This window comes from Erithacus rubecula, assembly GCF_903797595.1.
Source record: "Erithacus rubecula genome assembly, contig: SUPER_Z_unloc_3, whole genome shotgun sequence".
Classification (NCBI taxonomy): Eukaryota; Metazoa; Chordata; class Aves; order Passeriformes; family Muscicapidae; genus Erithacus; species Erithacus rubecula.
In genome coordinates, this window is record NW_027635944.1 from 4,717,044 (window position 1) to 4,837,595 (window position 120,552).

Consider the following 120,552-nt stretch of genomic DNA (forward strand, 5'->3'; position numbering starts at 1 on the left):
GCTGTAACTTTAGTTCTAAAGGTCTTTTCTTAGATTGTATGATGCTTTATTCTTCTTGTCCCTCTTTCTGATGCTGTAAACTGTACCTGAAATATTAATTTCAATAATAAAGTACATCAGAAACAGCCATGTTTATACCTTTATATTTGTGCTGTAGTCATTATTTTAGAATCTGATTGTTCTTTCAGTGGGAAAACAAAACAGGGCTCACTTCAGTCTGGAAAGACCTGAAGCTAATTATACCAACCATCTAGTTCTCTAAGCTTTAGTTTTGGGATTCATTGCAAGAAGGTTTCTACTCTGGAGCTCAAAATACAGCTAACGTGCATATATTACATTTGAATTAGGTTTGAGACAAATACACAGACTGTAGGAAGCACAAAAATTTTACTATTCACAAAGCTGAAAATTAATACAAATTATGGTTAATTATTACATATTTAAAAGTTAAAACTTAACAGTGATCTGGGAAAAGAAGTCAAGCATATAAAAATATTTCAGGGTGCTGTATTCTTTGACATTACTGACAATTGCTAGCAAGTTTATAGAAATTAGTATTTTTTTACATAATACTGGTCATGTAGATATTTGAAAGTACATTGAACGATAAAAGCATTAAGCTTTCACAGTCATATAAAATTAAAGACAAAACCATGTGGAAAAATTCACAGTGATAGTCCAAGAAGGAGACACAGGAGTCCTGTAACTTTATTCAAATAAAGGGAGAAGCCATGGGGCATTTCCCCTGGAGTCCCTGAAAGTGTTGGGGAAAGCAGCCACCTTATTACCCTAAATTCCCAGCCATATCTTTACAAACTTTAATTATAATTGATTTAATATTTCCTTCCTGAGTCTTCTTTGGTTTTGCAATTATTCACAGTGACATAATTGTGTCCTTTAGCCATTTCTGGGTCAGAAGGCTTGACCACCACCTTGATTGCATGCTGAATGAACTGCACTAAGCAGGGTATCATGCATGGTAAAAAATTAGAGTTGCTATAGCACATAAAAGGAAAAATAGCATTTGTGTAACCCACAGTCCACCAGGTAACCATGAAACCACGTCCCATTACCCTACTTTCCATGTTTGGGCTGGTGCATGAGCTAATTGTATTATTTCCTTTTCTACCTGTTTTACACTTTTCTGTTGTCATACGTTTGCAAACTGCAGTTTCAGTCCTTATCTTTCCACTAACTCCCCCTTCTTCTGTTATTAGATTATGTTCCTCATCTGAGTGGATTGGTCAGCAAGAAGGTCAAGGGCTGTAGCTGTCTGCTTGGTTATTATTTCAAAGACAGTTTGTAACCTAATTATCTAGCTACAATTATAAATGGGTTCTCTGGCACCTGATATTGACTCATTAGGATTCCAAGTGGCTGGTCCATAGTGCTGTGGCCATTAATCCTTTGCCTGCTTTTGGGTGCACCTCCAGCCAGGGATGTGTCAATTGATTGCTTTTCTGTAGTTAAATCATAATATGCTATGATTCCTAACTGATTTCCCTGAATTTGTGGTAGCAAAAAATCCCCAGCAGTCTAATACAGGATATATGACATATCCCTGACCAGTTTGGAGTAACTTGGGATAATTACATTGGCCTCAAATCCAACAATGCCCTTTCAAGGCCCACATTCCATTGGCAAAAGGGCCTTCCCACCCTTTGCCAACAATTTGTGGGTCAAAATATAACTTGTTTCCAGGGCCCAGCAGTACTCCAACAATAGTTGTCATACTGCAAGAGCCACAGTATTTGCATTTCCAGGCTCCCAAGTGGGAGTTTCCATTTACAGCTACATCCCCAAGCTGTTTGGTTTGGTTTGGACCAGAACTCACTAAAATGGGTTTGAGTTCTGTTCTGACGTTGCCACTTCCATTGAAAATCATGGACAACATGCATTTTACTAGTAAAATTTTCTTGGGGGCAGCTTCAAAAGTGGTGTTCAGAAAACCTGTCCCTCTCTAATGCTTTACAGCCTTCAACATTCCTGCAAAAAGTGTGGTAGGATCATTTCACTTAGTTTCCATTAGTGAGCTTAACGTGCATTTGACTCCATCTGCCTCAATATTTAGAGCTATCACAAGGAAGGCAACTGGGGGCCCAGCTGTCATCGAAGGATATCCATTTATCCCAAAGATAAAGTCTATTCATTTTACAATGTATTCATTTAATTAAAACAAAATGAGGAAGGCTGCACTGTAAAAGATAACACATCAGATGAAGGCTCTGTTTTAAAAACTTACCCAGAACGTGCTGGAAGGTGATCTGTTATGGTAGCTCACCTCTCCAGTCACTGGCAGAGGCATTTGAAAGGAAGAATACAGTTTTAAAACACCAAACTAGAGTGCTGTGCTTCATGCTCTTTTCCTTTTCCTTTAAATCTCTCCTGTGCATGTTTCCCTCCAGCATTATGGTTAATGAATAATTCCAACCTTCAGATGTATTTATTTGGAATTTGACATTGCTTACTGAACACTTAGTGTCTTGGAAAGTAGTTCTCCAGCTCCGTTTACTTTCATGACATGAAAATAATGGAGTTAAATCTCACCCTTCCAGATTTTATAGTTTTGACAGAATTCTGTGAGGTAGAATTACAGTTTTGTATTCTAGATGTTTTGAAACTGACCTCCTGCTGCTTGTGTTCTGGATAGAGAATTCACCTGCAATTTCATTACAAGAAGAGTATCATCAACCTTCCCAAGTGAAATTTAGTTAAAATGTAAACTAGAAAGTTGTCTCTGATTTTAACAACTTCTTTGCAAGCAGTACCAAAAAGAGATGGAACAGTAAGTTCTGGACAAAAAGACTAAAGGGCATTTAAGGCTGTGCAGCTGTATCAGGCTTTATTATGGATACTCTGTGCCATGGTAAGAGTTTTATGAGCTGCTCAGTCATTGACTGCATTTCACACAAGACTGAAAGAGAATTATGATCATTGTGTGCTTACACAATGACAGTTTGAAGTTCACTGTGCTCCTCAGTGATTAAAGAGAATGTCAGTGTCATTTGGTCTGTACAACACAGGTAGCCACTTATCAATGCTAGAATTAGGGAAACCCACATCCAGTAGTTAATTTTAAGTGATGAGTGAGATTACTTTCCAAATGCTTCAGTTAATGTGGGGAAAAGACAGTATGCAGCAAATACTAGCTCTGTTGCAAATAAACCCTGTGGAGGTCTAATAGCACTGCAGTAATAAAAGATCTCATTATTTCCTCTCATGTGATCAGTGCCACTTGATTCTCTGCCATGATTTCTGAGTGTTTATTTTCAGAGAAGATAGACTTGTCTGATAAAAAACCTATGTAAAATAAGTAATATGTAATGTTCAGCTGTGTTACTCAGGCTTCAGCCTCAGCGCTTTAACTCAATATAGATCTAAAGTTTATATGTCAAAACGTCTCAGAAGTCTTGCAGCAGCAATTTCCAAAGTCTTCAAGAAACAAAAGGATGAAGTTGTGGGGTGGGAATTTAGGGATGTAAAACTAGGTGCACTCAGTACCAGGTGGGGTTTGGACACAAGTTTGAATAGCAAGCAGCAGAGGGACTTGCAGCACTCTGGGGCACCATTTCCTTCAGTCACCTATCTGGCATCCAGAAATACGCCCTCACCTGACTCTCAGCAAAGCTTTATTTTTATTTTTATTTTTTTTACTTTCATTGGGATCAACTGTGGTAATGCCTCAATCTCAACAGTAGTTTTTGAATAGGTTTATGAAGATAATTTGAAAAGCAGAATTATTTTGTTTTGCAAGGTTCAGAAATATTTTCTGATCAACAGGACAACATCAATTCTTACATCTGTATGCAATTTAACAATCACCAGTAAATTTCGTCTTTTATCCCAAAGCAATTTTTCACTTGCTTTAAAAATACAAAAAAATAAAATAATTACCAATAAATTGGTAGGGCTATGGGCCTGAAAAATACATGCTAGAAATATTGGTTTTGTATTGGCCATATCCAAATATACCATGGGAGTTTAAGGATAGGTGGACCAGAAGGTACTTACCATTTCTCAGGTGTTCTCCAATTATATCTTAAGATAGGTAAATGGAATACAGAGGAAAGTAACAAGCCTAAGAAATGAACAATTAATTCCATTAATCTTCCCTTCATTCTGCTCCTGTCAGCATCCCACAGAACTGTATTTCTTAGCTACTGCTTCCAGACTGTTTCACAATAAAAGACTCGGCATAATATTTTAAGAATAAAACTGAAATTTCAGGAGCAGCCACACTAGTTTGTCAGAAGAATGAAGACATAAAGTGACAACACTACATACCTGTCCCAACAGTTCAGTAAAACAAACCTTGTTTGGTACAAATGGATAACTCATACCAGGTATTACTGATTTTAACATCATTTACTACTCTCTCACAGAAACAATAAATTGTCTACATTGATTTCTGTGTAATTCCTAAGCAATGGTGGGGTAATTTCCTACCAAAAAGAGCTATTGTCACTCAGCACAACGCTAGGCTTAACACTGGAGATGGAAACAGATCCTTAAAACTGTTTTGCTACCAGAGTACTTCCCTGGGATTTTCTATTTTAAGTGGAGCCCTGCAGCTACACAATTAGGGCTGTAAAACTGACAAAATACATTTGTGGATACCAAACTATCACACAGGGTAAAACAAGCCAATCAAGCTTCAAAAAGGGCATCAAAGATATTTATCCTAGGGAGTTGGTGTCTCAGAGGGAGATCAGGGCACACTTGTGTCATGTTACCACCACAGGAACTGCCACCCTTCAGGGCTTGGTGCCCCAGTCTTTGGCAAGTCCTGTTGATTGTGGTGAAAGACTCTCAGAAACTGTCTGGATGCTGCTCAGACACCATCACATATGCATGGAAGATCAAAATAGGGGAAAACACAGAGTAACTGTGAGCAGGCAAATGATAACATCACCACCCTTAACAACTAAGAGCAACTAGATATGCATTTCTCTGTCCTTAAAACTTTCAGAGCAGCAATACAGTTTTTAATCAGCTTTTTCATACTTAACAACAGTCTGCTCTTTTTTGGGTAGTGCTGGGAATGGTAGACTAGAAGTATGGAACAGGATGAAGATGGGAGTATTAGACTTCCATGCAGGGTAGACAGAATGCCTAGGCCTTTATTAACAGCCATATGAGGACTTGTCTTGCAATGCTCAGAATTCTTACTTCCCAAAATCTTTAACAGGCAGGCAACATTAGTATATAATATTCAGAACTGGACACACTCCTTTAAGTCTTTTCATTACAAATAAGCAAAGGAAGGATCAAATCTACATTTAGATTGAATGATAAATGGCTTATTTGCAGAGGATATGGGTTTGAAAAGTAAGGTCCACCAGAACAGGCCTTACCAGCAATGAGGGTAATTTCCATCACCAAATTTCAAACACTTAAAACATAATGGAAATCAGAGGGAAAAAAAAATTTAAACTATTGCAAATGTGATGTGTGTGTCTGTAAATATGACTGAATAAGTTAGTTACAAAGCATAACTGGACTAATTCTCAAAGATCCACATCATCAAAGCCACCAAGGATATCAGAGACCTGAGGCAAAAATGTACAGATCAACCATGACACGTGAGGCCACAGTGGCCTCTCAGCCACACACAAGGAGAACCAGCTCCATGGGAATGCCCTGTCTGCCTCCAGGATGCAGCTGTGTGCTTCACAGCAAGGAAGGGGCTGGAGATGCTCCAAATTCTAGGTTTCCACCCTTGGAAGTGGAATGTGCAAGGTACACATGAACAACCTTATCAGACTGTGCTGCCTAAAAACTGTTCAACAATCAAGCTTGAAAGCAGAACCACTCAAACCCCTCAGATCCTGTGAAGATGAAAAGTCAAGAAACGGAGCAGTATTAATTAACCAACTCTCAGTCTATACTAAATGAGCTCAATACTTAATGTGCAGCAACTGTGCCCACAGTAAGATCCTCAGAGATACTCTGTGGACAGATTGTGGTTCTATGGTAATGCTTTAATACAATCCTGCTTACCTGCAAAAAATACTCCTCATTGCAGGAGCAGAGAAAAACTGGAGGAGCAGATGTAGCTCCTGCCACAAGTTGCCATGCTAAGTACCTTCTCTATTTATCACAGGGATTAAAATACAGATCTTTTAATGTTTTTATGGTAAACCTGGGGAAAAGTAACACTGCACAGAAAAACACAGCAGAAAACTACAAGACCCACATGTCCTTTTAGTTTAAATTTAATTTTTCAGATAGAAGTTATCTATGTACAATCAGTGTGCATTGTAACAATTCTGTCAATAAAGTCATAATTCAAATCTTCTAAAATATTAACTACCTGCATAGCACATTTGACATTATTGCCCATGTTGAAGAGGGAACATATGAATTTACAATTAATTTTGATTGATTTGGATACTGAAGTGTTCAGGTATTTTACACACTTCCTTTAAAACCAATGCACCTGAAAAGCTTTCCAGAGCACAGTTTAGCTAGATATTTCTTACCATTTCATTACAAACAATCACAACACCAACAGTTTAATATGGAAAAAAGACCCACCCAAAAAAACACACCCAAAACCCCCCAAACAAACAAACAAACCAACCAACCAGCAAAAGACCCAAAAAACCCCACCAAAAACCCCCCACACAAACTCTACCAACCCAACAATAAAAAAACCCATAAAACAAAACAAAACAAAAAAAAAAACCCCAAAACAAAACAAAAATCCCAACAAAACCACAAACTAAAACATGTATCTAAAGTATCCAAAAAAGGGAGCACTAAATATTGGAATAAAGTTCCCTTTCCCCATTTTTACATTCTGAACAGTGACTCCATCAAAATCTTTTATTGAAACATGTAAGTACACTGATTTTGTTTCATAATTGTGACAAGAAGTCCTGAGTTGTTGGGGAAAGGAACAGTCAAAAAAAGGCCTGAGGGGGCAAAAAGCTCATTTAATAAATTTACAACAATTTACAGCCATGTTTGTGTTTCGCTTTTTTTTATTATTATTTGTTTGTTTTGTAAAAAGGCATTGTAACTGATCACAAACAGGACAAATTCTGGCTATTTTACAGTTATAGGTACAGAATTTAAATATTCAAGCTTGTGATGAAAAGCGGCAAGGTGGTCGCAGTGTACAATGTAAACAAGTAGCTTTGGAAAGTGAACAAAGTCCTTGAGAGTTCTTTACTAAGAAAAAAAAAAAAAAATATTTTCCCCATTCCCTCCTGAAATATGAGCACAGGTCAGTGTTTAAAAGTTCGTTTACAAACATAACTTAAAACATTATCAGCCTCAAACCACTTTGACATGAAGAGTTTCATAGTAAGATCCAGTCTGAATTGGGCAGTGTTGAGGTCCCTGTAAAAGTAAACATCTTCCATTTCTTTAAAAAAAGTGCCACAGCATTTGCAGCACAGTGCAGCATAAACTTTAAATACAAAAATATTTTTCTTCTGTTGGGATAATAGACCTTGCATCCTGGAAAGAAGTAACAATACTGCTACCGATAGAATATCCCGTCTGTATCTTTCAAGTCATGTAAGGCAATTACTGTGTTAATTTACTGTATATGGCTAAAAGAAGGTCCAGAAAATATCAGTCTTTGTTATGTTTTCCGGCTACTCCACGTATGTTCAGGCGTACTTTTGTGATCTGATGAATGTTCAAATGGAGATCTGTGACCTAGGGGAGATCTTGAACCATAAGGAGACCTTTGATCCAGTGGTGACCTTGGGCCACTACCCGAAGCTCTGTGGTCCATTTGCCAGTCTGAGTGGTACCTGTAATCTCTGGGAGATTTATGATGGCTGTACTCAGAAGAGGAACGGTGATCCGAATGTATCCTGTGGTCTGAGTGGGAACGGTGATCCGAATGAACCCGGCTGTCTTTCAGACTCCCTTCCAGGCTTGACCTGTGGTCTCTGCTCCTGTAGTCGTCTAACTTTCTATGTTTACTATCACTGTAGTATCTAAAAAATAAGAACTCGTTTGTATTAGATTTACTGGTAACACATCAAGAGCCACAATTATGTAAAACTGTGACAGAACTGCATTAGATAAAGATCACTGCTGCAATTTTGTGTTAATCAGAAAAAATTGTTCGGTGCTTCCTAACAAGCATAACTAGAAAAACGCGAAGGGAATTCTGACGAGACATCAAAATTGCTCAAGAAACTCACCTGCTGTCTTGTTTGTAGTGATCCCAGTCTCTGTGATCTTTTCCATTGCTGAAGGCTGAATAGGGCCTTTTCCTGGAGTCGCTTTTCTTGTAAGCATCTCCCTGATGCCTGTCTTTGTGATGATCATGGTATTGTGACAGATGTCTTTCAGAGGAGTAGCTGTCCCTGCTACTGTCATCATGGTTTGTATTCTCCTTCAGCCTTTCCACATCTGTTTAATAAAGGAGAGGTGAAAAGGAAGTATGGTAACATCTTTACTTCACTTAATTCATACAACACTTCTACCTGTCAGCTGTAAACCAGTATGAAAGGGACATAATTTAAAAGAAACAATATCTAAATAGCTGAAAATCAAATGTACTAATGCCAGTGAACAGAAGAAAACCTCAGAATTAAGATGAAAGCAAGCTACAATATAGATGCGTAGAACTTGGAAACTGAACTTCTAAACCTCTCCCTCCATTCAGTCTATGAAGCTCAGTGTCCAAATGAGCAGGGAGTAGAGGACAGCTTCAGTAGAGCAATTTTATATAGACTGGCAGCAACTTCCTCTCTAAGAAGGAGAGGACTCAGTACGAGTAACAGTTTTAAAGATAAACCTCGTTAGCAAAAGAATTTCAGTGGTGATTGTTGAGTTTAAGTCCATGACAATATACTTGAAGGTTCAGTAACAGCAGATTAAAAAAAGCACTATAGATAAAAAGGCGAGTGTGGGAACATGTGGGGAAAAAACAAACAGCCAGTGTTATTGACAACAGTAAGAAAGCCCCTCTAACTAATGACAGACTGTGACTGACTAATAAACTGCTTTCTTACACCATAATAACGCTGCAACAGCTACAAAGTCACAGAATTTCTGAGTTTACAGGTTTTAAGTAGACCTCTTGCCTGTCCAGAATGTAACACAAAAATTGTTTCTTAATTTTTTGAAATGATGCTCAAATAACCTGGTAAGTACTCTGCACTCTGCTGGATTTCACCAGCAAATTAGTGAAGCTTTTCAAATTAGCCTGTCTCTGTGGTATTTAACTGTGTGGAAAACAGACCCAGGAGACATGTGAAATGCAATAAACATGAATTCTTAAGGTATTTAACACAAGAATATACTTAAAAGTTACTTACCTGGATTTCTAATTACATGTGTATTCACATTGCTGCTAATATTCTGATCGTTGTGTTGCTGAAAAAGACAAGTACATTGGTAAATGGACTTATTAGTAAATCCCAAAGTTCATTTGAATACATTGGAAAAATACCCTAACAAGTGAGACTACTGCAAACACAAATACTAGATTGAAGTGTATTTCCATGCTCTTTATCATCCTTTATATCTAGTAAAAGTTATAATAATTAAAATATGTATTTGTGTATTTTGAAAGGATGTGAAAATATTACCTGAGATTCTTGACGTTTTTTGATTGCATGTTTATACAATTTGTGCAGCTTTCTGGCATCAAATTCTGTAAACTTAGAGACAAAAATCCACAAATTTCTGAGGAAGAAGAAAAGAGAAGTTGTAATTACTCTTTAATTTTCTTTTCCTTGTAGAAGAACATGGATTTGACTCAAATTATTTGAACATTGCTCAGTAAATCTGAAATGCTACATAGTATTGCCTACTTGCACAACAATGTTATACAGCTGTAAATAAAACATTTATAAGATTGATTCTACTAGCAATTTTTCACTTATTAATATTTATCATAAGTACTTCAGAGTGTGAAGTGCTTGGACACATTAGTAGCACTAATAAGAATTATGTTAATTTTTTGTGAAATGCTTATTAAAACCATAGCTATCAGTTTATATTTATCTTCTAAATTTTTTTTTTTTTAATTCTGAGCATTTACCAGTCTGTAAATAAAAAACTTAAGTATGCCAAGGAAGTAAAAATTCTTTCAAACTTGAAATCTCTTACAGCATTAAGACACTTGACCAGCAAACCTTATTATATTAAACCATCAGCAAGAGACTTTGAAAGTCTGGTCAAGTCTTTTGAAACCAAGTAGGAACTGTGAAAGAGAATGGAAGTCTCAGGATAATAAATCTCTGCCTAAGCTGTGCTTGAAGGAACCAAAAAAGAACAAATTAAGCCTTTTGCTGTCAAGATGCCAAAATTCTGAAGAAAACTTTTCCTTCCATGATCACAGGTAAAGTTTTCTTAACAGATACTGATTTTTTTAAGTGAAATTTGTAGGTGGCATGCTTAGAAGAGTCTACAGAATAACACTGTACAAAAATATTTGAAGTGTGGAGGTTCAGGAAGCAAAAACATGCTCCTTCAATGTGATTATTCAAACATGGTAATTTCCGTCCAGAAGTTTGTGTAAGTAAGCAACCAGTCAATGGTGTGTCTAATGAGACCATTCTAACTTAATATAATCTACACTACTTCCTATCAAATATAGCTGAAATATCTGTTTTTTTTAATCTACACATGATATTATAGCATTATTATGAATAACAGCTCTATTACTTTGCTTAAAATAATAATAAATGTACCAAAATGGAAGATATGGATCTTGGTTTTGTATCTCCCTAGTATTTTCAAGTAAAGGAAGTAAAATCAGCAGAAGCCCATTACACTAACAGAATTCTCCAAGAAAATGCAACGTTTAAGAACTGGATATATATAATCACAGGATTTATTTTCAAGCATAAAGATATCAAGTGAACATCCTGAAAATGTTTGTCAAATTGCTTTAAGAACTTATCAAAGAAATATAAGACCAGTATTTTTTCTTAGTTCTTTTCATATTGTCACGTGGTGTAGATGCAAACTCTTCCCTCACTTTAAGTGCATCTGAGTACATGATGATAAATACTTTTATCAAGTTGTAGTTATTACATAATACGTAATGTAATTTTAGAGTACATTTAAAAAAGAATAAAGAATTCTACAACTTTGAATTATACATTCAACACAATTTTAGAACTGTGTATTTTCAACAGGAATTATTAAAAAACCTTAAACGACCTGAAGTTGAAAAACCAGATCTTTAAAGGTAAGAATGGTTTTGACTAAACACAGTGGTACACTGTGACCAGTACCCAGCATCTGCTGTCAGTGTTAAGCAGAGAGAAGTCTTCACCCTCTGGACAAAATACAGAACTCTGCATCAAGGTCTAAAGTCAATCCATTACAGGTCATAACAATGTATAATCACCTCTTTATAGAGCCCTATTTAAAACAGCAGAAAGATATAAGAAAGGGGGAACAATAAATAACTAGACCCCATTCTTCTCAATGGAACCAATTGCAGATTTCCCTTTTTCAAGTAAAACCTGAGAAAATAACTCACTTTCTCCACTGTTTAATTTGTTCAGGATTTGTGTACTCCTTTAGACATTCAGTAATATGATCCCCAATTTTGATAAGACACTGTCTAGTATGTTCCAGCTGTTCTCTTTCAGAAAGGCCCTTCTCTGGTCGATCCAGCTGTTTCAATGCTGCCTTGACAGGCCTCATTCTTTCCTTGCACTGTAAAATAGAAAAAAATGAATGTATCAATTCAAAAGAAAGATTTATTCTAAAGCATGACCCACCTTTTACTGTGATATATAACCACAGGTAAAGACAATATTGTCAGAAGTTAAATGAAATGCAAGACTTCCTCACAGATTTTAAAAAAGTTTTACATGTTTCTTTTGGAATATTATCAATCCAATCGAAAATTAATTTCTCTATGAAAGCATTAGATGGCATAAGATACATGTATCAAGGTGTAGAAGGTGCTAGTGTGTATGTCTCAAGCACCAGATAGCTGTGAGCTATAGGCCACTTTTCTTCTGTTCAAAACCCTCTGCTGTGGGCTTATATGGCAGGTCAGGGACTAACATACTGATTTTCATTCCAAGTGTGTAATTTACTAATAAAACTTCGTAAGCTTTTGCAGATCCTCTCACTTTTGTTGCTCCTTTCTCTCTCAAGCATCCAAGACTCTAGGGTGATGCTTTCCCCTTAAGGGTGGGATACCACAGTAGGATTTGAGAAAGCACTAGTTTAATATACAGGATTTCTGAGGAAAAGGACTTACCTCCCAGATCATTAAACCCAGCCTTTGACTGAACACCACCATTCCCATTAAGCTATATCAAGGCCCACGTCCAGTTGCTCTTTCAAACACTTCCAGGCACAGTGACTCTATCTCCTCCCTGAGCACGCTGTTCACTCTGAACCACTCTTTCACTGATGAAATTTTTCCTTTAATCCAACATAAACCTCCCCTGAAACAACCTGTCTCTCCTTGCACTATCAGTGGTTCCCTGGGAACAGACCTCATTCCCATCTGGTACAACCTGCTACCAGGCAGCTGTAGAGACTGATAGTCTCCCCTGACCCTCCTTTGGGCTCAAAAACCCCAGATTCCTCAGCCACTCCTCGTAACACTTGTGCTCCAGACCCTTCCCCAGCTCCATTCCCTTCTCTGGACTCACTCTGGCACCAAGATGTCATTTCAGAACTGAGTGGCCCAGAACTGAACACAGCACTTGAGATGTGGCTGCAGGAATGGCTAAATTAGCCACAGATAAAGAGTGGTGCACTCTTGAATTTTCATTATTTTGAATCCAGTGTTTTAATAATAAATCCAGATGCAGTTGGCCTGCTTTAAATTGCAGACTCTTGCTCACTCATACACTGAACTCCAATAGCATGGTAAACATGACATGCATTTCCTCCTTGTCTCCATGGGCATCAGTTAAGTCTGAACAGCATTCCTGTTTGAAAGTGCAGTTAAATATGTTTAATTAGACTGCACCTGACCATGGCATAATGATAAACACCAATCACCTCCTTCCCCCATTCTTCCCCACTACATGCTACCAAACCTAGGAAAACCAAACAAGTACCTGGAATGGAATGGAATGAAATGGAATATCACCATTACCAGGTATATCTAGGGACACTCAGAGGAGATCAGAAACATATAACTGCACATAGAAATCAAATGATTTTCTGTCATAGGCCACACAGACATATTCATTTGACTCACTCAAGGTCTATGCTAAAAACACATGTGAATTACTTGGATTGTTTAGAATAAATCCATGGACACTAACTGCCACATTCAAGAGAATCCTACTGGCATTGTCACAGCCAGCACCCACAGACTTGGCTGGCAAAAACACATCTGCTGAAATGTGAATGACAAAACAATCACAGCTGTTCAAAGTAACTCACACTTTTCCAGAGGCCTCAGCCAACCTGTAAAACTTCATATAAATTGTGCATATGCATTTTTTAAAAAATGTTAATTCCATTTTTGTAAGCAGTAGGGATTAAACAGAATTCATTTGGTGTCAGAGACATTACCTCAGCAAGATATTTCTAAGAGCATTAGCATTGTTTCTTCCTGTGTTCACTAACTAAAGTCTCCTATACTTCAGCAGGGAATTGCTGAAACTAAGTTTTTCTTGCTGCCTTACAAAGAAGAAAAGCATATATGATATGGTGAAGCCGAAAACTTCATCAATTCCAACTACATTCATTCACATCTGCTCTTTAAGATGCAGGATATGCACATGATTCTTGAGGATAAATCTTTATAGAGTTTATATTCTCAACCTATTAATCCTACAAACTACTGGGTAAGTTTTTCTATCATCCCGCATAAATACCGTAAATAGTCAAAATATAACTGCTAGAACAAAATCAAAAATTATTTCAGTGCACTGTCAATAACATTAACAGATCCGAGACTCTGCAAAAGATCACCTGTGTCACTGTGCCAAGTAACAGTATTCAATATTAAGATTATCAGCAATTGTCCTAATTTAGACTATTAAGTATAGACACTAATTTATCAAATGGAGACTTACCACACTAAAAGTTTTCTGATCTAGTTCTTCAGATTCTTCTGATATAGGAACTGGCTCACTAGATGCAGTAATATGAACTGGAGTATCCAGCAATGGAATTCTTTTAGTTTTTTCCTTATTTTCTGATTTTATTTCATTTACCTAAGAACAAGATACAAAAATATTTAAGTACATTTTATTTTGGATCTGCAGTTATAACATATGACAATCCCCATAACTACCTCAATGTATAAGAATAAAATCTATGCTGACATTCAATGACAGTGCATTTTACTTGCTCTGTGAAATGGAAAACAGAAAAATAATTTTTTGCACACATTCAGTCCAATTAAGAGATATATCACTGAAGATGTACTTCCCCATTTCAAAGGCCTGTCCTTTTGGTTTCAGGTAGTAAAACTAAAGCTTCAAATGGTATAAAAGACTTCAATGAAATGACAACTGATCAGATCCAAAACACTTTTTCATCTCAAAAATCATAAACCTGGTGGCCTTCTCTAGTACTATGTAAGATAAGTAAACCTAGTTACCTTCTCTTCCTTCACTTCTTTTTCTTTCTGTGTGGATTCTTTTACTTTGTTTTCTCTCTTTTCTTTAATATCCTTTTCTTTTAATTCTTTCTTATCCTCTTTTTCTTTTTTCTCCCTTTTCAAATCCCTCTTATTTTCCTTTTCTTTTGTCTCTCTTTTTTCTTCAGCTTCCTTCTTTATACCAGTATCTGGCTCAGGCTTTTCTTCATTTTCTTTTTCTGCTTTAAATTTTTTATGCGGATGTTTCATTGAAACAATCTCATCCTGCAATATGCAAGCATATATGTCACGTCAAACTGGGGTCCTACCTATAGGAGTTTTGCAACTATCAAATGAAAACACTTTTTTATCTGTGCATTTTGTATTTCTGGATGTAGATTTATCAAATCACCTTGCAAACAGAACTGAATGCAGATTGCAAAGAAATATGAGAGCTATGCACTCCCTTGATGTGACAAAGCAAGGTAGATTTGGTAGAGGCAGTAAGTATGAGAAATTGTTTCCATTCAACTTGGAATAAAGTTTGAATTTGGTCCATTTTAAAGGTTATTAGACTGAAGAACTGAAATCTGAAAGAAAGTATGGTCTTGTAACACTGACCTGATGGGTCAGAACAGTCAAGTGATGGGAGATGTTGGAAGACCTTTGATCTAATTAGCTGTGCCCCAACCCCATTTAACTGTTTGGAGGTGAACTCACTGCTCTTTATAATATTCACTGAGAAGGTCTGAGATGGAAATGAATATCCTTTCAGACACACACAAAAAAAAGTATTATTATACCACAGGTGGAAGAATCATTATCATGTTTGAATTTATTGGAACATACCAGAAAGGCACATACAGAAACTGCTTATCTGTTGCATAAAAACAGCTGAAATACTGTCAGCACTTGAACTAAACAAGTTACTTAGAAGAGGTAGGAAGTTTATCAGCCCAACCAGGGTTGTGTTTTAGTGTTTAGGTATCATGGAAAATTTCTAGCAAAAATCCCATTATTTAAAAACTTTCCTGATAATTCTAGCAGTAAAATAGTTAAGTTTTAAGTACTGCACAGAGTATGGAATCTACTTAAAGCCAGTTGTGTAAGACAGTTGTAGTTTACAGTCCAGTTTTCAGAAATGCAGTTGTTATTCAGTGCCCAAAAGTACTGAAGTGATGAGTACCTAGTATTAAAAGAGAGGACAGCATTCTAGGCAGTTTCCCAAAACCTAGTAAAGTCAATCAACTGGCAGCAGTGTATTCTCTTTTGAGTGGAGATGAAGATTAACACTCAATTTTGAAGTAGTCTGAACAATTAATTTGCTTAGTTAAGAGTTCTGTTGTCACCATTAATTTACTGGGAATTGCAGCAACGTTTACAGGTCTTAGTCTTACATTCCAAGCAAATTGTAGCTATAAACACAAGGCAGTCTATATTGCATTTCTTTTTTTTTGCTGGCTTTATATTTTATTCTTCATAGTACAATTTAAATACATACACTGAAAGAGTGGTTAAAGATTACTATTTTTTCATAGATTTATCATGGTTTTTCTTACGATAATTTTAATTATGTATTTCCATATTTTTTCTTTTAGAACAAGTAGACAATTACAATGGCTTGTAGCTGTTTGCTTTAAACCAAGCAGAGAGTATTTTATTGATACATATAGAATTCCAGTGACTTATTTCAACTGCTTTCAAATTAGCTGTGGCATGACCCTAAATTTTATCAAAATTTTTATGTCTAGTGATTTTGCTATGTGATAAACAACAAAAATAAAAAGGCAAAACAAAAGCATAATACTAAGATTAATGGCCAGAAGTAAAAAAACCAACAAAACCCAACAATTAAACATTTTTTTTCTGAAAAATAAGAGCCATGATGTATACACAAGCTTTCATATGCAAGCCTTGAAATGTAATTTTTTGTGCTCCTCATTCTAATCAAGTTTGGTAATATTTTTCTAGCCTCAATAAAACACCCTTTACCTTAAGAATCATCTATAGCTGTAAGAAATGAGTGAAAACCCAGTAGTTTTACAACTGTGATTTGCACTTCTAGCAAATACAGTGCTAATGCCTTTAAAAATGTTGAAACTGAGCAATATCACTAGTAATTAGACCATAATATTTTTGTAACAATTTGAAAAACTCATAATTCTTCATTTATTAATTTATCACTAAATTGAAATAGAGTTTTCTATGTGCATGTACTGATGCAACATCAATTGTAGTGGCCATGGCAAGGATGACTTTCAGGTGTTCTAATTTTATTACGCCGAGGGGAAGATAAAATACAAATTGATACTAACAGGAAGAACTGAATAAACATCTTTATGGTGTCAAACATACCTTGTTATTCTCATCATCATCTTCATCTGATTTTTCTGAGGGCTGTGGTGAAGAATCACTTTTTATTTCTTCTTTTAATTTTGCAGCCTTTAGCACCTTATTCTTCTTAGTTCTTGTTTTCCTCCTCTTTGAATTGCCCTGAATACAAATTAATCATGTCAACTGACAAGCATCCTTAGCACTATATTTACAAAATAAGATTTGTTTTTACATCAAGGAGAGGATTCCTTTTATTTTACTTATTGCCACTAATGATCACCACTTCACTCAGGACTGGAGACAGATCTTAGTGCAACAGTAAAGAATACACACAAATAATAAGGGAATAACACAACATGAATCTTGCAATTAATATCCTGAGTTTGTCTTACGTACTACGATTAGCAACAGAGTAATATTACACAAACAAAAAGTGCAGAACTAAAAAATGAAAAGGATCAGGTGACATGCCCATAAGCACAGTGTTTTTACCTTATTAATGAATGCCACATTTTACTTACAGCTCCAGCAAGCCTTTGTGCTTCCTTCCTCGCAAGGTCTTTATTCAGTAATTTGATGAGGTAGTCTGCACGGGTCTGTAACTGCTTTGCCTGGGGTTTCTTATCTGGGTCATCAGGCAAAATCTAAGGAGAAAATGGTAGCATCACAGTTTTGAGTATAGATTATCAACTTTAGATGTTAGCCTGGAGTGCACAGAACAGAAAAAGCTGTGCAAGAGGACACAGTAAATAATCCACTCCAACTATACCTAGTAAATATGTCAGAATGTTTAAAGCAAAGGAGAATTTCTCCAAAGTTTTCATTTCTCTCCAATGAAACCAATGCAAGCAACCAATGCAGAGTCTTGGTAATCTCCTTATAGCTTAAAACCAATTCAAGAAGCCAGCCTCAGATTTCTGTCTCCACTCTAATATTTCATCGAAGAAATTCCAGGCACCTGTACCAGTCAGTCACAGAACTCCTGACTCTGACTCATTCATCTTCTAAATGCAGCTGCCAAGAATACATATATGTGGTTTCAAAAGCCAGACAAATTAATGAAAGGCAGAAGTAGGAATCATTAAACAAATCTGGACACAAACCTGGCTGCTCAAATCCCAAAGCTACAGGTTGTTGGCACTGTCACAAAGTTTAGTTCACCCCAGGCTTTTCCTCAGTATCTGCTGCTCACTACTGCTAAGAAGCTATTGCACTAATTCTAGTACAGCTACTCTCAATGTAGTGGAAGACAGCTCCAACTGAAGAACCTGGGGATTAAGTGGGGATGGAGAAATTAAATTAAATCTCTAGAAAAACCTCCCTTCTCAAGAGATATCAAGAACACAAAGCTAACAAAACCAGAATATCAGAGATAAAGAAGGTAAAGACTGAAAAAAAAAATCAAATTACACAGTGCCAACCATGTGAGAACATCAAAACACAGCTGCAAGACCATGCTTCAAAATACTCAAGACCCCAAAATCTAGTAATACACCACAAGAAGGATATGAATAAAGTATGAAGTACAACTGACATTTCTGCTACTTCATTTATCATAAAGTAAGCTCTTTCAGTAACATTACCTAGCAGCATCAATACCTAAGCAAATAGTCCTTGATAGACTACTGTAGATTACATACCTTTTGTGTCAAACTGAGATCAGGATCCATTTTTATCATTTCCCAGCTGCCATAACCATATTCATAGATGCCTATTAACAAATTCGAATCATCTTCCTTACCCCAATCTATATCAAAATGAGCAGCCTTAGTGTGGCATGGGATAACATATCTACAAGAAATGTATTAGAAAAACAAATAAATTATTTTTACATCTGAAAGCTAGCAAGGAGGAAGGGAACATATTAAAGGTAATGTAACTGGATTTATTTTCTCTGCTAAGATGCTGGTAAATTTTAAAAAAATTAATCCAAATATTTATCACAATATTTTTCTTATTTCTATAAAACAGTTATTGAAATCAGCACTGGAATATGCTTTAAAGCTGATTAGGACCAAAATATGAAGAACAAGTATCTATCTGTACCATGAGCTATATGACAGAATTAGCCAGCCATGAATAAAACCAAAAATCATCATCCAAGTGCTCTAACTAAGAGGATCATTCAGAAACTGCAGTACACAAGGTGGCAAGTTTAGAGGGCAGGAACAACTACTGCTGCACTTTGATACTCCTCTCAAGCAGAGATGACACATTTAGCTCCTCAGCAAGCTTGAATTCTAGTCCTAAGTAACTGAACACAGTTCATAGCAAATACAAGTGGCAAGTTAAATTTGTTACTGGCTTCTGTGGCAAAGGAAATAAAAATAAAGAACAAGTGTGGAGCAGATTACCACTGCCAGTTCTTAAAGGGACTTAAAAGTACTTAGAGGCACAATGCTTTAAATAGTGTTGAGTCAAAGCTGCAGGAAAAAAAAAAACTAGTGAGACTTGAGAAGTTTTCTGCATTACTACTCCCTTTAAAATATGAAAATAACAGTACCTTTTTCTTTCTTCTGGATCTGAAGGAATGGATTTGTGCAATGGTGCCAACTCTTCTTCGTGAGAGATGACTAACTTTGCATTTACTTGCACTCCTGAGATTCGGAATGTTGGGCCTTTAACCTTCCCAAGTCTACCTCCTTAAAATAAATAACAAAGCTATTAAAATATTTACCTTTACAAATAACATCAGAAAAATGTAAAGAAAACAGCTTTATTACATCACCTTTTCTTGGCCAAATGCTTGAATTAAATGCTTCAAAATTGAACTACATAATAGGATTACTTCTAAATTTCACAGCAAATCAAAATACTACTGCATTTTTCAGAAAGAGGAAAAGGTCACACCACTGTAACACTGGGTTTTCAAATCATCCAGTACACACACCAACATTTTTGTGTTTCTCAACAAAACTGTTTTCTGTTATGATCAGAGTGCAAGAGTAACTCATTCTTCTTGACATTTTTCACTGTCCTCTCAAGCCCCTTGAATACAGTACCTGCTCTTTCTTGTCCAGCTGAATTGTCCTTTAAGGCTTTAATGCACCCATTATGTACAAGCTCTCCCAAACGTCTGAGATCTGTCTCTGATTTATCAACCAGCTCAGCATCTCTAGCTACAGCATCTAACCTGTAATAATAAAAAAAAAACAAAACTTGTTTTTGTAACTCTGAAAATTTGGCAGTTATGAATGATTCTTTCAGACTCCAAAATAAAAGAAATTATCACATAATTTTCCAGTCATCTGTTGTTTCTACTTGGTGCACAATTTTGATCCAAGAAAAAAACCACCCAAATTATTCAGGTCTGAGGACAATGAAACAAGAACTGTAAAGAACCCTAACCACCCTAGTGTTAAGTTACTGCACATTTCTTTAGAAAATAAAATGAATCATTAAATCATACAGACATATATGTATCATATGATCATATGCACTATAAATATTTGTAAGTATTAATACTTCTAAGAATGGGAAGTTTTTCTTAAAATAGGAAAAAGTGAAAGAAGCCTAAAAATGACAACTGACAATATGTAAAATGCAAAACTAAGTTTGATAGTCAGAGTCAATAAATTGATGGGCTTTCAACAGGCTTATCAAACATGAAAAGTGAATGATTATCACCAATGAAGATTAAACAAGTCAGCAGACAACTATAAAGGAAACATTCCTCCAAATGGCAAGATCTGTTGTGTGGCTATCTGCACACACACCACACATGAAGAAATGGAAGGTACTACACTAAAGTCACACTATATTCATGATGTATTTCCCCTACTGACTAAAGTTTCATGATGCATTCTAATTTTTATAAAAAAAGAGATTTCAAGTTTCCACACAAGCAATAATCAAACAACTTTACCTCTCCAGAGGGCCACCAAATTTCTTGTAACTCTTGATAAACCTAGTAACAGAAAATAATTTTGTCATTTAAATATATGCTTAACAAACAACATTTGTTTTAAAGTTGCACTGACATAATTGTTAAACTTAGTATAATGCTACGTGGACAACAGGGAGAAAAAAACAGGTAGAGAGTAGAGCAGCTTCATAGATTCAGATAGCCCAAATAAAATCAGTTTTATGGGTTTAAGAACGGTTATAAATAAAACAATAGAAGATATAATTTATTTCAGAAATTATTTTATTAATTTCACAAGACTGAGGATTCCGCAGCTGTAGGTATCTAAAAATGAAAACTGAATATGGATTTACAGTAAATGAAGATTTCAGACATCATGTTATGTGTAGTTACACAGTTATTAAAAAGAGCAATCTCCAAAAGAAGAATCTGGAAGATTTTGGAAAATAACATTAAAGATACTCTCTGTTGAACTATCTAAGCAATGGAAAGAAACCGGAGATACTTGGAAGAGAAAGGGAATTAAATACAAATCTAAAAGTAAATAAATAAATTTCAAAAAAGAAGACAGAAAACTTCCTCAACAACAAAACTGCTTGTGCAAGTACAAGAATAGCCTTGAAAAAAGTACCAATTTGCCTCACTGTTAGATGAGACAGAAAGCCAAAAATGATCTTTGAAGTTATTCCTCTAAAAAAATGCTCAGAAAACTTTACAACATTTTAGAGAAACATGCATACTTAAATTTCAGAAGCAAAATAGTTTCTGAATTTCACAAGCCCTAAAATACAAACCGAAATAATTCCTCCTCCTACCAAAACAATACTTCAGCAAATATTTAGCATATACAGAAGGGCCCAATAACAGTACAAGTTTCAAAGCGAATTTTGTATCTTCTTAGTTTTAAAAAAGCAGGATATAACAATTCAATTCTAGTGCCAAGAAGTTTAAAAAAGAAAACAAAATCCAATGAATTTTTTTCATTTGTCACCAAATAGATGTAACATTCAGCATTGCAGGTTTTAGATAGATTGGTGGAAAGCAGATTTACTTTGCTTGTTTCTTTTTAAAGGAAAGTTCAACCCTTATAAAATCACTGTCAGTAAACATCCAGTGAAATTACTGTCTTCATAGGCTGCAGGAACTAAAAATTTAAACCAATCATGAATGTTTTTCAAACCTAATTTTACACCCCAATAAAATGGGTTCAAATTCTTATTGTAATAGGTCACTATGTCAGCACCACAAGGTAAAAACATTAAATGCCCAGAATAAAAATATTTCAGACAACTTCAGGAAAAACAGATTACCAGCTGTAGTTTCAAAATGAATAATAATATTATTAATAAAAATAATCGTAATTTCTTGTCTCCCTTTAAACATGCATATCTTACCGCCTTATCTCTGCATCACTAAATCCTTTAATATTTTCTCGAGGAATAGTCCGTGGTCTTCCACGTTTTTTTGGCCTTTTTCTTTCTGAGATGGAGTCACTATCAGATCCAGAGTATCTTCTGCTCCTACTGCGCCTCCCTTCGCTGCCATTGAAGCTAATCTGGAATTCCAGAACAAGCAAGCAATGTAAGTAACAAATATAAGCAAGTTTTACCTGCTCTGTTTTAAAAATGTGTTCAGTAAAGGAAAAAAAACAAAAAAACCAAACCCCAAAGGCAACAAACTTCACCAAAAGCAACACAGAACTACAGTTCAGTCAGAACCAAGAGACACCTGTTTTGCACAGTTCCTCATCCTTGGAAGCATGTATATTTCTTCAAGTTCTTTTTGTCTTTCCTCCTCTTCTATTCTTCGCCTCTGGACCTCCGGAATGATTTCTTCCCAATTTCTTGAATTTCTTTCTGGTTCCAACTCAATATCATCTTCATCCATATTGGAGAAGTTGGCCACCTTGTACATCAAAACATATATATTTTTATCAAGTCAATACATCACACAATTTTTGAAAGACTAATAAACTACTGTTTTAAGAAAGCAAAGTTACAGATGCCATATTTTATGCATTTATACATATAATATTTACATATTTAATGTATTCATATATATGCTATTGTCATATTGTATATAAGATATATATATATAAAATTTATAAATACAAAATGTTTCATGAAACAGTCTCTACTGAAAGTACTTTTATTCATTTAGGAAAGACAGACCCCTTTTGCCTGGACTAAGACAAGATACTATGAGAATCATGCCCCTCATAGCTGTATGATTGTTGTTTAAGTTCCTTCAAAATAGGGCTAACAACATTTAAGCAACTGATTTAATGTGAAACTATAATAATATAAAACTAACCAAACATTAATACCATGCAGATATCAAAATATGTTGTGAATGAGTGATTAGCAGGAGAGCTATTTAATAACTTCCTGAACTAAACAAATTTATTATGGTCTGCCTTTTTTTTTGGGCACACATAATACATTTAACTGATAACATTTAAAAATACCTGGCATTCCAAGTTTACTTTGGGGCTAAAAGCAACTTGGAGAAATGATCAGCTAAGAAACACAAAGAATATATTGCATTTAATGACACTATAGCTGCTTAAGAACAAAGACAGTAAATTACACACAGAATTAAAATTCTAATAATTAGCACATCCATAAATACATCTCTCTTTATTATGAAAATACATAATGTATTTTTATTTGTCTATACTGATGGTAAGATTTCCTGTATAGGCAGAAAAACATTTTTCCTAGGAAGTGATATAGAGTTGACTTAGTGATGCATGTATTTGAGAAGAATGAAGAGACAGATCCATAGAAGAGACATAGTACTGTTTAAAAAGGGAAGTATAATTATGGCAGGAAGGAGGGAACAGAGCCATACCTTGAACTGTGAAAGCAGCTCATCTCCAACAGTTAATGGGCCTGGCTCATTTTCCCGAGTTTCAGCCCTCTTCAGTATTTCATCTATATCCATTTCCTGAGGATAAAAAAAAGAAGTTTCTCTTTACAATTAAATAATACATACATATTTTTGGCTGTTTTAGCTACCTAGTCCAGAAACTCTACTTACTTGAGGCTCCTGCTCTTCCCCTTCTGGCTCTTTAAAAAGTTCCTCAGCACCAAACTTCAAAATTGCAGACAACTCCTCCTTATTAAAGGGTGTTGAGCTGAAATAAATGTTGTTCCAGGAAAAATACTTTAACTTACTAACTTGGAAAAAGTCTCTATAATCATGAGACAATTAAGCTCTTTACTCTTAAATATCAATTTTTTATATATGTGAGATACATATTTAATATGCAAATAAAAATCTACAAAGACTTTGTATCTTATGTTTTGCCTTTTATTTACAAGTGAAATATTCTTAAGGTAAGTTGGTATAGAAACAAACACAAAGGTACCTTGAAGGAGTAGAGCCTGTATGTAACACAGTTTTCCCTGTAGTGTCCATTCTCTGAATTACTAAATGATCTAACACCATCTTTTTCTTGGCTCGTTCAAGAATATCTTCTTCTACCGACCCTTTTGTGACTAGTCGATAAATATTAACCTATGTGTATTTAAAAAATAAAAAGTTTAAAAGTAGAAACTCAGTCTTCATTACATAACTTATGAATTTTTTCATGGGTTTCAAATATGAAATAATAGTTTAATCACATTACCAGTCTTTACAGAAGTGTTTTTAAAAACCCAAATAAACAGTCCTACACTTTTTAAAATAAACTTCAATGACTTGGCACACACATGGCCAGACTGTATGCCTTCTGTATGAAGGAAACAAACCTGTTGAGAACTAGCATATTTAAGTGTCAGGGATATGCCTGATGCAGCAATTATTTTGTAGAACGACATCATACGAATGTAAGACAGACAAGTCCACAACTCTTCTCCCTCTCCCACCCAAATACCACAGCTGCCATATTATTTCTTCCTGTATGGAGACTTAGAAAAAAAGAAATGAGCATTACTAATGTTTCTGGACATATACACAAAGTATTAGTTATTCTCAAAAATACACGAGGACTGAATGGTGCAGGCAGAGAGTGGACAGCTGATGTACATAACTGTCCTTTAGGTCTGGAGTTTAAACTGAGTGTGTTTACCTGTTTCTTCTGTCCAATCCTGTGTGCTCTAGCCTGTGCTTGCAGATCATTCTGTGGATTCCAGTCAGAATCAAATATAACCACAGTATCAGCAGATGCCAAGTTGATACCTAATCCTCCAGCTCTGGTAGACAGTAAAAAGCAGAAGTCCTGAAATCATAAAGTAGGAAATAGTTTTATATACAACTCTTGTAATATTCCTAAAGGAACCAACATACTTTATGCAGTGTGTGGTGTGGACTATAAAATCATATACTACCAAAACTGTAATTGCTCTGTGCTTAAAGCTTCTTTAAATATAAAGCAAACATTGACTACCAATTTCTTTCTTCACACTACTTATTTATCAATAGTTTAAAGGAAGCAGTATACTACATGAAGATCACTGAGCAAGACATCCTAACAAAATCAGACTGGCCAAAAAATACCAAATCTTACTGTCAAAGCCTTTAATGTAAGAAAAACCCTCTCCCACCGTCCCTGTCCCAAGCCCTGGAAGACTAACAGAGCAGGGAAAGCACTTGAGCCTACACATAACTGATGAAGAGACAGAGGCAAAAACCTTCTGCCAAGTTTAATGCTGCTCTTCATATTCATAAACAATATGAAAATGGGTAAGCAGCAAGGAGAAAAAGCCCTGTAGGCAATAATAAATTATTGAACCAGTCTTTTATAACTATGAAAGACTGTAGAAGAATAGTGAGACATGCAAAAAACTGACATGAAATCTAAGCTAAAATAAAGCAATTAAAAAGCCCAAAACAAACCAAAATTTCAGTAAAGTTACCAGAAACAGTAACTTATCACAATAAGGAGAGTCCCGAAAATTGTGTTAAAGATTTCCAGGTAGCCCTTAATTTAGTAATACAGAAACTCTACGAAATCCCCTCTGAAATATTATGAAATTTTAGGAAATTAAAAAAACAAACTGAGAGCATTGTTTTTCTTGCTGCACAAATGCAGGGTTTACCTCAATTTTAGAAATGATTGGTTTAAATTATTTTTCATTTTTAAAAATGCACTGCTAAGTGTAACTGCTAAGACTTCAGAAAATGTCAACAATGTCTATGAAAGAAATTTGAAAGAGAGTTAGCTTTTGTATTAAACATGGAGTTTGGTCCTTCTACCTCCACAAAGCAGAAACAAGCTCAGTAGCAACTAACAAATGTTATCTTCAAATACCAATTAAACCCAACAAAGTGAACTCCAAAATCAATGACCAACCAACCACCCTTCCCCCATATCTGACAGTGCACGATAAAATATTTAAACCAATCCAAAGGTATGAAATTACTTGCATAATAGCAGTGCTAAATAAGGTACAAATATTCCAGTTCTGAATCTAAAGAATTGTAACAGATGCCTACATATCCACAGGCTGCTCACAAAGAATTAGTGACTAGAACTAGAAATCCTTACTTGACTATTTCTTCCACGGCACGTAACGGGGCAACAAATGAAGATAACAGGAATGGTATTTGAAGCAACTAAAATATGATTGTTCATGCAAGGATATATGAAGTTAGTTCTGCCTACTGCCAAAGGATTTTTGGATGTTAACTGCTGAAGTTCAGCACTCTTGTAAACATTATTAAACTTTATACAGTAACAAAGCTGTTAAGGTGTTAAAATTCTGCAGCATTTATAGAGCAATCAGCTACCATTTTCCTAATGTATGTGTTTTCTACTTAACCTCTTCTTAAAAAAAATTATATTATATAAACCTTATACTCTAGGCAGTAGCAATGAATCTCCAACCTTATTGATATATTCCTCACTTTTTCCAGTCCTCCTTTTTTGTGCTATATCTTTTTGTAAAGACGTTGAAAACATAAAACGTGTTCCTCAGGAAAAAAAACACTATACCTCTGATCCTTCTGCATTAAAATGATCCAGTGCTTGTTTCCTCAATTCCCCTTTTATTGATCCATCAAGTCTCTAGAGAGATCGAGAACTACAGTTAAAAAGTAGTTTTTATACTGTATTGAATATCAAAGCGACTTCAATTGTCATTTGCCAAGACTGTTATGTGAAGGGAAAAAAGTAAATAAACAGCTCACATAATTTTTAATCATCTGTTTCACTTCAAAATAACATCCATCAAAGAGCCAGTCCCTTTCTAGAAAAAGAAGACATTTTCTTCCATGCTTATTTAATCACAGTGGTAAAGGTCAACACACAAAGCTGAAAGGTACTGCTGAGGGTCATCTTGTTTAAATCCCTACTCAGGCAGAGAGCTAAAGCATGCTGCCCAAGGTCATGTCCAAGTAGCTTTTTGACCTCGACAAGAGACAGAAATTTCATAACCTCTGGACAATCTGTTCCAGTGCTTTGACACCCTCACAGTAAAGAAAAAGATTTTTAAAATATTCAAGATCAAAGCTTCTAAGCTGCTATTACCAGCAAGTTTCTTACCTGAAATGGGAACTGACGGTATTTCAGATATTCTGCCAGGATGTCCAGCATCCTTACCATCTGTGAGAAAATCAGGACTCTGTTGCCACGTTCTCGCAGACGAATCAGTAGTTTGTCAAGAAGGATTAGTTTCCCACTGCTACGTATTAAATGCTACAAAAACCAAGGAACATACATTGCAGAACAAATTAATCTCAACACTAATACACACTGGGGTATGCTGAACATTGTTCTGAGGTTTAATTTTGTTTCTGTTACTGTGGACAAATTCTGGCAAATAATGTGGGCAAATATAAGGCAAATTCTGACATTCCTGAAGAATATTACAGTTTAAAACATCCATACAATAAAATGTAATTAATACTGGGCGTATTTATTTACTCAATTCTCTGTCAATTATTCAGTTCCAATTAAGAATCAAAAAGTACTTCACTGTAAAAACTCAAGATGCACATTTTGTGGAAATTCTCTTTTCCCTTAATACACCTCAAGAAGAACAAATGAATGGCCAAGGCACCATAAAATTCTCTGAAAACTACAGACGTAAAACCTCTCTTTTCATTTTTTTTTAATTAAAAAGTGACATTACCTGTAAGGCCTCCTGTTTATTATAGAATTCATTATCATCTGGTGGTTTAATGAGGTAGCAATGGTTGCAACACTTCTTGAGTTCCATCATGATGTTCAAAAAGCCTGAGGTACTGCCTTTTGAACCTTTGCTAAGGGCTTTATAATTCCTGGTTAAAATCCATCTGTGAAATAAGATTTACAGTATTAGTAATTTCTAATCATATGTGGAAGTAAAACTGATGTAAGCTGCCAAAATATGAACTAAAGAAAAAAAGCATCTCCCAAAAGAGTATATATCAATATGCCAAAAAAAAGAAACTACATGAATATATATTAGACCAATGTAATTCCTCAGCCCTTGCTTCACAGAATTTTATTGCTGTGAAACCCTATAGAAGCCTCAATGTCTATTGTATAAAAACATTGTAATTCAGTAAATTGAACATAGACATCTCATTTAAACATCAGAATATACAAAGAGTTGGTACATACTTGTAATATTGCTTCTGCAATGCACTCATTTCCATCCTCAGAATTTGCTCAACTTTAGCAGGTAAAGACTTCTCTACATCTTTTTTAACTCTTCTCAGCAGAAATGGTTCGAGTTCTTTGTGAAGACTTGCATAACCATACTCTCTCCCTTTGCCATGCTCCTCTTCAAAATCTTCCCATGAGGAAAACCTTCAACATAATAAAAGGATAAGCACAAAATAGTTACATACTGTGAACGCCCTGATGAAGCAAAGTTCAGGAAGAAAGGTAACACAGAGAATATGCATACATATACCACAAAAACACACATACATTCAGATTTCTTCCCCACTCCCTTCTGTTTTATCCAATTTCTGAATTCTCATCTCCCAAGAAATCCCAGATATTGTGCCTGTAAATAGAAGAATGGAATTTTCCAAAAATGTCTACAGAATGAAAACCTCTGATTCCACAAGGGAAATGCAATGTTTTTCTTCTTATGCAAGGACTTGTCTAGATGGTTGAAGAAAATTCCATTATTATATTTTATCAAGATGGCATAAAAAGCCTAGACAGCCATCTCTTGCCTTGTCTAGAGGGTGTGCAAGAGAACAAAAATATACTTTAAATGTGCCTCACAGCTTGTATGGTCTAGATGATGTGTAGCTATTATATGTAGACCTGAAGGATGGAGTTTATGATCAAACAAATGAATAATGGCTACCCAACCTCACTGGCTTTGCTTGTAATGTTCTGAGGAAGTCAGTAGAGTCCATTGCTCAAAATGAACAGAGCTATGGTGTTTGGGATTTACAAGATGTCAGACAGGAACATGTGCTTTCACACATGAGCTCTAGTTTACCTTAGGTTTAAACCTAGGTTTAAATCAGGTCAACTCAATAAGCTTACCATATGCAAAACATATGGGAAAACCAACTATCTGATTGAATTACAGGATATTTGGCATCCTGACACAGATTTGTTTTTATTAATAGTACTAACATAAACATTTAATTCTTCTTCTCACATAGCAAATCTCCATGGTTTTCTCCCAGGTTAAGACAAAGCCTTTTTTCCAGGTTCTACCCATACATCAATCCATCACTTTCACACACTGCTAAAATAGGAAAAGGTGACATTTGCTACCAGCATTACTTACCTAAAGCAGCATGAAAAGACATACACATGTACTTTATGTAGGATATTTAAGCTGTCTTTCAGTACAATTCCCCACTTCTACTGATTCTCACATCACTATGCTACTACGCTATAAGAGACTTGACAAAAAAAAATCTTTCTTACTTTTCTGGCATGATGAAGTGCAGTAAAGACCAAAGCTCTTTGAGAGAGTTTTGCAGAGGGGTTCCAGTAATGAGAAGACGATGGTTAGACTTAAAGTCTATTAATGTTTTGTACAGAAGAGAGTCGTCGTTTTTCAAACGATGAGCTTCATCAACTCCTATGAACGCCCAATTGAGACCACCAAGGAATGACTTGGAAAAGAAATGGAGAAGGGGGAAAATATTACTCAAATTAATAGATTTCATGATTTCCCACATTATATAATCCCAATAACTTCCAATTACTTCTTGCAAAAGAAGTAATATACCAAATAATGATAAAGCAAATCACTTCTTGGTTATTTTAATAAAATAAACAGCTATTTGTTTTTAGTACCAATTATGGCTTTTACATTTGCCAGGTTAAATGAAAAGCTGTGTAGTCATCCTTAGAAAATAAACTAAATTTAAAAACGCCCAGAAGTCTGACCCACCTTTTTTTTAATATGGCAGGAAAAAAAAAACAATTATTGACTTCTTCCCATACAAACAAATGAAATAAACAAAGGCAAGTGCTTCTTGAGTATCTGTATCAATTCCCACATACTGTTTAGGAGGATTAACAATATCTCTGTGTGCTATCATCACCGAGCCAATATTAATACATGCACACATACTACTGTATGCAACATCATAGAAAAACTATATGGGACTTCCTAGCTTTGCATCATATCTGGGACGAAGGACTGGGTTCATGTTTTAGTTCCTTGATGATGGTCTGTAAATAAGTACTGCATTAATATGGGAGGAGAACATTACAGTAACGATACTCTCAAACAAACTGAAGAAAACAAAGTGTTACCCACCTCAAACAATGGGAAAAGGCTGAAAGCCTTACCACACATACATAAAATCAGGAAGTGCTTAAATTAAGAAAATCACCCCCAGGAAACAAAAACCAAAACCCCAAACCACACACTGTTGTACTTTCAAAAGCAAAAACTTTCAGACTCTCCATAAATTTGTTGGGCCATAAACCAAATACATGCAAGTCTAAAGATAATTCTATATTCGGGAAATTATTTTTGTCTCCCAACAGAGGGACAATTACCTTATCTTTTAGCAAAATTTCATATGTTGTTAAGAGTATGTTAAATTTCAATCGCTTGGTCTGTGGATGCATCCATTCATGAGTTCTTATCTACAAAAAGAAACAAGCAAACTATAAGCTGCAGAAAAAAGGTCCTGCTGAGTGGAATCAATCTAAATACTGCAACATGTAGATATTTAATAGCACAAAGCAATATGATAATGAAACGGACAACATACATGTATATATAAATGTACATTAAAATGTATGCATAGTCATATTAATATATATATTTTATACATAAATATGTACAGATACATATACATACATACTGTATATATACACATACACACATACATAACATACAAGAACTTTTTACTTTAATGGGTAAGATTACTAATATTAACAAACCAAAAACCTTTCAGGAAATAAAATAAGATCATGACTGGCTTTCTGACACAGTTTTACTATATCCACCTAAATAATCACATAGCAGAAGATAGCTGGTTTTCAAATGCAAGACCACATTTTTATTTCTGTGCACTATTATGCAGAAAGGAAAATTCTCACATACATCTATACAAGATCAAAATCCAAGCTTTCAATTCACATTTTAAAGACATAGGGCTTCAGCAAATATTTGCTCAGTCCCAACCAAAATATTTAACATAAGCAGATGATAATAATATGAAGAATGTCTTGTTTATGTACAAGATTTTCTGATGACAAGGAGAAATACTCACCATATTTCTACTAGTTATGTCTCCTAAGTAAACTACAGCATTCATCTGAGGAGCCCAGGTTTGAATCTCTCTTTGCCAAGATGTCAAGGTAGAAAGTGGCACAACCAACAAGAAAGGCCCATACAGTTGGTGCTCGTGAAACAGATAATTCAGAAAAGAAATCGTTTGTATTGTTTTACCCAGACCCATTTCATCTGCGAGAATACAGCTATTCCCTCTAAAAACACAAAAAAAAAAAAGAAACAAAGGGGAGGTATGGAGATGGGAAAGGTGTGGATAAAAAGAAATTATTATATTTTGAGCATAAAACCCACTCATAAAAGCTTCCAAGATTTTATTACTATACATGTTGAAGAAATTTATTTACATTGTTTTTCCATAAAAAGATTTCCAATCCCCCCTAAACCCTTAAATTAACAAAAAGGTTGCAAGTAGTCCTTCTGAGTCTAATTTTAAAAATTTAACACTCATGTCGAAATTCTAGAAATGTTCGGGTTTTCTCATTTTACTGTTTTAGGTTTGTTGGTTGTTTTAAAAATATGACTTATTCCATTGAAACTAAAAGCAAAGTAATGACCCATCTTAGCTGTTTTTTTGTTGATAAAGGCCATAGATGGTAATTTTGGTAGTACTAAATACTACTAGAGCAAAACCACTCCCTTCAGACCTCTACTTTGAGCTTATGTATAAAAGTCTCCAACTTAAAAAAATAAAACACCCAACAGAACAAAAAAAAAATCAATACTTTGCAAACACTTGTAATTTACAAACAAATTTGAGACTTTTGAGACTACTTACTTGCACCATGAGTGAGCAAGCCAATTCAACCCATTTAACTGATAATCTCTTAACTCTAAACTTTCATGTCCTCCAATGTAAGACGGTTGCTTCTTTAGTGCGACAAACCGTGGCCTTTGTTTTAGAACCTGTGAAAATCAAATTGATCATCAGTCAGATCACTGTCAGATTGAACTGTATCTGATTGAAAATACCAAGAGATCTTCCTAGAGAAAAGTAACAGGAGGTATTTAGGTCATCAACTCTAGATTTTATCCATCAATGTAAGCAAGGCCATATAAAAACACCAAGTAATTTGGAAGCTGAAACAAGTTTGACTGCTAACCTAAACGTCACAACAGGAGTGACATTAACTCACTCCAACTTTTCTTTTAAAATAAACTACTATACTAAATTTCTGAATACTAGCATTTCTGAATGCTAGTAAAAATGCAGGGCATTAGCATCTACAAAACCTACTCTCAGTAGTGCTATTGTCCATACTTCCTACTATCCATCATAATTGCTATGCTGAAAAAACTTCCAAAAAATCCATAATATGTATTTGATCTGTGGATTAAAAAAAAAAAAAAAAGTACATTTTTACTATTGCAACTGGTGTGGCAGCCTGAACTGGCCAGGAGCCAAACTAACAGCCAACTGCTTATTTCCTATTCTAGAGGGACAAGAGAGAGAAATGAGAAGCCAGAAGTGAGAAAAAAAAACGTAGGTCAAAATAGTAAGTCTACTGGGTGAAGACCCACCCAATCAAAACAAAAAAACACATAGGAAAAAAACCCCACGAGTGACAGAATGTGAGTCACACATCAATTTACCACCAAACAGATGACCAAGAAATCTCTAGGCAACAGGCAGCCCCTGCTCAGCCCACTCAATTTTATTGTTGAGTAAGACATTATATGGCATCAAGCACCTTTATGGTCAGCTGGGGTTCAGCTATTGCTGGTTTGCTCCCTCCCAGCCTACTCATGGTGGGGATAACACAAGAGGACACAGAGAAGACACTTGTGCAAGTGCTGCTCAGCAAGAGCCAATGTGTGTTATCAAAACCATTTAGGTCACAAATCTAAACCACACACTGTAGAGGCTGCTATGAAGAAAATTAACACTATCCCAGTCAGACCCAGTACACTGATTATAAACCCATTGCAAACTACCTACTCACCTTGCAGTCTTTAAAGGGAGTGGTCTTGGATTGATTTCTGCTGAAGTACTCATCAATGCGTGCCTGAAACTTTTTGGCAATGAGAGCTCCATCTTCCCAGCTACATTCAGAATAAGGCAGACCCTGCCACTTACAGTAGTAGTCTGGATAACCAGCAGCTGATTTCTGATTTGAATGAGCTGCAAAAGTCCACCAGAAATCTGATCAGCATTTTACTTTTGTGCTGTAGGAAAACACTGATTTTAGGTAATAATACAACATTAGCTAGACCCACACAGACAGCCTGAAAGCTCTTCTCTTTACCCGAAGTTTTGTTTTGGATTAAAAAGTTTGTGGTATCAAAATTTTGGATTTCTTTAACTACAAACACAAGAGCATTGATAATATAGAGAGCCCCTGACATTGATTTCTGCCCACAAGTTTGTAACGTACCAATTATTCTTTCCACTATCTGGTATTGTTTATGTAGATCATCTGTAAGCTCCTGCTGGCAGTTGTAATATTCCACATCTTCTGGGGAAGCGTTTTTCAGCCTAAAGTGGGAATTCATTTACGACACTTATTACACCATACAGTTCTAAAATTTAGAAAATTCAGCAACTCTATAGCTCTGAATGTAATCATCCCATAAATCTTGCCTGGAAAGCTTTTTTGAAGGAACAACCTAAAAATCCCTATTACAAAATGGCTGCGTCTGGCCCAAGTACCATTAATGACTGAAAATAACTAATGCTGAAAATAAACATTCTCCATTAACTGCTTGACTAGTAAAACTGGTAGCTGTAGTAGCTGTTTATTTGGATAAGCAGTCCACTTTACAGGTTATTTTAATGGAATAGTAGTCAGGGTGGCTCACTCTGTAAGAATCCTTCTAATGATTAGCTGCTAATAATCAATTCACTGATTAGATTAAACATACTAATAAAACTGGACACCAAAGAGGTGACTTTAAAATGTATATATTTCTTAATGTTTTTATTCTCAAGCTTCAACCTCAGGATTCAGCAAAGAAAACAGAATCCTTCAAAGTAACTTGAAATGGCTGAAGCACCAACACTGATCCTTGCAGCAATTCCTGAAGAACTCCAAAGTATAATGGAAAATTTACTAAAAGCTACAATTTATTATTAATTTTTAAACAGTACTTATCTTGTTAAAACTCCATTTATACCATGCACACATACACACACCAGATTCAAAGCATACTCAAATATATTATAGGGGCTTTGACTTTCAAAGTGACTTTCAGACACTCAAAGTTATGTTCTCAAAACCAGGTAACAGGTCTCAGGAAAACAACAAAATGCCTACAGTGCTCCAAAATAATTATCATAAAAAGATTCACCATCGCTTTGTTTCCTGATCCTTTTTCTTGTAATTGTCCAGTTTCTTCATTCCTTTAACATTTTGTTGCTTCAGTGTTTCCTCAGTTTCCCAAGTGTTATGGATGTGTGACCAACCTTTCCATTTAATAAGATACTGTATTTCTGCTGGCTCCTTTGATTTTTCAAACCCAGCATTTGGGTCACCATCTGCCTCAACTGCATATATTGTAGTTGCAGCACCTGTGGCTGAGAAAGAAACCACATCATATGCCTTGAGTAAGTGTGCATTGTCTTAAGTTACCCAGTTAGAAATGTAGAACAGTAATTGGTAGTAATTTTACAGGAGCATATACTTGACTAGTGTCTACTGCACTCATGTTATTACTATTATTTTAAATAGTATGAAATAGTATTTGAAATTATGATGGAGATATAATAACACATGCACAAGTAGTCAAGAGAATCAAAAAGGCAACAAAAACTTCTACACCTAACCTGTATCTTTCCTCATGAGAATTTTATTTGTATTCTTGGTTTTTAAAGCAGTCACTAGGTAATGCTCCACACTAACACTGCTTGTCATCTTCTGTTACACTACTCTTATCTCTGAGCATAAAAAAGATATCTGATTTTATGTCTGATCAGCCTCAAGACATGAAAAACCTACTAACAGGGACACTATAAATTTCCTTATTCCTATACAAGTCTGTTGCTTGTGCTGTCCTTTACTTTTAGGAGGTAAAAATTATGAAGTACAGATTAAGTTCGGACTATATTGTAGCTGCAGCACACTAGTAGCAGGAAGCAGGCTCATTTTGATGAGAACTGGTTACAGAAGAACAGAACATTCTGAGCTGGGAGGGACCCACAAGGATCATGGAGTCCAACTCTTAAGCCTGTATGGGGATCAGACCCATAACTCTGGCTTTATCAGCATCCAGCTCTAACAAAGTGAGCTAATCTCAGTGGTGCTGGTAAGAAAATGAGACCAGTGCTGCTGGTGCAGATAAAGTCACAAGAGAGGCAATGCCAAAAAGCAGCGATGTCATCTGGGCAGGAAGAATGAAAGAAGTTTAGCTCTTAAGACTTTGACCACAGCAGTAACACCATACACTGGAGCAGGGTACAGGATAGCATGGGCAAAACAATTTGAGAGAAAGAAGAGTACAAGCTCTAAGAGGGATCAATAAAGTTAGATACTAGGTGTAACTAATGGAGAAACGTGTCCCTGAAGTGCAAGGGGTTCAGCATTTGGGTGGGGTTTTTACATGTGTTTGTTTTTTTAATTAAGAGTCCTAGGATGGGAGAACTGGTTGCTTGGGACAAGGAACAGTCTGAGGTACTCAACACCTGCTTTGCCTCAGTCTTCACCAGCAAGTGACTCAGCCACACCAGAGGAGGCAAAGCCAGGAAGGGAATGGGAGCAGGAAGAATCACCCAGTCCAGGAGAAGGTGAGGTTTGAGATCAATTAAGGAAACTGAAAGTGCACAAGTCCATGAGACCTGATGAGATAAATCTACAGGTCCTGAGGGAACCAGTGGAGGAAAGAGGTAAGCCCCTGCCATAGTTTTTGAAGTTGTGGTGGTCTAGTGAAGTTCAAACTAACTGGAAAAGAAGAAATATAAACCTCATTTTTGAAAAAGGGAAAAAAGAAAGACCCCAAACTCTGGGGCCCCTACCATAAGAAGGCTGTGGGCTTGCTGGAGCACATCCAGAGAAGGCCACCAAGATGGTAAGAGGGCTGGAACATTTATGGTATGAAAACAGGGTGAGAGTTGGGGGTGTTACAGCAAGAGATGAGAAGGCTCTGGGGAGACCTTACAGCACACCTTCTAGCACTCAAAGGCTGTAAGAAGGCTGAAGAGGGACTTTAAAGAAGAGCACATAGTAGTAGGATAAGGGGTATTGACTTGAAACTGAAGGACAGTAGGTTTAGATTAGGTATTGGGAAGAATTCTTTGCTATGAGAGGGGTGAGGCACCATAACTGGTTGCCCAGTTACACTCAGAGAAGCTGCTGATTTGCCATGCCTGGAAGAAAGTATTCAAAGGGCCAGGTTGGATGGGGCTTCAACCAAACTGGTGTAGTGGAATCTACACCTGCAAATGGCAGAGGAGCTGGAATTCGTTAGTCTTTAAGGTCCCTTCCAACCAAAACCATTCTATCAGTCTATGATTTTAATTTGTAGACTCAAATACAAAGCAGCACTCTTCACACCACTGCAATTCTAGATGCATTTTTGATAGTCACACCACACATTCTTCTGTATTTGTACTTCAGTAACTGAATAAGAAACTGAAGAAAACATAATTTCAGGGTTCAGCCATGCCAATACTGTCTTTCAGTGTTCAGACTACTAGTCTCCCATGTACTCTCTCTACTGCATTGTACCTAATTTGTACTGATCAAGTACCACTGAACTTTACAATGTCATACTAATAAGGTGTGCATTTATGCAATACAGAGCTATCTGCCATCCAATTTCTATTTTCCACCTAGGTATGCAATTTTTCCTTATTTTATTCTGCAATACTTAGATGGGAATAGCAGTATTCTTATGAATATGAAAGGTGAAACAGTATGACTTCTTTGTAACTTTAAAACTGTTCTTTAATTTATAGCTGAGAACACACACTGAAGTTGCACCATAATCTTAACAAGGATCTTAAAAACACTTAAAAAAAATACCTCCTTTACGGCCAACTCTACTATCCATAAATTTCTCTATTGTTTCAAATTCATCTTCTTCAGGTTGTGGAACATCTTCTCCACAAACTTCTAGCAAATCATCAGAATCAGTCTTGGTTTCTTCAGCTTCTTTGTAACTAATATTGACAGTTGCCTGGCGACGAGATCCCCTCTTATCATAATCATCATCATCCTCATCATCATCATCATCATCATCATCATCCTCTGATGAATCAAGTTGCCTCTTTTTTGGTCCTGCACTCTTTTTCCCACTTTTTGGCTTAATTCTTGAAGACAATAATGTATGACAGAACAGTGATGGTTCAACAGGGACAACAATAAATCTTCTATATTGTTTTCTGAATACATGTATTTAATGAATGTTCAACTACTCTGCTTTCACTTAAAGCAGACAGAAAAAGCATTCACTAGAAAGCATTAATGTATTATCATATTTTGCTTATCTTTTTTAAAAAGTACTTTTTTTTTCCTTAGTAAGTATTACTGTTTTCATTTGCATGTATAGGAGTAATAAATACTCAAATGCTTTTGAGAAACAGTACCAGAGAATTCAAATGCCCAATTTCTTACCTGGTTGGAGGTTTCCGGCTTTTGACCTTGTTTTTTGGCTCATAGTCAGATTCACTCTCTTCACAGCTGCTTTTCTCCCTGTCTTCCTCCGATTCAGAATCTGAACCAGTTCCTGATACTGACCCTGATCCTGACATTTGCCAGTCTTCACTGTATAGGATGAAAGACAAAACAGTAATTTCAGGTTGTTGCATTTCTTAGAACAGTTATCCATGAGGGATCTGCTGTAATTTCAAGTCTATTCACAGAAATAAAAATCTTGTAACAGTTATTTATATATATAGTTGATGAAACAGAAAGCTGTCTTCAGTGAATACCAGTGAATAATTAAGAAAATTCCCAATGGCACCAAAGGGATTTGGACTAAGTTTTCTGTTCTACAGTGGTAGATTCAAAATCTAAAATAACAAAAATCTGTATTTCTATATAAATTTCAGCACGAAGAAATGAGTTAACATGACATTAAAACAAAGTACTTAATAAGGCTACCTGGAAAGATACATTTTCATCAGAAGTTAGGTATGCTGAAATTAGAAAGTCCTGTTATATTGACTTCTGGAGAGCCCCATACTGTCTAATGCCTACGGTCGCAGTGGCCTATGTGAAGAAACACCAACTTTGGCACAAGAATTGAAAAATAACAGAAGTAGATTTGAAAAACACAGAAAAACCTGAACTGCAGCAACTGGTGAGTGGCACTGGCTCCCAAAAGCTCACACTAACTCTCACATCACTGCTTCACAGCCAGGTAAGGTACTATGAGTATTACGAGTACTTGTGACTGAGTAGCAGGATTCTCTGGTTTCTGCTTAACTGAAATTTTTTACTTCATGGCAGGAAAGATGATGTACAGTACCTTGATTCAACTCTGACCCTATACAGGAAAATTCCATCTTAATAGCTCAATTAACAATTTAATAAAGTTATTAAATATCAAAACTACAATAACTTTTCAACAAGAAATGGAAAGGAAAAAAGGAAACAAAAGCAATCCCACAAAAATCCAAAAGAAAAGCCATCTAGCATCCCTTACTAAGAGACTGTAACTTTAATTTGCTTTGAGACAATCTATTTAAGTAGTTTCCCACCTCCACAAGAATTTTTATGTACAGCCTCATACTCAAAAGTAAACTGCAACAAAGTATTCTAGAAATAAAGGCACTGATAAATGTTTTCAAACAATATTGCACACTCTTTTGCTGAGAAACTAGTGTGATAGAAATGTTCATCTGAGTATTTTATTTTAAAATTACAAAATTGAAAATGAAAGATCAGGACAAATTAAAAAGAGAACTTATGCATTTCAAGAGTAAGGAAATCAAGCTTAGTTATAAGCATCTGTCTCTATGATAAAAAAATGTGTGCTACTACTTAGGAAAGTATCTTACTCTTTATGTTTTTTCTTCTTGGTTTCACTAGATGAGTCATCTGCTGAATCTTCACTACTTGAGGAATCCTGCATGGGAAAGAAATAAACCAAAGTCAACTCATTTTTACAAAAACAATTAAGTACTTCTAACAAGTAGATTTTGAAAAGATGTATCAGTTGCCACTTTCAAATTGGAGGCATATTATTCATATTTTACTCTCTTCATGTCTTGCAATTTAGCTGTTAGGATACTGCTATTGTTTTTTTATTTATCCATCTATGAACACACTGTGCCAACACCACTCTGGAGAACACTACATAAAATCCTCATCTTAAAAAATCAACATTGTGCCTACATAAAAACAGTCATGGTATAAGCTGCTCCACATTAATCAAGATGATGTCTCTGTAAAAATCCCAGTGAAATCTCCTACCCTCAAAAACTTTTTCACCTTCCATATTTGTTCACATTAAAACACCAGTTTAAGAAAATTTTGAGAATACCATGTCCCTTCTTTCTTTACAATAGAAGAAAAAACAAGAACCCTCTTTTTCTTAAGGCCAGTATCATTGTCTTAAACTTAGGTTAGGATAACTTTTATCCTGAAAAGTATCTTTCTGAAAGAGAGTGCTTAACAGACGTAAATTAACATTTTAATGATATGTGATTAAATTTTCTGTTTAAAAAATTAGCGGCTTAATCAGACAAAAACAGAAATCCAACCAAATTAGTGTGACTACGTGGCAAAGTCTTTGCAATACAGGACAAAAAGACTGCTTTTCAAATAACTTACATTTAATAGTTGCGATTAGTGTTCTTAAAAGATGTTTCTACTACAAAAAGTCAACATTTCATTAGCCTATTATTCAGGTTTTGCAATACCTGGAATACAGGCCTCATTCTTAAAATACAAGAATTGTTTTGTTGTAATTATTACAACATTTGTAAAAAATTAGTCTACTATTTCGTATGGAATTTCTGAAAACTACAGCAGATACCTTTTACAAAAACACATTGAAAAAAATATTTTAGCACTTTTGTCTTTATGAAACTCAAGAACCAAGAAATACAATGTAAGTCAGTACTGTGTGGCTTGAAAATTTTGTCCAGACAACACAGAATAGCTACCTAAAAGCAGCACAGACACAAGACTGCTGTAATTTTGGGACAACTCACTTAAAAACAAGTAACCAGAGATATCTTTACTTCTGTATAAAAATGTCAGTTATTTGCATGTTGATTTTATACACTAAAGCCAAGCTTCTATGCACACTCAGAATATAAATTTGCTCCATTTAATTTTATTGGAATGAGTAAGACAATAAGACAGGCATGTGAACATTTCAAAAATTACATCACCTCTTCTGAAACACTATCTGATGAGGCTGCCTTTTGTTGTTGCTGCTGCTTCTTGAGCACTGCTGATCTTTGCACAGCAAGTATACTTGGACTAGACTTCCAATACTGAGGAATAGAGATGCAAGAGTCAGTCAAACATACTGAAAGTGTCTAGTTTACAACCTATTTATTTTTCCTAAGTAGCATCCTAATTTTATCAGTTAAAAAATTTAACTGCAAAACACTGCATTAACTAACAATATCAGACAGCTTTTTAAAGTCATAAGAGTCCTGCAAAACAGAATGTTATATGCTAATCACCAGGATAATTACTGCAACACGTCTAACCATAGCTGTGTAGATAATTTTTAAAGCAAAACTTTATAAAGTACATTTTTAAATTCATACACATAAATTCTTTCAGATTGCTTAACTGCTATGATTTTGGTTCGTATAGTAATAGTTAAATACATGGGGAAAAAAATAACAGAATCCTTAACAGTCTTCAGTTCTTGGTGTGACTGATCTATCCTCATAAATATGGTACACCACTCCATAAATATGGAAGAGTGCAGGTAATTCTGGCCCACTGGATTAAAGGGATTTCTCAACACCATTTTTTCCTGCATTTAGCTGACTTAGTGATAAAGACAGTTAACTGCATGTAAGCTTGAAATTTTAAGACAATTATTTATTGATACAATGAAACCGAGCATTAGAGAAACAATGTAAAAACAGAATTCAGGAATAACATTATGTGTATCTTTCTCTTCCATAAATTCTAGTTCATTAGAGAATTCCTCTGTGTGATGAAATTTAGGTAGGCTTTTAAATCAAAATACTTTAAAATGTGAGAATTTGAAAAGCACATATTTAAGTACTTATATGAGAAACGTGCCCAATGTTTAAGGCAGCAAAGTACCTTCTTTCACTAATCAAGTCAAAATCTAATTAGGAACACTTCGTTACCTCTTTTTACTTTTTAAATGACCATTCACTGCTCTTGAAAATAACTTTAAAAGACTTTTTTAGTATTTCCTTGTCACCTCCACCAAAGGATTCATTTATGTATCTTGTTTACCTCAGATCCGTCAACTTTCGGTGGTTTAGATTGAATTTGTTTCTTCTCTCTGGATGTGTCAGACTCTGATTCTGACTGAGTGCCTGACTCTGAACCAGAGTCAGAGTCACTGCTGCCTGACTGGCTGCTGCTTCCATCACTGCTGCTTCCAGAGCTTGAACCAGATCCAGAAGCTGATGCTGACCCAGAATCGTCATCTGATCGGCTGCAATGACAAGTTAGTAGATATTACACAACTGCCAAAGTAACAGCATTAAAAGAAAAAAAAAGTCACCTTAACTTTACCTATAACTCAACTGTTAAGTCAGACCAGACAAATGGGTAGCACACAAATGGAGGCAGTCAACTAAATGTGTTGAATAAAGCTAAAAATAAACAGGGAATAAGAATTCAAAAGTGTAATTAAATACTCTGTGTGAAGCCAAAAGAAAGATAAAACAAACCATCCAAATTAATAGAGCAGTGTCACACCGGAATTAAAAGCAGAAGAAATGCTTTGTAGTCACACTAACTGTTGAGCTTCACCCCCTTCAAAATCCCTGCTTAGCTTCATTAAATGCCATATTACCTAACAGTTTAGTCTACTTCACTAAACGCTATCCAACATTGTTTTCAATCTTCATAAATCAGTGGTAGTCCTTAAAACAAAACTAAAAGCTACACAGACTGTGCTTTTCTGTTAGCAGCACACAATTTTCCCATGCAGACAACTCTGAATTTGTCAGAGGTGGTAGGATTTGTGCTAAAGCAGTTTCATTGGCATACACATGAGATGTCTAAATTATTTCATCAACATATTCATTTTACACCACATAATTAGCACACAAATTAAGTAAAGATACTTATTTTATAACCATTCAAAAATTTTACCAAAAAAGCATTTTTGTCTAGAACAACTGCACAGACGAGTTTGAAACTTTAGTAAATTCCTCACTAGATTAACACTATATTTCAAAGATATCATGAGAAAGAACATCACATAGCAAAACTATTTCAAATTATGTACACACTGACACAAAAAAAGCAGAGTAAACATGAAGCCAGAACTGAAAATGTTAAAGCCATAACTGTATCAAAGTCCAGCTGATCTCTGCCAGCACAATTCATCTGGCTGACAGTCAGCTGGAGGTGAGGTGGGGTAAGAGAGAAAATTCATCATCTGCCCTTGTACATACTTAACTATTTCAGAACTGCAAAACAAAGCAAAATCACACCTCTGCTTTTCCAGCGACCAACAAAACTGCGCCAGCAAAGAAGAAATGAAGCTATTAATTAACAGACCCCTGGAGAGTGCAACTCTATCATCCATCTGCACCCAGCAACCATGAAATAAAGAGGGGCAAAGTGAACGTGGTGAAGCTTCCTTGCTCTGAAGGGCAAGATGTGGAGAAACTTGTTGCTGCTGGGCTCTTTGCACTTGCTGAGAGGAAAACTGAGAAACAACAAGGCTGCTTTGAAATTTCCAATTTCTTTCATCGAAGTCTTGCTTCTGGCATCATGCTATAACACTAATCTCACTTGCCCAAAAAGCAAATTACAGAATATGATGCTACAATATATGACCAGAGGATAAATAATACTAGAAATTAATGGCACTCTACAATTGTCTTCTTAAGAGATTTTCATTGTAATAATTTTTGCGTACAAAAATTACCTTCCCTTAAATACTGGGTGAATCACACCTTTATAAAACAACCATATTTCTCAGCAAAGCAAAGTGTCATTAAGTACATGTCAGGGTGACTACAGAAGGCAGCATTAACTGTAAATGAAAATATATAGAAGAAAGCATGGAGAGACACAAGTAAATACCAGCCAAAGTTCCAGTCATAAAAAGTTACCAAAAATATGTAAATCCTACAGAACCTTGAAGGAGGGGAATGAAATACCTTCATGCAGGACAAGGCTTGCTCAAAGAAGACAACAATAACTGGATTACCAAATCAAAAATTTATGCAAAACACTAAGCCATATGGATGGTAATGAAGCTAACTTTCCATACAGACATAAAAATAGTTCACACATACTAATACAGTGCTAACCATGAGTCCAATTGCATACAGAGACAGAGGCAACCAAAACAAAGTGCCTGTTTCCTAAGGCAGCATGGGGAAACTAACACTGGAATAAGACATTTTGGTCAACTTGCTAATATTATAAGAAACATCTAAACCAGAAGAGAATGGTGGAGAGAGAACAGAAAAGATGAAAAAAAAATAGTTTACTTAGACAAGTAAGCAAGAATTGCACTGATTACATAGAATCACAGAATCATCAAGACTGCAAGAGACCCTCAAAATTATCCAGTGAACCCAGCACTACCAGTGTAACTCCTAAACCACATCACCCAACACCTGACAAAATGCCTCTTGGGACATAGCCAGGGACAAACAATTGATAGGAAAGTTGTTTGATGTTCTTCACAGGAATTGGCTGTAAGTTCAAAACCAAAGGGAGTAAAATAGGGAAAATAAAAGTGTAGTAGATAACGCTATTTGCTGTAGAGTCGGATGCAAAACAAACCCAGCTAATGCCAAATCTTATTATTTACTAAGAGATCAGCTATCATCTAAGGTCTCTGTTAAAAAATAGCACATGACAACATGTGGATATTGATGTAGATCATACAGCATTCAAAGAAAAACACAGGCTCCTTATCTTGCCAGCTAGCTCTCATCAGAGTCCGGTAATGAATTCCCATCAGGCTTATGAGAAGGACTGGCAAAAGAAGAGCTATTCCACAGTCCCTGTTTCTCAAAATAAATTGGCCTAATTTGGAGAAAAGCAGCCTAATACAACTCAACTGCATCCCAACTAACAGTAACATTTGAAAATGAGTAAAAAACTCAGCCACAATACTAATGAAAACAAGACCACAAAACAAACCTGCACATAGAAGTAAGAAGAATGGTGAGAGAAATTAGTGAAATTACAGGAGGAAAAAACAAATAATAAAATTTACCACAATCAATTTAGACCTGCCCTAATGATACCATGCCTGAAGAACAATGTAGGATCCCTACCAGATATTAACATATGGTACAAAGAACAGAAAAAAAATTGTCATATGAAATTCAAAGACTATAGCATCAATAATACAAATCTTTCTTATCCCACACTGTTGAATCGGAACAAGGAAACAGGAAAAGACAAACTGAGTAACCCAAAGTAATTTTTAAACTAGGGTAACAGCAACAACTTGCTGAAACATTTATCAAAGCTCAGTAATCTATGTCAGTTAACATACATGCATGCATAAACCGTTTGAAATTAATTCATAAAAAGCATTACAAACACACAAGGCTAGTTTATGTTGGGAAGAGCTTACTTCAACTATAATTATCCAAATTAATGCAGTTGCATGAAACTTGTGTGAACTACGAGTTCTGCCTGTGCACCACATACTCCCAGGTATCTTCACAGAGCTACAGTTCATATTAAAGAGGTAAGAATAACAAACAGGCCTTCATTTCTACTGAATAGCAAAAATTTTCCCTGTTGACTTGCCACAGGACAAGTAACTGACAGGCTCTGAGGGTTATCAAAGCAATGCTTCTTTTATCATGTACTTTCATACACTGTTTCAACATGAACCTTGGAGGCAGGAACTCTACAATGACAGCACTATAAATCAGAAACCTAAAGCTCTTGTTTGCAAAGGAGGTACAAAATCAAATAATAAATAAGCTCTGCATAAAGACAAATTGCAGATTTTTAAGACAGCACAGATAAGCAGAACTGTGTGAGATATATCACCTACAAATCCCCAGCAGCTGCAACAGTCCATACATCAAAGGACTTTTTTTCCTCCAGAGATATAAGAAGGACTTGAACCAACAGTAGTAGTGATGGGGCACAAAAGGCAAAAAACACACCTATAGAAAGAACTACAGGTTTAGGGCTCAGTTTTCAGTGTGTAAAGTATTTTCAATATTAGAAAAAAAAATAATTTTTTCTTCTATCTTATAAGTCAAAGATCCAAAAGAGAGAATGTTTATGTCAAGATGAAAATATTACACACTTCCGGACTCATACTGTCCCTTTGTTTTCCTGTACTTAAAAAAATAACCATATATATTTGTCCAGCACTTTCAATGACAATATTTTGTATAACACAGCAGTTTAAAGAAAAGATTTTTGTATCAACACAACAAGCAAAAAACCTCTATTGTCTAATAGGACTAGCTATCTATTCAAACAGAAATTGAATAGACTTTTTCAGCCTAAGAATTAGTTCTTAATTAGCTCTAAAGCTCTGTATCTACAGACAGACAAAAAGAATAGAATTTATTATCAACTGGGTTTTTTTTGTTTGTTTTGTTTTTTCACATATTTCACACAAAGCAGTTTTAGCACCTTACTTGTTTTTTACAAAACAACTGTAAGAAAGCAGCAGCAATGAAATAAAAGCACAGACCTATGTAACTTTTTCTAAAAATGAAGAAGTCCACCAAAATACGCAAACATAGTTGGGAAAAAGGGAGAACAGCTATGAAAAGAGGAGAATAAAGAATTAAGTTTCCTCTAACAACAAATGGAAAAGTGAAATGCTCTTAAGCAATGTCTGTAATGAAAAAAATAGGGCAGCAAAAATGAAGTCCCACTGAAAACCCAATGCAGCAGCAGTTTTCTTTTGCCTTTCAACTTCTCAACTTCTATTCAGCAAAGATAGTAGCAGTTTACTATATCATATCAATTTAACACACAGAGACCTACAATTTCTAGCACTTTGCCTCTGAACATGTAACATTGCTGGGACATTATCTGTACTTTTTATTTCTGTTCCACATGCAGTGCTGACCTAAACAAAACTTAACAATGAGTTGCTGCTTCGCATTATCACATGAGCCAGTGACCCTGACTCGGGACTAACTGAGAAACTCTCCCTCAAAGAAAGCCTTCCTAGTGATAAAGACAATCCATACCTCAAACTGATGCAGGGAATGCCAGGATTTACCTAAAGGGTTTATCATGCTCTAAGGAGCCAGCCTTTTAGCTGCAGAATTTGCCCTAAGGTGTTCTTTGAAAGATAAACAGCTTCCCCCTCTCCCAGAATCACCACACTTCTCTGATGGGACAAAATTGGCACATGAAGACAAGGTGTACAAGACAACTTGTGGGAGTACATTAAAAAATATATTGGAGCTGATATTTAGATTTGTTTTTATTTAAAACAAACAAACAAAACCAAAAAACCCCACCCAGACCCAAAACAAAGTAACAACGCATAAAATAGGGAGGAAGAAATCCGGGGGGAAAGGAAGCAGGGAAATAAAACCCCAAGCCACTAATTAAACTCTACAAACATTCAAGTATTTAAGACATCGTTTGACACTTGCAAGCTCCCTCAGCCCCTATGTCTGGTGGCCCGATGTCACACAAGGCAGGGGGAAGCATGTGCTCCACAACCCAGACGGGTCCAGTGCTGAGATCATTCCTTCTGTGTGCAGTGAGACAGAACACAGTCTGTCTCTGCCTGATTACGTGGATTCATGGATAGTATTATTTAAGTTTTAACCAAACTAATCCTTATAGAATGGGCAAGTAGTTTTAAAAGAATCTTGTAAGGAAACAATGGACTGAAGGTACTGTGAGTACATGTGGAAAGAAAATGGCAGCACTTCTACTACACTACAAGCTCTTCATAAGCCACACTCCAAGGCAACAGAAAATGACAATTTAATGACACCTGACAAGAAGCTGGATTAAAGAAAATTTCAGTTATCAAGACTATTAAAAAACATTACTTACCAATGTTAACAATTACTCTTACCCCAAATGTGTATCATACCTTGAGATATTAGCCCATGGTAGCATGAAACCATCAAAATTAGCAAGACATCTGAAAACTAACCATCCAGAACACAAAGATAACCCTTCATTTTTTCCAGCAATGTTTCAAATAATGCAATAAATGTCCCTTAATTTAATAATAAATGGTTAGCAGCCTGCTCTGAGGTTATCTTACCTAAGATCAAGGGGGAAAACAAGCCATCAGAGAACTGAGTTTTTGTTGCTTAAAAATAGCTAAAATAAGGCATGGAAAACTACAGTGACAAACAGAAGCACATTTCTTAGTCAGCGAACAGTGCTGAAAAACACATAGAAAACATTTCTGAACATTTGACAAAACAAGTATTAGAACAAATTATCCATTTCAGAAGGTTTATCCCATGGTTGGATGAAAGTACAGATGCTTCCAACATGTCCCAAATTTGAGACTTTCACCAATGAGGTACACAAAAAGTTACTCTTCCTAACTTACTAAAGGAAAAGTATTAGTAAAGTCATTTTATCAACAGTAAACTATTTCTTTAATTAAAAAAGGAAAAAAAAAAAGTTTTATAAAAAAAACAATGCAATTGTAACTAGGTGGTTGCTTTGACTGGAATAAAAACCAGTCTAGTAGGGGCAGTAAGAGACTGAAGTACAAAATAAAATCATCCACTCCATCAACAATATCAAGCTATTGCAGCAGAGAATCTGGAGCAAGAAGAATGCAGGAAGTTACTGATGATCTTAATTTTATGAAAACAAGTCCATTAAATAGTAAAATATTTACAATACTTTGCAACAAGACAGGAAATGAACATAAAAAAATATTTATGGCATAAGAGGTTGAACTGCTAAGAAGCACTGTTGAGCAGGAATATCAGTTTTTGGTGAGCTCTGAGGGTGTTGATTGTTTCCTCAGAAGTGTCAGTATAATTGAAGCACTCTTCATTTTAAAACAATCTATTACCAGTAGCAGGCTACCTAGCAAGTATTTTAAAAAAAGACCAACAGACTTTATGTATCCCTTCCAAGTGAAGGTGACATTTTAAATGTGAAAAAGCAGCTGCTTTTCTAAAGAAACTCATGCCATAGAGACAGCATTTTGACAGCATATATTTGGAAAGGCTTCCATCATTATGTCATCTTATCACTAAAACAAATGTATGTCACCCAAAAAAAAGCTATTGTATCTATACACATTAAAAGCTGGGAGATAATTTCCAGCCTTTTAAAAAAATATTTTAAAAAGTTTCACTGGGTTTTGAACTCACTTGTTAAAAACATGAAAACTGCAATCCCTTCAGATTAATATGCATAAAATGATTGACAGGGTAGTTGGAAATTTACTGGACAAAATTTAAGAAAAACCTTTGCATAATTAGCAGATGAGATTGAAAAAATAATACTATGACTTAGTAAGTGCAGTAAACAATGCACTCCTTCCATCTGAAGCCATGTATCTTTGCTAGGTATCTTCTTCAGAAGTGCTAGTCAATAAAATAAGGTACCAAAATAAACTTAATGAAGAACTGTAACTTCAAACCACTGTGTCACAAAATGTTGAATCAAGATATTACTACACAAGTATATTCTTAATATTTCTTTAGTAAATGCTAAAAGGGTTCTTTTACCAATAAAATCCTATATTTTCAAATACTAAATATTTATCTCATACTTTTAAATTTTCTATCTCTTGTATATACCTTACAAGGCAGATTCTGGGAGGAGTATTATTACAGGCATAGACTTCACAAATGAACTAGATGTACATTGAGATGCACGCTGAAATATCGACAGGAGTGCACAAACAACAATTTTGAAGACCACTGCACTAAGGGATTAAAAAAAAGGTAATGGAGAGATGTCCTCTTTTCTCCTTAACCCAGACATATTCAGCAAGCCTTGCTTATCAAAAATGAACATCAATCTGTCATCCCTTTTGCAGAATTAACTATGACCTCTTCCACAGGAGAAGTAATTCAGATTAAATCCCAGTATTCTAAATGCTAAACTTAAGAGTAAAAATTGAATTACTTAAGAAAAGGTATATACATTTACACACATGTATTCAAGGAGAGAATTTACATCTGTCATTTCATAGTAAAAGGGGAACGCAGAAACAAGAAACACAGAAATGCAAAATTTCTCTTTAACTGCTCCTACCTTTGCTCTGAGTTACAGAAATATTTACACAATTCATACTGGGAACAGTATGCACTATCACACTTTGAAAACACATTCAGTCCTCACCAATACATTCACCTATTGGTGAGATTATATAAAAATAACTTTTTCTGACATTGATATTGCTGCCCTCTCCAATATCCCCTATGGTGTCAGCACCATCCACAGAGAGAAAACAGAGTTTTTCAAAACAGTCTTACAAACATTCTTAAGCACCGATGAAGATGTGGAAAAAACAAGCAGAAATGACCAGGCAGCATTTATTGAGACTGCTGTCCTGAAATTGAAGCATAAATCACATAGAATCTAGGAGAAAACCCTAAACTAAACCGATTTCAAATGAAAAAAAGGTGTCTTTGGTATTATTTAATTTAGCACAACGACTACGTGGTATAATGCTTTCTCTCCTTCTCCCTGGCACATGGCACTGTGAATGTGACTAATAAAACAGACAATAGCACAGAGAACTCATAGCACACGGCAGTGTCTACCAGCACCACTGCAAATCTAAAGCCCATTTATCAGTTTTTGAAATGCAATTGTTTGGAGTTTTTGAAGGTCACAAAAAAATATATACAGAAGTTTCAGACGGTTCTTAGTAGCTCAGCTGACATTTTCTTCATCTGCTGAAATGGGACACCCCACAGACAGCTATAACAAGGCAAAAAATACTTATAATCAGCTGGACAGAGATTTAAAAGCTTTTCAGAGCATGAAGACAAGTAATCTCTTATTTTAACATTTCAAACCAAATGATAAGTAACAATATTTCATACTGTGCTAAAATTTGACTTTCAAAATGATTGCTACAATAAGGGCAAAAATCCTGTCTGATAGAAAGGCAATTTACTTGCACCACAGAAACAGAACCTAAGATCTGGAATAAATGTATTAAAACACAGGGAGATGACAGCAGTGACGTAGTCATAATATCTGGTTGCCTTCTTTTCCATGTTCGCCTATGGGACTCTTTTAACTTCGCTTGCATTTTTCGAGGCACAGTCTATAAGCAATTTATTTTCTAGCCAAAGAACTTTAAGTGTCAGCTGATATAGTTTAGTCACTAATCTGACCAACTTTCCTTGCAACAAGTAATGGCCATATAGTGCAAAGTAGCACCACTGTCTTTTACAAAATTAATCACCTGAATTGGCATCACAAATTACTGAGATTCTGGTATCATATCTCTAGGGGGATGATGCAAGGAACATTATATATTTCCTCAAACACTGACTGGAATACCTGCACAATTAGCTGTCTGCTGCTGCCTAATGCTATCACACGAATGGTGCGTCAGGAACAAGGCTTCTGGTTCCCTCTCGTAAGGACTCCTCTTACAGAAAAAGATTTGCCAATTGTGTTATTTCTTGACAATTCTTCTTCCTACACAATCTAGGGTCTTTGCTTAAGTTGCTGTATTGAAAACAGTTCAGAAGTTGACGCCTTACCCACTGTAACTACTTAAGGTGGATAGGACAGATGCCCTACATACAACTTTTCTTTTGTCTGTGCATCTCAATCTATTTTTTTTCTTTCTTCCAAAAAAAAGCCTGATTAAAACTGATAACTAAAAGAAAACTCCACTATTTTTAGGCAGCACAAACTAGGATCTACTTCTGTCTCTCCCTCAACCTTTCCAAATTCAGTCAAGATGGTCTCTCTACAAGACAGTGAAGAGATGGAACCTACATTTTTCATTGAAGTCTCCTGGCAGAACAGTCACTTTACCTAACATAATCAGAGCAACTATCAGAGCAATAGACTTCATTCTCAGTTAACTGAGAATATTTATTGTGAATCTGTGTTTGTCAAATTCACCCTACTTTACCATGTCACATTATGTCCACCCCTTCCTTGTTCTGGTCTTGTACTGTTGACCTCTCCTAACCAATTTTACTTTAATATCCAACTTGTCTTATTCCCAGATGACTGGGAATCCAAGAAGTCAAATGACTGCAGAAATTATAAACACTATCAAGACCAGAACAGGAAGTGCAGATGCAAACAGGGCAAAGCAAGTTAAGCTATATAATAGAGGTACTAATATAATAGATACAGTAATACACTAATAATGTTTGCTAAGATTAACCACTGAAGACCATTTATGCTTTTAGGCACTTAACTCCATCAATCAAAACAAAATATAAGTCCATCTTATGTGACATAAGTCTTCTTCCCTCATCCACCTCCAAGCAAATTACATGTATTACCTACTTTCTAAAAGTTAATATGAAAATGTCATTATGAGTTTTATGAATAAGAAAACTTATATTACATTCACTTCGCTCAACTGAAATAGAAGAAACAAACACTCAAAACCCCAACTCTCCCTCTCCAAACTAAACTAAGACAGGAGTATAAAAGGCTGTGCAGAATAGTGGACCCTCATAAGGATATGGAAAATACAAACAAGCATGATGGATAAAAGCACTAATGATGATCTCCTTGGTACTGCTGAAGTGAGACTATTTCCTTACTGCACAAACAAACCCAAGTACCAATGAAAAATTCAGCAGTCAGCAGTAACTTCCAGTAGCAGGACAATAGTACACAGTGAAAATTAACAGCAGGTCTCAGGATGGAAATTCTGCAACAAAGATTAGTTTCATGTATGTTGACAAACTGTGGTGTAAGTCCAGAAAGAGCATTTTGCAGGATAGGCACTTAAGAAACCTCCTACCTCTCGCCCTTGATAGTTCCATCTGTAAAGTAGCACATGTCAAATCTGATTTGGTATGGAACTCAGACACACTGAAGGAATTTGAGGGTTTTTTTATGAACACTGTCTCTGGGTACCCCCTACAGGTTCACAAATCTATGCCTGAATGCAGTATTTATTTGTGATCTCTTCAAAAGAAAAGCAACATAGGTTAGAGAAGGTTACGAAGCAGGTAACAGATTGAAACAAATGTAACTTTTTCAGCTCCCCAAATAAATACGTATGTAATGAAAGTGGGGAATGCTTTGCAGAAATGATGGGCTTAAAGAAAGTATCCTGCCACAGTGGCATTGCTCTAGTTGTCACAGCCTTAAGTTCAGCTTCACTAGCTTATTCTTTAAAACAAGGTGCTCCTGAGAGGATCATACAATGAGAAACTAGAAATACAAATACTAAAATGGGAAGCTAAACAGGCCACATTGTGCAAGAACTGACAGAAAATGTAGACTCCTGTCTAGGATAATAACTGATCCAAGAACAGCTAATTTAACACAACTGATTTCAAGTGCATTCATGAGATGACACTACCTTACTGATCTTCTGTTTCAAGGCTAGCAAGACAGAGAGTCACATTTTAAGCAAACACACTAAAAAAAGAAAGAGATTACTATCCGCAGAATCTTTGAAACATATCTGATATGACAATGGACTGTCTCCTTTGCTGCTTGGTTGTTGGTCTTTTTAAACAAGCTGAAGGAAGAAATGCATTAGAATATGAAGAGCCCATTCAAAATGTGCAGAAGTAATAGATACTAAATGCCAAACTTGTAAAATAGCAAGTAAGTTTCTACAGGCAAATGCTATGCAAATAGTAATCTTTTCTAGTTTTATTTCTGCAAGAAATATTAGTTATTTAACTTAATTATAATGCATAAAGCAGACTCATTTATCACTGCCAGCAAAGCAGAGGGCACAAAGGGTATAATGTTCAATCTGTCAAATGTTACTTCCTGTCCTCAGTTATTACAGACTATGAACTCAATTGAGTTTTCCTGGTATGGGCTAACACATTGTATTTCCTGTCCTGCAGACTAATTATCTGTTGCTACGACTGTAAACAAAGCAACGTTTTCAAAATTAAACTGATTACCTACCAACTTTCATGAACCTATGAAGTACATTGCAAGTCTTTATCTGAAAGATGCAAGTCACACATCTTAAGACTACAGAGAAGTTACAGGAACCTGTCACAGGCAGGAGGTATCAGTGACTACCCAGGGCTCTACTACTTTGTTGTGTAATGTGGGCAACCTTAAGCACACAGCTGGATCTAGCAGCAACACAATGATGTCTGTAACAGAAGCTCCTTAGAGACCACCAGCAAAAAAATAATAAATTAAATTTAAAAAAAGCAAAAACAGCTGAAGCCAGCTGAGGGACCACATCTGGACAGGCCTGATGTATACACTGCCAATATCACAAAACTTCACTTCGTCTTGAGGAACATGAAAAGCTTGCATAGCCTCAAATCTTGAAATTCTCAAAACAGAGGAATTTAATTTAAAATACGTGATACAGGTATGTGGTACCCAGTTGGGTTAGACAAAAAATGGCGATAAACAGCAGGAGTTGCAAAAACAAACTGAATATCATATGCAGATTAAGAGCCAGACCATAAATTTTTAATTTTTCCTTTTGGTTGGAAAGGTTTCTAAGAAAAAAATACTTGGGTTGGGATACATGCCCTATGTGAGCTCTTCCAAAAAGAAGTAAAAAGATGCTTTAAAACTGAATTTGGACAGATGATCATGATTTAGTATGCTTAATTCTGTATGAGATTATACCTGATAAAATAGTAATGTGTCAATTAAAGAGAAAAATACTGCAAAAAGCTTGCTTTATCCACTAGCTGTTTACAGTAGATGTTGCCAATAGTTTTCTTTACCATTCAGGTACTTCTGTTGATCTGCGAATTCAATTCCTCTGCATTAAGTAGGTATTTAAATATATACGGTTTTATGTATATGCTCTCTTGCTGTATACACACATTTTTACTAATATTATCTATTAAACTCCTACTAAAAAGAAGCCAGTGCATGCAAGTAATTCTGCAAATATGCTTGTTCAATTTCTATTTTAACTCCCACTTAGATTTCAGGAAAGCTAGAACCTAAAGTCACGGCTTTCAATGAGTCATTTTTACTTTCTATGGAAGGTTGCATTTATATAGTAAATTGAAGCCTGTTGACCAAGTTGTTACTCTTTACTTAATTATGTGGCCCACAGACTATGCAATCCACAAAACAAATTAAACCCACTGAAATGACTATCATAACATCAACTTTCAAGTGTGTAAAGACTTGTAAAAGTCTTTGGTGTAAGCAGCTGCTTCCTACTTTACCACAAAAATGGCCAGCTACCTTCCACTCAAGCTTTTTACCTAGGAAAGGAAGGTATGCTCAAGTCCTCTATACCTTGTTTTGCAGAAACACATAAGAGCAAAGAGATGGGAAATCAGATGGCTATTCAAACAGTGCCAACATTTAGTTGCTGTAGTCCCTGCTCCACCTGGCACCTGTCTCGCAGTTCAAGTACGACTGCCCTTCCCTGCTGAATAAGCTTTCTTATTACTATGTAACTTTAATGTATATATTCATGTTGAAGTTTGCACACTGAACTGAATGCTGTCAAGAACACTATACAAAGATGCACTGCTTGAGTAAGCTTGTTAGCATACTGCTAATAAGTCTTTGTGTCTACATTCACTTTCTGTCCAGATGAACAGTATCTGTGATATTTTACCTTGAGCTATTTAAAAATATTATGGAATAGTTATATCAAATAAACAACAAGATGGAAAGTAGATGCCACTGTGATTACTGGACAGAAGTTGGAACACCAACCAACAAGACTAGTTAACAACTAGTTAACTAGTTTACAACAATTTCCATCATGCTCAGTTCCAGTACCGATTTAGTGCTTCAGAGCTGGCTGAAATAAGAAAGCAAAGTACAAATGGTGTGTCCAAGCACACTGTTCTGTAGAAAAACAGAACTTCAGGACCAACACTTGCAACCATGTGAAGTTTTTTAGTGATTTAGCAGACAGATGAACACTGGAAATGTATGACGCAGTGTGGCAAACTGCTCATTCTCACTCTAGGAAAAAAAAAAAATCACCTTGACAGCTATACACAGTGAATAAAGGACAGCTACAATCCCTTACCACAGTGTATCAAGTCAAAGACTACGATCGGTCCCTTCTCCAGCACTCCTACTGCTGAGACTACTACAAGCTTTCCACAACTTTTTCAAGCCATGGTATTTCCATAAAACAGCATGTGCTGGTGTATTTTTGTAAATCTGGCCATGACCCATTGCTTAATTTTCTGAAGTAATGACAGTGGCTCCGCTACATCAGGCTGTATTTATTACCCCTCCAGAATGACAGCACAATGGAAGCTGACACCATACACTAAAGCCAAGTGAACTGCTTTACTACACTTGTAAAGTATCAAATTTGCAAACTGACACAAATTTTGAGACTTCTAGTTAACACCAATGCTGCTGCTTAGATTGTAACTTTCTTAGATTATCTCTTCTTTTTTCCTACTAATATTTGCATTTGATCTTCTTTGCAATTTACTCCCAGCAGCAGTTCTCAATTGCTTTTTAAACTTATTTCATTTTCACTCCTAGCATTCTGAACAGAATGGGATCACTATAAGCTTAGTAAATATATTGTGTTGCTGATTTCTACCTCCATTCTCTAAAATTCGCATTTCCAGATTTGAAGGATAATTACAGTAACATTTCCCAAGTTACAGTTAATTATCTGTCTACAGCTGCAGCTTACTAAGGTACCTCAATTCAGAGCGAAAATCACCTAGAATACTGGAAAGCTACAAATTACAGTAAAAAACCACTCAGCTATAATGCAAGAATAGGTAATATAAAAATACTCTGCATTGTTTTAATAATGGAAGTAGGTTACACAGAACAGGGTTCCATCATTCAAAATGGCAAGTTTTCTCGCTTCACTTACATGAACAGCCTTCTGATAAGGAACATGAAAAGAAACTTTCCAAGCCTGCCTGTGAATTAGACTATGGGTTTATCAACACTTACTTGGATTTTAAATTTTTTGGGAGTTTTAAGATCTACTCAGCAGGACATTTAAGACGAAGAACAAAGTCCCACTTTACAGGCAAATATGAAGTTTTGAATACTATGCATCCTTCTGATACTTATTTTTCATTAAATTCATGGGAACTTTATGACATAGAATTGTTTTAGTCTTATGACATAGAATTGTTTTAGTCTTATGAACTGCTACAGCTTTAAAGTAAAGTTGAAATACAGATATTTAAGGGCAATCACAGTTCAATACAAAATAGTTTCTCCAAAGACCTTTAGCCAGGTGGCCTCTTTCAAGTAGTAAGAAAATTCACACACTAACTTGTCCCAGATAGGTTCATGTCTGTTGGAAGCTTTTGTTTTGCCTCTTTTTTTTTTTTTTTTTAAGTAACAAGCAATATTTTGTCCCAGAATAGACTTCAAACTTTTTTGTTATCTGTAACAGTGTCAACTTTATAGGAAGTAGAAATCTCCAAAAATTACCATGTGTTAGAGCTTACAAATTACTCACAAAATTGAAAATCTACAGTCTTTCTAGGACACTTCTGTATATAATAGTATGCTTGACATAAAAATACACAAGAATTATAAAAGTCTCTTTAGTTTCACTGTTCATAAATTTCCTTGTGATTTGCACCCAGGATCACCTAAACAATTCTCTCTTCCTATCTTCCCAGTCCATCATACACTGTAGAAATTCGACAGCTAGCACACACTGGCTGATTAGCTGGCAATTATATGTTCTTCTTGCATTTCTTCTCTTGAGGCAATAATTCAGATCTCTCTCCACCCAACTGGAAGTTTCATAGTCTGCAGAATACAGTTTACTTCATGGCTCTCTGACTGACAGAATTAGTTAACCAGTTCAACAGGCTGTAATCTGACAGGATGAGGGGCAGAAAAACAGCACAGTCACAAACCACTTAGAGGAGAAGTCTAATGCTCACTTTTTACTGTAAAGTTGATTTTTAAACCTCTAGGTTTATATTTCCAGTTTAAGAAATTCAAACTTTGTAGCGCACGAGGGGCTTTTTGAACTTGGAACTGTTCTAGTAAATGAACATAATTCCACCCCTACAAGCTGGCTGTCACTCTGCATGGAGACAAGGACATTCTAATCAGGCTCTTCCAAACATGTGAACACTCGGCACTTGACAATTTGACATTAGAGAACTGATTTTAAGTTTGTTTTTTTTTAGTTAAGAAAATGGCTGGAAAACAATGCTTTCAGTTCCAAAACCAAATACAAAGTTAACACTTTCAGCTCTACTAGTCTAGAATGACAGAAATACAAAGTATTTAATATCAAAACACTGCCCCTTTAAAGACAGCCTAATTAGGATTTTATACAACATACATTATGCACGTGTGCCTTTATAGAGAATAGCTTTAACATTTTAATTCAATGTTTTTGATACTTCAGGCCTCTTTTTCCTCAAGAGAGGTATTATTCTGCTGGATGCCTACATGGCTTTAATATTACTTCCTCCTTAGTATGTAGGACACATACATGATCACTCCCCCTTCTTAGCTGAAATGATGAGAATGTAAAAAGCAGATTAAGCACCTGCAAGAAAGCAAAGCCAGTCTTCCTAACTATGATCTGCCTGCTAACCACCATATTTCAGCATTCAGTTCAAATATAAGACAGTTTTAGTAAAAAAACTAAGAAAATACATAGCCAAGAATAACAAATAAGCAAGTGCTTACCTTGACTCTCCACTACTGTTTCTTGCACTTTCTTCATCACTGTGCCCATTCATTGTAAATATTAAAAAGTTTGAAAAAAATAAATAAAAGTCCACTCAAGTTACAAGGTGGATGTCAGGAATCCACTTCTTGCTACTCTGTATGTTTTCCAGACGCTGTGTTTGCGTGAGTGCTCTCAGTGGGTATTCAAGTTTTCTCCCAAAATACCTAAAATAGGAAAGGAAAACATTAACACTATTTTAAAGAACGCCTCCAACTAAAGACATACCAAAAATAAACTGCTTTTTTTTCCACTAAGCATGAAAGGGGGCATGTTTGATGTCATGTCTGTAACTCAAATATAGCACTTTTTGTGTGTTACCTGTTCATGGCTGATCATTTTATCACCATTTCCTTTTCTGAGGGAGAAAAAAAAAAAAAAAGAATTTCCGTGCTGCCTGTGAAAACAACAAAAAAATAATGTCCAGAGAACACCAGGTCTTCATACTGGAAGATCTAAATAAAGTACACAAAATGCAGGGAAAACCTGTCTTGCTTTTTGTTTGACTGCAGCGGGGTCCCAGCACACAGTTTTTGTCATTATGTTTCTTTATGCAACTTTTCATGGGCAGTGCTATAAAGATGGCAATTTCTGCTGAACTACTAGCTGAAGAACAGGAAAAATTACAGAAATTATATTTTCTTCAGTACTGCAAGGTGAGAAAAGTTTATTGCATAGTAATAGATAGTGCCTCTCTGCATTGCTTCTTAACTTTGAGCATGGTATTGAATTCAGGAATTACACAGATCTAAATACTAAAGAAAAAATGCCTACTTGAAGGCGTAGGTAAATAATAATGTTCTGCTAAGATCTGCTTAGTAAAATCTATTTCATGCACAAAACATAGGTGAAGCATTTCCAGGAACACACGTAATGCTATCCACTTACAGCTGTGGGCAGAAGCAGGAAGATAAAAGACTGTACTGTTTAACACGAGCTCCCACTAAATCAAACCAGCAAGATCCCAGAGATGGGATGATCATTATTGCATATACATCAGCCTCCTAGGCCAGTATTCAACGCAGCCAGAGAAAGTTTAGGCTCACGGTAAACGGGCCGGAACTACAAGCTCAGTGATAATCAGATCAACTTGCGCCCTCACAGACTTAGCGGTGCGAAGGCGATTAGGGTCTTGCCCGCCCCGGGGTGCTCCCCAGGAACAAGCCACAGCCCAACCTCGAGCCCATCAAGAAGCTGTCGAGGGAAGTCTCGCTCTGGGGCGGGCACTGCCCTGCGCTCCGGCCCGCGAACAATGGCGATGAGGGACGGCAGCGCGACCAGGAGCCCCGCAGCCAGAGCGCGGCCGGGAACCCCGCGGGGGAGGAGGGGCGCGCCGCGCCATCCCGCGCCGGCACGAACCGCCGCACCTCCGGCACCCGGAAAACACCGCGGGCGACTGCAAAAGTTTCTCTCCGGCCCCTCTGCTCTGGGCCGACCCGATCCCGACTCTCGTCCTCTCCCGCCCGCGCCATTCTGCTGCTACTCGTCCACAAGGGAGCGCGGGCAGGGCCGCCCGCCCGCTCCACTAACGGCGCGGCCTGCGCGGGCGCCGCTCTCTGGCAGCGCTTCCAAGGCCACCGCCGCCGCCCTCCACGATCGCTTCCCCCGGCGCCCCCCACGGCCCGGAGTGGAGCCGCGGCCGCTCTCGGGCCGCCCGGGCGGCTCCGCACTGGCTCCCCCCGCAGGAGCGAACGGGAGCAGCTCGACCGCACTGCCCACCTCGGCCCCGGAGAATCCCTCCCTCTCTGCGCGGAGAACAGGGAGCGGGCCCGAGGAGCCAGCCCGGCTCCGGGCATCCACCCGCCTCGCCACCGGCAGCGGGGCCGCATTTCCTCCGCGCCGCTCGGCCCCCCCTCTGGCTTTTATCTCCGGCAGCTGCATGGCGGCCTCTGCCTACCTGCGGTGCGTGGGGCCCGGCCGGCCCAGCCCTGCCCGGGCCCCCCCACGGCCAGAGGCCTCGCTGCGCTCCGCGGGACGTGCTGCTGCTCGTACCGCAGCCCCGGGTCGCGGGCGGCTCCCGCGGCCAGAGCGGGGCCTGGGCGGCCGCCGCTGCTCTCGCCGGCTCCGCGCTGCCCGCGCCGCGGGCTCGCTCGCTCTGCCGCCCGAACAATGGGGTCCGGACCACGCTGGGAGGGGCGCAGGGAGCACCGGGGTGTGCGCCGCTCCGCTCCGCCGCCGACTCCTAAGTGCTGCCGACCGCCGCCATCACGCCGCCGCTCCGCGCAGCCTCCCCCTCCCGCGGTCGGATGGAAACCCCGGGCGTGATGTCAGCCCTGCGCCCTGGGACCGACCGGCAGCGGGAGGAGGAGCCTCGGGCGGGGGCGGCGAGCGGCGGCGCCGCCGGGCCTCGCACAGGGCGGCGGGGCCGGGAGCCGGCGGCCCGGCCCCAGCTCCCATCCGCCCTTACCTCCTTTCTGTCCAGCGCTGGCTGGGCTCCCGTGCCGCTGTGCGGGCGCAGGGCGCTGCCCGAGGGGCGCCATAACCTGCGCGCCGCGGCGCAGGGGTTTTGTTTGCGGTTTTCGGTGTAAAATCACGGCCCGATGACAAACGTAGCCGCGTTTCTCACTCCACGCAGTCCCAAGCGGTGCTGGGGCGTGCTTAGGGAAGTTTGGACTCTTCCCCTGGCAGGGAAATGACCTCCCTCCTTGAGAGCAAATGTCTACGCCCGGTTTTATGCCCGCTCCTTGCTAGTGATCAGCGTGGTTTAACGAGATACACGGTCATTATTGAAAAAATCGAACAACCCAACCCAGAGAAAAACAACACACACGCAAAAAATGTAATTTAAGCTGTGCGTCCGAATGCTTCCGGAGTGGCAAAGGAAAGTAGCAGCTGAGTGAGAGAGTGCTGTAAACAACACAACACCTTGGAACGTGGAAGGAGCTTGCGTGCCTTCCTCCCGGTGACAGCGCGGGGAAAGGCCGCGCCACTCGGCCAGAGGGTTGTGGGGACATTACCGACTGGCCTCTGAAACCAGACCTTTGAGCACCTTGCAAGGGTGAAAGACGTCAGGTCAGGAGGAAAACAATTAAGGTGAATTTAAAAGAAAAACAACCTAACCCCCTTCCCACGGGAGGTAGTTGTTCAGCCGTCCCTAGGGGTGCAGCGCCCTATCACATGTCCCACCATCCTTCTTTTCCCCTCAGTTTTATATACTGAGCATGATGCCATATGGTCTGAGACATCCCTGTGGTCATTTGGGCTCAACTATTCTGGCTGTGTCCCCCTCCACTCCTTGTGCACGTCCAGCCTCCTCCCTGTTGGGGTGGGATGTGGAGCAGGAAAAGCACTGACTCTGCGTAAGCCCTGATCAACAGTGAGACTTGTTTTATCAACTTGTTTTATCAACTTGTTTAATCACACTTGTTTTATCAACATTGTTTCCAACACAAATCCAAAACTTAGCCCCATTCCATCTATTGTGAAGAAAACTACTTTTATCCCAGCCGAAACAAGCACACCTACATGTTTAGTTGTATTTTTACTTAATAATCTTCTTGGCTTCTTCAGTTTTCTTTACCTAGATATGTTTAGTAGAGCTCCTCAGCTCTCAGCCTTGGAAATCCCTTTTGAAGGTATGTTTTCACAATAGTTTCAATAACTGTAGTTAGAACTGCTGTGATAGCAACTTCATCAGCTATGAGAGATAAAACTAGCCATTTAACTGCCTGAACTTTGTCACCACGCAGCTGCACATGCAGTGATCCCTGAGCAGTGTCACAGTAGCAGCACTTGTACTTAGAGTACTTAAAAATTGCCTAAACGTTGTCTGGAGATCTTTTTCCACACCCATAGGAGAGAAGGACTTTCCTTCCATGTCAGAACTTCTTTGTATTTCATCTTAAATCAAGTCCTTCTTTCCCACATGTCATAGTAAAGTATGAATGACATTCCTATCTTAGCAGCATTTCACACCATAAGTAAAACTAGCTTCTGGTATGCACAGCTTTCAGTATTTTCTGGTATTTCACAGCATCAAGAGAAAAATAACACATAATGCATGACATTTTAAGGACAGATGGATAAAGCTTCTTGTCATTACAGAAAGCTACCACCCATGGAAAAAAATTATAATCTAATATAAAATAAAGAATTTTTTTCCATGGGTGGTAGCTTTTTTTCCATGGGTGGTAGCTTTATATTAGATTATAATCTAATATAAAATAAAGAATTTTTTTCTTTTTTTTTCTTTTTTTTTCTTTTTTTTTTTTTTTTTTTTTTTTTTTCTGAAGCTGTATTGCAACTTTCTGGCACCTCACCAGGGTGTGGGTGCTAATATTTATTGTGCCTGAGGTGTCACTAATTTACCCCCTCTCTGCTTGTACAACAGTTTGTGAGTTGGATATGTGCTTATAGACAAGAGATAATCAATATGCTGTGATAGATAGCTGTGCTGTTATGCAATGAGCACAATGTCTTTCAATGTCTGTGTTTTCTGATTACTTGTCGTTCTATGGTAGGGGTCCATATTCATCACAGTAATTTGTGTTTAAGAAAAGACATATCACTCTTCTTAACATTTAGAAGTTCTGGACAAAGAAACTTTGGTCAAAGATAAGATTTAGAGGAAAACAACAGTGGCAAAAAAATCTACAATTCTTTTATAGAATTAGTTGAAAGAAAAACAAATTCATTCAGTGCTTTCAGGTCTAGGAGGAAAAAGCTTGTCTGAATTTTTTATCAGTTTAGTCTGTGGGCCACTTTCAGAGTACTCTTGTTAGAAATCAGTTTAGTTTAGATCTGCAACTTGCTTAGGTCTTCACAAACTGTTCATCAGAAGTGATTATTCCAAAAGAATTTTGTGTAAGATGCAAAGTCTTGTTAGGTTTAAATTATCTGCCAATACTTGAAGATTTGTAAACTGTAGTGCACAGAAACTGGAATTATGGAAGTGAAAAGAATTAGTGAGTAGTTTAGATACATTGGTTAAGTTTGACCAACTAAGTATAGGGGTTTTTTTTCATTATTTAATTATAAATTTCTGACATTATTTATTCAATTCCTAAAAAAAACCCCCATGTCAACACATAATTTAAATTATTTTCAAGTTAAAAATAACATCTTTGGCTAGTACAAATGTATGCATAAAATATCTTAACTACATGAATTTAATTAAAAAGAACAACAAACTGGTTGCTGGACAAGCATGACTAAGGCTTCGCCTAAAACTACACATGACAATCAGCTGAAATTTTAACAGATTGCTACCTTGTCTGAGCAGAGTATCTGTACACAATTGGACCTCTACAGAGAAACATTGCATCTCTGCACTGGCTAACTATCTTGCTGAAAAGCTCAAAGAAGTAATATAAATACGGGCATTTAAGTGGTTGTAATGAGCCCTTGAAGTTTATATGTGTCAGGACACCTGAGATAAGCTCACACTTTTCTTTAAAGTACTGTTTTGTTTGGTCTAAGTTACCACAAATTTGTTGGAAGCATTAATTCTCTCCAAAAGCACCTGCAGGGTGTAGACCTAAGGTGCCAAATAAACCTTGTGTCTATTAGTGTTTTCTTCTTAATGCTTAGCTAACCAAAAGTGTAAATTGAGTGAATACTTTTTTCCCTCTTCTTAGATACTAACCTGAACACTCAAAATATGTCAGGTTCTACATGTAGGTTTAAAATGCCATAACTCTCCTTTAGAGAACTATTTTACCATTTCTAGGGCAGAATCCCTTTTTTTTCAGGGTTTGCAACTGTTATATCATCCAAGCCTTGTTCACCTGGCACCTTTTTGCTTTTCTTGTTTGCTTGGTGCTGTATCATAAGCTTCTAGAGGTCTCATTCATTATCTGTCTTCCCAAATTCAGGTGACTGGCCAGCAGGCCAGGCATTGGCCAGGTACACTTGGCAGGTAGAATGTCACAGCAAAAGGCATTATCTTGGGCAGGTCTGATGGAATATGCACCCTTGCTTAATGAACTCCCAGGCCCTCCTCTGTGACCATGTCTTAGCAGGAACCTGTTCTTCATTTGACAAGCATTGTTATGTAGCTTTATGCATAAAATGCCAATTCTTTGTAACATGTCACTGTAACCTTTATTTTTCTAATTTACTAATTTAAGAAGCATAAAGTGGCATAATTATATGGTACAATATATAGCCCTACATTTACACCTGGAAATTTTATTTGCACACCTATTTCAGTCACAAGCTTCCCCTGCTCGTATTCCAACCTGACAGAGCTTACACTACAATCATTTACAAACACAGATGTTCAAACTTCCTCTCTGCTACAAGAACACCACTCTTAGGCATCAGTTCTATCAAGCCAATGTATTTTATGCTAGTGTACTGGTTACACTTGGCCAAAACCTTGAAAATTATGCCTTGTATACCAGTGTAATGCAATTCTCTAATTGGACCAACTGAAATAATGTATTGCATTAGACTTGGTGCAACTGGTATAAGACTATTTTTATCCCTCTGAGTTGCAGCAGTACAATAGGTAAGTCATGCTAGAAATTATACTAATGAGTAGTCTTTTGGTATTTCAGTACTTCTAGGTATAAGTAAGTTTATAAAGAGCAACAGTTTTCAGTGTCTGAGTTTCTCTTTGAAAAGAGCTTTTAAGAATGTGCAGAATTCAGCTCAAAACTAAGGTTTGTTGCTTAATCTTATTGCTGTTAGAAAAAATAGACTAAAGAATTTGAAGGAATCATATGTGAACTGTTTATTCCTATTATTAAATAGAGGATAAGCAGGAGCAGTATCTGAAAGAGAAATCATGCTTCTGTACTGTACTTGAGAGATTTGTTGCTTGAGGCAGAAGAGAGCTAAGTCAACCCTAAAACTTAAAGAAATGTAAGAGAAATACTTCTGCTGTCAGACTACCATTTAAGACTATTGTCCAGTCATATGAGGCAAGCAAATATAGGAAAGGGTTTACATCATGTGCTAGAAAATATGAAGCTGTATGTGAGGGCAGAAGCAAAAAGGATAAACTTCTGTGAGTTCTTGGCAGTTAGAATGTGTAAAGTTAGAATGTGTCATAGACTTTCTTAGAAGGTGTCATGAGTAACAAAAAATTCTAATGTGGATTTTAACATTTTCTTTTTTGTTTCTGCTACAGTCTGTAATTTTAAGTGACCAAGTTATTTTTGTCCTTTTAATTTGTCAATGAAATGGAATTATTTTATCTGACTTTTCTGTTTCTTCTTTGTTCCAAATTTCACTACATATGGTGGGTTGACCTTGGCTGCTTGCTAAATACCCACAGAGCTGCTTTCTCATTCCTCAACATCAGCCGGATAGGGAAAAATTTAGATCAAATTCATGGGTCAAGATAAAGACAGAGAGAAAACCTACTAAGTAACATCACAGGGGAAACAGATTGGACATGGGGAAAATTAATTTAATTAATAAAATTTAAAAATGCCAATTAAATGCCAATTAAAATAGAGCTGGATGGAGAGGAAAAAAATACGTAATATCTATACTGGCTTCCCTTCATCCTCTTCTTTTTTTAGGCTCAATTTCAGTCCATAAATCCTGACTCCTCTCCCTCAATGGTTCCAGGATATGGGAAATGGCTGCTGGGACTAACCCATAACAGCTCCTCTCTGCCACTTTTTCCTTATTATGCTCTTCCAGTACTCCCGGGTGGGTCCTTTCCCAGGGATACAGTCCTTCATAAACTGCTCCAACATGGGTTGTACACGGACCATAGTTCCACCAAGATAAACCTGCTCCAGCATCTCCTGGGAATCACTTGTCCAGTTCCCAGAGCACCTCATCTCCCCATTCTTTGATCCTGGTTTCACATAATTCTCACTCCTCCCTCTCAACTGTTGTGCAGATTTTTAACCATTTCTTAAATAAGTTTTCTGAGCCACCACTTTGTCTGCAGGGCTCAGCTGTGTCCTGTGCCCCTTGGAGCTGGCTAGAACTACATGGGGTAGGCACATGCTGCTCCTCTCTGAGCAGTCCTTGCAGTCCTCCACAGTGATCATAATGCTTCCTTCCAGACACAATGCAGTAAGATATCAAGTCACTTTCATCATAATGAGATCTCCGGAGTCTCCAAATGGTTTTAAATTTTACCTCCACTTGAGCTGCTCAGTTTTCTTGAGAACTGGTGCTCCATAACTCTGAGAGTAGGGTTTTTTTGGTGGCTGACATTAGCTGGATATGCATCCTGACATTCCTGAGCCTCATAGGAATTGTGCAGTATTTGTGCTGGAACTGAATAGTCCTCCCAAGCACAGGTTGGGAGACAGAACTCAGGATTGGTCTTTGTCCCATGGAGGGTTATGAACTATGCTTTCACAAAGATGTGAGTATGCAGAAGAGATTTAGCAATTTTATCTTCTTTTTTATGACTCTGACAAAGTAATTTGCCTTTTGATCACTGACAAAGTAATTTGCTGAGATGCTTCTCTGTTTCCTGAGGAAGTCCTTCCAAATTGCTACCTGTGTGGAAAGATTGAGAGATATGATGACTGTAAGAACACTGTATTGCATTGCAGAAGTTATGTTCTTATATCCTTTCATTTATGAGTGTAAAATGCAAAAGGTCTTGTAGCAGCAGAAAGCAAGAGTTATGGAGTTGACTGCAAATACAAGCTGTGCCTCTCCTACAGTTCCATCACAGGGAGCTGGGAACAGCCAGCCTCTCCATATAGATAATAGAACTTCCTGTCCTTCTGAGGAGCACACAAGGCATACAAGATCAGAAGGGAGCTGGCAAAAATGTTCTACCTGTTTCAGAACTGAAAAACACTCAGTGTCTGAAATTTCAATCAATCTTCCTAAAGGAGCCACCAGTATTGCTTTATATTATACCTATATATATATATATATATATATATATATATATATATATATATATATGTATGGGTGGACATATGCTTGCTTTTAAGACAACAACATAAGTAAACTTATGTGTTGGGATACTGGCATATTGGATCCTGGACTTTTTGAATTAAACATGCAGAATAGCAAGACCTCTTGTTGAACTTTCAATGGTATGGTCCTTTAGGTGGAGATTGGAAGTAAAAGTGCTGCTGTAACTCAGAGAGATTTCATCGACTTTGTAAATTATTATGAAACAGGACGATGCAATAATACTGCTTGTTAAAGAAAAGCATCACAGGAAATTAATACTTGGTAAGACTGTGTTTGGCCATTCTGTGTTTATAAATTGAGAACATTCAATGATACAGATACCAAACATTCCTCTGCATACCGAGTAAAGCAGCAGTATCGTATTATTTCAATGTGGGACTGTCTTTAAGGGGCTCTTAGTCATTTAAAGAAATCAACAACTTTAAATTCAGAAAGTGTCCAATTGAGTATATCTGGAGAGTCTTAATTTAATCTTTTAGCTTGAAAGAGATCTACAGATACATAAATTAGAAATCCTACTGCAAAAATACACGTGTTTTTTGGAATATCCATTTAAAAAATAAAAAACTCCCAGCCCCCAAAACTTTACTATTGGTATAAGTGTTGGGTTTGGGCTTTTTTCATTGAAGGTATGGGGAATAGAAAAATGTGACTAAATTAATGAACCATACCAGGTGTCTTCATTTAAAACACATCTCTAGTAGTCATTTAGTTAGTTCTCCTTATCAGACCATGAAATCATGACAATTGTCACTACTATTGCAAATGTAATAAAAGTGTTCATATTAAATGACCCACCTCAATTTAGCTGGCCACACAAAATGCTGCTTTAATTTTTTGTTGATGTTGATTGAAGATATTTTCATATGCCAGAAGTCCTACCACATCTTTCTATAAACACACTCTTAAAATTCAGAGACTCTGCTCTTCCCTCCCTCTTTTTCAATGTCAAAGCTTAAAGTAAAACTAAATTCAATTATTCAGTTTGGAATAGAGAAAGTTCTGAGTTCTAACTGAAGAAAGAAAAAGTCCTAGGTCAGGATAAGATGACAATTTCTGTTTTAAGCGTCCTAGAAATATAAGTCAATAGTGTTTTTAACTTTAACTTTGCTAGGAGTACCAGTCAGGAAAATATTTTCACAACTTCAAATATTATGGGAGTGTAAAATAGGAATGAAGGGAATCTTTTTTTATTTCATGTTGTTTACCAAATAGTTTGATAAACCATTTAAAATCTGTGCTGACATTACTTACTTAGGCTGTATAATACTAACTTTTATTACTGAGCTCCTAAAATAAGAGAAAGACTAATGAGAAAGAGTGCTGCAAGATATGGAATGCCTTTTATGCAGAGTGCTTTGGTGCATGCTTGTGCTATGAAAAAATGCCAGAGCTGCATTTATGAAAGTGGGAAGATGAATAGTGATTGTGAATGGCTTGAGATCATACAGCTGTGTGAGACAGTTCTGGCAATTAAGCAAAATTTTCCTAGATGCAGGAATGGATTATGCTTGATAAGTGAACAATAGATATACCTTCCAAATCATATGGTTGAGGATTTCTTGTGCTGATTTTTAAAACAATGTCAATTTTAAAACTTTTTCTTTACTGTCACAATCATGAGGTAAGTCAGACCTGAAAAAAATTGCTTACAACTCACTATTCCAAGACGTGATCTCTTCTGTTGGAAAATAAGGACATGGGTTTGTAACAAGGAAACAAAAAAATTGAATCAGCTTGTCCCTAAATAATTATGTCTTATAGTCATTCTTCTGCTAGCTAATAAATATTAGATGTTGCAGTGCTGTGGTTTTGAGGGTTTTATTTGGTTGTTACTTTGTATTTTAAATAGTTTTGAAAATCAGCCCTTCAAAAAGAACCTTAGAGGCCATGTACAGCTTGTAAATGAGAGTGGCAATATATATATATCTTTATCTTTGGTAGTGAAGCCAGGATTATAATATGAATATGTGTTGCTTCCTTCAATACACAGTGATTATTTAATATCTTCAAGTGATCTACGATTCAGAGGTAATTGTATTATCCAAAAGGGAGCATTGTGGAAAGCTGCTTGCAAATGATGATTTTAATAGTGGCTCTCCTTTGTATTTACAAAGCATATCTCTACCAAAAATGAAAGAGCATATTATGTAGTTTCTTCCTTACAAGAATATAACATTGGAAATCAGTCAGCAGAGGAGCAAAGGATAGTTAAGGATGGAAGAGGTAAGAGTAAGCAGCAAAGCAGTAGCAAATCCATTGTTTGTATCCTCCACTGACACTTAAAACATCAGTTTCATTATTTTGTCTCTTGTTCTGAAGTAGGATTTGCACATGTATTTTTCTTGTGTGGAAACCTAGTAATTAAACTTTTGGATCTAAGTTCTGGTAGATTTTTCTTGTAAGATTTAATCTGTTTCATTCTGAAATCAGATTTTAACTTCATTTTGGAATAAAGAAGGAAATCCCAAAAAGCTAATTTTTTTTCTTCCAACAAAATTCAATGAGTCAGAGTCAGAACACAGAAAGAAAACAAAACAGCTAGTGAATACTGCAGCCTGTGGTTAAAGTATTGAGGATGTTTGGTATAAAAGAAAGAGCAAACTGAGACGTACAAGACTTCAGCTTTCAGTTGGGGTGTATATTTGTGTAAGAAACAAAGATGATCACCTTAATGTCATTGAAGATCACCTTAAAGGATTGAATAATCATTCTGAGACATTGAGAAAAGCAGTGCTATAATTTCAAAATCCCAGGAGCTGCCTATTTTATGCTTATGTATGAGTGCTAAGTAACTGAGATCATGACTTCTTGAAGTTTCATTTCTAAGTTACTTTGTCTCCATCTGGATGGACCCGTTGCTGTATCATGTCTTTTTTGTACTATAAATTATATTTAGTTCTAAGGTTTGTACTATCCTGTTGGCCATTCTTAAGAAAATGGAATTATTATGGTGGCAGATGTTACCCAAAATTAAGAAAATAAAAAAGAAATATGCTGTGCAGCTGTTCCACTTTGGGAAGCTGTTGGTAAATTGAAAATAGTAGTTCTTCAATTACAGATTCTGAGTTATTGTGTGGCTATTGTGCAAAAGTCTGTATTCAGTACATTCTAGTACTGAATAGTATGTGCCTGAAATCTGGGATATAGTTGGTATGAATTCCTTGCTTAAATAAAAATTACTTATTTTTGAAATTAAAACTTCTTTAGTACAGTACATATTCTTTCATTTGTAGATGTCCCCTTTGCTTCTTGAAGTAACCTGTTCTTTCACCAAAAATTGGTACAAAATTTCATGTAAGTAGTTTGTGGTTTAAAACAATTTTTCCCAAGTAACTACAGCCATTCACAGTTTACAATTGGTAGTAGTAGTTTTAGTAGTATTAGTAGTTTTAATTTGTCTGAAATAGTAGCTTTTCATACCACACTAAACTTCAGGGGGAAATTCCCCTACATTATTAACAATTTTTTTATGAAACAAACTCTAGAAAACCCTAAGTGGAACAATCAGCATTTGTAAACAGCAGCATTGTGGATGTTCTCCAATGACTGTGTAACTTTGTTGTAACTTTTCTGGTTTTTTTTTCCCTTTTTTCTCTGTGGAATTTTCCCCATGGTGATGCTAAGAAAACTTGTTGGCTGCATCCTGGCACAGGTAGCTAGAAACAAAGTGGGGGGAGAAGGAACACCTGGAGACTGGTGTTAATTTTCATAGCTGCTGTTGTTTTTGTTTATCTGCTTAGATATATTAGTAAAGAGCTGTTATTCCCATATCTTTGCCTGAGAGTCTCTTAATTTCAAAATTGTAATAAATTGGAGGGAGGGGGATTTGCACTCTCCATCTCAGAGAGGGGATCCTGCTTTTCTTGGCAAATAGCTGTCTTTCAAATCAGGACAAACTTTTATTCATTATGAAATTGATTTAGTTCTGTGATGTTGGAACACCACAGGTACTATAAAGTATCTGTCCTATTTTAGTTTATAATTCTTAATATTAATGGGGATAGTTTTTGTAATAATTTTACATCTGTGTTTTAACATTGATGAGTTACATTGATGAGCACTTGAACTTTAATTCAAACTGAATGTAAAAAAATAATGATCTAACATGTTCTTATGTTTGTATTCTGAAACTTTGTGAAATTTTGTACAATTTGCCAGTGTACAATAGAAGGAGCATCAGCGAGAATTCCAGCTAAACCAAACAGAATTATTTATTTGAATCTTCAGTAGAGTTCTAAAGTGTCCGTTTGTTTTACATATTTTTATATTACTTTAATCAGAACTGATAGTCCTGAAGTAGTTACAGCTGAATCGTAATAACCCACATGATGATATTTTGCAGAAGGTGTTTATTAAACTACTATGTAGATCCACCAGTTCTAAGGCACTATTGTTGACTTGCCTTTAGATTTTACTGGTTTTGTTATTTTGTGGTTGTTTTTTACCTAGATTGTTAAGGGTAACTTACATTAACTCAAAAACTGGAAGATCTTCCCTTCTAGAAGGATGAAGTCTGCAGATAATTGAGAAATACTAAAGCAAAATTACTAAACCAAAAATTGAGATCTTTCTCTTTCATCTCTCATTGCTGATCTTTTTGATACTTAACGGATACTGGAAAGAACAAAGAAATAGCTTCTCTGATCACTAACTGGAAAAATTATTTGATTTTAAAAAATGCAAATACCTTTTCATTGAGGATATAAAGGTGGGTCAATTTTGGAATAAGTATTTTACTAACTCTATACTTCAGAACATTGTCATGCTCTTTCTTGATTGAATGAAGAACTCTGAACAATTATTGCTTAAGCAGGGTGAATTGATTATATCAAGAATGTTAAAATGCATTAGGACTGTAAATTAATCAATCATTAGTTATCTATAGAGAATCTCAGTATGCCTAACATCCTTTCCAAGTTCTGAAGTAGAGGAAGAAGTTTCATTGTAATGTTTTGAAACATAATTTCTTACATAAACCTGTGGGGGGAACAGATTTTATTAGAAGCAGGTATCAATCACTGTAATAGAATGTAAGATATGTCTCTGGTTTTTTTTGCATTATGAATTTTAAATCAGTGATAGTGAACGGTGTTACTTACGGAGAAACACATGGTCCAATAGTGGGAGCCCAGGTGGAAAAATCTTATAGAAAATGTATTGTTGACAAATTAGAGAATTAAACAGTCATGATCACTATGAAGTTTAACAAGGACAGATGCTGGATTCTGCTTCTGGGACAGGGCAACCACGGCTGTGTGCAAAAACTGGGGAATGAGGCACTGGAGAGCAGTGCTATGGAAAGGGACCTACATACTAATTTGATCTAAAATGTAAATACATTTTCTACATCAACCCCTGCATTCCTCTTCCCCTTATATGAAAATTCTTCAAGGTGATCCATGGACTGGGTAGGCATGTTGATTAAAGAGATACTTCTTGCTTTTTGTATTAAGAAAAAGTTATAGGTTGAGCTAAGAAGAGTTAAGTAATCAACAAGAGAGAGGAAAAAAGAGCAAGTATTGTCACAGCAGTGACTTGCCATCTCCAAACAGCACATCAGTGCCCAGCTTGTGTCTGGGTATTGGCTACTTTGGAAAGAATACACCCGCAGTTCTGACTGCTGAGCACGTTGTTGTATGGCATATATCACTTGCAATTGTTCAGCTTGTATCAGTTGTCCTGGCTGCTTCTCCTCCCAGGCTCTTGCTCACCCCTGGCCTGCTTGCTGCAGCGACAGAATTACAAGAGAGGGCCTGGACTGTGCAGGCCCCATTCAATAACCAAAACACTGCTGTGTTATCAACACTGTTTTGGTCACAGAAGCAGAGTGCAGCACCATACAGGCTGCTACGAGGAGACATAATTCTGTCCCAGCCAGGGATACAGATATATACACATATACAGACTCTGGTGAATAACTCTATTACTATAGAGGTGCAGATTATTTTAGGCAATCTTTACTTGCTTAGCTGCTACTTCCTCTTTCTGTACTTAGAGAGCTTTATTAGCTTTCTGATGGGCTTTCAAGCACACTTCTGTTATGCAAAGTAAGGTACTGTTCCTTTAGGGTTCACTGAGAGAGCTTCCTTAAAAAGTATCCCCAGGTGCATTGAGCATTTGCACCGAGATTTGAACAGTGCAGAGGTGGATGGTGAAGAAGACAAAGCTGTTGTGCTTTCTAGAGATATTATGGACAAGGAAACTGTCAACAGAAACAGCTGTAAGTGCTCTTAACTTCACTAATGCAGTGAAAGGGGAGGAGTGACCACGGGGAGGTGAAGCTGCTGTGGTATTTAGTATGTACTAAACTAGACTAGATGTGCATTCAGCATCTGACACTGTCCAGATCTGTAGATTGAAGGGATTTTAGATTCTGAAGCCAACGTCAAGTTCTTATATTTTGTTATAGTTCAGTTTGATTTTTTATTAGACCTGGATGATGTTTTAAAATAAATGACTGTTACCTCCCCTTAATTGCTATCATGCATAGAAATTCCCACTTTTATGTCCAAATTATTTACATGACTTCTAGAAACAAGCCTAAAATCTAAAATCAGTTTTTCAACATAAAACCCATTTGATCATTCTCCTTGCTGCACTCAAAATTACCACAGTGATCTTACAAATATGGCTAAGCCACATTTGGTTGTGTCGTTGGCCCAAGTGCTTGCTTGGTGAATGCCACTTTTGAGTTACTGCAGAGCACAATAATGCTGTGGATCCTGTTCTACAACTCCTCATCAGCTCTGAGGTCCTGCACAAAATCTTCCTGTTAGAAGGACTGCCAAAGCTGAATGAGGTGAAGTTTGCTCTTTGTTATACTGCCCCTCATACTTCTTGTTCTTCCATATAATCACTGGTTTACCCCTGTTTTGCCTTGGCAAAGCTGAGCCTCAGATATGCCTGTCTCATAACAAGTATGAGAAATGCACTCCAAGGTTAGTGTATCTTCTGCAGTGTCCTCTGTCAGGGAAAGCAGAGATACTGGGACAACCCTGTTCTGAGCATGAATTAGTGTGAGATGTAAAGGGACTTCCTAATTAGTATTAGGACGCAAAGTCAAAACTTGTTGCTATACCCAAGTCTTTTAAGTTCAGTTGCCAAAATTCTGTAAACTTGTACTGGCAGGGCCAAGCCAGTATCTTTTGAATTTGCTCCTTTTCCTACTGAAATAACACATTAATAAAAAATATATTCCAGGAGTAGCACGTGTATCTTTTCCACAGTAACTGCTAACACAAGGACTGGATTGAGAACTTGGAAATATGAAACTTCTAACTACATACAGAGGGATTTTGGTTCCCTCTAGTGATAAAAAGGCATCAATACTGCAGCTGCAGATTGGTTAACCCGTTCAGATACAGATGGGAAAATCATTCCAGGACATCTGACTAAAGCACAGCAGCGCCTCAACCTGCTACACAAGGCAGGACTTGGCTGACAAAAAGTGACAGAAGTGGATGATCTTTGTTAAGATAAAAGATGTCTCATTCTGCAGTTTCCTTAGGAGTTTTTTATTTGTTTTGTTCTTTTGGTTTTTTGTTTTTTAAAATTTTATTTGTTTTTTTTTTTTTTTAATTGCTGTACAAGTATATAGAAGGAAAAGCTGCTGTAAGATTGACAGCTGTTGGTGTGGGAATTTTGTTTTTTGGGGTTTTTTTGTTTGTGTTTATTTTGTCTTAAAAAATTTTGCAGCTATTCTTTTTGCATTAAAGTACTTGTGAATACTCTAGTAAAAAGCATCAAAAGAGAAGGACAATTAGGTGGAGTGTGTAAAAGAAGGCAGAATTAAAAAAATGTCAGATCCACTTCTGCAGAGAAGCGGTCTCTATCTCTATTCTGTTTCTAGCTGCCTTCTAACTTTACTTTTCTTCTTCCTTTTTTTCTTTTCTAAAAAGAAGAATAGAAAAGCCAAGTGAGAGAAGAAAATGAAGGGATATAGCAAAAGAATATGTCTAAAAGAGAACAATAGCATTGTCAAAGGAAAAAAAATTGCTATTGTTGCAAATGTTCAACTGAAGAACAGCTTGTCAGATCAATGTCAAGCTCTGTTGGTGTGATTTAAACTGTTTATTTCTCCTAGACGACACAGCTCTGCTTAAAGTGATTATAACAAATGGCAGAGACACAAGAATGTACTATTATTGCTGTTTGAGCAGAAGTCAATACTTTTCTATAATTCGCCAAGATTTTTAAAAATTTCTGTTTTCCTTTATTTTCTTTTCTCCAAGGCAATGCATGAAAAGCAAAACTTCACTTCCAGTTTTCTGCAGAGATCAAGAAAAGACAAGCTGTTGGGTTTTCATACAACCTACTCAGAATTTAGCAAATGAAGACTTTAGGTAAGACTTTTTCACAAGAAAGCTTTCTTTTCAAACATAATGATTAGGCATCCCTAATATGTTTTTTGCTGTATTATTCAGAAATAGAGAGTTTAAAGTAAACAGAAGGAGGGTGAGAAGAAGGACTTAAATAATTGCTGGTCTGAATGTTCTTTTTAATTTCCTTCACTTGCTAATTGTCCCAAAGGTATATATCAATTCCAATGAATTATTATTTGATGTATGAAGGACATGGTCATTTTCTAGGTAAGTGCTCAGTTTTTAATTTAATGATTGAGGTTATGGGAATTTATGTGTGTTATTCAGATAAACTGCTGTTTAATTTGGATTGACCTTGAATCCAAACACATAAATATGTAGAGAAGGGAGAAAGGAGGAGGAAGTAAATGCTGGCATAAAAGTCCACAAAAACAGGTATCAAGGAGAAAAGCCCAGATCTTCCTAATGTGGTACCTTACCTACAGGCATTTCAGAACACATGGAACTGCTTCCATGGCAAGGTTTGGGATTTTCTTTCACCTGCACCAAACATGAGTAAGAGTGCATAAATAGTAATCTCTGGGCAGGAATTTTCTTTGGGTGAGAGAAAAAAATTTAAGCCTCGGTTTATCAAAGAACTGGTTACCTTGTCTTGAGAAACTACCTGTCTACAAGAGAAGGTGTCAATAAGAAAGAATCCATGGATGTGTTTAACTGCATTTTTTTTTTTTTTTAAGAAGAAAATTTTTCTTCTACTAGGAACTTGACAAGGACTTATAAGAATGTTGGTAAAGTCTCAGATGATGAACTGTTCATGACAAGCTGGTCTGTTTAAGTGAAGGTTGAGAACAGATTTGGAAAGGTGACCATGTTTTCTTCAGAGAGAGAATAGCAGAGCTAGGTTTTCCTGCTGTGTGTTTACAAAAGAGTTCAATACAAGTAAATTAATTTTATAGGAAATAAAATTGAAAGCTTTGCCTGAAAAGAGTATTAATTTACACTTGCTGCTTAGCAATGTGCAAAAGTTGTTGATTGTGGTATACAAAAGAAGACGGTTGAAAACTGAAATAGGGTTGGAGTTTGATTTCATTAGAGACAGTGATCATAAACTTGCAAAAAAAGAAGCCTATTCTGACAGGTGAGATTTTCACAATAAATAGCAGTAAATAAATAGTAATAAGGTAAGACAGTGTAATCGTTGTATGATATATTGAAGCTAGGTTGTAAATCATCCACTAAAAGTACAGTCAATTTTAAAACCAGTTAAGCCTCATGTGGTGTTGCAATAATTTGTAATAATATTTAAATTTTTAATAAAATAATTTTCCCAAAATGCTTAATTGTCCGCTAAACATTACAGAAAAGAAAAATATTTTTTCTCTGTTGTTTTTAAGCTTTAGTGATGCGGCTGGATCACACTTCATCCAAACTGAAGGGACTAAAACCTTACAGAAGTCAAAAGTAGACTTTCTAAGAAAAAAAACACAGGCAGTATAGCTCAGGGAAAAAAAAAAAAAAAAAAAAGACAAATGTTACCAATGCAGAGTAAAAAATAAAAATACAGTAATTTTCACAGTGTAATAATTCCAGATCTCTCTGGACTATTGTTAGTCACTGACATTGTGTATATATATATATGTATATGTACATATATACGTATGTGCACACACATACACACATATATTCTCCATTCATTCAGAAAAGGAGCTGTAGATTCTGTTAACAATTGCTGCTTAAGAAATAGGGAACAACATTGCAAATATCATTTTGTATATAATGGTCAAGTAATTGAGTGGGCAAAGATAAGTCTGAATTGTTAACTTGAGCCACACGAGTACTATCTCCCCTGTAACTAAGCACAGCAAAAGAAATACAGATACTCCAATTATAAATTTAAATCAACTGGTTTTTCTGAAATAATCTCTTCTGTCTATCCTAAACAGAAACGAATCTTCTTCAGAAATGTGAAACTATGAATTTTTAAAACTGTTAGATGCTTTTACCTGAGTTCTGCTCTTCTTTACAGGGCATGATGCTACTGTTCTGTCATGTGGAAAATGGAGCCATTGCCTGAAAGCTAAGATTGAAAGAGCTGGTCAAGCAGTTATTGGAGAAAAGAGATGAGGGTCAATGTAATCAAGACTTACAAAGTCATGAAAATGGTAGATAGCACTATTTTTGCCAAGTCCAAAAATCAGAAGCACTCCTTAAAGTAGTAGGAAACAGTAAGAAGAGCACTTAAAAAAACAAAGTGTCCCCTTTTTTTGTCCTACAAAACTGGTAGTGAATTTTTGCTTCAGTAGACTATAGAAACAGAGCATCAAGAGGTTCACAAGGGATTTTTTTTTAAAAATCACAGATGATGATCTGTAAATGGGGATATGCCCTAAATACCATCTGTTTTGTACTCCTGGCAGTAAAAGCTGGACAAGATGGATCCCTAACCACAGTCTAAGAACCCTGTCTTGCACCTGACTTCCAATGCTCTTGTTTTCCACTGGATTCCTCTTTATCTTCCTCATACTGTCACTTTGCCAGTGATGCTGTTAGGCAATGCTGTTCTTTTATCATATTAGTTGCATGTACATATATTATTTGGTAGGGTTCATCCACTCAGAAACAACATGAGTGATTAAAAACCTGGAGCAGATGCCTAAAATTCTTCTGCTACAGCAGCAAACAGAATTGGCATACATGCTGGGATGTGTGCTAGGCAAAGCAAATGTAGATCTGCTTTCTACTGCCCCTGTTATTTTCTATCATCACAGTCTGTTTATTCTACTTGTAAGCAGGACATTCTTTCCTGCACCTTTTTTTCTTTTTTCTTCCTCCACTATGACATGAAGGTAGTTTGAGTTTTTCTTGGTACTCTTGGATATTGCAGAATAACTGACACAGAGACTTCAAGAAAAGCATAGTTAAAGCAGGGAATATGTTTGGGTAGAGTAGAATATACTTATTTGAAAACCTAGGCTGTTATTTATATTAGAAATAGGACACAGACATGCAACATTTGGATGTCTGTGTAATGTAAGCTATGGACTTTTGGGAGAGATGTAACTGATTTAATATTAATATCAGTGTATTTTTTTCCAGCTATACCAATAAAAGCAATTATATTTGACTTTACTGTCTTAGCTTAGATTGTTCCATGGAGTTTCCATGTGGATGTTCCATGTAGATTTTAAAACAACAATATATCTGTACTGTGGGAGCATTTCTAAAACAGTGTTAACATGGCACAAAGTACATGTAATATTTCTTTGCTGGTTTTTTGTGTTGTTTTGGATTCATATTTTAAGGCCCTTAGATTGTATTTTGTGCACAAAAATCTCACTTAGATATTGAAATGAGATCAGTAGCTGTTGTAGTTTCGTTCTATATCTCCTCAGCATTCTCTTAAGAGGAAAATTTCTTTTTTAGACAGTTCTTACTTCAAAAAGGAAGATGGCTCACGGTTTGTTTAGGAATTGCACCGATGGGATGTGTAGCAGAACCATCAGCTCTGTTAGAGTGAAACAGCTACTTGCTCTTTCAAAGAAATTGTCTTTTTCATTGCTCTGAGCTGAAGTTATAGCGTTGATCCTTCCTCCTGGTGTAGTTTAACCTACACAGCAATTGTGTAGGTTAATTGTGTACACAATTAGTGTGTACACAATTGTGCAGTCACAGTCACAGTCACAGTCACAGTCACAGTCAACAATCACTCAGGCACTGCCTAATTGTCTTTAAAAAGATGTGCTGCCCATGCAATTGATGTAACTGAAAGGAAGATTTTGGTTTTCTTCCTCTGACACCAGTCTTGATTCTTTACCAGGCTGACCTAACTCACTGAATGGCAGGGTATCACTCACTGCTTTACTGCTTTACACCTTTTGTCACTTAGAAATTAAGTCGTGGTACCATGCAGCTGAGATGACAGAAGACAGGGAAATGAGGAAGAAGTGGGATGTTTTCTCAACAGCTTCTTGTAATATTTGTCTTGCTCAGCTGAGGAGAAGAAGGTGCTCCCAAAGACTTAGAAGGAGTAATACCTCAAATTTAAATAGGTATAGGCAGGTGTAGATAGGTATTAATCTAAGTTGTTGATAATAGACAAGATGACTGAGAGAGTCTTACTGCATCATTTGAGTAATCTTCAATCTTTCTGTAGTTCACTTTCCCAACTGTAAATTCCATAATTTCCCTATGTTTGCAATGATATTGCAAAGATAAAATTAGAGTGATTATCTGAAAGAGCTGGAAGGACTCTGATGATATATAGTCATCCAGAGTTTCTGAGACACAAGTTTTCAAGTTGCAGATAAATCATTATTAATTGCCCATAGCTGAAAAAATAACTATTAGACCATATATACACATCTGATCAATTGTGTTTTATTGTAAATAAGAATCAAAATTATTTTACTGTGTTGCCAGTATTTTTGTAAATGCAGTCTAGAGAGCTAACAGGTAAAACAAAGCCTGACAGTTTAGTATTGAAGCAGAGAGCTACATAAAGCTTGTGGAAATTATGGTATTATGCTACTATTGTATACTCTATAGAATTGATTTCTGCAATAAACATTTAGAATCTGCACATCCCTAACATGGCAAGATTTTGTCATCTTTTGAAAATTTGTTAAAAGTCAATTTTCATATCAAGTATTTAAGACACCTTGAAAGAGATGTAATATCTCAAATAAAGCCAGGCTTTCAAGTGATTTCTTCAAAGATAAAAGAGGAGTCATTGTGTTTGATGCTCAGCTGTTTTCTGATGCTTTCATTTAATGCAGTCAAGCAGGCTTCTAGGGCTCTTGCTACTGTAGATATGAACTGCTGTTTTCTCCTCATCTTTCAGATAAATTTGTATATTTATAGTTTAACCTTAGGGCACCTTACAGGGAGTAAGGAGTTGAATTCATTGATCTTCATGGGTCTCTTCCAACCTGAGATATTCTATGACCCTGCGATTCCAGGTGTGTAGTCAGGATGTCACTTTTCTGATAATCATTTGTAATCAAAAAGTAGAAAAACCTAAAATCCATTACAGCAATCAAACAGCTAACCACAGTAAAGGAATACCACAGCTACTTTACAAATCCTCACACAGTACCATAGGACACCCTAAAACAGGCATTGTAGATCACAAAAACATGAAAAGAGGAAGCCAATCTTTTGCAATGGGCTAAAACTTGTTAATTAATTAAAGTTAGTATAACTTAAAGCTTTCAAGTAGTAGGAAAAGTAAGGCTTTTTCTTTGTGCATGATTAGTAGAAGCAACTTCTTTTTCCTGGCAAGTAAATTTGTTCTATCACCTTTAGCTAGACTATGAGATAATTTACTTTTAATGTGTGGGTTTTGTTTTGTTTTATTTTGTTTTCTGGGAGGCTAGGTTAAGGATGAAAAGTGAAAGAGAGCTAGATGCCAAAAGCACGTTCAAACTAGGTGAGAGTTTTTAATTGAACTCTTGGGGGGCTGTTTACAATTCTGAGTGTCACAATTCATGAACACATTTCTGTCCACAGAAACGACAGACCCTTAACTACAGGCAGCTGATTGTCAGGACTGTACTCCCAGTGCTTCCAGCATGTGCCAGCGTGCACTATAGGAGGGCAGCACCATCAGGTTTTGGTGACACTACGGAATATGAACTCAGACAGCAGCAGTGCAGGCAGGCATTTGTGCTTTGTGTCTGGCAGAAAGAGCATGACATACATTTTAAACCACTGAAGCAATATGCCCACCTTTAAAATGCTAACAGAACATGTAAAAAGATATTTATGAAAACTGGTCTGCAGAAGTGACCTGAGGTGCATATCTGTCATCTGAGTGGACAAACTTGTGAGAATATCTTTACAGTGCTGTCATTAGTAGACTTTCCACAGTTATTTACTTTCATGGCACTTAAAAATGAAAGCTCATTGCAATTAATTATTTTATCTTCAAAATAATTTTACAACGGTGAAATATGTTTCCTGCTTTCCTTCACAGCTCATTCCCTGCCCTTTCTGAGAGTGGCTACATTGAATATGGAGTTTGGTTATGCTGGCAAGTGGATTCTAGAAGTTTTCACTTTAAGGGTTATTATCTGAAGCATTTGTGAATTTCCTTCTAAGATCTGTGTGTGTTACAATAGGATGATGATGTCCTTCATAAAAAGAAAAAGAGATGCTCCTGTCAATTTGGTCAGTAGGTGGCATTAAACACTTATACATCTCAAAGCTGCAGGCAACTACTTTCAAATATATTCCCACTGCACCATCCACTGTGCTATGAGTCCGTCAATGCTTTTATAACTGTGATAATGTTAGTCTGACTTTATTATGTAAATTTAATAGGATCATAAGAAATACCATTTTGCAGTCTTCAAGAGTAGGTTATATTTCTGAAGAGTCATTATCACTTTGGAATCAGGTATCATAATCTACACAAATCAATTTTGTAATTTTAATTTTGGGTTTCTTAAAAATCCAAAATATAAAATGCAAACATTTTATGTATTTGCATTTTGTTTATACATTAATATATATTTCATTAATAAGCCATTAATAGTCTCACAAAACTATATTTAAAGTGAATTGCATATTGATATGATTAGCCTGTAATGGTATATTGACATTTGCTCTTAAGCTCTAAAAATTAATAAGCTTATGGATGAGATGTCTCAGGATCCTTCCAGGTGGTTTGGAAATTGCATGTTAAATCTTTGAAATGGAACTTCTTAATTAATCCTACTCTGTGCCTCAAAGAAATGCATTAACATAGATGCCTGGTTCCTGTTGGATTATAGGTTGACTATTGTTATGCTAGATGCTCTTCTAATAAACTAAAAATTAATCCCTCTGCAGTCTTCCACAACCTTCTGCTTGATTTGTGTCACTCTTCCTATACAGCTGCTTATTTTGAATTTGAAATGGCAGCTAATTCTTTATTCATCTTCGCAGGGGGTATCTACCCAGATAAACAAACTAGGTGGTATTCTTGCTAAACAGCTGGAATGAAACACAGTCTGTCCCTTTTCGTACTCACCCCTTTCTTTTTTTGTCAGATCTAGAAGTGCTATACTAAAATCGTTTGACCTGCTTGTTAAATGACAGTAGTGTATATCAAAAGAAAAACTGACATCAAAGTGTAGATAAATTGACCCTCAAAAGGATGACTCAATTATGGCATGAAGTTTAGAACTCCTCATTTTCTAAATATGGCTCTTTATTTTTGTTTTGAACAATGCTGATGCCTTTCTTGCAATAAGATTTAAAGGTTAATCACTTATCCATTACTACATCTCTCCTTCCCTCAATGTCTAGCTGTGTCTCTACTCATGGAACTATCTGAGGGCAAAGATCACTCTGTTTTATCTAAATAAAAAGACATTTGGGTTTATAACTTACATAATCTCTTACATCATCTCTGCATTGATGAGATTCACTACTTATTTCACTGCCTGAGCTGCTCTCTAGGCACCGTGTGCAGATGCCTAGAATCCTCTGTTCAGCTGGGATCTTTTTTCACTGAGTTTTATGTTACTGATTTGTTATGATTTTAACCATGTGTTGCTGATGTTCTGCTGCAGATTAAACTCAGAAATGTTTCTGAGTTTTGGTAGTTCTGGACAATGACCTGGAATTTATTTTGTCTCAAACTGTAATACATGGGACAAAAGTACTGTTTTCTATAGCAGGCTTTTAAAGTTGTGCTACTCTGCTGATAACAGAATGTTGTATCTGCTTCTAGGGATGTTTTTGGATTTACAGATCATTCAAGCTGCCTTCTTTTCTGCTGGCCATTCAGCCATTCTTGCTTCTAGTTCTTTGCCCACTCAAGATCTTGTACATCTTTTGTTCACATGATCTTTATTATCATTCCTTTGTTTGTATTACCTACTCAAAGTAACATGTAGCACATATTTTTGTTTGACTGTTGTTTTTTTGAAAAGAGCAAACTTAGCTCCCACATTTTCTTCATCTAAAAGTGCTACTTTTATTCCCATTGTTCACCAGCATATAAACTGTGCTGAGTACTTAAAAAAAGTTAAGATGACAAGCTGTATCAATTTTGATGTAGAATTAAAAAAATTTGAAATCAACCATCTTTTATTTGATGCTGAAAATTTTGAGATTTTGGTAGAATTTGTGCTTACTCCTGGATACTTCCTGCAACACATCACTATTACACAGCAAGTTGAAAGTCTCTGGGTAAGTATCAGAGACTGACTTATAGCTGGTGTCTACTACAGGCTGCCTGATGAAGGGAAGCATATTGAGAAAGTCTTCCTGCTCCAGGCTTTGTCTGGAGGCATTGTGTTCACAATGTCCTGCTAGGGGACTTCAGCTACTCTAACATCTACTGGGGAAGTAATACAGCCAAGAATAGAGAATCCAGGAGACTCCTGGAATGCATGGAGGGTAACTTTTTGTCCCAGATAACAGACAGTTCTGTCAGTGGATCTGTTAGTCACCAACACAAGCAAACTACTTGGAGACACCAGGATTGGAGGCAGCCTGGGCTGCAGTGACATGCACTTGTGGAGTTTGCAGTTCTCAGACATGTAGGACAGTTAAGGACTAAAGTTAGACTCAACTTCAGGAAAGCAAACTTCCATCTCTTCAAGGCAGTAATAGAGAGGATGCCCTGGGAAACTGCCTTCAGGGATCTGGCGGATCAGAGCCAGCAGATCTTCAAGCAAGTCTTCAATAGAGTGCAAGTGATAACAGTCACCAAGAGCAAGACATTTGGCAAAGAAGACAAGAGCCTGGCAAGGCTGAATTGGACATGCTGGTAAAACTAAAAGGGGAGGAGAAGAAATGCTCAGGCAGTTGAAGCAAGGACACGTGACCTGGGAAGAATATAGAGATACATAGGATATAGAGACGTTTAAGGATGGGAAAAGGAAGGCTGAGGCAAAGCTGAAACTGATCCTGGCAAAGAGCACAATAACAGGAAGGGCTTTCTACAGATGTGTTAACTGGAAAAGGAAGGTCAAAGAAAGGTGTGTCTCCCCCAAAAACAATGCTGGAAAACTGGTAACATCTGATGAGGAGAAGGCTGAGGTACTTTCCAGCCCCTTTACCTCAGTCTTCAACGATGATCTCTCTCTTCCCAAACCTGTCAAGTCAATGAGGAGCAGGATAGGAACTGGAGGAGCAAAGTCCCTCCCACTGCGAGAGAAGATCAGATTTCTGACCCACCGAGGAACCCGAATGTACATAAGTCCGTAGGATCTAAATAAGATGCATCTGGGAGACCTGAAGGAATTTACCCAGTGGTGCTATGCCATTCTCCATGGTACCTGAAAAGCCATGGCATTCAAGTGAAGTTCCAGGGGACTAGACCTTCAACTCCAGAGTGTTGTGGAACTGGAGATTCAGCACAGAGTGTGTTCCAGGGCTCAGGATTTGCACTGCTTCAGCTCCACAGAGATGCAGTCAAAGTGAGGAAGCCAAACAGTTTATTAATGGAAAGCAAAAAATCTGGGAGGGAAAAGGGAATGGGTGTGGTCTGCGGGCTAGAGAGATGCAGCTGTCTAACAGGAGGAAGAGTGAAAGGAAAAATGGGGATGGACATGGTCTGAGGGCTGGTGAGATGGAGCTGTCAAAAGGGAAGGAGAGTGGAGGGAGAAAAGGGGGATGGGCTGTGTCTGAAAGCTAGAACGAAAGAGCTATCCTCAAGCAGGGAAAGGGCTGAAGCCATGTGAGCTCCCATGGGCTCAGGTGTGCCCAGCATCAGCTGTGCCTGAAGCTCCAGCAATATTTGGATGTGGTGTCCTCTTCAGTGTCTCCTGGCAGTGTTCTTGAGACACTGATTCCCTGAATCCAAATGATGACCCTACTTCTTCAGCTCTGTTGGCAAACTGGGGTTGAATTTCAGTGTCAGTCCAGGACATGCTGGCATTGTTTCTTGGGGCATCAAGGCCTGGAACTAAAAAGAAGAGGCCCATGGAAGAGCCTGGACCTGTAGCAAACTGAGGAGACCCTTCCGCCAGGGAAGCCCCACCCAACTCCGGCTATGTCCAGCAGACAGGAGCTGCCAACAGGATCAGCTGAGAGGTGAAGGCCACGAATCTGGACTGCATCCCAAGAAATCTCTGTGTGCTCTGCCCACACCGCCCCCCGTCCGCGCAGGGAGCAGAGCCCTCCGCAGCCGGGGCAGGGCCTGCAGCTCCTCCTGCCAGCCCCCACTGCCAGCCCGCTGCCCTCACTCACCCTCACAGATGAGCTGGAGCTCTTCCTGCTGCCCCCTCAGGCTCTGCCCGGCCATCCCTGGGAACACAGACCTGGTCACGGCTCTGCCCAGCGGCACAGCTCCCTGCCAGCAGCACTGCCAGCCCTGTGGCCACTCGCCCTCATGGCCTGGCAGGGCTCAGCCCGGGCCCTTGCCGCTTGCTGCCGCCCAAGGCACGGCTGAGAGAGGGCGGCAGCAGCCCCGAGGGCAGCCGGGGCTCCACGGCATCGGGCCCAGATGGCAGAAGCTGCCGGGGCAGCAGCCGGGGCTGGGGCCGAGCTGCGGCGACGAGGGGAGGGAACCGGGCTCACCCAGGAACCTGATGGCCGCCTCTCGCAGGGGCTCCTGTGGGCTCTGCAGGTACGGCAGGGCCTGGTGCACGTGCTCAACCACTCGGCTCCTGTCCTCTGCCAGCTGCGGAGAGTGGCGGGAGGGAAGGCTCAGGGCGGGCTCTGCCCCTTTGCCCAGCGCTGCCCGTGCCCAGCCCCGGCCTCCCCTGCCCACACAGCCCTGAGGCGCGGCCAGCAGCCGCTGGGCCGGGCTCTGCAGGGGCTCAGGGCCGGCTGCTGCCCCGGGAGCCGCGGTGCCACCACTCCCCGCAGCCCCGCTGGGCCGGGGCTCCGTGGGCACCCGGCTCGGGGCCGCAGGAGCCTGGAGAAGAGCCCGTGCGGCCCCTGCGTGCAGCGCTGGGCAGGGCCACAGCTGCCAAGCGCACACAGTGAGCGCCGCGCTCAGGGGGCTTCTCCAGCCTGAGCCTGGCGCTTCCAGGCCCTCCTTACCAGGCACTCGGCGAAATTCCACAGCTTCTCTGTATCCAATGCCTGCTGGAGATCCGTCTTCTTCAAGAACCTGACTGCACAATGCAGTGCTTCCCGAGATGCCTGGAGAGCAGCAGAGATGCGGAGATGGCACCGCAGTTCAGGGCACAGGAGTCACTTCCCTGTGCCCAGGCCTGGAGGAGGCTGCAGCCCTGGTGGTGCCAGGGCAGGAGGCAGCCGAGCCCCCTCCCAGAGATCCACCAGCATCACACAAAACCTCACCTTTACCACGTGCTCTTCCTCCTCATGACAGTGGAAGAACAGTGGGAGTAGGCTCTGGCTCAAAATCTTCATTAGTGGCTTTCCCCCCTCATCTTCTATCAACTGCATCATCTTGAGGAAGAGTTCAAGGGAGAGCACCTGCACATGACTGTTGTCCTGGAGGGTAGGAAGAGTTTAAGATCTTAAGACCAATTACTCAAGACTCACTTGGGCAAAGGTTCAAAAATCAATAGGGCAGATGTTTCTGGGCAGCCAGTGCCCATGGCTGGGGACACAGAGCCTTACGTTTTCAAAGAGCGTCAAGAGTGCTTCAGCCAGCTTTGGGTAGGTGGTGCTGGATGTCAGGACATCTTTGTTCTGGAGCACATTCGTGAACACGCAGAGGGTCATGCCAACCAACTCTCCATCTGCATCACCCAGCAGCTCCAGGAGGCTTTGAGACAGGCTGCACATTCTTTTGGCCTGTGTGGAAGACAAGGCTGTGCTGGGAAGCCATGAACGGCTGCAGCGCCAACACTGCCCTGGCACTGCAACCCCACTCTGCTACTGCAGGGCCCAGTGGCCAAAGGCCTGTCCTGAAGAGCTCAGGGAGGTGAGGCAGAAGAGATGGGAGCATCTGCCTCAGCTCCTGAAGCCCAGCCAGCTCGAGGGGCTGCTTTCCCCAGCACAGCTTCAGCTGCTGCCCCCTTTCTCACCATCAAGGGATCCTTGCTGAGCACCACAAGGCCCCTGAGCACCAGGCGACGCCTCTCCGTGCACTCGCTCTGCAGGTATCGTGACATGATCTCAAGGATGTTGTCACTGTATTCAGTTAAACACTCAAGGACCTGAAAGGCACAGGGCAGTGACAGGGGACCTGGCCAGCAGGAGCCCAGAATCGCACAGGGCTGGGCCCAGCCAGCAGCCCAGGCCACGGGCACCGTCTCAGGCAGCTCTGGCTACGAGAGGGCAGAGAACTGGGAGTCAGCTCAGCGAGGCAATGCTGGCCATCAGTCTCACCTCTACAAGGAATGCCAGGAAGGGCAGGTCCCAGCGTGGCTCCTCCGTCTCTAGAACCTGGAGCAGGTGGCATGCAATGCGGTAACAGAAGGGCATCAGGATGTGTCGCATCTCCCTAGCAGGGGGAAAAAGGTACCAAGGCCCTGAGCTGGGGGGAAGCAGTACTCTCCCAGGAGTGACTCACAAGGATCCAGTCTTTCCCCACCATCCCTCGAGGTAATGTTGGCACTTTTGGAGGCTGCCCCATCTCCTAGCCTTTTCTAGTCTGCTTGGCCATCCCTCGGTGACAAGGCTCTCTGGCCTACAACCACAGGCACTGTGTGGGGCACCCTGGGCACAGAGCACAAATGTCAGGGCAGAGGGCAAATGGGGGTCTCACCTGGCCAGCAGACCCACGGCATAGTGCTGGGTGTCAGCACAGAGCAGCGTTTCCCAGCCACGCTTGCGCTCCATTGCCATCACCACATTGTTACACCGCAGTCGGTAGAGCAGGGACTTCATGGCCTGCACTGCAAACCTGTGTGCAGAGCAAACCCAGGTCATTCTGTGAGCTCTGGCTCCTGCCCTGGTGATACCAAAATAAGGAGGAAAAGGACTAATGTAGATATAGTAGTAGTCAAGCTAAGGCTTAGAAAACTGCAGTTTTCGGACAGGCCCTGAGAACCTACCTTGTGAAACAATAGTCAAAAGAATTAGTAGAGCATATAGAACATTTAGAAACTTTCAAGATAAGGCTAAAGTATAATAATAAATAAAGGGTTCTGGTGATGGGAAAACATGCAAGGGGGATTAAGGGGGGTAGCCTATAGTTCTGAGTAGACAAGCATGCAGAATTTATAACTTTTAGGAATGATACCTGCAAGATTTATGTATCTGTATTGTTTTGAAGAATGTGTATTTCTGCACGTAGACCACTTTGTAAAAAGGTATAAAAACCTGACGGAAAAAGGGAACTGTGGGATCCTGACTTTGGACGCTAGTCCGCAGGTTCCCCGGGCCCTGAATAAAGCACCGCATAAACTAACTCTGTTAGTTTGTGTTCTGTTTGGGGCATCGGGCAACACTGGGGGCGTGGGAGAGACAGAAGGACTGTGATGGCTGACCTGCTGGGGTTTGTTTGAAGGTTGTGTTCTGCCTGGCATTGTGTCCAAAAGCTGTCTACCTCCTCAGTTCCATGCATGGTGCTGTTGAAAATTTGAACTAGCAGAGCCATGAGGAGGTGGGGGGCATAAATGTCCATTGCCTCATGGCACTTGGGCACCTGGATAATCACCCGGAGTGCCAGAGTTGCCTGCAAAAGAAGCCGCCCGAGGCAGCGCTCAGTGCCGAGGTGTCCATGGGGCAGGGCCTGAGGGGAGAGGCAGGGGGTGCAGCGGGCCTGGTGCACCCTGAGCCTGTCCCTAGTCCAGGTTTCTGCCCAGTGCCTGAGGCACAGAGAGGATGGAGAGGTGACCTGCAGATGAGCAAAGGCGAGTTCCAGAACTCACAGCCAGGGCAAAAACATCTTTGTTGTCTCCATCCGAGGTGCACATTCTGTGCAAGGGCCAATCCTCCATCACACAGAGCAGAGTTGGCAGCACCTTCCTCACTGTTGACTTTGATGGGCCTATGGTTTTCCACATCATTGCAGCAGCTCTGTGGGATCAGAGCTCTGTGTCAGGGGGGGTCTCATTCATAGTACCATGCCCTGAGCTCTCAAGGCACATGGGCCCTGTACCTGTCACACGTTGGGGCACAGCGCAGGAGGGTCAGCACCATGTCAGCAGGATGTTCTTCAGCCAACCTCACAATATCAATTTGCAGCCTAACATGCACAATGGCATGGGAAATCAGGCTCCTGTGAATGCTTTTCACCATGGCTGGTACCTGGGGGAGGCATGGCGAAGACTTGGAGTGCTGTCCAAGGGAGCAACTCCCCAGCTTCCTCCAAGAAGTGCTTCTCTCCTTGCCACACTGTGCTGGCCTCAAAGACTGAGGGGGCCCAGTGATCATGGTGTGAGTGGGCACCCAATCCTGGGAGGCCTCGAGCCCTGGCCCCAGGCTGCTTAAGTGCTGCTGAGAAGAAGCACAAGTGTCTTTGAAATAGTCCACTATGAGTTCCTGTCTCAGAATGGGAGTAGTGTCAGTATTTGTGATGCCCTGATTCTCTCCAATGTCACCAATTGTCATGGCCATGTCCTCAGTCATTGCCATGTTAGCCTTTTCCCTGTCATCATTCCTTGCAGTGTGAGAGTCTTCTGAGTGTCCAGGCAAATCTGGGCTGACATCAGGCTCTGCCTGGAGCTCAGTCAGCATGGAGTCAGGCTCAGCTGTGTCCTCTGTTGCTGTGCTGGTCTTTCCGCGTCGAATAAGCACAAACTTCCGGAACATCTGCAGGAGAACAAAGGACAGGGAAGAGAGGCAAGTCCCATGGAGTGCTTCAAGCGCTGTGCTGGGCTGAGCAGTGACAGCAGGCCCAGCCCAGGTGGGGATGGCTGCAGGTACCTTCAGCGCTCTGCGGAAGCGGCCACGGGCAGTGTCCTGCTCTTGTGTCTGGTCTGTGGCTGCACCTGGCAAAGAGCAAGAGCAGCCAGAGCTGAGGGGAGAACACAGCCCAGTGCTGCTCTCCCCAGGCAGGGACAACCCTGGGATGCCCCAGAAGGTGGAGCATGGGCACTATGGGATGTCTGCCCAGCCCCTCTTCTGTCCTGTCTATGGACATGTTCCCAAGGGATGGGATGAGATGGGATGGGATGGGATGGGATGGGATGGGATGGGATGGGATGGGATGGGATGGGATGGGATGGGATGGGATGGGATGGCATGGGATGGCATGGGATGGCATGGGATGGCATGGGATGGCATGGGATGGCATGGGATGGCATGGCATGACATTGGAGCTACGTTGGCAGCAGCCATCAGCCCTGTGGCCCAGCTCTGCCACTCACCATCCTGCACTGGCTCTTGAGGCTCTTCAGGCTGTTGTGGTGGGGAAACTGCAGCGCCTTTCTTTTTTTTCCTCCTGAACACTTTGAAGAGGTTGAGAAATCTTCCTGCCATGGCAGAGTCTGGCCTAGAGGGCACCTTTTAGAGAGATGAGAAAGCTGTGAGGCAACAAGTCATACAGTTGTGCCTTGAAGACACCCACGACAGAGAAGCCTCAGGAAGGCTGCAGGACAGCAAGTCCTGCACTCTGGTCTTGAGGGCTCCTGCTACAGGGACAGGAGAGTCCTCATAAACAAATCAGGTCAGCAAGTCCCACGGTCTGGCCGCGACTGCTCCTGCAAAGGAAAAGCCTCGGGAAGGCCACGGGCCACCAAGTCCCGCAGTCTTTCCACGAGGTCACCTGCTGGAGGAATGCCTGGGAAAAGCTCCGGGTCAGGTAGGAACGAGTGCGCTGTGTGGGGGCTCCTCACGGCACCGCTCTGTCCCGTCCTGTCCCGTCGCGTGCTCCAAGCACTGTGGTGTGGCCGTGTGACCGCTGGCTCTTATATCACCCACACGTCACAAAGGGTCCTTTGACACCCTTTTGGTTCCGTGCTGCACCGTGTCACAAAGGGCCCTTGCATGCACTGCCAGAGGCCCTGGGGCTGCCCCCAGCCCACCCAAGGTGGCCCAGATTGGAAGGAATCCCTCACTCCAAGTGTCTAAGCAACTCGACAGGACCTTTAGGAACGGCTCAAACCATCAGCAAATACTGCCCTGCTCTGTGGGCTCAGGGCAGCAGAAGGAGCCCCCAGGGCATGAATACACCGCCCTAGATCAGTCGGATATGGGAAAGCAGCAGTTAGTTTCCCTGATGTTATTCTAGCAATCTAGCCAAGATATCAGGCAGAAACTTAAGAAGCTGAAAGAGCCTATAGATAGAGACTTAAAGGCATTAATGAAAAAAGCATAGAAGGTGTACAATAATAAAGATAAATACAAAATTAAAGATAATAAAGATAAACGCAACCCTGGCTGGGCAGGGGTGGGCAGGCTCTGACGCAGGGCTTGGGGGCTGCTGGGCCCCGTTTTCAACCAGGGGCTGCCATAGCCAGGAGAAGAAAAGGCTGTTGCTAAGATCCTAGCCCTGGGCATGGACGCAGAGCCTGTGGCTGGGCAGAACCCTGCCCTGCCACCAGCCTGGAGCGGCTCCGGGGAACCGGGCTGATCCCGCCGCCCACGGGGCCTGCGGGAGAGAGAGCTGGGGGAGAGAACAGAACGGGGCTGGGGGAGAGAACAGAACGGGGCTGGGGAGAGAACAGAACAGGGCTGGGGAGAGAACAGAATGGAGCTGGGGGAGAGAACAGAACAGGGCTGGAGGAGAGACAGCTCTGGGAGAGAACAGAATGGAGCTGGGGGAGAGAACAGAACAGGGCTGGGGAGAGAACAGAACGGGGCTGGGGAGAGAACAGAATGGGGCTGGGGGAGAGAACAGAATGGAGCTGGAGGAGAGAACAGAATGGAGCTGGAGGAGAGACAGCTCTGGGAGAGAACAGAACGGGGCTGGGGGAGAGAACAGAACAGGGCTGGAGGAGAGAACAGAATGGGGCCTGGGGGAGAGAACAAAATGGGCCTGGGGGAGATGCACCTGGGCCCCGTTCTGCCAAGGCCCCTCACACTCTTTACATAGGGTGGAGGGAAGACCCTTAGCCATGACTGGAAATGAATGCAGCAAATGCCGGAAAACAGCTATAAAGCCTGAAAACTCATCATCGTTTTCTAGCTGAGCCCTTACAATCCTTGCCCAGCCCCAGCGTGGCCTTAAAACTCTTAGTGTAAAACAATTCCTGGCCTCGGCCTGGGCCTGGAAGAGATCACAGAACCATCTGCTGCCTGGGCAAGGTATGGACTCTTTTGCTGCCCAAAATGAGACTTGCAAACACTTTGTTCTCTCTCCTGAGTGAAAGAAAAGGAACAAGATGGTGATACACACAGAAATGGCATGTAATCACCAAGGTCAGACAGAAGGAAGAATCAAGTCCCAGATGAAGGAAGAAGGAGAGTAGTGGACTGAAATTTCTCATTCTTCAAGCTATAAGGAAGAGACTCTTGTTTCCTTATAACACATAAAAATATTATAGAGTAAATGCAACCATTCTAACTGTAAACATGAAGAAAGACATTGGTGTTAGATTAAGTAGATGTTGAAATAGCTGTGATCCCCTAAGCTTGAATAGTAAGAAGATGAAGACCCCTGCTGCTCCCCAGGGAAAAAGAAAAAAACCTCTGCTTTTTCAAAAATAAAGAAAGCTTTTGTTTAAATTGTTATAATCCTTAAAGTGTGCCCCATAGTTGATACGGCCCTCAGTAATAGTTCTAGGAAAGTAATTAGTTAAAGAAAAGATTTTTACATAGTGATCAAAATTCCATTCTGCCAGGCGCTTAATCACTGTAACATCATGGCCACAGAAAAGTGTTTCTTGTGGAGAAATCTCCATAGACTGAAGAGGGAAGTCTTCTCTCCCAATGAATTGGTAAAAGACTTTTTAGAGATTGTAAACTGACTGAGTTTTTTTCTAAATGTTTCAGTGTGAAAGAAAGGAAGTGTTTAGGGAAAGGAAGAGTAGTCTAAAGTTTTATTCGAAGGTTGGTTTTTTTTCTTATAGTTTCTAGTAATAAAGTTTCTCTTTGTACCATTTAAGGTTTTTGCCTTCCTCCTAATCCAATCTCACAAGAAAACTTCAAATTAGTGAGCCAAAACAACTACAGCCTGGATGACCAAACCTTTTTGGGATCATGGACTAAAATTGAAATTCACTAATTAACCAGTGTCGTTTTCACTGATTGTCCTGTCACTGGCCTTTGATGTTAACACCTATGTAACACTAATAAGAACCACAGCTAATTATAGAGGACTTGGGGATTGCTGGCTTAGCAGAGAGGTGCAACAACGGAACCTTGCCTTAGCAGGGGTACCACCAACCAATTGAAACCAGATTTGAATCCATATAGCTTACACAACATTAGTGTTTAATGTAGACAGGCAGGATCTTCTTTGGGAAAGCCCCTTTTCCAATTACTACCTATCAACAAGTCAGTCACATGCATAGGGCAGAACAACTCTGAAGCAAATCTCAACGACTTTTCCAGTAACACAGCTGGGTGGGTCAATGTCACTCGCCGATGTGGGAAAACTGTCTTTGATAGACCTAGCAGAAATGAGTTTGTGAGAATTAACACCAGTTGCTGTAAAGAATAAAACCCCAAAGACACAAACTCTTGATTAAAGTGTTGATTTACTATTGAATATTAAGTGTTAAATAAACTCTTAATTTAAGTGCTAGTTCACTATTGAATGTTAAATGTTAAAATTCAAAATCTTACCTTTTGTTTTGTTGTTAATATCCCTTGATAAATTGACTGTTCTGCTGATCTCTCTGACCCTTTTCACAGCTCCCTCCCTTCAGTTCTCAGACCCTGCCCATCCCCTTTATTCTCCCTCCAGCTCATCCCTTTACTTTGCCTTCCATCAATAAACAGTTTGGCCACTTCACTTTGCCTGCATCTCTGTGGAGTTCAAGCGATGCAAATCCAGAGCCCTGGGACTCACAGGCCCCTCCTGCCGTTCTCTCCTGTGCCCTGTTTTGAGCAGAGACGCAGAGGAACGAGGGCAGATCAGGCTGAAAAGGTCTCTGTGCTGAAACTCCAGTTCCACAACACTCTGGAGTTGAAGGTCTTGCTGAGCACCCCGAAGCCCCTGGCTTTATGAAGAGACAACCTGAGTGTGCTCTGAATGCAGCTGGGAGGGATTCCATGGCAAGCATCCACAGAGGGCAAAGGAGCTCGGAATGCTGGAAGGTTTTAACAATAGCTTCCTGAAAGCAGAGCAATGCTCCATCCCTGCACAGGGTCAGGCAGAGGGCAGAAGCAGAGAGCCTCAGGGCTTAACAGAGAGCTTTGGGTGTTCCAGAGAGCAAATGAAGCAGCAGCACAGTGCCCGAGACTCGGACGCGTGACCGTGCCAGGGTCCGGAGCGCTGCCAGGCAGTGCCGGATCCTGGGTGCGGTTCTGGTCCCACAGGTGAGGAATGGCAGCCCCTGCCTCAGACCCAGGCAGAAAGCCAAGCAAGTGGGACCAGAGGGAGAGCAGGCTTCCAGTCTCTCCTGGGCATGGCTGCAAAACAGTCCCTGCTTCTTCTTCCTTTGCCTGTGCTTGGGGTGTGCTGGTGGCAGAGCCAGCCAGGTTGTGCTCTGTGTGCCAAAGCCTGTTCAGAGGCAGCATGAAAAGTGCTGCGTGCCCAGCGCAGAGTCCTGGAAGGTGCTGGCAAGAGCATCCTGTGGGAGCAGGGCCTGGTGTCTGGCTGGGAACAGCCTGGTTTTGCTGCTGTGACCGCAGGCAGGAGTGTAGGCAGGTGAAGAGGCAGCGGGCAGCTTGTGTTTGTAGAGGGCCTGGGGCTGCATGTCTGAACCTGCACCTGGAAACACACTTGGGAGAACACGAACGGGAGCCGGAGTACCTGTTCTGAAAGCAGTTTGTGCAGGGAGCGCAAGCAAGCAGGGTTACAGTTTTCCTGCTGCTATTGGGGTTTTTAGTTTTTTTTTTGTTGTGTTTCCGTTGGTTGGTAAGTGTGGGCTGTTTTCTCCCACGTTATCACATTCCACAGGGATTCTTTCTTATTCTGAATGAGGTAGAAAGATGGGACTTCTAGTTGCTTAGAAACTGCCATTTATTTACTTGTCTTCTACAGAAAACATGAGTTCTTGTAACAGGTATTGAAAGCATGACCAGAAGTCACAAGACTTATGGCTACAAGATCTTTTAAAGACTTATTAATCAATAAAACACATCCAGGCCCGATGCCGTGGAGCCCCGGCTGCCCTCGGGGCTGCTGCCGCCCTCTCTCAGCCGTGCCTTGGGCGGCAGCAAGCGGCAAGGGCCCGGGCTGAGCCCTGCCAGGCCATGAGGGCGAGTGGCCACAGGGCTGGCAGTGCTGCTGGCAGGGAGCTGTGCCGCTGGGCAGAGCCGTGACCAGGTCTGTGTTCCCAGGGATGGCCGGGCAGAGCCTGAGGGGGCAGCAGGAAGAGCTCCAGCTCATCTGTGAGGGTGAGTGAGGGCAGCGGGCTGGCAGTGGGGGCTGCAGGAGGAGCTGCAGGTCCTGCCCCGGCTGCGGAGGGCTCTGCTCCCTGTGCGGACGGGGGGCGGTGTGGGCAGAGCACACAGAGATTCCAGGGACGTGTGGGGGATTCGTGGCCAGCAGCTTTGGGCTGATCCTGGTGGTCCCTGCTCCCTCCTGGCCATGGCTAAAGCAGGATGGAATGGCCCTGGCACGGGAGTCTCCTCGGGTCCCTGCAGGTCTGGGATCTGACCGTGGCTCTGTTCCTTTCACTTCCAGCCCTCAAAGGCTGGATGATGACATCAACCTTGCCGTCGGAAGCCTGGGCATTCAAACTTTGTGTGTCCTCAGGGCAGTAGAGAGAGTTTGATATTCCATCCTCCAGAGCCTGCAGGATCAATTCCACAGGGCGTGGAGGACACGGCCTTGTCTGTCAGGCCTCGGCTGTCTGCGCTGCTGGAGATCTGCAGAGAGCTGATCTGGAGGCTCTGCCTGCTGGGGCCTCCTGAGCCAGCAGGAATTTTCCAGTTATTCAAGATTGTTCTTTTTTTCTTTTGGTTTTTCTTCAGTATATAAATATAGGATGTGCTAGAATAGACAGATTCCCAGGAACTTTCATTTTCTGCCCAGGATCTGCAGGGCATTGGGGAAGAGCGGGAGAAGGCTGCTTGTGCTCAGCAAGCTGCCTAGGTTTGCAGTGTACACGGAAAATGGCCAGAAGCCCCTTGGCCTTTGCTGGTTGTGCTGAAGCCTTTGTGCTGGCCACAGAGCGGGTGGGCAGGGGCCGGAGCTGCGGGGATCCCTGTGAGACGGTGCCTGGAGATGGCCACGACCCCCGTCCCAGCCAGGAGCCGCCAGCACTGTCCTCCTGCCCGGCTGTTCCTGGATGGATTGCTGAGGGCTCCGTGGTGCCTCTTGCTCGGGCTCCTCTGGAGCTCCTGTGGGGCTGCAGCGCTGCTGCTGGGCAGGTTGGCCGGGTTGGGGGAAGGCCTGAGGGTACGGGGTGCAGGGAGGCCGTGAAGGGATGAGGGGCTGTGGACACCCTGATGGGACAAGGCAGTGGAAGAAACGAGGGGGATGTGTGAGGGAGTGGGTGCCAGGAGGCTGCAAGGGGCCAGGAGGCACCTGAGGGGCTGGGGTGGTGGGAAGCCCTGAGGACTTGGGTGTCAGAGGCCATAAGCAGCCCCTGGGCAGTTGCGTTGTTCCTGACACCTGCCTGCTCTGGTGCTTCCCCCAAGAAGAAGCAGGGGCTGTTTTGAAGCCATGCCCAGGAGAGACTGGAACAGTGCCATCCCTCTGGTCTCACTGGTCTGGCTTCCCAATGCCCAGAATGCTGTAATTCCATGGTTTTGGTGAAAATTTGGGAGGGGAGCTTGAAGATTCTCAATTTCTGAAACCTGGAGTGTTGCTATTCTTTGGGAATCAGGTGGAAGTTTGGGAAGCCTTATGAGGGATTCTAAATTCCAACAACCAGAATGCCATTATTCCATGGGACTATGGGACTAGAACTGGAAAATTCAAGATTCCCAACTCTCAGAATATCATTATTCCGTGGGAATTTTGGAGGAGAACTGGAGAGTTCAAAATTCCAAAAACAGGGAATGCCGTAATTCCAAGGGAATTTGTGTGGGGAATGGGAGTATTCTAAATTCCTGACACCTGGAATGCAGTTATTACTTGGGATAATGGTGGGAACTGGGGAGGGTGTATGAAGGATTCTAAAGTCCCAACACCTGAAATATCATTATTCCATGGGAAATTGGGAGGGGAACTAGAGTATTCTTAATTCCTGACACCTGGAATGCTGTTAATCCATACAGATTTAGGTGCAGAGGTGGAGGATTCTAAATTCCTGACACCCAGAATTCTGTTTTCCCTGAAGAATTAGGGAAGGGAACTGGAAAGTTCTAAATTACCAATGCCTGGGATGCCATAAATTCCATGGAAATTTGGGAGGGGAGCTGGAGGATTCCCATGCCTGGGAGGCTTTTATTCCGTGGGAACTTGGGAGGGGAAATGGACAATACAAAATTTTGTATGCCTGAAATGCCATTATTACATGGGAATTTGGGAGGGGAAATGGAGGATTCTATATTCCTCACACTTGGAATATTGCTGTTGCTTGGGAATTGGGTGGGATTTTGGGAAGCCTTATGGGGGATTCTAAATTCCCGACACCCGGAATGCCATTGGGATCCATGGGACATTGGGAACGGAACTGGAGGATTCAAGATTCCCTATACACAGAATACCATTATTCCCTGGGAATTTTGAAGGGGGAACTGGCACATTTGAAGTTCCTAATATCTGGAATCCTGTAATTCCATGATATTTGGATTCGGGAACTGGAGGGTTCCAAATTCTCTATACCTGGAATGCCATTATTCCAATTGCAATTTCAGTGGGGAACAGGATGATTCCAAATTCTGGAAGCTGGGACTGCTGCAATTCCATAGTTACGGTGGGAATTTGAGAGGGAAGATGGAGGATTCACAATTCTCTCTGCTTGGTTTGCTGTTATTCTATGGGAATTTGTGAGGGGAACGGGAAGGTTCAAAATTCCCCAAACCAGGAATTCCGTAATTCCATGAGAATTTGGGAGTGGAACTGGAGAATTCTCAATTCCTGACATGTGGAATGCTGTTATTCTTTGGGATTCTGGTGGGAATTTGGAGGGCGTAGCAGGGATTCTACATTCCCAGTACCCGAAATGCTATTATTGCATGGGAAATTGGGACGGCAACTGGAGGATTCTCAATTCCTGACATCCAGTATTCCATTGGGATGCCGTAATTCCAGGAAAATTTGGGAGAGGAACAGGAGGATTCCAAATTCTCAATGCCCAGAATGCTGTAATTCCATGGTCTTGGTGGGAATTTGGGAGGGGGGCTGGAGGATTCTCAATTCCTGACACCTGGAATGTTGCTATTCCTTGAGAATTGGATGGAAGCTTGGGAAGCCTTATCAGGGATTCCAGATTCTTGACTTCTGGAATGCCATTATTCCATGGGAGTATGGGAGTGGAACTGGAGGATTCTCAATTCTTGACAACTGGAATCTAGATATTCCATGGGAATATGATTGGAATTTGACAAGGCTATGGGGGATTCTAAATTCCCAACACCCGGAGTGCCATTTTTCCATGGGAAATTGGGAGGACATCTGGAGAATTCTTAATTCCTAATGCCAGGATGCTGCAATTCCACGGGAATTGGGAGGGGAAGTGGAGGTGTCCAAACGACCAATGCTGGGACTGCCTCTATTCCATGAATATTTAGGAGGACACATAGATGGTTTGATATTCATAATGCTTGGAATCCCACTTTTCCATGGGAATTTAGGAGAAGAACTGGAGGGTTCAAAATTCCTAAGGCCCAGAATGCTGTAATTCCATGGTCTTGGAGGGAGTTTGGTGGAGCTGTGGAAGAATCTCAATTCCTTACACCTGGACTGCTGTTATTGCTTTGGAATTTTGTAGGATTTTGGCACTGCTTCTGGGGGATTCTAAATTCCTGACACCCAGAAAGCTATCATTCCATGGGAGTATGTGAGGGGAACTGGAGAGTTCAAAATTCCCAAGACACAGAATACCATTATTCCATGGGAATTTGGGAGGGGAACTGGAGGATTAGAAATTCCTGACACCTGGAATGGTGTTATTCCATGAGAATTTTGTGGGAATTTTTCAGAGTATATGGGGGATGCTAAATTCCTTACACCCAGCATGCCATTATTCCATGGGAATTTGGGAGAGCAATTAAAAGCTTCTCAATTCCTGATGTCTGGAATGCTGTTATTCTATGGGAATTTGGATGTGGAACTGGAAGATTCCAAATTCCCCATACTCAGAAGGCCATTATTCCAGTTGCATTTTGGGTGGGAACCAGAGGATTCCAAATCCTTAATGCTCAGACTTCTATTATTCCCCAGGAATTTGGAAGGGGAACTGGCGAATTCTAAATTCCCGATGTCCTGGATGCTGTAATTCCATGGGAATTTGGGAGGGGTGATTCTAATTTCCCCATGCCCAAGAAACTTTTATTCCATGGACATTTGGGAGGTCATATGGATGATACAAAATTTCTGATACCTGGAATGCCATTATTCCAAGGGAATTTGGGATGGGAGCTGGAGGATTCTAAATTCCTAATGCCCTGGATGCTATAATTCCATGGGAATTTGTGAGGGGAGCTGGAGGATTCCTAATTCCTGAAACCTGGAATACTGTTATTGTTTGGGGTTCTGGTGGGAATTTGGGAGTGGAACTGGGGCATTCTAAATTCCCAATACCTGGAATGCCATTATCGCATGGGAAATTGGGAGGGCAACTGGAGGATTCTCAATTCCTGACACTGGAATGCTGTTGTTCCATGGGGATTTGCATGCAGCACTGGAGAATTCAAAATTCCTGATGCTCAGAATTCTGATATTCCCTGGGAATTTTGATGGAGACCTGGAGAATTTTAAATTCTTAATGCCAAAGACACTGGAATTCCCATGGAAATGTTATTCTTTGGGATTTTGGTAGGAATTTGGAGGGTGTAGGGGGGATTCTAAATTCTCTATACCTGGAATGCCATGGGATATTGGGAGGGTAGCTGGAGTATTCTCAATTCCTGACACCGGCAGCCTGTTATTCGCTGGGAATTTGGTAGGGGAACTGGAGAATTCTAAATTCCTAATGCCTAGAATGCTGCAATTCCATGGGAATTGGGAGGGGAAATGGAATTATCCAAGATACCAGTTCCCGGATTGCTGTTATTCCTTGGGAATTTGGAAGGGCACATGAACAATTTGAAATTCATGACGCCTGAAAACACACATTTCCATGGGAATATGGGAGGGGAAGTTGAGGATTCAGTATTCCCAAGGCCCAGAATGCTGCAATTCCATGGTTTTGGTGGGAATTTTGTGGGGCAGGTCTAGAGATCTCAATTCCTGATGACCAGAATGCCATTATTCCATGGGAGTATAGGAGGGGAAATTGAGGATTCAAAATTCCTGACATGTGGGAGGCTGTTATTCCATGGGAATTTTTCAGGGTATATGGGGGATGCTAAATTCCTTACACCCAGCATGCCATTATTCCATGGGAATTTGGGAGGGCAATTAAAAGCTTCTCAATTCCTGATGTCTGGAATACTGCTAATCTATGGGAATTTGGATGCAGAACTGGAAGACTACAAATTCCTGATACCCAGAGTGCTATTATTCCAGTTGTAAGTTGAGTGGGGAACTGGAGGATTCCAAATTCATGATGCCCAGACTTCTGTTATTCCCAAGGAATTTGGAAGGGGAGCTGGCGAATTCTAAATTCCCAATGTCCTGGATTCTGTAATTCCATGGGAATTTGGGAGGGGGACTAGGTGATTCTAATTTCCCCATGCCTGAGACACTTTTATTCCATGGGCATTTGGGTGGGCATATGGACGATACAAAATTTCTGATGCCTTGGAATGCCATTATTCCAAAGGAATTTGGGATGGGAACTGAAGGATTCTGAATTCCCAATGCCCAAAATGCTGTAATTCCTGGTTTTGGTGGGAATTTGTGAGGGGAGCTGGAGGATTCTCAATTCCTGACACCTGGAATGTTGCTATTCCAGGGCGGTGCTGGCTGTCTCCAGGTACTCGTCTGAGTGGTCAGAAACCCTGACGGTCTCTATTGGTGTCCTGCAGAGGGGGCACGAGGGATTTCTGTGTGCCCATGTGCCCACCGCAGCCCAGGCAGAAGCCATGGTGACAGGACAGAGCAAAACTAACATTCTTCTGGGAGTCCTGGCAGACGGGGCAGTTGCCATCAGTCTCTGTGGCCATATCAGGAGTGATGCTCAGGGACTGGCACCGAGATTTGCCAGGAACAGGCCGTGCCCAGCACCAGAGCTTGGCTGCCTTGGTGCTCTCGGCCTGGCAGCCTCGCTCAGCAGGAGTTCAGGCTGGAGCCAAAGTGGCCCTGCCAAGGTCTGAATGGAAGCAGTGAGGGGCACAATGTCACAATCCATCCCCCTGTGATGCCACGGTCCACTGCTCTCTGACACCCCGAGTGACAACACAAAACGCATTCCGAGTCCTTGGAACCCCAGGACAAGCAGTGAGGGATGTGAGGTCACAATCCAGTGCTCAGTGGTGTCACCATCTGTACTTCAGACTGCTCAACACTGTGATGACACATAGGTCTTCCATCCCTGCAGGCACATGTTGTCAGGAGATAAAAGGAAATACTGTTTCCTAGTTTCAGTTTCTGCTTCTCCATGATGCTCTCCCCCAGACACCTACATCCCATGTCCTTGGCCCTGCCTCTGATCCCTGCTCCACAGCATGCAGAAAGATCCAGAGTGGAGCACTCCTAAATCATTCTGTGTGGAGACCAGCTACCCCTGCTACTCCCTTTGCCTTTGGCATCTGCTGCCCTGCAGGTGTTCGGCTGCAGCAGATTTCCTGTGGGAAAGGTGCGGCCTGCATGGCCTTGGGCCTATGGCAGCACCCCTCAGGACATGGGTGCCAGCCACGGTGGGGCACAAGGGCAAGGGCAGAGGCACCAGAGGCTGAGGAAGCAGTGCCCAGGGACTGTGTAAGGGAAATAACAATTTATTTCTTTTTCCCTAAATAAAGGGTTGCAAGGGCCCTTTAGTTCTGCTGGCGGGGGGATCTCTTGCAGGTGGGGGGAGAGTCCTGGGGCTCAGGGGCCCTTTTCCTTGGGGGATGCTGAGGATCAGGAGATCTGGGCCTGCTGCTCTGGGCGGCTGAACCTGCCAACGTCATCTCCTGCTCTGGCTCCTGCTGGGGCCGGTCCTGCCCTGCGGACATGGTGACACCTGGGGGGTGGCTGTGCCCCCTGGGCTGGGCAGCAGCTCCTGCGGCGGCTCCCTCCTCCTCCATGGAGGCTGCAGGGCTGCTGCTGCTGGCTGGAGTCCCCATCTGAGAGCTGGAGGAGCTGGAGCTCAGGTTGTTGGGGCTGGAGGAGCTGGAGCTGCTGCTGGCTGCTGGGCTGTCATTGTCACCCGCAGCAGCACTGGAGCGCAGCAGCCTCTGGGCCCCCGAGCTGCAGTGTCTCACAATGATGTCGATGGTGTCCTGGACCAGTGGCACTGTGTGCTCCTCCAGGACACTCTGCAAACCCTCGATCATGATCTCCCGGTGTGGCCCATACACACAGAGCATGTACAGGATGCAGCTCTCTGCCAGCCACCACAGCTCCCCACACACGGTCTCTGTCCTTTGGCGCAGCCAAGTCCGCACAGGGTCCAGAAGTTCCCGTTGTCGACGGAAAAGTTGTGCCCAGACCTCAGGCAGGACACCGCCGACAGCTCGGGCTGGTGCCTCTTGAGGAGAAGAGGGATGGGGCAGCACAGGGGGATGAGGGCTGTTCTCATCCTGGCCACCAGGAGCTCTCCCTGCCTGGCTCGTGGCTGCTGGCAGCCGCTCAGGGGCTGTGATGACAGTCTCCAGAGACTTGCCTGTGTTGTCAGAAAACCTGACAATAACTATCATTCTTCTGCAGAGTGGGCACACAGGATTTATCTGTGCCCACTGCAGGATGCAGACCTGGCAGAAAAGGTGGCCGCAGGGCAGAGCAGAAGCCACATCATCCCAGGTGTCCTGGCAGATGGCACAGTTGCCATCCATCTCTGTGGTCATATTTGGCCTCTGCAGCACATGGGGAGAGCTGAGGATCAGGAGCTGCTCTCTGTTGCTGGTGTCACAACCTGCAGGAGAAGGGAAGAAGGAATGGCCAGGCTGCTGGAGAAGGACACTCCCCAGCCCCCTGAGCTCCATGGCCACTCGGGGGGGATATTTTCCTGCACAGCTCACCCTCAGTGCTGCAAACACCTGCAGTGCCTGGCTGCCTCAACCAGACAGGGCTGGGGAAACCCTGCTGGTTGCTCTGGGACTGGCACTGGGACCTGCCAAGAACAGGCACCACTCAGCACCTCGATCCTGGATCCCGGCTCGTTCCTCCATACCTTGCAGTCATGCTCAGTAGGAGTTCAGGCCAGATCCAGACTGGGCCCAGCTCTGCCCACAGCTGTATTTAAGCCGTGAGGGGTGAGATGTCACAGTCCTGCGCTTGCTGATGTCACAATCTGCCTCTCGCTGATGTCACCCTCCATCAGCAGGTGACCAGTGCATGTTGTCAGAAGAAAGAAGAAAATATTTTCTCTTGTTTTCAACTTCTGCATTTCCATGTTGCTCTGCCTTGGCCATCTGCATCATGTGTCCGTGGCCCTGTGTCTCATCCCTGCTCCTGACACCTTGCCAAGGTTTTCTGTGAGGAGAGGAGTGGTGGGACCTGTCAGTATGGACTGCCTGTGGCTGGATGCTGCCTCCTCCTGTCACTGCCTTTCCCTGGGCAGTGCTGGGATTTGGAGAACCTGGGCCCTGGGTGAGACTCTCCCACCCTGTGGGTTGTGTCCCCGCTTCAAGGAGAAACTAAAGGGAATGTTTTGCTCCAGCCCCATCCACTCCCACTGGGACTTGCCCACAGTGCCAGGTCCCTCTCCACTTCCCAAGCCTCTGTGTTTCTGGAAGCCAGTGCCTTTGTGCTCCTGCCCACAGCCTCAGCAAGGAGCTGGAGTTGCTGTCCCAGCAAAGTAGGGCACACAGGCCAGAGGAACCCTGAGACAAGTCAGGAGAGCCCAGGACCCATGACAGTGTGGGCCATGCTGTGCCCTCCTCCCTTCTTGCCTCTGGCTATTGGCATTACTGAGAGCAAGCAGTTCTTTTTTCATTTGCAACTAACTATATACTCTAAAACAGTTTAAACATAAGTTTACTTCATCTTTAAAAACAAAACGTTTTTCTCTACAAAAGAACAAAATTTTCTTTTTACTCTTCAAACTTAAGAAATCACAGTAATTTCTATATTTATTTAACACCAATGCATTTGCGTATATTTACAGTTAAAACAGTCATATTTACTTCATAATATTTTCATGTGTTTTAAGAAAACAATTTTTTCCCCATAATATTAAAAAAAAAATATTCCACGACTTTTCTCTTTCCCTCAACTAAAACCTAACTTTTCCTTTTGTTTAACCTCAATATTTTCATGCTGGTTTTGTGTGTATTATTATCTTCATTCTTTTTTCTCATTATAAAAGTAAAGTGCATATAAGACTCATTTTAAGTAGTAAAAAAAATAATACTTTGGCTAAACAACAAATAGTTTTGTAATATCTTCCAAGCCACAGCTAAAAGTTATTTTACAATACAAAGGTTTTTTTAGTAATTGTGCTAAATGAAATTAAAATCTTAGTAAAAGCTCAGTTAAAAACAGCAATATTGCTTAATTACATTTTATTAAAAAGAAAACAACTTAGTTTAGTCTCTCCCTCCCCAACTACAAAAACCAAAACAAACAACCTAACCCCCACGACAAAGCCAAAAAAGTACAACAAAGCAACCCATATGCAGGAGTATTAATAAAAGTATTAACAACAACAACATTTTTACCCTGTTAAAAAAACAAAACAAAACAAAAGAAAAAACCCTCCACCAAACAAAAAAACCCCACAAATCCAAAAACCCACAAAATTTTAACAGCCCAGCCTGGCCCCAAGCCTTGGGCCCAACGAGGCGCACAGGCCATGCCAAGCTTAGCTCCAGCCAAACTAATTACCTTTTTTTTAATTGACCTAATTAAAAAGCCAAAATTGAAAAAAAAACCTTTCCCCAGGCTTTTTGTCTTTACATGTATTATTCACAAAACTACAGAAACTTTCTTGCCAATGTAACAATATATTACTCTTCAAAATCCAACACTAATTAATTCTTATCAAATACCAAAAAAACCTACCCAAGTCTCAACAAATAAAAATTTCAAAAAATCTTTACAAACGACCACACCCATCTAATATGCATCTCCATATTGTACTTCAACAGAAAGAAAAGTCTCTTCATAATTTTATTCAGTCTTTGATCTTTTTCTCTAGGCTCAGGATTTTAACATGGCCTTGACTGAGCAGCAGTCTGTGCTAGTAGCAATTTTTAGAACTAAGAGTTTCTTCTTCCTTATCTACAAGCTCCTGGCCCTGTCTACGAGCAGATTCACATGGTCTGTTTGTAAAACATTCATCTTACTCCTTTCAGTAACGACACAAACCCCTCCTGTCAATGTAAACTCACAAAGTAGATCTTGCAATAGAAAGGGACTCCTTAGAGTTGGTAGCGGGAGGTGGAGGGGGAAGGTTTTTCTTTTGGTCACTAGGAGTCTTGTTGGGGAACTGCTTGTGCTCTGGAGATGGACACCAATGATGTGTATCCAAGCCTTGCAGTTCATTCTTGGGCTTTCTGACAAACCAAGGAGACTCAAGGGTTATTGTGTCAGGGGAGACATTCCAATCTGGGAACATTTTCAAATGGTTCAAAAAAATTCTTCTTTTTTTTTTTTTTTTTTTTTTTTTTAATCCTGTAGAACTGTTGCCATAATCTTTTGCTCCCAGAGAATCTTTTCCTTCTCTTTGGGGGACTCTCTCTGCTGGGCTCCCAAATCAGGCCAATTCCCAGGGCTCCTTCCCAAATTGAGGAGTAGCCCATGGCCTCTGTTCTCCAGGTGGAGCAGAAGGAAGCACCGAGCTTGCTGCTGTGGGAGTCGAGCTTCTCTTTCCTGCTGCTTCCCCTTTGGGACAGGTTGGAGTGTGCTCATTTGATAAAGGGAGGTTTAAACTCTGAAGGAGTTGTGTCTCAAAGTGCTCCCTCTTCAAGCTCCTCTGTCGGTATCCTTGGACCAAAGGCCTCTTGGTGTGAGCAGCCAGTGGGCAGGTGAAGGAAGGAGGTTGATATTTCAGGGTTGTGACTACTGAAGGCAGTTGGTTTCCAAAGGAGGCCGGAGGTGGGAGTGGATGCTGTTCTCACTTGCCTGCAGCAAAGGAAGGTGGGTCATGGTAATCTTGTTTGAGGAGGTAGTGATCAGGAGTGTTTTCCAAGAGATGGGCTTGCAGAGATGAAGAAGGGCAGGTTTCAGGTAGAAGCAGCAGCCCCTGCCTGGTCACACTCCAGGGAACGCCAGAAGGGAAGAAGTGTGAGAAGAGTTGTTTCCTTTTGTGCAGACCAGCAATTTTCTCCTCTTTCAAAGTAAGACGGACAGCTAAAGTGCCTGTGTGTTTGTTTATGTGGTGGGGAGAGCCAGAGACACAGACACCAGCTGAAAGAATAGTGTAATTCAGTATTATGCAAAAGTGCAAAAAGGTGAGAAAAGGATGAGCTAAGCAATGCATTTCATCACTGATACTTGAATACATTGACACAAGAAAGCTTGTCTCTAGAGATTAAGAAAGATACATCACCTAATTCCCCAATCCCTTCCCCTTCAACCATATCCACACATCAGCTGGGGGAAGCTGTGCCAGCCAAGCTCTGAAGAGCCACGGCCAGGAACTGGGAAATCCTGCTGTGCCTCCACTTTGCTGGCCACGGGGCTTCCAACTGCGCTGTGAGAGTGGCCCGGCTTTGATAGTGCTGAACGAGCAATGTGACAGAGCTGGTGTGGGACATCTGATTTCATTCTCCTCCTGGTTTTCTCCCCGAGCCTGGCCAGGGCTCAAGGAGGAGCCAAGGCCATGTGTGGCCTTGTCCAGCTTCTTAAAGACCAAAGTGTAGTCAGCAAAAAGCCGCACAGAAGATCATGCGATGTACGCGATAGAGAGGGCCCCTCCCCTCCATGGCGCCAGCCAATTGCACTGTATTCCGCGGTTACTTAAGCCGCCGTTAGCAAAAAATAAACTCACTTCTCCATCCACCCTATGGATGTTAGTGAGTGGCTTGCCCGGCCAGTTTGTCGTTTCGCCGTGGTTTCGCCCTGAACCAGGCCGCCCTGCCTTTTTACCCTCCAAAAAAGGCAGCACCAAAGGTAATGCCATGTTCCACCAATGAATGGATACGTGGATACTATTGATAGTAATATTTGGTTAAGGAGCAGATATCTTGATTGGAATGTTATTAGGGACTGAAAGGGTTCATGCCTTAAGCATTCTTATGAAGTTTTGCCCATCATAGCAAAAAACTATATAAAGAAGCTACAACCACAGAAGCCTCCCTGAAGAGCTTTGGAGTTCAAGTTAAGCCACCTAGGAAGGATAAAGAGGACACTATTGTTATTTCATCTCAGGTCTAGAGAGAAACAAATAAGACTGAAGGAGAGGAAAACAAGAGAACCCAACAGAGCAGCAGAGATTCTTCCCTGGCTAAGTTTGGGGCAGAAGAGACCACAGCTCAGAGAAGCCAGATTTCCTCTCCCTAAAATGAAGGGGGAAGGAGGTTTCGGCCGTAACCTCTGGTCAGAGGCAGAGAGCACCCATCCTCCCTTACACAAAGCATCCCAGGAAGGCCACATCTATGGGACATTCCTGTGAGAGGCAGCTGAGGGGGTGTCAGAGTCCATCAAAGCAGGGCTTCCCAAGGTCCTTGCACCACAGGACTGCACTGGATGCAACAGAGTCTGTTGTGGGAGATGATGGCAAACTCCCCCCAGCCTGGGAGGTGTCTGGGTTTTCCTATCCAGCCTGAGCATGTATTAACCCATCAGATTCTATGCTGCTCAGGGGGACCACCACCACCAAGACCAATTAGAGAGGATCAACAGAACATCATAGGAATCCATGGAGTGGTGATATCTGCCTTATTCTCTCTATCACTCTTACCTATTTTTTATTTCTTTCTCTTCTTTTTTTTTGTCTGTCTGTCTGTCTATCTGTGTCTCTCTCTCTGTCTCTCCCTCTCCTATTTACTATCAAATAAAACACATACTACTGACTCTGGCATATGGTCATGTTTGCACCTTAATTCAAGCAGAGGAATTTCTAAGAACTTTTATAACTGGATTTTGACCAAGGGTCATCTACACAGAGGGCAACTTTGGCTCAGGGCCGGTTGTTCAGGCCACAGTTAGAGTCCACAGTTAACACTCCAGTTTGCCAAGTTACAAAAACCATTTACAATTGGGCTACCGGTGCTGAGCAGCTTTCCTAGCTTTTGGAAAGTTACAACCTTAAAGAACCCAACAGATTTTCCTCCATGAGAGTAGCAGCAGTAGCACAATGCCAATTCTCTGCCCCTCTTTTCTGTGTCCTTGGTGCTTTTCAAAGTTCCTCAGCTCCCAGCAGGAATGAAAGCATGTGTGATAATGTAAGTGATTTGAGAGCTCAGTGTGCCTTGCCACATGAGTGTTCATGACAGAACCCCCCACTTGTGGGTCTGCTGAGTTAAATTCATCCTAATTCTGTGCAAACAGCAGCTCCAAGATGCTGAGAAGAACAAGGACAGTGGGTGGGTGTGCATGCACACACCCTTGGGTTTCCTGCTGTGTGGGCAGAAGGTTTTGTTCAGCAGTAAATCTTCACTCCCAAGTGGGAGGAAGAGATCAAATCTATATGAAACGAAAATATTTATCAAAATACATCAAATAATCCATATGCATATCTATCATATATGTAATTTAAATTAGATAATGCTGCATATTATATATTTTAATATATATACTGTAATAAATAAAATATATAAAATACATATTTGATCTTTTTCTAGGCCATTGCCTGTGGGCATGTAGACCATCACCTAGTGTTAAGATACTTTTGCCTTCTTGTACTACATGTTACAGTACCAACTCCTATGGGAGTTCTTTTGGGGAATTTCACAAAAAGGGCTTCCATTATTTCAGTGCTTGTGAGAACTTGCTGCTTCCCAGTTCTCCAGTATCCTCCTGGATTTTGGAGTATCTGGGTTCTGATAATGTCTTGCCTGCCACAGTGAGCAGGACCTGGAAGCCCTCCTGCCCCTCAAGTGTGTGGCAACAGTTTGCTTATTTTCCTAGAAGACATGGCTTTGCATGATTCAAAGCAATATGGCCTCACGGATGGAGGAAGGAAAACCCGAGAGATCAGCTTCCCACCTGAAAGCTTCCAGAATAACAGCTCTCAGTAGCATTTCTTTCCATTTTTTTGTGGAAAACAATATTCAGTGTTCAGGACCATAAGAAAGACTGTATGATGTTGCCTGAATTGTGTGGATAGAATCAAAAGAGAGTGGTGAGAAGGCCCAACAGGACTGTGTTGTTTCAGTGCCTGGTAATGCATGACAAATGCATAGACCAAAAAGAAAAGCCAAAGAAAATTCCAGCCTCCAAAACCTAGTGTGTGCATTTGAGATGTGTAGCAGCCCTTTTTCGTCCTGTTGGACCCAGCTTATCTCATGGCAAAGGGGTGATGGGCTGCTGTGCTATTGGCTAAAGAGCAGATAGACCCTCGGCTTTGAGAGACACTGCAGGCAGCAGAGAGCTCCTACCTGGGCTGCCTCTTGCTCCTCAGCACTAAACAGCTTCTCTGTTCTTGCTGCTGTTCTGTTTCTAGGAGTTTTGGAACCGTTTATAAAGCCTTTGATCCTGCCACCGCACAAGCGGTAAGTGCCAACAGCCCATGAGGATTTTGCAGCTCCTGAGTGTTTCCCTTGGGATGTTATCTGTGCCCAGAGCTTTGGGCTGCCTATGTTGGCTGCAAAGGCTGTCCCTTCATTTAGGACAGACTTTGTGCTTCCTACCTAGCTAAATAAATGCAAGGATGGCAGAGGTGTCTTTCAGAGAAGGACACGCCAGCTTGGATTTACGGAAGAAATATGCATGGATTAGCTGTTGGTAACAGCCAACATTCTGGCCCAAATCCTCTTAAGCCCAGGTTCAGACACAGATAGCATTTCCCATTGTTTTCCATCCTGTGGTTCAGCTAGAAAATATAATGCAGGATCTAAAGAAAGACAGATCATTCCTGGAACACAGTTTTCCATTTCGGTCTCAGGGAACCTTGTACACACGCTCCCACACACACCCACACATACAGATTGATGAGAAGAAGTAGATGAAGAGCCTTTAACAATACAACATTGTGTTGGCCCCTGTGGCAGTGCCATCCCATTACAGAGATGCTATTTCTACTGTACAGGACAAATGGTGGTGTCTTGGGAGAGTCCAGTGCTCTTTGGGGCTAAAAGTTCAGAGTCCTGAATTCCCCTTTCTGAATCTCAACAGACATGACCCCATCTTTCTGGTAGTTCATTTATCCACTTGCAGTTCTGTACTCAGGAAGTGCACTTGAAGAGAGGTCTGCAAGGCATCTGAAAGCCCTAAATCCTCCTTCTAATGTGGGGTATATCCATAGTGTAGCACAGAAAGGATTCGTCCTTTTTACACCAACTGAATAATTACAAATTTGAATATTCTTCAGCAATGCAAAATCCAAATTGAAGAAGTTAGGATGTGCTAGGATTGTAACTTTATTTTGAGACACCTTGGAGTTGTTCCTGGGACAGCATTTTCTCTGTAGTCTTGTAGGTGTATTTACTTTGGTGCATAATCAAGAATGGCAGCAGTTTCTGAAACACTGGTCAGAGCATGGGGGCATGCCAAGGCAGACACTGCTCTTCCTGCAAGCCAGAGCTGAGTCCATCTGTGCTCTGCCTCTTGTGTCTGTGTGTTTCTGGGCTCTAGAGCAATCCAGCTTGACCCTGTTAAAAGTTCATTTTGAGAAATCATGGTTCATTTTTCTTTAGTCTCTTTTACACTGTTTTCATTTCTTTCTTTTTCTCTTTGGGCAGCATCCATTTCTCAAATTAGCAGAGCCTCTCTCCAGCCTCTTCTGAAGGCTGATTGCTGTCATCCCTGCAGCAAAGTGATGCAGGAAGCAGAAGAGATGACCAGGAGCACTTCAGCATTGCTTTCTCCAATGCCAGCTCACAGCCATATTGAGAATAAAGGTCCTAAACACCCCCAAGCCTGTTGTAAATTTCCCTTAGTTGTCACCCAGGGAATATTGCTCTCATTCATTTCTGAATTGTCATTCCTATCTTATAGATGTAAAGTCCCTCCTGTGGGCATTCTGGTGTGGTTTGAAATTGGGAGAAGTCTCTTCCCTTTATTATTAACTTCAACCTCCACTGCCATTGGAATACTGCCCACTGGTCACGTTTTGCCCTGCCGTAGACTTCCGAATGAGGAAGAAAGGGCAATTGCCTTTCCACCTATAAGACAATGAAGAGCAGGTCAGTCAAAACATCCTGTGGATTGACATGCTTTCAGCTGTGCACATAGAGGCTTTTGGTTCCTGCCCAATGCAGTGGACACGTCTCCTCTGTGGCTGCTCCCGATTCCCAGGTGCCCATGGCTCTGCAAGTGGAACAAAAGAAGCTGGGCACACCTTCTGGCAGTGCCAGGAGAGTAGAGAGGAAACCACCTGGGATGTGCCTGGCCAAGGAGGGAAGGCATCTGCTGGACCTGCTCTTTGTCGACAGAGAACGACTGGTGGGTGACGCCATGTTTGGGGACTGTCTGGGGCTCAGCAATCATGAGACGTCTCTGTGCTTGACTGGCTTTGTCCCTCGTTCTGTGCCTCCTCTTTCCCTGTGCTTGGCAGCTGCCCTCCAGGGCTGTGTAGCTGCGTGGCACAGCTAAAGTGCCTCATTTGTTTGCCCTTAGAGGTGGCTGCTCACTGCAGCCTCTTCAATCTGGAAGCTCAGTCTGGAGGATGAGTTCCCCTGCATTTGGTCTTGGAGGCCAGGGCCTCTCAGCTGCTGTCCCAGGTGGCACTGAGGGCTGCCCAGTGCCACAGGCTGGTGTGACCCTACTGCAAACAGCAGGAGGCAGTGGCAGGTGGTTGTTTCAAGACATGTCCTTCAGGGGTGGTGTGCTCTGTGTGTTTGTGTCCTTTGTCCAGCCCAGCCCCAGAACGAGGAATCAGATGCAGGCGCTGCTGCTGCTGCTGCTGCTGCTGAAGTCAGTGAGGATTTGAGGGGCAGCTTCCACCCCAGCAGAATTGGTCACATAGGAAGCCGAGTGCTGATGGTGTCCTGCAGATCTCTGGGCTGCATGGGTGTGAGGGAGCTGTCCCTTGTTGTTATTGTCCACCAGGGAAAGCTGGAACTCAACCCGTGGCCAAAGTTGTAACAGATTGAGCCAAGTGATGCTGATATTGCATCCAAGACTCAGCTACTGATGCCCGCTGAGCAGCGTCACAGGCAGTACGGCGAGGGCCCCCAAGGAGAAAGGGCTGGCAACTGCTCTGTGGACTTGCTAATGCTGCTTGAGTCCACATGCCAGGAAACAAAGAGGAAAAAAAAACCACTTAGACAAGTCCCCAGACTGGGGACAGGAGAAGGAGAAGTGGACACCCACAGCCATCTGCCAACTGTACAAGAAGGCGGCAAAAAGAAAATACACCTGCATAAATCTCCAGACCATAGCAAAAAAGGGGGGGGGGGGAAGAGACCTGCACATGTCTGCAGAACTTAGAGTTGCAGGGCAAAAGACAAAAAGGGACGTCTGCATTTGTTCACAGATTTTACAACACCAGGCAACAAAAAGGATCCCCTTGACAGGGCGCAGACTATCCCAAAGCAGCATAAACCCCCTTGTAATACAATACCCATAGCTTGAAGGATCCAGGAGTAATACAAAACAGGCACCAAGCACACACACCCAGTACTTTGGCCACCAATGTTTCTGACTAAAACCAGTGGCCTGAATTGCAATGCCTGTCATCCCTGCCCATTTACTGCATGTCTAACATCAACCAGAAAACTGTAGAGCTCACTGAAGTAAGAATGATTTTTAGTGGGGGAAAAATGCTAAGTAACAAACTGTCCACAAGTGTTGGCCTGACACTGGAACTATGTTTGTGTTGTCGATATGGCAGGGACACATCCACTGCATGGGGCAGTGCCCGTGTCCTGTGCATGGCAGGGGTGCCCTTGGAGTGGCCCTCACAGTGTGGGTGCAGCCATGGGCACATTTCCCTGTTCTCTCCACTTCCACCACCTCCCAGGTCAGCCCTTCTCTTGAAAACGTAATGTGTCCAACACTGAAGGCACTCCTGAGGCCTTTGCAGGAACCAATCCCTTGGACTTGTAGGAAACCTGCAAGGTCAGATTCCTCTATGGATGTGGGTTTGAAGAGTCTGTCATGTCCATGGTGGATATATGCTGCATCATACTGCATATTTCAGACTTTTGCTGCAATATAATTTCTGGCCTGCAGGAGCTCAGTAGATTGGTCCTGGTTTTTCTGAACTAACTTAGTCTCTTCTTTTATGGATTGCATAGCTCACAAAACTGCAAACTCCATGAGGGCTGGGGAGAGTTGCAAGCACCACACAGGACAAATGATACAAAGTGCACGTTCTGTGGAATTCTCCTCCATGATTTTGCTCTAGACCTCCGCATAACACACCACAGCAAGGAGCAAACAGGTGCCAGTACCACAGGTAACAGGACATGGCTGCAGGTCAAGAACAGGAATTCAGTTCATGGCTGCAGGAAGCAGAGGAATTTGCAAGGCAGCTGAGTGCTTGAGATGGTGGAGGCCTGCCAAGCTGCCTGCTCTTGTCTTGGTGCTGAAACCCTGAGATTCAGTGCTCTTGAGAAGAAAAATTTGGGATGAAATCCTACTGGAATCAGCATTTCTTAGAGGGCCTGACCTTTTCTGAGGAGCAGCTTCCATTGCTCATCTTTTTAACAATTAATGCAGGCCGTGGTCTAGAAAGGATGTACCTAAGTGAGTGTTTGCAGTTTCCAGAAGGAACAGAGCCCTGTGACAGCAGGCAGCATTCCCAGGCTGCTCCTAGGGGGAAATCTTAACAAACTGAAGACACCTGCATAAAGGAGTGAATACGATTGTGAGCCCTGTTGGCCTGCAATAGCAAGGTCCTGGACATGAAGGTAAGGGGCACATAGTGTCCTCATATTCTATTTCTGCATCTTTCTGGGAAGCAAAGGAATCCTGCCTCCACCTGTTAGGATCTCAGCCTGGGAACTAAGGCTGGGAGCGAGTCTCTCCGGTTTGGATTGTGTCTTTTTTTCTTTTGGACAGCAGCTCTTTTTAACATCAGCGGAGCCTGCCCCCAGTCTGCAGGAAAGGCATTGCAGGAAGCCTGGAGAGGAGGCTCTGGTGCTAGAGGAGGCTTTGTGTCCTGCCAGCTCAGCGCAGCACTGGCAATCGCAAATGCCTAAACGCTGCCCTCCCCGGGGAGATTCCCTTCCCGGGCAGCCCGCACTCACGCTGTGCGTGCCCCGGCGCTGTGCGTTGCGCACGGACAGCCCCGGCCGTGGCTCCGCGCTGCTCCGCAGCTGCCCGAGGCTCTCCCCCCTCACAGAGGGGCCCCGCCCCGCCCCAGGCGCCCCCTGGCGGCTGCCCCGCCCCGCCCGCCCCGCGCAGGGCCCTTCCCTTCCCGCGGCGCCCCCAGCGGCAGCCGCCCCTCACTGCAGGCACGGAGCAGCCATCGGGCCCTGCTGCTCCTCCTGCCTCTCGGCTCCTTCTTCTCCACACACACGGAGGCTGCAAAGGAAGCCTTTTCCTGCCGTCTCCCGCTGCTTTACTTTGTTCTTTGTACTCTTCCCTCTGGCCAATTAGCATTCAAACCCAGGTCCTGAAGGGGAAATACATCCTTAACATCCTCCTGTTAGTCTACAATCATCTACAGCCATGTCTTTAGCCACCTTTAAAACCATCTGCCTCTCTGATTCTGTTAAGGAATCAAGTGGTATCTGAATGTCAGTAAAATCAGACCTACGTTTTTTTAACCATAAATTTAATCTTTTTAGCAACACTTAGTGGGTAAACTTGATAATTTTGCCTTTGCCCGAGCTCCGCCGACGCACTGCCGCGTTAGCTCCGCTCCCGGGGCCACGACCGGCCCGCTGCTGCTCCCCCACTACAGGGCAAGAGCTGCTGCAGCTGTTACCAGCCCCAGCTGGAACACAAACCCCTTCCACATTCCACAGAAACTTACAAACAAATCCACTTGAGGCTTTTTCACTGCATGCTCGATGCCTTGCAGTGTCTTACCAGTTTGCCTCTCTTACAGGTACCTGTCTATAATTTTCAAACAAACCTTTTTGTCTGTATTTTCAGCAGTTCTAGTGCTGTTCCCCGTGTTTCCAGTAAGGAGAAGGAGCCCTCTTCCTAGGAAGATCCCAGGTGGGCGCCCCAGAGGGGTCCCGAACCCTGCTGGACCCTCTGCCAGAGAGAACAGGGTCCCACCAGAGTTGCCAACTGATTTACCAAAATAAGAGTATTGGTCTAATACCAATACTCAACTTTGACAGACAGAAGACTCCCTAACAGTTTAAAGTTAGAAAGTGCATGTTTATTCAGTGCTGGGCACCAGTGTAAGGTAATCCTCTAATACACACTGCAAAATCACAGGTCATCACAAAATCTGTTTATTGACAAAGGATTCAAACAAATACATATTCATAATAGCAGCCCCTGCCATCCCCCACATCCTATGGTAATTAGCTTGAATAGCTATTAAGCATGCGTGATTGACTTCTTAAATTAAGTGTGGGGTCATTTATGTGGGGAGGGGTCTTAAAAGGAGGAAGTAAGGCAAGTCTTCCTCACCCTAAACTCTCAACCTTTTCTATCGACAGCAATACAAATTATTTCTGTGGATACTCCAATTTTTCAAAGATTGGCTTTCTGGTTGCATTGTCTATGTTTCTTTGGTTCTGCTCACTAGTTTTGTCTTTTGCCGTGTTAAGCACAGCTGAGTAAACATAAAATAACAGACAATCAATTATTTAAGTTTCAGATAACTACTCCCTTCTAACTTTTAATCAGACAGGTAACTAAAATCCTAATTTTCTAAGATTAGTGTTTTAAACTGGGGTTCCAAAACAAATTTATTCTATTAATTGCACAGTCAAATCATACATACCAAGCTCTGAATGCCCAAAAATCTGCTTAGCAGGAGAAGGAGATGGAGTGTGGTGCTCAGCAGGAGGGACAAGTAGGCAGTGAACTTTCGGGACATTGCCTGGATCAAACCAGTGTGCATCTTCTCACTCCTCCACCCCTGAACCAGGCCTTCTGTCTCTTGCTCAGGACTGGAATTTTCCCAGTTACAGCTCAGCTCACCCATGGCCATTGCGAGAGATGAGGCCACGATGGCTCCTGATACTGGCTACATGCCAACAATGGCTCCATCATGCATTGCTCCTTTTCCAAAGCTGGACTGCCCACTGATCCATCAATACATTGTTTCTCTCTCAAGGGTCAAGTTCACCAGTACTGTTTTCTTCATTCTCTTGTCAACCTGCTGAAACATGGATCAAATATGGCATTGCTTCAGACATGACTCTGGTCCCTGCCACAGTGGATTGGGTAACATCCCATTCCTCAAATTCTTCTTTGGTGGTCAAGAGCCTCCTAAAACCACTTTCATCCTTGAATTCATTTCACCTACCTTCTTAACATGACCATTGTCTTTATTCTCAAGTCAAGGACCGCCACTTGCAAACAATAATCCATGTGATGGAGAAATACAGGACTAAGCACTCTGTGTTAAAGCTAAAGGAATTCACAAGATTAAGCCATATTTGTTACACTTTAACATTTTCCCAAAGCCTCTCCTCTATTCTCTAGGAATTTAAGACAACCTACAGTCAATGTACCATGCAAGTGCTTTACTTGAATGAACCCACATTGCATCTTTCCTTCAGAAAGGAATAAAGCAAACACAGATTGCCTACCAATGTCCTTCTGCTCCCTTCCAAATCAGTTGACTACTCAAGCCCAAACTTCAGGCACATCCTCATATTCCCTCTCTCCCAGCAGCTCCGAGCTGCCTTGCACAGTGCTTACTGTGCTCCTGAGAGCACAAAGCAGGCTGGCCTGGTGCCCCTGACTATTTCTGCACAACCTTCTTCATTTCACACCTTTGCTGTGGCTCAGTGCAGAAGTGCAGGATTGCAGGCGCTTCCTGCCAGAGCTGTGTGAGGCACTGTGTGCTGCAGATGTGAGCTGGCAAGCTGTCAGTGCCTCCCACTGGCCTGGGTCCCCTGGGCACCAGCCAGCTGCCAGTTTGTCTCCGAGAGCAGAGGATTCTCCCGGTGCCAGGAGGAGGCACCCAGGGCTGGGCTGCTGCCTCTGGCAGCTCCAAGGGCCTCCTTCCAGCCTGCCTCTGCCAGGCACCACTCAAGGCCTGCACCTGCCCTGGGTCTTTGGGCTGCCCCACTCCTTTGGTTTTGCCTGCAAATGCCAGTGCCCTTTCTGCCTTAAAAAGAAGCACCATGGCTGGGCAAAACCTGCCAGTAGGCCGTATTCCAAAGGCAGTGTAGTCTGGAGAGGATGAATAAAGGAGAGCCTTCCCCACTTTCAAAGCACACCAAATGTGGGGAATAAATTCCCAAATGCAAGTTTTTCTCTATAAGGTGTCCACCCAGTTGACCACAGTTTTTGTTAATGTTTGTGTTGATGTGTGTCCACCCAGATGACCATAACTGTTGATGGTTGTGTTGACTATTTGTTGTTCACATTCTATGTCTTTGTACTCCTGGCTGTTTGTCCCTTACCCTGTCCCAGTATCCACTCTCGCATCCACGCACAGCCTCCACTACCTCCTCCAAAATGGCATTCGATAGCAAGTGCTCATGGGATACCACTCAGTGATAAAAACCTCTAAAAAGAATGAGACAGTATAACATCTAAGACTAAAAAAAATAGTATTCCCAGGTGGGGAAAACAGTGGAGAAGATGCAATCACCAACCAGAGCTTTTTCACCTTGTCGCCATGACTTCAACAGCACTTGGTTGGCGTGATACCCCTAGACCAAGAACCCACAAATGTTTTCCCAGGGACTCTGGTGAGGACAGAAGTCCCAGCTCTGTTGTTTGGCAAAGCTGAATTTCTTCTCCTTCGTGTTGTCCAGCGGGAACAGTGGTGGTGTGTGCAACCTGTTGGGCTTCCCACCCAAAGCTGACCTTTGATGGAGGCCTTAGAAAAGGATCTGCTTTCCTGGCCCATTTATTTCTCCAAAGAAGCCAGAAATGTGATTTTGCAGCATTAAGAGACAACTGACAATTCAGAAGGCAATGTTGAACTTTCTCACAGAGTAAGAAGGAGGGGAATCTTCCAAATGAATTGAGGTTTAATAAACTTCATTTATTTATTTGCAATCCTATTCCCTGGAGTTCCCAACTAAGAAGTGCAACCCCTGTTGTGCTCCCTGGGTCCAGCCTGTGCCCTCTGCCTGTCTGTCAGCCTCTTGGTCACTCCCACCCTGTTAGTCTGTTGGCCCTCTGCCCTAAGCCCTCCCTGGTAACACCCCCATGTCCCCTGATAATTAGTTTCTGATGTTTTCCCCGCCCTGCTCATCCCATGTGCTTTAGCATAAACCCTAAAAGCCCCTTAGCCTTTGCTCCCTGAACTCTGGACAATACACATCTGTGGCTGAAATAAACATCTCTGGAAAACCCCTGCAAAAGATCTTCCTTCCTCTTACTTAATTTCACCCACAAGCTACACCAGATGCAACACTGTTCTATAGTCCTGCTATGGAATCCTACTCTACAATCCTACTCTGAGCTGGTATTGGACAAAATTGTCCTCAGTGGATTGCCACTCTTGTTCTCCTTCCACTTCTTCAGTGACAGGATTAGTGGCACCAGGCTGGATGCAGGCTTGGCTGATGTTACAAATTCATGCTGAAGAAAGGGGGGGAAATAAAAGAAAAATAAATGAGCAATGGACCATGACTTTCCAAACTTGGTGTTTTAAAGGTAGGAGTAATGTTTTTAAGTGAAAAGGGGATTGAGTCCGAGTATGTCTAAGAACTGTGGTTCAACATTGGTACAGGTTGCCCAACCACCTTGCAGGCACCCCATCCAAGGAAACATTCCAGCTCCAGTGGGAAGGGGCTCTGAGCAACCTGATCTCTACTTTAAAGATGTCCCTGCTCATTGCAGACTGGTTGGACCAGATGGCTTTTACAGCTCCCTGCCAGCCCACCCAGCCCAGTCTAGGACTCCTCACCGTTTTCACTTGAACAGCAACAAGATTGGAGGTGGGGAGGAGGAAGGGTCATCTGATGCCTTGGACTTCAGTGCAGGAGGAGCCCATCCCTCAGACACTGTTTCACTGCAGCCCCTTTGCATTTTACCTGCAGGAGCTGCTTGGCAGACCAGCGCCGTGCCTCGTCTGTCTGCAGGCAGCAGCTCAGGAAGTCCCGCAGCAAAGGCGAGAAGAGCTTGGGCTGCTGCAGCTGTGGGGACCCTCCTGTGGCTGTCAGGTGTCGAGCCTGGAGAAAAAGGAAACACGAGGCTCCACCTGCTTCTTCCCCATCTGTAACTGCTCTCCCAGATGCCACTGTTTAACATCCACTCTGCCCTGGCAGAGAGGCAGAGATGCCTTTCCTATACCAACAAAACACCCAAATCCTAATGCAGCCACAGCTTTTCCAACATCCAGGGGATCTTGCCTTGGCAGATGATTTCATTGACTGACCTAGTTAGTGGGAACTACACCACCAAAAGCACATGTGCTTCCCTGAGGATTCGCACCAGCTTGACGGGCTCTTTGGAACAGGCATTTTGCTTTAACTGCTTTCAAGTATTATTATATAAAAGGGAGTTATTGCTCAGGTATGGAAACCAACATATGGAATTTCATGTTCAACACACATACATTAAGATGCATGTACAAATGTACCAGGATGAAAAAGCCTGTTTGGGCACATAGGAAACACCTGCAGCTCTGTCTCTCAGCAGTCTGAAAATTTCAGCTTCCCCTATGCAGAAAAGAAAAACTTTCCATGCTCTAAACAGAAGAAGGAGAAGTGCCATCCCTTTGGTAATCCTCTGCTCGTTTGGATACTCAAGTGAATGCATTCATGGTATGCCCATCCCAGAAAGTGCCAGGAAACAAATGGGAGGTTTTGGCAGTCTCTCCCTGTTGCCAGGCTCTGGCTTGGTGATGTGGAGAATGTGATTTGGGCTGTGAAAGAAATATGGTCACTAAATGTTTCAGCAACACTGCACAAGAAACAGAAGAGACTCTGTGGCCTTTACACACTCATGCCCAGGTTTCAGGCAAGTTTCCCACTGAGAAGAAACAGCGCAGGGGATGCAGTTAATCTCTAAAAACCACTGTTTAGAAACTTTGT

The 120,552-nt window shown here is 40.6% G+C and overlaps 3 protein-coding genes and 1 long non-coding RNA gene across 5 annotated transcripts; 1 reads left to right on the forward strand and 3 right to left on the reverse strand.

The window, feature by feature from the left end:
* Positions 1 to 6,814: 6,814 nt before the first annotated feature.
* CHD1 (chromodomain helicase DNA binding protein 1) lies at positions 6,815 to 60,484 on the reverse strand. 2 transcript variants are annotated; one of them, XM_079331403.1, is made up of 37 exons: positions 60,099 to 60,484; positions 58,162 to 58,368; positions 41,698 to 41,902; positions 40,638 to 40,742; positions 39,297 to 39,364; positions 37,909 to 38,058; positions 37,318 to 37,604; positions 34,649 to 34,874; positions 33,736 to 33,836; positions 33,304 to 33,482; positions 32,139 to 32,266; positions 31,341 to 31,557; positions 30,619 to 30,708; positions 29,530 to 29,720; positions 28,249 to 28,437; positions 27,776 to 27,938; positions 27,187 to 27,339; positions 26,638 to 26,709; positions 24,772 to 24,921; positions 24,070 to 24,218; positions 23,739 to 23,835; positions 23,550 to 23,645; positions 22,425 to 22,601; positions 22,091 to 22,251; positions 20,697 to 20,738; positions 19,834 to 19,964; positions 19,335 to 19,473; positions 18,472 to 18,622; positions 17,353 to 17,475; positions 16,853 to 16,990; positions 14,519 to 14,782; positions 13,989 to 14,129; positions 11,471 to 11,649; positions 9,564 to 9,660; positions 9,291 to 9,348; positions 8,169 to 8,379; positions 6,815 to 7,958 (listed from the first exon to the last, which is right to left on the reverse strand). In XM_079331403.1, exons 2-37 carry the CDS (start codon positions 58,212 to 58,214, stop codon positions 7,595 to 7,597), a joined length of 5,445 nt encoding a protein of 1,814 aa, XP_079187529.1. In that variant the 5' UTR covers positions 58,215 to 58,368; positions 60,099 to 60,484; the 3' UTR covers positions 6,815 to 7,594. The 2 variants fall into 2 exon arrangements, with proteins under 2 accessions (XP_079187529.1, XP_079187530.1); XM_079331404.1 differs by lacking the exon at positions 14,519 to 14,782.
* Positions 60,485 to 61,176: 692 nt separating this feature from the next.
* Positions 61,177 to 75,396, forward strand: LOC306814909. Its single transcript, XR_013777277.1, has 3 exons — positions 61,177 to 61,234; positions 75,138 to 75,189; positions 75,286 to 75,396. It is a non-coding gene; the product is annotated as an uncharacterized lncRNA (long non-coding RNA).
* A 9,393-nt stretch (positions 75,397 to 84,789) lies between these two features.
* On the reverse strand, positions 84,790 to 87,428 carry LOC306814904 (uncharacterized protein). Its single transcript, XM_079331399.1, has 7 exons — positions 87,315 to 87,428; positions 86,905 to 87,081; positions 86,620 to 86,775; positions 86,359 to 86,460; positions 85,891 to 85,993; positions 85,561 to 85,617; positions 84,790 to 85,270 (listed from the first exon to the last, which is right to left on the reverse strand). The coding sequence occupies exons 1-7, from the start codon at positions 87,399 to 87,401 to the stop codon at positions 85,065 to 85,067; spliced, it is 888 nt and encodes a 295-aa protein (XP_079187525.1). The 5' UTR covers positions 87,402 to 87,428; the 3' UTR covers positions 84,790 to 85,064.
* Positions 87,429 to 87,568: 140 nt separating this feature from the next.
* On the reverse strand, positions 87,569 to 91,044 carry LOC306814922 (uncharacterized protein). The gene is made up of 7 exons (XM_079331437.1): positions 90,546 to 91,044; positions 90,103 to 90,167; positions 89,336 to 89,988; positions 89,106 to 89,253; positions 88,722 to 88,909; positions 87,998 to 88,135; positions 87,569 to 87,733 (listed from the first exon to the last, which is right to left on the reverse strand). The coding sequence occupies exons 1-7, from the start codon at positions 90,655 to 90,657 to the stop codon at positions 87,583 to 87,585; spliced, it is 1,455 nt and encodes a 484-aa protein (XP_079187563.1). The 5' UTR covers positions 90,658 to 91,044; the 3' UTR covers positions 87,569 to 87,582.
* Between the last annotated feature and the right edge of the window lie 29,508 nt (positions 91,045 to 120,552).

Coding starts and splice junctions, on each gene's coding strand:
- CHD1 (XM_079331403.1), bottom strand. CDS start 58,214: ATGAATGGGCACAGTGATGAAGAAAGTGCAAGAAACAGTAGTGGAGAG. Junction 33,837..34,648: donor GATCAGGAAACAAAGCGATG/GTGAATCTTTTT, acceptor TTCCCACTTTAG/GCTGAAAAACGCTTCCCCAG. Junction 8,380..9,290: donor ACATGTAATTAGAAATCCAG/GTAAGTAACTTT, acceptor TTTATTAAACAG/ATGTGGAAAGGCTGAAGGAG.
- LOC306814904 (XM_079331399.1), bottom strand. CDS start 87,401: ATGTCACGATACCTGCAGAGCGAGTGCACGGAGAGGCGTCGCCTGGTG. Junction 86,776..86,904: donor TCTTGACGCTCTTTGAAAAC/GTAAGGCTCTGT, acceptor CCTACCCTCCAG/GACAACAGTCATGTGCAGGT. Junction 85,994..86,358: donor GGAATTTCGCCGAGTGCCTG/GTAAGGAGGGCC, acceptor CACTCTCCGCAG/CTGGCAGAGGACAGGAGCCG.
- LOC306814922 (XM_079331437.1), bottom strand. CDS start 90,657: ATGGCAGGAAGATTTCTCAACCTCTTCAAAGTGTTCAGGAGGAAAAAA. Junction 89,254..89,335: donor TGTGCCCCAACGTGTGACAG/GTACAGGGCCCA, acceptor CTGATCCCACAG/AGCTGCTGCAATGATGTGGA. Junction 88,136..88,721: donor CTTCAAACAAACCCCAGCAG/GTCAGCCATCAC, acceptor CTCTGCACACAG/GTTTGCAGTGCAGGCCATGA.